We start from the raw sequence: 144,179 nt of genomic DNA, 5'->3' as shown, positions 1-144,179 counted from the left end.
CATGTCCTGATAATTTGAAAGATTGCTCAGTGTTTTGTTTTTTTTACCGGCATATGCCGATTAATATGCCGATTAAGATAAGCAGAGTAAGGTTTTTAACTGACTACTGCTTAATATTATTAATAAATCCCAGAGTCTATTGATGCAATCTAACAACAAGTTATTCGTAATAAAAACACTCATCAACTGTCATCTTACATATGAGGAACCACATAACTCATGTGTACAGGTTTGGATAGATTTTAGCCATATTTTCTATTTAAATTTAAACCTACAATAATCAGTGCAGCTTCTCAATTCCATTTGAATTGCATTCCAGTATATTGTAGCTCTAACAGAGAAGGCCGATTTACTGAATTTACTGTGTTGAAAAGGGACAATGCAATCCCCTCTAGTTACTACCCTTTTTATCCTGGAGGTGCTTTCCTTGAACATGGTGTGGAAGGGCAAGACCATGCAGGATCTTAGAGACAAGGCTTGCATCTACATAATGCTTAAAGCTGTTAATTCTGAATAAATGATGTTTGTGAATGAAGTGACAATGATGGTAACTGTTTGGTTTGTTATCAAAAATCTGAAGTGTTTGTGGAGTGATATAATTGGTTTCAGAATAGTTGCTCCTGCTTGTGACAAGCTTGTGAGGCAATATCTCAGATGTGAGAAGATCATAGCATACATACGTATATAGTTTGGCGGCCTCCAGAGGAAGGTAAATTCTTATAATCCAAACTTCTTCACGTGTCTTAAATGTCAGGTTGGAGTCCAAAAGGATACTTAAAGTTAGACACAACTTTCAGATTCTCCCCATTTACAAGAACAGCTCGTTGGGAAGAAACATGGGATTTCTTAAGGAAGTAAATGCAAGCAACAATCAGTCATCTATTTAGAAACATGTACAGTGCCTTGCGAAAGTATTCGGCCCCCTTGAACTTTGCGACCTTTTGCCACATTTCAGGCTTCAAACATAAAGAAATAAAACTGTATTTGTTTGTGAAGAATCAACAACAAGTGGGACACAATCATGAAGTGGAACGACATTTATTGGATATTTCAAACTTTTTTAACAAATCCAAAACTGAAAAATTGGGCGTGCAAAATTATTCAGCCCCCCTTCAGTGAGGATCTCTGAATGATCCAATGTTGACCTAAATGACTAATGATGATAAATACAATCCACCTGTGTGTAATCAAGTCTCCGTATAAATGCACCTGCACTGTGATAGTCTCAGAGGTCCGTTAAAAGCGCAGAGAGCATCATGAAGAACAAGGAACACACCAGGCAGGTCCGAGATACTGTTGTGAAGAAGTTTAAAGCTGGATTTGGATACAAAAAGATTTCCCAAGCTTTAAACATCCCAAGGAGCACTATGCAAGCGATAATATTGAAATGGAAGGAGTGTCAGACCACTGCAAATCTACCAAGACCTGGCCGTCCCTCTAAACTTTCAGCTCATACAAGGAGAAGACTGATCAGAGATGCAGCCAAGAGGCCCATGATCACTCTGGATGAACTGCAGAGATCTACAGCTGAGGTGGGAGACTCTGTCCATAGGACAACAATCAGTCGTATATTGCACAAATCTGGCCTTTATGGAAGAGTGGCAAGAAGAAAGCCATTTCTTAAAGCTATCCATAAAAAGTGTTGTTTAAAGTTTGCCACAAGCCACCTGGGAGACACACCAAACATGTGGAAGAAGGTGCTCTGGTCAGATGAAACCAAAATTGAACTTTTTGGCAACAATGCAAAACGTTATGTTTGGCGTAAAAGCAACACAGCTCATCACCCTGAACACACCATCCCCACTGTCAAACATGGTGGTGGCAGCATCATGGTTTGGGCCTGCTTTTCTTCAGCAGGGACAGGGAAGATGGTTAAAATTGATGGGAAGATGGATGGAGCCAAATACAGGACCATTCTGGAAGAAAACCTGATGGAGTCTGCAAAAGACCTGAGACTGGGACAGAGATTTGTCTTCCAACAAGACAATGATCCAAAACATAAAGCAAAATCTACAATGGAATGGTTCAAAAATAAACATATCCAGGTGTTAGAATGGCCAAGTCAAAGTCCAGACCTGAATCCAATCGAGAATCTGTGGAAAGAACTGAAAACTGCTGTTCACAAATGCTCTCCATCCAACCTCAATGAGCTCGAGCTGTTTTGCAAGGAGGAATGGGAAAACATTTCAGTCTCTCGATGTGCAAAACTGATAGAGACATACCCCAAGCGACTTACAGCTGTAATCGCAGCAAAAGGTGTCGCTACAAAGTATTAACTTAAGGGGGCTGAATAATTTTGCACGCTCAATTTTTCAGTTTTTGATTTGTTAAAAAAGTTTGAAATATCCAATGAATGTCGTTCCACTTCATGATTGTGTCCCACTTGTTGTTGATTCTTCACAAACAAATACAGTTTTATATCTTTATGCTTGAAGCCTGAAATGTGGCAAAAGGTCGCAAAGTTCAAGGGGGCCGAATACTTTCGCAAGGCACTGTACCATATCAAATCAAATCAAATCAAATGTATTTATATAGCCCTTCGTACATCAGCTGATATCTCAAAGTGCTGTACAGAAACCCAGCCTAAAACCCCAAACAGCAAGCAATGCAGGTGTTGAAGCACGGTGGCTAGGAAAAACTCCCTAGAAAGGCCAATACCTAGGAAGAAACCTAGAGAGGAACCAGGCTATGTGGGGTGGCCAGTCCTCTTCTGGCTGTGCCGGGTGGAGATTATAACAGAACATGGCCAAGATGTTCAAATGTTCATAAATGACAAGCATGGTCGAATAATAATAAGGCAGAACAGTTGAAACTAGAGCAGCAGCACAGTCAGGTGGACTGGGGACAGCAAGGAGTCATCATGTCAGGTAGTCCTGGGGCATGGTCCTAGGGCTCAGGTCCTCCGAGAGAGAGAAAGAAAGAGAGAAGGAGAGAATTAGAGAACGCACACTTAGATTCACACAGGACACCGAATAGGACAGGAGAAGTACTCCAGATATAACAAACTGATCCCAGCCCCCCGACACATAAACTACTGCAGCATAAATACTGGAGGCTGAGACAGGAGGGGTCAGGAGACACTGTGGCCCCATCCGAGGACACCCCCGGACAGGGCCAAACAGGAAGGATATAACCCCACCCACTTTGCCAAAGCACAGCCCCCACACCACTAGAGGGATATCTTCAACCACCAACTTACCATCCTGAGACAAGGCTGAGTATAGCCCACAAAGATCTCCGCCACGGCACAACCCAAGGGGGGGGGGGCGCCAACCCAGACAGGATGACCACAACAGTGAATCAACCCACTCAGGTGACGCACCCCCTCCAGGGACGGCATGAGAGAGCCCCAGCAAGCCAGTGACTCAGCCCCTGTAATAGGGTTAGAGGCAGAGAATCCCAGTGGAAAGAGGGGAACCGGCCAGGCAGAGACAGCAAGGGCGGTTCGTTGCTCCAGAGCCTTCAGCTCCATAGCTGCAGTTAAATTGTTGTCGATATTTTGAGTGTACATACAGGACTGTATCATCTGCATATTTCTGCATGTTAACTTGTGGGAAAGCAAGTGCAAGATCATTTATATACAGTGCTTTCGGAAAGTATTCAGATCCCTTGACTTCTTCTGCATTTTGTTACGTTACAGCCTTATTCTAAAATGTTTTAAATTTGTTTTTGTCCCTCATCAATCTACACACAATGAAAGAGCAAATATTGTTTATATTTTTGCAAATGTATTAAAAATAAACTGAAATATCACATTTCCATAAGTATTTTTACACTTTACTCAGTGTTAAAATACCATTGGCAGCGATTACAGGAGCGTCGCTGCACAGCTATTTTAAGGTCTCTCCAAATATGTTCGAATGGGTTCAAGTCCGGGCTGTGGATGGGCCACTCAAGGACATTCAGAGATTTGTCCTGAAGCCACTCCTGCATTGTCTTGGCTGGGTGCTTAGTGTCATTGTCCTGTTGGAAAGTGAACCTTAGCCCCAGTCTGACGTCCTGAGTGCTCTGGAGCAGGTTTTCATCAAGGATCTCTCTGTACTTTGTTCTGTTAATCTTTCCCACAATCCTGACTAATCTCCCAGTCCCTGCCACTGAAAATATTCCCATAGCATGATGCTGCCACCCCTATGCTTCTCCAGACGTGACACTTGGCATTCAGGCCAAAGCGTTCAATTTTGGTTTCATCAGACCAGAGAATCTTGTTTCTCATGGTCTGAGAGTCCTTTACGTGCCTTTTTGGCAAACTCCAAACGGGCTGCGATGTGCCTTTTACTGAGGATTGGTTTCCGTCTCTCCACTGTACCATGAATGCCTGATTGGTGGAGTGCTACAGAGATAGTTGTCCTTCTAAGGTTTTCCTATCTCCACAGAGGAACTCTGGAGCTCTGTCAGAGTGACCATCAGGTTCTTGGTCACCTCCCTGACCAAGCCTTTCTCCCACGATTGATCAATTTGTCCAGGTGGTCAGAAACGTCTTCCATTTAAGAATGATGGGGGCCACTGTGTTCTTGGGAACCTTCAATGCTGCAGAAATGTTTTTGGTACCATTCCCTAGCTCTGTGTCTCGACACAATCCTGTCTCAGAGCTCTACGGACAATCCCGGACAATCCATTTTAATAGCTTAGCTTCAACCAAAGCCTGCTACTGTCAGGCCAATAATATTCAGAGAACATGGTAACCACGTTCTAGGTAAGTTCTGTTTGACATTAAGGGAATGGTCTCTTGGAAACAGTCCTTGCACATCACTGGAACATACATTCCTATGAAAATGTTAGGTATTACTACTGAAACCCTTAATAAGGGAATGTGCTTTAAAGTTGTGGGAACGTTTGTTGTTAGCTGGGTTCTACCCATTAGGCTACAACTCTGTCACTTTTAACATTTGGGTTGTTATTATGAAGTATTTAATGATATCCTACATGGTTTTTGTGTGATTTTATGATTTCATGTCTATTGACTCTGACGTTTTCAAGAAGGATCCCTGAAATGACTAATACAATAAATTAGAGTTCTCAGCCTGAACCCAATGGAGCCCAATTCTGTGAATTGATTCGGGCTGGGTGGGTGTGCGTGTCTGCGCAACCTTTACGACGGATCTCTCTCAGCAATAGCTGAGGATTCCAATATTGACTGGGCCAGAGAAATTTGAAGCCAAGATGCGATACGAATACGCTGGAGTGCACTAGGGAGAATGTTAATCTACAAGACCACGACAGGCAACGCAGCTTAATTTAAAGGCATGAATGATTTATACGCTGTGTAATGACATGAATCAATTATATTGAAATATGTTACGTTAGATAAAACAGGATACGCTCTCACAGCTCGATGGTGGATAGATTATTCACTGCCTTGCAAAAGCCCAGAAATGTAAACATCTTGGAATGACTTAGTCAAAGCCCAGACCTCAATCCAAATTGAGAATCTGTGGTATGACTTAAAGATTACTGTATCCGTAACAGTGTTATTGGCTTGTTTATTGTTTACTACACCAGCGGAACCCACCCAACTTGAAGGAGCTGGAGCAGTTTGCCTTGAGGAATGGGCAAAAAACCCAGTGGCTAGATATGCCAAGCTTATAGAGACATACTCCAAGAGACTTGCAGCTGTAATTGCTGCAAAAGATGCATCTACAAAGTATTGACTTGGGGGGGGGGGGGGGGGGGTTGTTGAATAGTTATGCATGCTCAAGTTTGAATTTTGTCTTATTTCTTGTTTGTTCCATAATGAAAAATATTTTGCACTTTCAAAGTGGTAGGCATGTTGTGTAAATCAAATTATACAAACCCCCCCAAAATACATTTTAATCCCAGGTTGTAAGGCAACAAAATAGGAAAAATGTCAAGAGGGTGAGTACTTGCGCAAGCCACTGTAAGAGGCTACTATAGCCTGAACATGAGTCAAGAGCAAACAAATACACTTGATTGAGGCTACATTTTATTAATATGATGTAACGGTTTTCTTTAGGTGAAGTAGAGGCGGACCAAAACGCAGCGTGATTATATTGATTCATGTTTAATAAACAAAGATAAGCATGAACACTACAAAACAATAAACGTGGAAAACCAAAAACAGCCCTATCTGGTGCAAAACACAGAGACAGGAACAATCACCCACAAACACACAGTGAAACCCAGGCTACCTAAATATGGTTCCCAATCAGAGACAATGACTAACACCTGCCTCTGATTGAAAACCATATCAGGCCAGACATAGAAATAGACAAACAAGACATCCAACATAGAATGCCCACTCAGATCACACCCTGACCAACCAAAACATAGAAACATACAAAGCAAACTATGGTCAGGGTGTGACATATGAACAAATTCTTATTTACATTGACGGCTTACCAAAAGGCAAAACACCTCCTGCGGGGACAGGAGCTGGGATAAAAAAATATAAATAAACATTATTGGGCACAGACAATAGCACAAAGGGCAAAAAGGTAGAAACAACAACACAGCTACAACTGTCCGTAAGTTTCCATAAATGAGTTTTTGAATGAAGCCACAAAACTGTCCAGTTTCAGTGTCTGTTGGAGCTCATTCCAGTCGCGAGCTATAGCAAACTGAAAAGATGAGCGAACCAGGGATGTGTGTGCTTTGGGGACCTTTAACAGAATGTGGCTGGCAGAATGGGTGTTGTATGTGGATGATAAGGGCTGTAGTAGATATCTCAGATAGTGGGGAGTGAGGCCTAAGAGGGATTGGGTCTTGGATCGAGCCTTGGGGTACACCCTTGGTGACAGGCAGTGGTTGAGACAGCAGACGTTCTGATTTTATACACTGCACTCTTTGAGAGAGGTAGTTAGCAAACCAGGACAAAGACCCCTCAGAGACACCAATACTCCTTAACCGACTCACAAGAATGGAATAGTCTACCATATCAAAAGCTTTGGCCAAGTCAATAAAAACAGCAGCACAGCATTGCTTAGAATCAAGGGCAATGGTGTCATCATTGAGGATGTTTAAGGTTGCAGTGACACATCCATAACCTGAGAGGAAACCAGATTGCACACCAGAGAGAATACTATAGACATCAAGAAAGCTTGTCAGTTGATTATTGACAAGTTTTTACAACACTTTTGATAGAAATAGGCCTATAACAGTTAGGATCAGCTTGATCTCCACCTTTAAATAAAATACAAACCGTGGCTGCCTTCCAAGCAATGGGAACCTCCCCAGAGATGAGAGACAGGTTAAAAAGGTAAAAGAGGGGCTTTGTGGTTATAAGGGCAGCAACCTTAAAGAAGAAAGGGTCCAAACCCGGACATTTTTTGGGGGTCAAGTTTAGGGAGCTCCTTTAGCACCTCGCCTGCATGGAGAACTTTTGTAACGGGGCAGGGGATAAAGAGGAAGGAGCATCAGGGCTAGTCGCAATAGAAGGGGTGGGAGATGAGGAAGTGTTGGAAGGGCAAGGAGGCATGGCTGAGTTAAATAGGAATCCTGACTTAAAGTGGTAATTAAAAAGCTTAGCCTTCTTGTCAGTAACAACCACATCATCAACTTTAAGGGACATGGGCAGCTGTGACGAGGAGGGTTTATTCTCCAGGTCTTTAACCCTTTTCCAGAACTTCTTGGGGTTAGACCCACAGAGAGAGAACTGCTCCTTAAAGTAACAAACTTTGGCCTTCCGGAAAGCCTGAGTGCACTTATTTCTCATTTTCCTGAACGAGAGCCAGTCAGCCTGAGTAAGCGTGTGCCGAGCCTTTCGCCAAATGCAATTCTTGAGGTGGTGTAACTCTGCAAAATCACGGATGAACCAGGGGCTGAACCTGTTTTTAATTATCATTTTATTTATGGGGGCGTGTTTGTTAACAATACCACTGAAAACATAAAAAAGAAGGTCCAAGTGTATTCGACAGAGGGGATCAAGCTGATTCTATACCACTTGACAGAGGCCAGTTCATGAAGGAAGGCTTGCTCATTCAAGCTTTTTAGCAAGCATCTATGACAAATTAGAACAGGTCGTTTCACTGAGCAGCCATTATGAACACAGGCTGTAAAACAGTGATCACGAAGGTCATTGCAGAAAACGCCAGACTGATACCTATCAGGATTATTTGTGAGAATAACATAGAGGAGAGTAGCCTTTTCTGGGTGTTTGGAGTCATACCTTGTGGGATTGGTAATAATCTGAGAAAGATTTAGGGAGTCCCGTTGCTTTAGAATTTGTTCAGGTAGTTTAAGCACGTCCCAGTTTAGATCACCTAGCAGGACAAATTCAGACTTAGTGTAAGGGGCCAGGAGAGAGCTTAAGGCAGGTAGGGTACAGGCTGGTGCTGATGGAGGATGATAACACCCAACAACAGTCAACAAAGAGCTATTTGAAAGTTTAATGCTTAAAACCAGAAAATCTAATTATTCACATTATTGCATGCTAAATGTTTCTGTTCAGTAATAGATGAACAAACAAATAAATGAGCTACCTCCTTTGGCCAAATGATATATTTATTGCCACCAGTGGCAAACAGCTCACTGTTTTTTTTTTCTGGCAAACAATTCTCTCAAGATTCCATTTGAATTTGTGGCAAACCTGTGGCAAACAGTTTACCAGAAGCCATTTCTGGTGAACACATGATTTCCAAGACCAGTAACGACTGACGACAAATCAGAGGGATTAGAAAAATCTGTTGTAAAATGGAAACCAAGCTAGCTACGTACCAAAGTTGTCCGGGGAGTGTCTAACTTATTCATTAAACTTCTTAATAAATTTAGCTAATATATGTCTGGTTAGCAATGTCATGTTTTAAGGGATAGAGTGATACACATTTTGTTGATACCAGTTTCACTCTCTCAGCGCTAGTAACTGGCTAGTGCTTAGCTAGCATATTTCTGCACAATTAATGTGATAGCTAACTAACTAATGATTTTCCTAAACACATATGTTTAATTGAACACTCTGCTGTCTTTTAATACCAATATGCATGTCAATATGCTAGTATCACTGTTCAGTAGCATATTAGCTAGCACAACATCTAGATAGCAACAATATGATCTGGCAAAACTTTATTTTTGCAGATGGATACCCTTCCCCTACCCGTGGTGTTGGAAGAGGCTGAATTGGTAGGAGGATGCATCAACATCCTGTTTGTAGTGCACTCCCTCATAACACTTTTTTGAGTGATAAATGAATTGATAAGGTAGGCAAATGCATGCATTATTCTCATAAATGTAACCCATATATTAATTTGTTATTCTATTGCTTTAAACTGGTAGCTAGCACATTGTGATCATGTGTTGTTCCTTCTCTCTTTTTAGAAGCAATCAGTTACAAGGCAAAAAGACAGATTGAGGCCAGATAAATGTGTGCACCAGGTCAAGGCTTCTTGCATGCATGGCTTTGAGCTGTAAATGACCAATAATCAATTTAGTAAAAAAGATATGAATTGCCATATTAGACATAACTTTGTTACTTTTCTTACACCTTATACACCTGACTCAGGAAGAAGATACAATTAGTAGACAACTGTCTCTTAATTATGAAGTCTCCAGTCTCGATTTAATATCATAATACGTTGATTAGTTTGATTCATTTGTGTTGAGGTTTAGCTGGAGAAAAATATTGTATACTGTGGCTCTCTAGGAACAGTTGGCAACACATTTAAAGGTAGATTTAGCAGGCCTAAATCCCAGTTTGTGCTAGCTACATCATTTGTTTATATAGCATTTATACAAGGCAGAAACATTGTTTCCTTGCTGAAAAATATATAGAATACCAGTTTCAGTGAGAAGCATAGCAACATCAAGGCGTCTTTGTGTAACGGCGTTCTTCGTTTGTTGAGAGAGAGTCGGACCGAAATGCAGCGTGGTGGTTAATCATGATCTTTAATAAAGAAAACGGCGATACATGAAATAACTAATAAATACCAAAAAAAAAAAAAACGGAACGTGAAACCTAATTACAGCCTATCTGGTGAAACTACACAGAGACAGGAACAATCACCCACGAAAGACAAAGCGAAACTCAGGCTACCTAAATACGGTTCCCAATCAGAGGCAATGAGAAGCACCTGACCCTGATCGAGAACCGCCTCAGGCAGCCAAGCCAACACTCGACACACCCCTAATCAACCACAATCCCAATGCCTACAAAACCCAATACGAATACAACACGTAAACCCCTGTCACACCCTGGCCTGACCAAATATATAACGAAAACACAAAACACTAAGACCAAGGCGTGACAGAACCACACCCCCAAGGTGCGGACTCCCGGACGCACCTCAAAACCAAAGGGAGGGTCCGGGTGGGCGTCTGTCATTGGTGGCGGCTCCGGCTCGGGACGTGGACCCCACTTCATTAATGTCCTCGTTCCTCCCCTTCGCGTCCTGGGATAATCCACCCTCGCCGCCGACCATGGCCTAATAGTCCTCACCCACAACCCCACAGAACTAAGGAGCAGCTCGTGACTGAGGGGCATCTCGGGACTGAGGGGCAGCTCGGGACTGAGGGGCAGCTCGGGACTGAGGGGCAGCTCGGGGCTGAGGCAGCTCGGGACTTTTATTTTTATTTATTTCACCTTTATTTAACCAGGTAGGCTAGTTGAGAACAAGTTCTCATTTGCAACTGCGACCTGGCCAAGATAAAGCATAGCAGTGTGAGCAGACAACAAAGAGTTACACATGGAGTAAACAATTAACAAGTCAATAACACAGTAGAAACCAAAGGGGGAGTCTATATACAATGTGTGCAAAAGGCATGAGGAGGTAGGCAAATAATTACAATTTTGCAGATTAACACTGGAGTGATGAATGATCAGATGGTCATGTACAGGTAGAGATATTGGTGTGCAAAAGAGCAGAAAAGTAAATAAATAAAAACTGTATGGGGATGAGGTAGGTGAAAAAGGGTGGGCTATTTACCAATAGACTATGTACAGCTGCAGCGATCGGTTAGCTGCTCAGATAGCTGATGTTTGAAGTTGGTGAGGGAGATAAAAGTCTCCAACTTCAGCGATTTTTGCAATTCGTTCCAGTCACAGGCAGCAGAGTACTGGAACGAAAGGCGGCCAAATGAGGTGTTGGCTTTAGGGATGATCAGTGAGATACACCTGCTGGAGCGCGTGCTACGGATGGGTGTTGCCATCGTGACCAGTGAGCTGAGATAAGGCGGAGCTTTACCTAGCATGGACTTGTAGATGACCTGGAGCCAGTGGGTCTGGCGACGAATATGTAGCGAGGGCCAGCCGACTAGAGCATACAAGTCGCAGTGGTGGGTGGTATAAGGTGCTTTAGTGACGAAACGGATGGCACTGTGATAGACTGCATCCAGTTTGCTGAGTAGAGTGTTGGAAGCCATTTTGTAGATGACATCGCCGAAGTCGAGGATCGGTAGGATAGTCAGTTTTACTAGGGTAAGCTTGGCGGCGTGAGTGAAGGAGGCTTTGTTGCGGAATAGAAAGCCGACTCTTGATTTGATTTTCGATTGGAGATGTTTGATATGAGTCTGGAAGGAGAGTTTGCAGTCTAGCCAGACACCTAGGTACTTATAGACGTCCACATATTCTAGGTCGGAACCATCCAGGGTGGTGATGCTAGTCGGGCATGCGGGTGCAGGCAGCGACCGGTTGAAAAGCATGCATTTGGTTTTACTAGCGTTTAAGAGCAGTTGGAGGCCACGGAAGGAGTGTTGTATGGCATTGAAGCTTGTTTGGAGGTTAGATAGCACAGTGTCCAAAGACGGGCCGAAGGTATATAGAATGGTGTCGTCTGCGTAGAGGTGGATCAGGGAATCGCCCGCAGCAAGAGCAACATCATTGATATACACAGAGAAAAGAGTCGGCCCGAGAATTGAACCCTGTGGCACCCCCATAGAGACTGCCAGAGGACCAGACAGCATGCCCTCCGATTTGACGCACTGAACTCTGTCTGCAAAGTAATTGGTGAACCAGGCAAGGCAGTCATCCGAAAAACCGAGGCTCCTGAGTCTGCCGATAAGAATATGGTGATTGACAGAGTCTAAAGCCTTGGCAAGGTCGATGAAGACGGCTGCACAGTACTGTCTTTTATCGATGGCGGTTATGATATCGTTGAGTACCTTGAGTGTGGCTGAGGTGCACCCATGACCGGCTCGGAAACCAGATTGCACAGCGGAGAAGGTGCGGTGGGATTCGAGATGGTCAGTGACCTGTTTGTTGACTTGGCTTTCGAAGACCTTAGATAGGCAGGGCAGGATGGATATAGGTCTGTAACAGTTTGGGTCCAGGGTGTCTCCCCCTTTGAAGAGGGGGATGACTGCGGCAGCTTTCCAATCCTTGGGGATCTCAGACGATATGAAAGAGAGGTTGAACAGGCTGGTAATAGGGGTTGCGACAATGGTGGCAGATAGTTTCAGAAATAGAGGGTCCAGATTGTCAAGCCCAGCTGATTTGTACGGGTCCAGGTTTTGCAGCTCTTTCAGAACATCTGCTATCTGGATTTGGTTAAAGGAGAACCTGGAGAGGCTTGGGCGAGGAGCTGCGGGGGGGGCGGAGCTGTTGGCCGAGGTTGAAGTAGCCAGGCGGAAGGCATGGCCAGCCGTTGAGAAATGCTTATTGAAGTTTTCGATAATCATGGATTTATCAGTGGTGACCGTGTTACCTAGCCTCAGTGCAGTGGGCAGCTGGGAGGAGGTGCTCTTGTTCTCCATGGACTTCACGGTGTCCCAGAACTTTTTGGAGTTGGAGCTACAGGATGCAAACTTCTGCCTGAAGAAGCTGGCCTTAGCTTTCCTGACTGACTGCGTGTATTGGTTCCGGACTTCCCTGAACAGTTGCATATCACGGGGACTATTCGATGCTATTGCAGTCCGCCACAGGATGTTTTTGTGCTGGTCGAGGGCAGTCAGGTCTGGGGTGAACCAAGGGCTGTATCTGTTCTTAGTTCTGCATTTTTTGAACGGAGCATGCTTATCTAAAATGGTGAGGAAGTTACTTTTGAAGAATGACCAGGCATCCTCAACTGACGGGATGAGGTCAATGTCCTTCCAGGATACCCGGGCCAGGTCGATTAGAAAGGCTGCTCACAGAAGTGTTTTAGGGAGCGTTTGACAGTGATGAGGGGTGGTCGTTTGACTGCGGCTCCGTAGCGGATACAGGCAATGAGGCAGTGATCGCTGAGATCCTGGTTGAAGACAGCGGAGGTGTATTTGGAGGGCCAGTTGGTCAGGATGACGTCTATGAGGGTGCCCTTGTTTACAGAGTTAGGGTTGTACCTGGTGGGTTCCTTGATGATTTGTGTGAGATTGAGGGCATCTAGCTTAGATTGTAGGACTGGCGAGGTGTTAAGCATATCCCAGTTTAGGTCACCTAACAGAACAAACTCTGAAGCTAGATGGGGGGCGATCAATTCACAAATGGTGTCCAGGGCACAGCTGGGAGCTGAGGGGGGTCGGTAGCAGGCGGCAACCGTGAGAGACTTATTTCTGGAGAGAGTAATTTTCAAAATTAGTAGTTCGAACTGTTTGGGTATGGACCTGGAAAGTATGACATTACTTTGCAGGCTATCTCTGCAGTAAACTGCAACTCCGCCCCCTTTGGCAGTTCTATCTTGACGGAAGATGTTATAGTTGGGTATGGAAATCTCTGAATTTTTGGTGGCCTTCCTGAGCCAGGATTCAGACACAGCAAGGACATCAGGGTTAGCAGAGTGTGCTAAAGCAGTGAGTAAAACAAACTTAGGGAGGAGGCTTCTGATGTTGACATGCATGAAACCAAGGCTTTTTCGATCACAGAAGTCAACAAATGAGGATGCCTGGGGACATGCAGGGCCTGGGTTTACCTCCACATCACCCGCGGAACAGAGAAGGAGTAGTATGAGGGTGCGGCTAAAGGCAATCAAAACTGGTCGCCTAGAGCGTTGGGGACAGAGAATAAGAGGAGCAGGTTTCTGGGCATGGTAGAATATATTCAGGGCATAATGCGCAGACAGGGGTATGGTGGGGTGCGGGTACAGCGGAGGTAAGCCCAGGCACTGGGTGATGATGAGGGAGGTTGTATCTCTGGACATGCTGGTAGTAATGGGTGAGGTCACCGCATGTGTGGGAGGTGGGACAAAGGAGTTATCAGGGGCGTGAAGAGTGGAACTAGGGGCTCCATTGTGAACTAAAACAATGATAACTAACCTGAACAACAGTATACAAGGCATATTGACATTTGAGAGAGACATACAGCGAGGCATACAGTAATCACAGGTGTTGAATTGGGAAAGCTAGCTAAAACAGTAGGTGAGACAACAGCTAATCAGCTAGCACAACAACAGCAGGTAAAATGGCGTAGACTAGGCAACGGGGCCAACAGATAAAACAAACAAGCAGAATGGAGTACCGTGATTAATGGACAGTCCAGCGTGCATCAGCTATGTAGCCAAGAGATCAGTGTCCAGGGGGCAGCGGTGGATGGGGCAGGGAAGCTGGCCTGGCGAGTGTTATCCAGGTAAAAAAAAACTAACAATGACTAAATAGCTTGTAGCTATTTAGCTGGTTAGCTTCTGGAGGTTCTTGAGTGTGTTCTAAAAATAAATAAATAAATTATAGCGATTCCGTATCACATTGGGTGAGGCAGGTTTCCGGAAGGTATAAACAAATTAAAAGTCAAAAGAGATAGAAAGTAAATATGGGTCCGGTGAGCGTTTGAGACGCGCGATTCAGGCGGTTAGCAGGCCTGTGCTAACAAGCTAACAGTTTGTAGGCCCGGGCTAGACAAGGTAGCAGTTAGCGGGCCGGAGCTGGACAAGCTAGCAGTTAGCAGGCCGAATTAGCAAGCAGGGAGATAGCGAGGGCTAGAGAGTTAGCCTTTGGGGGACGTCGCGATGGGGTGAGTCTGTTTATTCCTCTTCATGCGATGACATCGGTAGACCGGTCGTGGGCCCGGGTATTGTAGCTCAGGAGTATGCTACGGTGGTAGCGCAGGTGCTACGGCCGGGCTAGCTTCAAGCTAAGTGGGTGGAAATGCTAGCCAGGAGTAATCCGAGGTTGCGGTTTAGCTAGATAGCTAGTTGCTGAAAAATCCAGCTGAAAGATGTTCCGTTTGCGGTGGGAATCCGGGGATGAAAAATAAATAGGTCCGTTGTGCTCTGGTTAAAGTCGCGTTGTACGAACAGGCGAGAGCTTTCCGAACTACAGGTTAGCTGATGACCGGTTAGCTGGAGACCGCTAGCATACCCGCTGGTTAGCTGGCTAGCTTCAGTTGAGGGGTCCCGAATATAAATACTTTAGGAAAAATAGCTACATTGGGTGAGTCGGGTTGCAGGAGAGTATTTGGAAGCTTAGGGTTTAGCAAAATGTTTTCAAAGAGATATGTGGAGAAAATATGTAAAAAAGAAAAATAAACGATATATAAACGATATATATATACAGGGACACGACAGGACAGGACGACCTACTGCTACGCCATCTTGGTCTATTGAGGGGCAGCCCGGAACAGAGGGGAAGCCCAGTACTGAGAGGAAGCCCAGTACTGAGAGGAAGCCTAGTACTGAGATGAAGCTCAGGTAAGTAGTAGGCTCCGGTAGATCCTGGCTGGCTGGCGGATCTGGAAGATTCAAGTTGACTAGTAGATCTGGTAGATTCTGGTTGACTAGCAGATCTGGAAGATTCTGGTTGACTGGCGGATCTAGCTTGCTCTATGCAGACTGACAGCTCTGACTGCTCCATGCAGGCTGACAGCACCTTGCAGACTGGCAGCTCTTTGCAGACTGACAGCTTTGACTGCTCCATGCAGGCTGGCAGCTCCTTGCAGACTGACAGCTCCTTGCAGACTGGCAGCTCCTTGCAGACTGGCAGCTCCTTGCAGACTGACAGCTCCTTGCAGACTGGCAGCTCCTTGCAGACTGACATCTCTAGCTGCTTCATGCAGACTGACAGCTCCTTGCAGACTGACAGCTCCCTGCAGACTGGCAGCTCCTTGCAGGCTGGCAGCTCCTTGCAGACTGGCAGCTCCTTGCAGACTGGCAGCTCCTTGCAGACTGACAGCTCCTTGCAGACTGACAGCTCCTTGCAGACTGACAGCTCCTTACAGACTGGCAGCTCCTTGCAGACTGGCAGCTCAGGCTGTTTCAAACAGGCAGGAGGCTCCGGCAGCGCTGTAGAGAAGAAAGGCTCTGATAGCGCTGAACAGGCGGGAGACTCCGACAGCGCAGGAGAGGAGGAAAACGCTGGCTGCGCTGAACAGACAGGAGACTCCGACAGCGCAGGAGGGAAGGAAGGCTCTGGCTGTGCTGAACTGGCGGGAGACTCCGACAGAGCAGGAGAGGCGAGGCGCACTGTAGGCCTGATGCGGGCACTGGTGATACTGGAGCGAGGACACGCACAGGGAGACTGGTGTGTGGAGGTGGCTCTGGATAGACCGGACCGTGAAGGCGCACTGGAGCTCTTGAGCACCGAGCCTGCCCAAGCTTACCTGGCTCGATGCCCACTCTAGCCCGGCAAATACGAAGGGCTGGTATGAACCGTACCGGGCTATGCACCCGCACTGGAGACACCGTGCGCTCCATAGCATAACACGGTGTCTGCCCGGTCTCTCTAGCCCACCGGAAAGCACAGGGAGTTTGCGCAGGTCTCCTACCTGGCATAGCCATACTCCCTGTAAGCCCCTCCCCAATAATTTTTTGGGGTTGTTTTTCGGGCTTCCTTGCCAACCGTGTTCCCTCGTATCGCCGGCTCCTATCTCCTGCTGCCTCTGCTTCCTCCTTGGGGCGGCGATATTCACCAGGCTGAGCCCAGGGTCCTCTTCCGTCTAATATAATCTCCCAAGACCAGAAGTCCTTATATCGCTGCTCCTCATGATTAACAGGGAGAGTTGGCTCAGGTCTGACTCCTGACTCTGCCACTCTCTCCCTGAGCCCCCCCCCCCAATACATTTTTTGGGGTGACTTTCGGGTTTCGCTCTGCGCCGCCGTGTCTTTCTTTTCTCCAACTCCATTCGCCTATAGCCCTCTTCGCACTGCTCCAGCGAATCCCATGCGGGCTCCTGCACTCTCTCTGGGTCGGCCGCCCACCTGTCGATTTCCTCCCACGTCGTATACTCCATGCCATCCAATACGTCTTCCCCTTTCCATTCCTCCTTTCGCTTTTCCTGCGGTCGCTGCCTGTAACCACGCTGCTCGGTCCGTATGTGGTGGGTGATTCTGTAACGGCGTTCTTCGTTTGTTGAGAGAGAGTCGGACCAAAATGCAGCGTGGTGGTTAATCATGATCTTTAATAAAGAAAACGGCGATACATGAAATAACTAATAAATACAACAATAACAAAAAAAACGGAACGTGAAACCTAATTACAGCCTATCTGGTGAAACTACACAGAGACAGGAACAATCACCCACGAAAGACAAAGCGAAACTCAGGCTACCTAAATACGGTTCCCAATCAGAGGCAATGAGAAGCACCTGACCCTGATCGAGAACCGCCTCCGGCAGCCAAGCCTACACTCGACACACCCCTAATCAACCACAATCCCAATGACTACAAAACCCAATACGAATACAACACGTAAACCCCTGTCACACCCTGGCCTGACCAAATATAACGAAAACACAAAACACTAAGACCAAGGCGTGACACTTTGTAACATCTGTGAGAGACAAATTACGTATTTATTTGATATTAATGGTTAACATTAATATTTAACTAATAATGACACATTTCAGTTCCACTAGTGTCTGTGTTTTTATGGTCTACACTCTAGTTTCCTGCAGATAATCTGGGCGTATGGTCACCAGACATGGCTTGAGCTGACAAATTAGTTAAAGACTGCATTACATAGACAATAACGTGTTTTACCAGGGATAGTTTAGGAGTAGAACAATCCCTCATTGTCTCAAAATCATCCTTGCATCTGGGAAACTAAATCAGGGTGTGGTTAAGACAACAACCTCACGCAGATAACGACCAGATTAACCCAGAGTGGCTTATGATGCCCCAATCTGCATGGGATGTGTGGAACCAACCATGACTAAGCATTTTTAGTGTCAGCTAGTGTCAGCTTTATATACAGTTGAAGTTGGAGGTTTACATACATTATTGTGGGAAGCTTGTGGAAGGCTACCCAAAACGTTTGACCCAAGTTAAAACATTTAAAGGCAATGCTACCAAATACTAATTGAGTTTATGTAAACTTCTGACCCACTGGGAATGTGATGAAATAAATAAAAGCTGAAATAAATCATTCTCTCTACTATTAATACATTCAAACTGTTTTTCACAATTTCTGACATTTAATCCTTGTAAATATTCCCTGTCTTAGGTCAGTTAAGATCACAACTATATTTTAAGAATGTGAAATGTCAGAATAATAGTAGAGAGAATGATTTATTTCAGCTTTTATTTATTTCATCACATTCCCAGTGGGTCAGAAGTTTACATAGTATTAGTATTTAGTATTTGGTAGCATTGCCTTGGGTCAAATGTTTTGGGTAGCCTTCCACAAGCTTCCCACAATAAGTTAGGTGAATTTTGGTGTAACTGAGTCAGGTTTGTAGGCCTCCTTGCTCGCACTCACTTTTCCAGTTCTGTCCACAAATGTTCTATGGGATTGAGGTTAGGGCTTTGTGATGGCAACTCCAATACCTTGACTTTGTTGTCCTTAAGCTTCCATGGCAACCCCACGGGAACCTTTCCCCAATAGAATCACACCTGTTGGCATTATCACAAACAATTGCAACATTGTTTCAATAATATATAGAACTTTTCTCACAGCTCTGGTATATAAAGGTTTTTTTGAGGCCTTGTTCACAATTCATTCTGTGGCAGCACAATGACCAAATGATATACTCTATATGAGGCTCTTGATCATATATTTGATCATGACACTAATGAGGAGGAGAGATTCATTGTTAAACTTTGACACAAAGTAGTCTGTGATAAAAAGCACTATGTTTCATCTGAGTATTTGTTATACTGAAAATAATCCATACATTATGCTTTTTTTTTTTTTACAAAAAAAGAAGAAGTTGTATGAGCTCAGGTCAATGAGGCGTACAGGCCCTACATAGCAAATAGAAGATCAAAACGTGCAATGTTCACAAGAACTTATGTTGATAAAAATATCTAATACAACATTAGGTGATAATATGTATTATTTTGGATTTATAATCAGCTATAATGGGGCAGTCATTTTGGGCCAGGAACACAGAATGAATTAACATGAAATGAACACAACAGGAGGGTTAAGAATATTGGTAAAAGTAATAATTTCAGGATTTCCTGAATCAGAAATGAACTGAACTAAACTGTTGTTTTGATCTGTCCTTTGTCAATATTATGGGTTGTGACTTCAGATGCAGAATTATCTAGATGCATGGAAGGGATCATTTGACCAAACTTTGGACCTCAAAACCCCCTCTAACCGGCTGAAGAAATGGTGTTCGTACAGCCCTGTCCTGTACCACTTCTATCGAGAGACTTGAGTCCCAGCCAGCAACTTGTACCACGTGGAGTGAGCATGAAGAGAGATCCATTCCAACACTTCTCTCGTATTGCTGGTATACTGGTTGGCAAATGGAAATGACATAATAGGCATTGTGGTTGGGCTCAAGTGAGACCCTCTGTTTGACAAAATTAGAACATTATCATGGGTTTGAACTTTGAAGCTATCTGAGTGCACAAAGTGCTCAGAGAGGGGTCTCTGTCACTGGTGTAGGAAGGGTTCTAAATGGGGTGGATATTTTTATCATGCTGACCACTACCTTTGTGCGTGGTGCCAGCGTGATAACTGTCCTATCAGTTAATTGTATGGTTTTTATTATGTTGAATTGACTGCGTTTTAATAAAGAAGGTATTAAGCTCAGCAACCCAGAGGAAGATTGTTTACTGTGGATGAAATGTCAGCCATCAGAATGATGTATTTTGTTAGTTTTAATGTATACTTAACAATCTTGAATTTTTATAGAAGAATCTGAGTTTCTTGAGAGGGGAATGTGAGAAGAATTACATATTTACCTGACTTATTTGATATTAATGGTTATGTTACACTATTGTGTCTAGATGTAGGTGAAGGAGTCAAGCGCAGGAGAGCAGAGATGTCCGAGTAGCGTTTTTTTAATAGGCAAGTCCACAAAAACATAGGTCAGGTACAATACCAAAATAAACGCTCTTGACAAAACACAAACCAGTTACTCACGGAAGGAGGAAAAACAACGCTCCTAGAACTTATACACACTCTATATAAAACGTGAAAATAAACAGGCACAACCTCAACAAGCAACATAACACGAATGATCCCGCACAAACCTAAGCAGGCAACATGGGTAATTATACACATAGAAATTACAGCAAATGAAACCAGCTGTGAAAGAACCAAAGACAAAACTAATGGAAAAAGAAAAGGGATCGTTGATGGCTAGTATGCCGGCGACGCCGATCGAACAGGGAGAGGAACCACCTTCGGTGGAAGTTGTGACAGGTTAACAATTAATATTTAACTAATGGTAAGATATTTCTGTCCAACTAGTGTCTGTGTTTTTATGGTTTCCACTCTAGTTCCCTGCAGCTAATCTGGGCATATGGTCACCAGAGATGGCTTGAGCTGACAAATTAGTTAAAGACTTCATTACAAAAACAAGAATGTGTTTTACTAGGGATAGCTTAGGAGTAGAACAGTCCCTCATTGTCTCAAAATCAACCTTGCATCTGGGAAACTAAGTCAGGGTGGGGTTAAGACAAGAACCTGTGCAGATAAAGGAAGGATATACCCAGAGTGGCTTATGATGCCCCAATCTGCATGGGATGGGTGGAACCAACCATGACTAAGCATTTTTAGTGTCAGCTACAGTGGGGAGAAAAAGTATTTGTTACACTGACGATTTTACAGGTTTTCCTACTTACAAAGCATGTAGAGGTCTGTAATTGTTATCATAGGTACACTTCAACTGTGAGAGACGGAATCTAAAACAAAAATCCAGAAAATCACATTGAATGACTTTTAAGTAATTAATTTGCATGTTATTGCATGACATAAGTATTTGATCACCTACCAACCAGTAAGAATTCCGGAACTCACAGACCTGTTAGATTTTCTTTAAGAAGCCCTCCTGTTCTTCACTAATTACCTGTATTAACTGCACCTGTTTGAACTCGTTACCTGTATAAAAGACACCTGTCCAGACTCCAACCTCTCCACAATGGTCAAGACTAAGGAGCTGTGTAAGGACATCAGGGATAAAATTGTAGACCTGCACAAGGCTGGGATGGGCTACAGGACAATAGGCAAGCAGCTTGATGAGAAGGCAACAACTGTTGTCGCAATTATTAGAAAACGGAAGAAGTTCAAGATGACAGTCAATCACCTTCGGTCTGGGGCTCCATGCAAGATCTCACCTCGTGGGGCATCAATGATCATAAGGAAGGTGAGGGATCAGCCCAGCCAAGCCATCGCATGTCCAGGCCCATCTGAAGTTTGCCAATGACCATCTGGATGATCCAGAGGAGGAATGGGAGAAGGTCATGTGGTCTGATGAGACAAGAATTGAGCTTTTTGGTCTCAACTCCACTCGCTGTGTTTGGAGGAAGAAGAAGGATGAGTTTGTACCCCAAGAACACCATCCCAACCGTGAAGCATGAAGGTGGAAACATCATTCTTTGGGGATTCTTTTCTGCAAAGGGGACAGGACGACTGCACAGGACGATTGAGGGGAGGATGGATGGGGCCATGTATCGCGAGATCTTGGCCAACAACCTCCTTCCCTCAGTAAGAGCATTGAAGATGGGTCATGGCGGGGTCTTCCAGCATAAAAACGACCCAAAACACACAGCCAGGGCAACTACGTAGTGGCTCCGTAACAAGCATCTCAAGGTCCTGGAGTGGCCTAGCCAGTCTCCAGACCTGAACCCAATAGAACATCTTTGAAGGGAGCTGAAAGTCTGTATTGCCCAGCAACAGCCCCAAAACCTGAAGGATCTGGAGAAGGTCTGTATGGAGGAGTGGGCCAAAATCCCTGCTGCAGTGTGTGCAAACCTGGTCAGGAACTACAGGAAACGTATGATCTCTGTAATTGCAAACAAAGGTTTCTGTACCAAATATTAAGTTCTGCTTTTCTGAGGTATCAAATACTTATGTCACGCAATAAAATGTAAATTAATTACTTAAAAATCATACAATGTGATTTTCTGGATTTTTGTTTTAGATTCCGTCACTCACTGTTGAAGTGTACCTATGATAAAAATGACAGACCTCTACATGCTTTGTAAGTAGGAAACACTGCCAATTTTGCAGGTTATCAAATACTTGTTCTCCCCACTGTATATACAGTTGAAGCCAGAAGTTTACAAAGACTTAGGTTGGAGACATTAAAACTCATTTTCAACCACTCCACAAAATTATTGTTAACAAACTATAGTTTTGGCATGTCGGTTAGGACATCTACTTTGTGCATGACACAAGTAGTTTTTCCAACAATTGTTTACAGACATATTATTTCACTTAGAATTCACTGTATCACAATTCCAGTGGTTTAGAGGTTTACATACACTAAGATGACTGTGCCTTTAAGCAGCTTGGAACATTCCAGAAAATTATGAATGGCTTTAGAAGCTTCTGATTGGCTAATTGACATAATTTGAGTCAATTCGAGGTGTACCTGTGGATGTATTTCAAGGCCTACCTTCAAACTCAGTGCCTCTTTGCTTGACATCATGGGAAAATCAAAAGAAATCAGCCAAGACCTCCGGAAAAAAATTGGAGACGTACACAAGTCTGGTTAATCCTTGGGAGCAATTTCCAAACACCTGAAGGTACCACTTTTATCTGTACAAACAATGGTATGCAAGTATAAACACCATGGGACTATGCAGCCGTCATAGCGCTCAGGAAGGAGACACGTTCCACACAAGGGTGTGGGGTCGACCAGCCTCATTATTGCAATAATTAATTGATATTGAATAAAGATGATTGTTTGAAGAAATGACAGTCTCTCTCACTTGATCCACGGCACCTGACCTTGTTTTCCCAAATCCAAACCCACTCATTAGCTGCTGAGTCTACCTTTTAAGATACCAAAATAGAAAATGTTTTCATTAATTGTTTTCAGTATCCAGTGCATACATTCAACAAGCTTTGGCTGAAGGACTTGCACAGCGCCACCATCTTCAAAGTTCACTCAAAAAGGCTATAGTTCTGTACTGTGTTAAATTTAGTCTGCGTTGTTTTAATTATTAAAATTTTGTTAATTATCTTTAGAACTTTTATTGGTTGAAGGCTATTGCTCAGTTACCACTTGGCTCATGTAAATTCTGTAGTTGCCCCTTTAAACATTCCCATAGCATTCACGTTTCTCTCATGTAAATGTTGTAGCTACATAAAAATTAAATAATCAATTGATTTGGAAAGTTTCCAGTCCAGGATTTATTTTGATCTATTAAGACATTGAATGCATGTTGTTTAGTATACCTAGTATGTTTAGTTCTCTGTGAGAGGCAAGATCATTTAAAGTTATACATTTGGTTTATGTAGATACAGCATTTCAATGTTGTTACTACCTGATCTAATTCGCATATTATAGCGGTTTCAGGGGTTGTGTTGTGGATGGACGTTATATGCCTGCGATGTTCCTTTGTTTTTGGCTGCCAGGACCACAGACAGCAATGTGAAATATTCCCCAGAGGCAGGACCACGGACAACTCAGGGGAAACTTCTAGACTGCAGCAGAACAGCCACACCTGTCTCCAGTTGTAAATCAGAGCCAAACTGCAGACAGGTGAAACCAATCAGTTCCTCTACTTATCCATGCCCTGGGTTTTCATTATTTTTGAAGTAGTAGGAGGTTATTGGAGAGACAGAGTGTACGGTGGAGGAGGTTTTAAATAATTAAAATATGATTTCAACAAGGCTTGAACACCCAAAGACCACATTTTTAGGACCGTCCACTGGTGACGAAGTGTTTACTTTCTTTGTTTTGGGTTTTATATATCAAGAACGTTGCCAAAGCCTGATAGTATATAAAGTGTTAACCCTTCACGTGGACTGGTATTGTGTGTTTGTATGTGTCTACCCTGCCATATAAAGAACCGGCGCTGAAAACGCTACAATATTCATCCTGAGTTTTCTGCAAACTGTAGATTGTTCGCCACAAATTTCAAATTATATTTTGCCAAATATTCAGAAGTCGCTGAAAATCTGCCGAAAGTTTGTCAAAAAACTATTTGCATGTGAAAATATGAGCTTGCCGCAACTGTTTGTCAGAAGCCTATTTTTTTTACAAGGACAGTGAAACTATTTAACGTCAAATGCTTTTGGTCAAGAGTAGGATAATTGTAACTTTAAGCCTTTTCCCAACCATAACCTAATTCTCCTAACCTGCTGCGTAAATTCTAAACCAATTTTGTTAAAAGCCCCTTCTGGGCAAAACGAATGATAGCCAGCTAACTAAGTGAAGCATTTCATCATGGGAGACTAAATGCAATCATAGTTTGCGGTAGATGAGGGCAATACAGAAGCTTCAAAATGACAAACTAATTGTGCAGTATGACTAACAAAAACCATAAAATCTGACGGTACATACAGTATATACGAACAGCGTAATAACTTCAAGTGGCGGAATTGTCCTTTAAGGGGTGGCTCTCCCATAGTCATCAATGCCATAGCCACAGTTCATTGACTGTATATGAGCCAGAAAAAAGAATTGACAGATGTTTTGCTCAGCACCCCCAGCAGCAACTTGCCCAAGGCTTCCCCCGCTTCTCCTTCACCCAAATCCAGACAGCTGATTTCTGAAAGAGCTGCAAAATCTGGATCCCTACAAATCAGCTGGGCTAGACAATCTGGACCCTCTCTTTCTAAAATTATCTGCAGAAATTGTTGCAACCCCTATTACTAGCCTATTCAACCTCTCGTATCGTCTGAGATCCACAAAGATTGGCAAGCTGCCGTGGGCATCCCCCTCCTCAAAGGTGGAGACACTCTAGACCCAAACTGTTATAGACCTATATCCATCCTGCCCTGCCTTTCTAAAATCTTCGAGTTAAGTTAACAAACAGATCACCGACCATTTCGAATCCCACCTTCTCCATTATGCAATCTGGTTTCCGAGCTGGTCATGGGTGCACCTCTGCCACGCTCAAGGTCCTAAACGAAATCATAACCGCCATCGATAAAAGACAGTACTGTGCAGCCGTCTTCATTGACCTGGTTTTTGACTCTGTCAATCACCGCATTCTTATCGGCGGACTCAATAGCCTTGGCTTCTCAAATAACTGCCTCACCTGGTTCACCAACTACTTCTCAGAGATCAGTGTGTCAAATCAGAGTGCCTGTTGTCCGGACCTCCGACAGTCTCTATGGGGGTGCCACAGGGTTAAATTCTCGGGCCGACTATTTTCTCTGTATATATCAATGTTGTCGCTCTTGCTGCTGGTGATTCTCTGATCCACCTCTACGCAGAGGACACCATTCTGTATATATCTGGCCCTTTGGACACTGTGCAAACAAACCTCCAAACATGCTTCAATGCCATACAACACTCCTTCTGTGGCCTCCAACTGCTTTTAAATGCTAGTAAAACTAAGTGCATGCTCTTCAACCGATTGCTGCCCGCACCCTCCCGCCCGACTAGCATCACTACTCTGGACGGTTCTGACTTAATATGTGGAAAACTACAAATACCTAGGTGTCTGGTTAGATTGTAAACTCTCCTTCCAGACTCACATTAAGCATCCCCAATCCAAAATTATATTGGTTTCCTATTTCGCAACAAAGCCTCCTTCACTCATGCTGCCAAACATACCCTCGTAAAACGGACTATCCTACTGATCCTTGACTTCGGCAATGTCATTTACAAAATAGCCTCCAACACACTACTCAGCAAACTGGATATAGTCAATCACAGTGCCATCCGTTTTGTCACCAAAGCCCCATTTACTACCCACCACTGCGACCTGTATGCTCTCATTGGCTGGCCCCCACTACATATTCATCACCAAACCCACTGGCTCCAGGTCATCTATAAGTCTTTGTTAAGTAAAGCTACGCCTTATCTCAGCTCACTGGTCACGATAGCAACACTCACCCGTAGCACGCGCTCCAGCAGGTATATTTCACTCGTCATCCCCAAAGCCAACACTTCCTTTGGCCGCCTTTCCTTCCAGTTCTCTGCTGCCAATGACAGGAACAGATTGAAAAAAATCCCTGAAGCTGCAGTCTTAAATCTCCCTCTCTAACTGTAAGCATCAGCTGAAAGAGCAGCTTACCGATCACTGTACCTGTACACAGCCAATCTGTAAATAGCACACCTCATCCCCATATTATTATTTATTTTTGCTCTTTTTGCACCCCAGTATCTCTACTTGCACATTCATCATCTGCGCATTTATCACTCCAGTGTTAATGCTAAATTGTAATAATTTTGTCTCTTTGGCCCATTTATTGCCTTACCACCTTACTCTTCTACATTTGCACACACTGTACATATATTTTTCTACTGTACGTTTGTTTATGTGTAACTCTGTGTTGTTTTTGTCGCACTGCTTTGCTTTATCTTGGCCAGGTCGCAGTTGTACATGAGAACATGTTCTCAACTGGCCTACCTGGTTAAATAAAGGTGTAATAAATAAATAAAAAAGTGAGTCCGCCAGATCAGAGGCAGTAGGGATGACCAGGAATATTTGGTTTATAAGTGCGTGAATTGGACTGTTTTCCTGTACTGCTAAGCATTCAAAATGTAACGAGTACTTTTGGGTGTTAGGGAAAATGTATGGAGTAAAAAGTAAAACAAATTCTTAAGGAATGTAGTGAAGTAAAAGTAGTCAAAAATATATATAGTAAAGTACAGATACCAAAAAAACATACTTAAGTAGTACTTTAAAGTATTTTTACTTAAGTATTTTACACCACTGGACTGCTGCTATTTCTTGTAGATTTCATAAACTTTTTCAAATCCCTTTTCCTGCACTGCTGAGTGAAAGATACGTCAATCAACCACAAGGGGCGGTTACCTTTATTTTATAACCACTAATTGTGTAACTACAGCAAAGATACTGTCTTTGACTGTAAGATATGAACATACTGAGTATGTATGTTCCTAGACTAGGTACCGCCGACAAAATATTTCTTAGTTGTGATTTGCTAAAAGAGACATAGCAATGAATTGCGTGAACAATGAAGATTGTTTTTTTTTATGTTGAATTACAATACAATAACAAATAAAAACAGGATGTTTTTTAAAGAAACTAAATAAAATAAAATTAAGGCAAATAAACAAAAACAACAAAATAACTACAAGCTAATTGCAGGTTCAAAAGTTAAAGTACCTCCAAAATAAATTGAATAAGGTCAGGGGTTACAATTGTATAAACCTATTATATAGTTGTAAGAATACATTTTTTTTGTTATTGTCTAATTCTAGAGATTTTATTAAGCACAAATATATTGCATTTGGGGACAGATTTCAAATGTTTGTTTTTGTGTATGTAAAATTTACCAGAGGGAATGAATTTGTTTTATGACTAATTCAGTAGCTTTGTTCTCATTTCAATAATAATATTAAATATTTAATTGTAAATACATGGGCCTTATTAACAACTTCAAAGAGTCAGACTAATAAAAATGTGTCTAATAGTTTCCTCCTTTTTTTTCTTTTTTTTTTTATCACAGGCAGATGTAATCTAAGTCCATGAATTTAGACAACACGTTATTACAGGGATATATTTTGTGCAATATAATAAAGTGAACTTTTTACTTTATTTGATATAAAACATTTGTGAGGGAGCAACCAAGCTTTCTTTCATTCAATTTCAGTAGTACCCTTAATGTATTATTACATTTCTTATCCAGCAGAGTGCAACATTCTAATAAAAGTGGGCATCTATATTGAAATGTTCTCCAAAACATAAATGAGATGTAATTAATTAAGTCCTGAAGGTAATTGCTTTGTAAAGTTGAAGTTGGAAGTTTACAAAAACTTAAATAAATCCCTAGTCTGCTGTTCCCACATGCTTCAAGAGGGCCACCATTGTTCCTGTTCCCAAGAAAGCTAAAGTAACCGAGCTAAATGACTATCGCCCCGTAGCACTCACTTCCGTCATCATGGAGTGTTTTGAGAGACTAGTCAAAGATCATATCACCAGACACCCTAGACCCACTCCAATTTGCTTACCGCTCCAATAGGTCCACAGGTTCATCGACAACAGCTCAGCATTTAACACCATAGCTCGTCATTAAGCTCGGTTCTGGACTTTCTGACGGGCCGGCCCCAGATGGTGAGGGTAGGAAACAACATCTTCACCCCGTTGATCCTCAACACTGGGGCCCCACAAGGGTGCGTTCTCAGCCCTCTCCTGTACTCCCTGTTCACCCATGACTGCGTGGCCATGCACGCTTCCAATTCAATCATCAAGTTTGCAAACGACACTACAGTGGTAGGCTTGATTACCAAAAACGACGAGACGGCCTACATGGAGGAGGTGAGGGCCCTCGGAGTGTGGTGTCAGGAAAATAACCTCACACTCAATGTCAACAAAAGAAAGGAGATGATTGTGGACTTCAGGAAACAGCAGAGGGAGCACCCCCCTATCACATCGATGGGACAGTAGTGGAGAAGGTGGAAAGTTTTAAGGTCCACACACACAGACAGCGTGATGATGAAGGCCCAACAGTGCCTTTCAACCTTAGGAGGCTGAAGAAATTTGGCTTGTCACCAAAAACACGCACAAACTTCTACAGATGCACAATCGAGAGCATCCTGTCAGACTGTATCACCGCCTGGCACGTCAACTGCTCTGCCCACAACCGTAAGGCTCTCCAGAGGGTAGTGAGGTCTGCACAACGCATCACCGGGGGCAAACTACCTGCCCTCCAGTACACCTACACCACCCGATGTCACAGGAAGGACATAAAGATCATCAAGGACAACAACCACCCAAGCCACTGCCTGTTCACTCTGCTATCATCCAGAAGGCGATGTCAGTACAAGTGCATGAAAGCTTGGACCGAGAGACTGAAAAACAGCTTCTATCTCAAGGCCATCAGACTGTGAAACAGCCATCACTAACATTGAGTGGCTGCGGCCAACATACTGACTCAAATCTCTAGCCACTTAATAATTCAAAATTGGATGTAATAAATGTATCACTAGTCACTTTAAACAATGCCACTTTATATAATGCTTACATACCCTACATTACTCCTATGTATATACTGTACTCTATACCATCTACTACATCTTGCCTATGCCGTTCGGCCATCGCTCATCCATATATTTCTATGTACATATTCTTATTCATTCCTTTACACTTGTGTGTGTGTGTGTGTATAAGGTAGTTGTTGTGAAATTATTAGATTACTTGTTATATATTACTGCATGGTCGGAACTAGAAGCACAAGTATTTCGCTACACTCGCATTACCATCTGCTAAACGTATATGTGACCAATAAAATTTGATTTGACTTGACTTTGGTTGGAGTCATTAACTTGTTTTTCAACCACTCCACATTTTCCTTGTTAACAAACTATAGTTTTGGAAGGTCGGTTAGGACATCTACTTTGGGCATGACACAAGTAGTTTTTCCAACAATTGTTTACTGACAGATTATTTCACATATAATTCACTGTATCACAATTCCAGTGGGTCAGAACTTTACATGCACTAAGTTGACTGTGCCTATAAACAGCTTGGAAAAGTCCAGAAAATTATGTCATGGCTTTAGAAGCTTCTGATAGGCTAATTGACATAATTTGAGTCAATTGGAGGTGTACCTGTGGATGTATTTCAAAGCCTACCTTCAAACTCAGTGCCTCTTTGCTTGATATAATGGGGAAATCAAAAGAAATCATCCAAGAACTCAGGAAAGAAATGTAGACCTCCACAAGTCTGGTTCATCCTTGCGAGCAATTTCCAAATGCCTGAAGGTACCACGTCCATCTGTACAAACAATACCGCGCAATTATTAACCACCATTGGACCACACAGCCGTCATACCGCTCGGGAAGAAGACGTGTTCTGTCTCCTAGAGATGAACATACTTTGGTGCGAAAAGTGCAAATCAATCCCAGAACAACAGCAAAGAACCTGAATATCCTGGAGGAAACAGGTATAAAAGTATCTATATCCACAGTAAAACAAGTCCTATATCGACATAACCTCAAAAGCCGCCATAAAAAAGACAGACTATGGTTTGCAACTGCACATGGGGACAAAGATCATACTTTTTGAAGAAATGTCATCTGGTCTGATGAAACAAAAATAGAACTGTTTGGCCATAATGACCATCGTTAAGTTTGGAGGAAAAAGGGGAACGCTTGCAAGCCGAAGAACACCATCCCAACCGTGAAGCACTGGGTTGGCAGCATTATGTTTTGGGGGTGCTTTGCTTCAGGAGGGACTGGTGCACTTCAAAAAATAGATGGCTCCATGAGGATTGACAATTATGTGGATATATTTAAGCAACATCTCAAGACATCAGTCAGGAAGTTAAAGCTTGGTTGCAATTTGGTCTTCCAAATGGACAATGACCCCAAGCATACTTCCAATGTTGTGGCAAAATGGCTTCAGGACAACAAAGTCAAGGTATTGGGGTGGCCATCACGAAGCCCTGACCTCAATCCAATAGAACATTTGTGGGCCAAACTGAAAAAGCATGTGCGAGCAAGGTGGCCTACACATTTGTACTATTCTTTTGAATTTTTACTAGGATTGTATTTGGCTAAGGTGGATGTAAACTTCAGACTTCAACTGTATATAGAATCATGTATTGGAAAGTCGTTTCTAAAAATGTTCTATAAGAGCATATATTCCCTTTTATCAAATAAATACATTTCAAATATTTTTCTAACCACTTAGGGAAGAATAAAGACTTGGTTTTAACAAAAATATTTGTTGTTCTACATAGGTGTTTTGTGTGGGGAGAAGCTGTGGACATAAAAGTTTCCGGGCTTGTTCGTGAAATTTAGACTGATGGGTCATTTTCCTGGAGAAAAGTTGCACACTCCACAACAATTGAATAACACCCCATTTCTTAAAAATGACACCGCATATTGTGAAATTTCAAGAATGACGTCGTAGATGGGCTACTTTTTAGTCTAATGTCACATTCAGAACAACTGGGATCTCGGAAAACTCCGACTTCTGACTTCAATCGTTTCACGACAACTGGGAACTCGAAAAAATAAAGGTCGAACCATAACGTCAGTGATCTTCGTGGTCGGCAAAACAGACCTCCAGAAAGAAGTCACAGTTCCCGAGTTTGAGCTATTTTTTTCCCCTCCGAGTTCTGTTGTTTTGGACGCACTGACGTCGGAAATATCCGAGTTCCCAGTTGTCTTGAACGCATCATTATTCTCCAGCACGAAGCAGCAGACAGTGTACGTCTAGCTAGCTAGCTAGCTACTTTTCGTACCTGATATCGCTGGCTTTCTCACGCTTCCAAATGTGCTTTTATTTTCAAGATTTTACATTTCTTCTTTGGTGGCCACCCAAACAATAAAACTGAAGTTCTTTTAGTGAAGGTAAGTTTGCAATTCCTTACAAATTCGCATCATTTGATCCAAAATGGCTGCCCGATGCACGCCAGCTAGCCTCGCCAGCTGATTAACGTTACTGCATAAAATGGCGTCGTGATGGAATAACATGGTCATGTTTTAATGCTGCCATGCGGTTACCGGCGTTTTATCGACACATATTGAAACATTACGAACATCTTTGTTTTCCACAAATTAATGACATGACCAGCAGTTGAACACAATACTTCCTACTAGCTAACTATCTCGCGGCTACGTTCAATGTATGCTGGGTAGTTAACGTTTGAGGTAGCATGAATTATTGTTAGCTAGCTTATATCACAAATAGCTGATATCACGTTACCAAAGCGAGTACATACCTGTTTTATTTAGCATTTTATAATTTTTCAACATAATATAGCCACATGGCAGATGTGGCATATCAAGATGCTGATTAAACACCATAATCATTACACAAGTACACCTTGTGCTGGGGAGAAAAGGCCACTCTAAAATGTGCAGTTTAGTCACACAACACAATGCCACAGATGTCTCAAGTTTTGAAGAAGTGTGCAATTGGCATGCTGACTGCAGGATTGTCCACCATATCTGCTGCCATAGAATTATGAACATAGATGTCTCTACCATAAGCCGCCTCCAATGTCGTTTTAGAAAATGAGGCACTATGTCCAACTGACCTCACAACCGCAGACCGCTTTTATGGCATGTGGGCGAGGGAGCAGTTTGCAGATGTCAACGTTGTTTACAGAGTGCCCCATGGTGGCGGTGGGGTTATGGTATGGGCAGGTATAAGCTACAGACAACGGACACAATTGCATTTTATCGATGGCAGTTTGAATGTATAGAAATAACGTGACGAATCCTGAGGCCCATTTTAATTTTCTATTTGTGACCAACAGATGCATCTCTTTTCCCAATCATTTTTTCCCCTAGATTAGGGCCAAATAAATTTATTTCAGTTGACAGATTTCCTCATATGAACTGTAACTCAGTAAAATCAAGGAAATTGTTGCGTTGTTTCATTATATATATTTTTTTGTTCCGTATAATTGAAGTTGGCTACCTAGTCGTTGCACCAGACAAAGTCAGCATTAGAATCTATCTTAGTTGAATAGATTGTCATTTTTGGTAACTCATGATACTAATGCATGATCCATATCTTTCTCTCCTACAGCACTGTTTTCCCCACCCCTCCCTGTTATTATTATTCTTTTAAAGATTCATCTTTGTCAAGCCGCCAAAGTGGAGAGTGTGATTGCAGTAGGGGGTGCTTCTCGTTTCAGGTATGTTCTTCCCTCAATAGGAATCCTTTTAAATATTGAGGGGACATTTCCAAACACACACACTGGGGTTTCATCAAGCAGCATCCTCTTTGCTGTGTTATTTGTACCTCATACCCCACCTGTCATGGATCAGTATGCTGCTTTTCTGAAAATCAGGTCCCTGATTTCTTATAATGTCTGATATTGTTGTATTACAACATAGTACAGCAATTCAACAGCATAGTCTCTGTCACCCATGTGGGTATAACCAATGAGGAGATGGCATGTGGGTACCTGCTTCTGTAAACCAATGAGGAGATGGGAGGGGCAGGACTTGCAGCGCAATCTGCATCAGCAATAGGAATTACTTCTATTTTAGCCCTTGGCAACGCAGACGTGCGCGAGCAGTGTGTGTGCAATAATTGAATAGCGTAGATTCCTACATTTATTTTGCAACGCACGCGATGACATCGGTGTAGTCAGGGTATTAGAGTTGACTGGGGCAGCTCTAGCAGGGCAGAAATTGGACGAACAGACTTGTTGGGAAGGTGGCTTCCTGTGACGGTGCCGCATTAAGCCGTTGAGCTCTTCAGTAAGGTCAGTATACTGCCAATGTTTATCTATGGAGATTGCAAATCCAACTTTATTCGTCACATGCGCCGAATAAAAGTGTAGGCCTTACCGTGAAATGCTTACTTAGAAGCCCTTAACCAACAGTGCAGTTCAAGAAGAGTTTAGTCTATTTGGCAAAACTTTTCTTAAGTTAAAAAATAACAATAAAAAGTAACACAAAAACGAGGCTATATACAGGGGGTACCAGTACCGAGTCAGTGTGCGGGGGTACAGGTTAGTTGGGGTAATTTATACATGTAGGTAGGGGTGAAATGACTATGCATAGATAATATAAACAGCAGGTAGCAGCAGTGTACAAACAGGGGGGGGTCAATGTAAATAGTCCGGTGGCGATTTTATTAATTGTTCAGCAGTCTCATGGCTTGGGGGTAGATGCTGTTGAGCCTTTTGGTCCTAGCTTTGGCATTCTGGTACCGCTTGCTGTGCGATAGCAGAGAAAACAGTCTATAACTTGGGTGACTGGGGTTGCTGAAAATGTTTAGGGCCTTCCTCTGACACCGCCTATTAAGTCCTGGGTGGCAGGAAGCTTGGCCCCAGTGATGTACTGGGCTGTACGCACTACCCTCTGTAGTGCCTTGCGGGCAGATGCTGTTAGTTGCCATACCAGGCGACGATGCAACCGGTCAGGGTGCTCTCTGGTGCAGCTGTAGAACCTTTTGAGGATCTGGGGACCCATGCCAAATCTTTTCAGTCTCCTGAGGGGGAAAAGGTTTTGTCGTCCCCTCTTCATGGCTGTCTTGGTATGTTTGGACCATGATAGTTCATTGGTGATGTGGACACCAAGGAACTTGAAACTGACCTCCTCCCTATAGGCCGTCTCGTCGTTGTCAGCAAACTTAATGATGGTGTTGGAGTTGTTTGGCCACACAGTCATTGGTGAACAAGGAGTACAGGAGGGAACTAAGTACACACCCCTGAGGGGCTCTAGTGTTAAGTATCAGCGTGGCAGACTTGTTGTTGCCTACTCTTACCACCTGGGGCGGCCCGACAAGAAGTCCAGGATCCAATTGCAGAGGGAGGTGTTTTGTCCCAGAGTCCTTAGCTTAGTGATGAGCTTTGTGGGTGCTATGGTGTTGAACGCTGAGCTGTAGTCAATGAACAGCATTCTCACGTAGGTGTTCCTCTTGTCCAGATGGGAAAGGGCTGTGTGGATTGAGATTGTGTCATCTGTTGGGGCGAATTGGAGTGGGTCTAGGGTGTCCGGGAGGATGGTGTTGATGTGAGCCATTACTAGCCTTTCAAAGCACTTCATGGCTACCAACGTGAGTGCTACGGGGCGGTAATCATTTAGGCAGGTTACCTTTGCTTTCTTGGGCACAGGGACTATGGTGGTCTGCTTGAAACAACATGTAGGTATTACTGACTCGGTCAGGGAGAGGTTTAAATTGTCAGTGAAAACACTTGACTGTTGGTCGGCGCATGCTTTGAGGACATGTCCTGGTAATCCATCTGGCCCAGCGTTTTTGTGAATGTTGACCTGTTTTAAAGGTTTTGTTCAAATTGGCTACCGATATCGTTATCACACAGTCATCCGGAACAGCTGGTGTTCTTGTGCATGCTTCAGTGTTGCTTGTCTTGAAGCGAGCATAAAATGCATTTAGCTCGTCTGGTAGGCTTGCGTCACTGGGCAGCTCGGCGTCTGGGTTTCCCTTTGTAATCCGTAATAGTTTTCAAGACCTGCAACATCCGATGAGCGTCAGAGCCGGTGTAGTAGGATTCAATCCTAATCCTGTATTGACACTTTGCTTGTTTCAAATCAAATCAGATTTGGGGCAGGACTTTGTCTGCAACAAATAGCCAAATCCACTAATTTGAAGGGGTGTCCATGTACTTCTGTGTGTGTGTATAGTGTATCTACGAAACTAGGACATGTCACTTGACATTAATGTTATCCAGAGGCTTTAGGGTCAGGATGCAGTCAAACCACATTCACATTGAAAGCCGTGGCTCCAAAAATGACTAAAGCTGACACTGTATAACATAAAATAGTATAGCATCAACTGTGATTTGGCCATATATGGAGAATATTTGTGTTCAATGGGCCCTTTGTTAAGAATGGTGCAATGGTATGTGGGTGGGTGCCACTTTAATGTCCTGAGCACCAACAATGTACCAGGCACCATTGATTTAGTAAGTAAGGGGTTTTAGCTACAGTATTAGGTTTGGTAAATGTACTGCTAGAATGAGTAGTCCTACTCTGAATGTGCACATTGTCATACCAGACAGTGACACATTTTTCTTCCTCTATATTTTGGAGATGGTAATCAGCAATGTTAATCAATAAAGATTTCAGGGGTCACTCTTTCCCCTGCCACTACCATTTCACATGTACTGATTTTTAATTCTGCACCAGAGCCTGAGCTTTTTGGATAACCAGAGATGGCAATACTTAATTTCTCCCAATTTCCACCGTTGTTTCACAGTCAATATTGCAATGAATCGTTATGACATGGGAACATTTATTTGGACTCACTTCCTTACCCACCCAGGAGTTATCCAAAGAATATGATCTGCCTAATTTAATAATTAGTAATAAGGTATGTACTTCCTTAACATGAAGATTAAGACCGTGGATATTATGCAACACAAATGGCTTCAGCAAAGCAAAAACAAGGAAAAGTGGGTTACTCTTTATGCTCCAGATGTTGAATGTGAATAACTGCCATTGTTCTGATCCACAGTGGCGATATCACTATGGTGATGGTAACACGGTCCGATGTCAGTCCATTGTGATTTGTCATGTCTTTATGGCCGATGGGCCTTTTTTTATACTGAACAAAAAATATAAGCGAAACATATAAGGTGTTGGTTTCATGAGCTGAAATAAAAGATCTCCGAAATTGTCCATATGCTCAAAGCGTATTTCTCTCAAATGTTGTGCCAAAATTAGTTTACTTCTCTGTTGGTGAGCATTTATCCTTTGCCAAGATAATCCATCCACCTGATAGGTGTGTCATATCAAGAAGCGGATTAAACAGCATGATCATTACACAAGTGCGCCTTGTACTGGGGACAAAAGGCCAGTCAATGTGCCGTTTTGTCAAACAACACAATGCCACAGATGTCTCATGTTTTGAGGGAGCGTGCAATTGGCATGTTGATTGCAGGAATGTCCACCAAAGCTGTTGCCAGAGACTTGAATGTTAATTTCTCTAGCATAAGCTGCCTCCAACATTTAAAACTGTCCGCACAACTGCAGACCACGTGTAACCACGCCAGCCCAGGACCTCCACACCTGGCTTCTTCACCTGCGGGATCATCTGAGACCAGCCACCAGGACAGCTGATGATACTGTGGGTTTGCACAACCAAAGAATTTCAGAAACCGTATCAGGGAAGCTCATCTGCGTGCTCGTTGTCCTCACCAGGATTTTACCTGACTGCAGTTCAGCATCGTAACCAATTTCAGTAGGCAAAAGCTAACCATCGATGGCCACTGGCACGCTGTAGGCTCCATGGATGAATCCCGGTTTCAACTGTTCCGGGCAGACATGGCATCGTGTGGGCCAACGTTTTGCTGATGTCAACGTTGTGAACAGAGTGCCCCATGGTGAGGTTATGGTATGGGCAGTCATAAGCTACGTACAAGGAACCCATTGCATTTTATCGATGGCAATTTGAATGCACAGAGATACCGTGACGGGACACTGAGGCACATTTGCCACCATCGCCACTCACAAGGATCTGTACACAATTCTTGGAAGCTGAAAATGTCCCAGTTCTACCATGGCCTGCATACTCACTAGACATGTCACTCATCGAGCATGTTTGGGATGCTCTGGATCAACGTGGACGACAGTTCCCACCAATATCCAGCATCTTTGCACAGCCATTGAAGAGGAGTGGGACAACATTCCACAGGCCACAATCAACAGCCTGATCAACTCTGCGAAGTAGATGTCGTGCTGCATGAGGCAAATGGTAGTCACCAGATACTGACAGGTTTTCTGATCCACGCCCCTACCTTTTAAAGTTTTTATATATATCTGACCACAGATGCATATCTATATTCACAATCATGTGAAATCCACAGATTAGTGCCTAATTTCTTTCAATTAACTGATGTCCTTATATGAACTGTAAATCTTTCAAAATGTTTGGATGTTTATTTTTGTTCAGTGTATGTCCAGATTCATCTTGACAGTAACTTTAGCTTGAAGTAGGCTATAGTCCTAGATGAATAGATGCCAACAGAGCCTTGTATGCAAATTATAGGGCTCTGGGTGACAATGTATTGACTAATCTTGTGGATCCAACCATATGTTGCTTAAATCAATCAACACTTTTTAGCTCTCACTTACAGGACATGAATGACCTATGGAGGGGAGTGTGAAACTGTGATCAACTCTTTCAATCAGTTAAACATGTACAATTCCTATGCATTGCTCTTGCATATTCAAAGTTGTTCTCCGTTTACCCTAACAGTGCTTCTTCGGGGGGAGGTGTTGGTAGGGGTGCACCTCAGCACTATCCCAAGACTGTCGGCAACAGGTAGGCCTACCACACAGGCATGATTCCCAGAAATCATTCTAAGGGATCCACAAATAATAAATACTGGGAACCCTGTTTTAGCTAAAAGGCATTTTTTATATGTGATCTGTATCTGAGTGGAATTGATGCTCTCTAGAATGATAAACGTCATCCTCAGTGTATTTGCTCTCCAGCATTGCAGATGTGATTTGCTGTCACCTGTATGTAGTACTGGTGGTGTATGATCACTTAGTGCCGTAGCTCAACAAAGTCTCCTTTCTGTTACTCCAGCGAGTTCCTGGGGAAAACCCCCGGGCACAGCGCTCCGAAATGGGTTCCTTCACGAAGCACTAGACGAGATGCCAACTCCAGCAACGAAAAAGAGCGACACGATGCAATCTTTAGGAAAGTGAGAGGGTAAGTGTCAAGAAACACAATTTGTCCACAAATTGGTATAAGCTTTATTTCCTCAAATGTTCTCAATGTGTTTGGTTTTATGCTCTGTGCCCTTGCTGCCTGCATGAGCACATGCTTCTCTGTCAGATGTTTACAAGAGCAAACCATCAACTTTATATGGCTAACAAGCAAATCTTGTTGATTTCCCAACCCCTCTTGATTATGCATGTGCCCATGAGTTGACATGTCCCTGTTCTCTCTCCCCGCTCCTCCTTTTCCTCTTTAGCATACTCAACAAGCTCACGCCTGAGAAGTTTGACAAGCTATGCCTTGAGCTCCTGAATGTGGGCGTAGATACAAAACTCGTCCTTAAAGCAATCATCTTGCTGGTAAGTAAGCCTCTTATTTATTTTCCTGTTAACCGTGTCTGCTCTTTGCAAATGTAATCTATAATTTCCTGGCATCCTCCATGTATAACTGATGCTTTAATGGATTAAAAGAAAATATTTTTTTCCCTCTCTCCTCCCTCCCATCTAGATTGTAGACAAAGCCCTAGAAGAGCCGAAGTATAGCTCACTCTATGCGCAGCTATGTCTGCGTTTGGCAGAGGACGCACCAAACTTTGATGGCCCTTCGCCCGAGATCCAAACATCCCAAAAGCAGAGCACTGTAAGCATCAAGTTTAGATAGTTTTTCTTTTCTGCACGGTTATGTCTTTTAGTCTAGTTGTATGGTAATCTGTATGTGCTGTACAATAGTGTAGAACCAACTCTGGTCTTCTCTTTATGTTCCAAGTGCCTGTATAGAATGTCACTGGTTCTGATGTTCAATCTCAAATGTTGTCCTGATTTTGCAGACCTTCAGAAGACTTCTAATTTCCAAGCTTCAAGATGAATTTGAAAACCGCAGCAGAAATGTTGAAAGTGAGTACCACAACTCCCCAACACGGCTCTTTTGGGACAAGGCCCACCACAAGTCCGCTCCTTGACTCCCTATTGTACTTGTACTAACTTGATGTTCTCCTTCTACCAGTCTATGACAAACATGACAACCCTCTTACTTCTGAGGAGGAGGAGCAGCGTGCCATTGCCAAGATCAAGATGCTTGGCAACATTAAATTCATCTCGGAACTTGGCAAACTTGACCTCATCCATGAATCTATCCTTCATAAGTGCATCAAAACAGTATGTTCAACCATTTCAGTGTAGTTCTTTTGGATTTAGTTTTGTATACCTTTTTATCATTATTTGCAACTTAAGATACAACTTTGTCTAGTTGTTCTGCTTTGCAATCTTCGTAGTTTTTACTTTTCTACTGGCACTGGTCCCTAATATGCCACTTGTATAATACCATCATCCCCCTCTCCCTAGCTTTTGGAAAAGAAGAAGAGAGTCCAACTCAAGGATATGGGGGAGGATCTGGAGTGCCTCTGTCAGATAATGAGAACAGTGGGGCCTAGACTCGACCATGAAAAAGCTAAGGTACATTCTCTTGTTCCTAGCGGTCTGTCTGCTGTCATCCCTACGGCCTGTATGTCTTGTCTCTTTCTCTGTCATGACACCACTGTTCATCTCTCCCCCAGTTTGAAATGTATCAGTACTTTGGCCAAATACGCCCGCTGTCTGAGAATGTGTCCATCTCCTAACACCACTGTCCATCTCTGCCCTACAGTCTTTAATGGACCAGTACTTTGGCCGTATGTTATCCTTAATGAACAACAAGGAATTGCCCGCCAGGATCCGCTTCCTGCTGCAGGACATGGTAGAGCTGCGAGACAACAACTGGGTCCCCCGCAAAGCTTTCATCGACAACGGACCAAAGACCATCAACCAGATCCGTCAAGAGGCAGTGAAAGTGAGTCAGTGGAGAGAACTGGAATTAATGGCCTGTTCGTCTCATCCTCTCTTTGCCGCATCCTCAAAAGGAGGAGAGACCCTGGACCTTGTCATCCAGTACAGTTGAGAAGGAGGCGAGGAAAGAGGACATGAGGAATTGAGGAAAGCCCAATTGAGAACGAGCCTGTGTATATCACCATCTAAGTCAAAGTAGCATCTTTGAACCTGTGATGCCCTACCTGTGGCTTCTTAGGCCAAGCTTATTGGTACAGCAACCCTATGCTTTTTCTTTTATAACTGGAGCTTCCTGACAACCCCTCCGGGTCTCTTTTTTTCTTCTGCAAAGCAACTCTCACTTATTACAGCACAGAGAGAATGCCTTCACACATCTACTAATGGAAGCATATGATTATTCTGTAGTTGCCCAGTGTATCTAAGAGTGATGAGTGACAGAGAATGCACATGGCTATATAACTACAACATCAAGAAGCAACAAATAGGATGTATTTTTAGTGTCTTTTTGAGCACTATTCACTGGAGTGTGTTTTTGTCTCCCCAGGATTTGGGTGTTTTCATCCCAGCGACCATGGCTCAGGGAATGAGGATGGACTTCTTCCTGGAAGGCCCTTTTATGCCAAACAGGATGAAAATGGAGACTCTCGGGGGATTGGCTGACATGTTTGGACAAATGCCAGGTAGGCACGGGCGTAGGTTTGTCCATCTGCCTGTCTAGGTCTCGTCCATTAACCACTTATTGTCTGCCAGCGTGTTTGAGGGGATCATTTATCACAAAATGAGTAGTTATTTGGGATGTAACATGATTTTGTAGGCCAGTGATTCTACCCAGTCTGACTTATAAAGTCTACTTCAAACATGCTCTGTGACTGAGAAAATGTGACAGCCAGATGTAAATTCTCACTCCTCTCTAACCTCTCTCCTCAGGTGGTGGGATAGGGACGGGCCCGGGGGTCATTCAGGACAGGTTCTCTCCCACTCTGGGACGTCATCGCTCCAACCCACTCTTCAACGTCAACGGACATAACGGCCACAACACCGCCCCCCAACCACAGTCTCCGTTTGAAATTGGAGCCAACAAGTCTTTTATCAAGTCCAACCAGGTAAATAACTGGATTTGATTTGATTCAATGCGGGAGCATTTTGGCCATATTAATGGTTTAGTAAACTTGCAGCATGTGTGCGCAACAGAGATGAGCTGTCCTTTCTTCCTGCTTGTGGAAAGGAAATGTGTCTCTTCCCGCTAGCGCCACCAATTTATGTTTCTTGTCTGGTCTGTTTTAAAGGTTCAGAATCAGCATTTCCAGAACCAGAACCACCAGAGCCAGCAACAGCAGGTCCAGTCCAACAAGGACATGCCTCCACGTTTCAGCAAGAAGGGACAACTCAACCTAGAAGAGGTACATTAACCCACTCCCCACCAGTCTGGCCACTAGTGCTGAGCGATTAGTGCTTTTTGATATTTGTTTGACTATACAAAAAATAATAATCACAATTTTGGGTTTCGATAATAAAAAAAACATTAACCGCGCTAATTAATACAAATCCCATGATGGTAGTGACTGCCTATGGCTGTTTATTAGTTATTCACATAAATTTAATAAAATATTTCGGTCATTGTGTATAATCTCTATAGAGCTGCTACCTATGTTGTCTGACAAAATCACAATTTTAGTATGTCTTCAAATTTAAAAAGGAATACTTTAATGAATGCTGAATACCAATACCTACATCACGAAGCAACTGCTTTCTATTTATCCCCTTTTGATTGCGCATTCTTCTCTCTTATTCTTCTCTCTTAAAGAAACACAGACCGGACAAGTACTACATCGCACAGTTCGGGCATGATCTGATTTATCTATAAAGAAACTGCAGTGCACCTTGCATTGAGCTCACAAAACAAACAAAAAACAGAATTAAGTGGAATTCAAATAATTGAACCGACCTCTGTCAATTAGTTGGTTTAAACACTGAAAAATAACCTGATAAAGTCTGCAGTGTATCACCCATTGGGCTATAAAAGAGAAGCGAAAGGATCTTCTTGTATGTTCGTTAAATAGTGTTGTATGTTTCTCATATTGAAATTGAGGCCTTAGCACAGTTCAGAGCGTGATGTCAGATATGTCACATCAGAATGAGTGCTTCATCCAATGTCTGACAACTGTGAGCGGCCAGCCACATCCTCTAACCAGCCATTAGCATACTCTGCTGCTTCTTTCCGTGATGTGGTTTCTTACATTTGTTTAATTATTGGAGCGGCACTCAGCGCGAGCGAAGTGGATACGTATTTTTTCATTTCGCCGGTAAGAACAGTCAAGCCAGTCTGACTAGGCTTGGGTGCCACTGCCATACAGGAAAAACAGAGCACAGTGACAGTCATGCTTGCACCTTTACATTAGTGAAAAGCTCAAGTTTCTAGCCCAAACCACCAACTAACTACCTTTCCCACCAAACATTCTGATTGGTTTCATCCTTCCAACTAAAAGTCCCGATTTGACATATCGCTTTACATTAGTATTTTGGGCCCCCAAAAAATGTAATCCAAATTTGAGCAAAGTCATGTCGGAAAAGCGACATCGAGAAGAACACGAGTGAATGCACAGCAGGAGTGAAGCCACTGTCCACAAAAGACGGTGAAGACCCAAGTAATACAAAGTCCTCATTGTTGAAAAATATATTTTGTCACTGAATAAAGACAACTTATCATCAGACCATATCCTGTGATTTCTGTATCAGCTAAAAATCTAGTATAGCCCATTTTTTACACCCCTGCTGGCTTACCCCTACCATCTAGATCTGAGTGGGCCAGTTCATTTTGCATATCCTGGTGCACTTATTGGCTTGCTATCTGCTAGCAACATGACATTACAACTCTTTGGTCACTTTAGTACCTACTTACCTGATGCGCCTTCATCACTGAGGTATAATAAGAACGCACCGAAACCACCAGCATGCTGTTCCTTTCTTGACGTCAAAGCCGTGTTTGAGTGTTTGATAAATATAATTTATTTCGAAAATAGTAGTTTACACTTTCCCAAAAGACAGTTTTATATGGAAAATAATCAGTCTACGTTGTCAGATTTGTGGAAATTATATTGTGCAACCTTCACTTTAACCATAAAACGTCCAGGTTTTAAACAATTAAGTTTGTCATTTTATGAAGCATGTCTTACCTTCAAAGTAGCCTAGCCAAAATATAACCATAGAAATGTTGAGGGAATTATTTTATTAACACTTAGTATGTTAAGTTCATGTTTTAAGTATCCCTATATTTCTGTTATTACGGGGCTATCACTCAGTCAAGAGTGCGCCTGCGCAGGGAGTCTTGTTGTTGATGGACCTAGCCTTGAGTGGAATGGCTACCTTGTAGTGTGTTCATATAGTATATGAAACTTTGTTAAACTGTAACCTTATCGTTGTGTCATTTCGAGTTAACATTGTAGTTATTAACCATCCTCTGCTACCAATGTGCCACCTCGCTTCGACGAGAAGGGGTCCGTACGAAAGTTGAAAAAATTAACTTAGAATCTGGATGAGAAAAAACGAGCACTTGCGGTGGTATTATCGCTCGAAGGAAGAGCGAGAGATACAGCACTGGAAATATCCGTTGAGGATTTGAACAAGGATGACGGTATGGGAACTTTGATCAGAGCACTGGATTCTATATTTCTTAAAGAAGAGAAAGACTGTGCCTACGAGGCATATTCAAACTTTGACAGTGTTACGAGAGATATTTTGGTTGCAATGACGGACTACATCATTGATTTCGAACAGAGGTACAATAGGATGCGCAAGTACGACATGGTTCTCCCGGATGCAGTGTTATCTTTCAAGTTGCTAGATACTGCCTGTCTGGATGGTAGGGATAAACAGTTGGCTTTGACTGCTTGTACTGTGCTGACTTTTGCATCAATGAAGTTGGCACTAAAATGTATTTTTGGTGAAAAAATGTCTGTCGCGCCAATTGCAGATGGAATGCAAGTGAGTGACGCAGCATATTACACTGAGCAGCAGAGAAAAGGCACCAACAAGTCACGTTCTCAAAACAACCAGAAGAGGGTGCCATTTCCCGGCACAAATCCACTGGACAAATATGGAAGATCAAAATGTGCTATTTGTCAAAGCACTTACCATTGGGTTAAGGACTGTCCTCATAAAAATGAACAAGTTAAACTAACAGAGGAAAATGTAAACACAGAGCAGTGTAACATTACACTGTTTTCAAATGAATCTGCTTCTGACACTGAGATTTTTATAGTTGAATCCTTAGGATCTGCTGTGATTGATACTGCATGTACACGGACAGTGTGTGGTGCAAAATGGCTTGATAGCTATGTCAGTGAACAAAATATGAAAGAAGTACAAAATATGATTGACACACCAAGCAACAGAGCTTTCAAATTTGGAGATGGGAGAATTGTCCATTCTACCAAGAGAGTTAAGACACCAGCAAAAATTGGTCAGACAAAGTGTCACATTGAAACAGAGGTGGTGCCTACAGATCCCCTTACTATTAAGCAAAGCTACCCTCAAGAAGGCAGAGGCTGTACTAGACATAAAAATGACATGGTAGTGATGTTTAAACAACCAGTGACTCTTGGACTTACTACCTCAGGCCACTATTGTGTAAACATTTTAGTCCCAGACATCACACAGAGTCCATGCAAAAATGAGATTCTGACTGACAGGGCACATGGAGATTCTGAAAGTCACAGAGAACATGAACACAAAAGAAAAACACAAAGTATTGTTCAAGCTTCACAAACAGTTTGGACATGCTACAGTTGACAGACTTCAGAAGTTACTCAGCAGTTCAGGGAATAATGATGATGAGAAGTACGAAACTGGAAACAAAGTGTACTACAAACGAGTTGACTGTCAAGAGTGGAAAGGACCGGGAGTAGTCATTGGTCAAGATGGTGTGATATTTTGAGGTACGGAGGCATCATTGTCAGGGTGCATCACTCAAGATTGCGGAAAGTAAATTATCAACAAGATAGAGGGGCTGTTGCTGAGAATCAGTCTCCTAATGAAAATGACAAAGACACAGTAACAGACACAAACCTACCAGATGTCGCATCCAATGATATGGACACTGAAACTGACACAGGAAATGGAGCAGAGACCTACAACCATGCCCCTGTAATACTGTTGAGTGTTCAAATGAGGAAAACATTCAACAACAATCACGTGTATTAAGAGAACATGGTTGTTCCAATCTGAAAACTGGACAAACTGTTAAATACATGGACAGAGAAAGTGGTGTTCCACATACAGAAACCGTCATTGGACGAGCAGGAAAAGCCAAAGGAAAACACCAGAACTGGTACAACTTGTAGTACTCTGAACTAGCTGTCTAGACCTGTCACTTGTAGATCATATCAGAATTGAACCAATGGAAAATTGAGAAAAACAATGACATTCAAAATGATGATGTACTTGAAACAAAGGACATGTCATTTGACTCAGCTAAGCTAGATGAGCGCAGTAATTGGAGGAAAAATGAAGTGTTTGAGGAAGTCAAAGACTTGGCCAAAAATGTATCTCAACAAGGTGGGTGTGTACCCTTAAAGAATCCTTAACTGGAATAGTGCCTGAAGTACGTCTAGTGGCTAGAGGTTTTGAGGAGCTGGCTGCTAAAGAACTCCCAAAAGACTCACCGACATGCGCCTCAGTCACTCAGATTGCTGATGTCAGTGATCTGCCAGAAAAAATTGAAACTTTAATTCCATAGACATCAAATCTGCATTTTTGTAGGGAACAGAGCTGTCAAGGGACATTCACATCCGACCTCCGCCTGAAGCTAAAAGCGAATGAACACTGTGGAAACTAAAAAAGTGTGTGTATGGACTGGCAGATGCATCACTCTACTGGTACAACAAAGTCAAGGCAGCAATGCTGAATACAGGTGGAAAAATGTCACAAGTGGATCCTGCAGTCTTCTATTGGCTTGATCAAGACTGCAATGTGACTGGAGTACTTGCCTGTCATGTTGATGACTTTATCTGGGGTGGCTCACAGACCTTTGCTTCAACTGTGATTCCACACCTCAAAGCTGTTTTCTAGATCGGCTGTGAGGAGCATGATCATTTTTGTTATGTTGGAATAGAATTTATTACAGTTGATGGAAAAATACAGATGCAACAGGAGAGCTATATCAAGAATCTTCAACCCATTCACCTGGATTCTTCAAAAGCCGTACAAAGGAATTCCCCTCTGAAATTGAAGCTGATCAATTGAGGTCAAAGATTTTATGGGTTGCTAGACCGAGTAGATGATGGTGTAATGTTTGATGGTTGCAACTTGGCATCTAACACAAAACACGCCACTGTACAAACCATTCATGAGGTGAACAAAGTTGTTCGTAAACTGAAATCACAACAAGTGACTAAAGTTTCAGCACATTGGAAAGATGACTCTTTGAAACTAGTTGTCTTCAGTGATGCTTCGCTAGGGAACCTTACAGATGGAGGCACACGGTGGACATCTAATCGTGTTAATAGGTGAAGGAGGAAGATTCTCACCTATCTGTTGGCAGTCAAAAAGGATCAGAAGGGTTGTCCGAAGCACACTTGCTGGAGAAACCCTTGCTCTTGCGGATGGAATTGACAATGCTATCTTTCATGCAATTCTGTTCTCAGCACTAACCACTGGTGAGACAAAACGGCACTTTCTACCTGTAGTTTGTGTCACTGACAACTACTCATTAGTTGATGCTGTGAAGTCAACCAAGTCTGTCACAGAGAAAATACTTTGTCTTGAGCTTAACAGCATCAAGGAAACTTATTCAAGCCCAGAGAATCCAGCGGATTCTGTGGTCGACCACACAGGAACAGCTTGCTGACTGTCTGACTAAAAAAGGAGCACCTTTGTCTTGTGCTCCTACAGGCTCTCAGTAATGGAAAGTGGCAGCTTGAGTAATACAAATTAAAAACTGTCACACAACCCATTTGTAATGGGGATCTTGAATAATACTTGGACATTTAATTATGTTGTTTTATTTGTCTTTAAAGAAAAGGGGGAGATTGTTAAGTTCATGTTTTAAGTATCCCTATATTTATGTTATTACGGGGCTATCACTCAGTCAAGAGTACGCCTGAGTCTTGTTGTTGATGGACCTAGCCATGAGTGGAATGGCTACCTTGTAGTGTGTTCATATAGTATAGTAAACTTTGTTAAACTGGAACCTTGTCGTTGTGTCATTTCGAGTTAACAAATATGCCATTGAAACCAGAATTTCTCACGTTCTACTGGTTTTCGAATCAATGTTCCTTTTATTGTCCAGCAGGCCAAGGCATAATCGTAGTCATATTGCAGTAGTAACCCATGCTAGTTGACCCATCTTTAGATCTCCACTTTATTTCTATGAAACATTTTCATCTGTCACATAACCGCTCGGTGTGCTGTGCACTTTTGGGAAGTGTTTTCCTGCTAATTGCATTTTGGGACATTCTCACACACAGCCTACAGCCATGTGCGCATGGTTGAGTTTATAATATTTAGAAATATAACTTTATGAACTGTTTGATTTGTTGCATCAGCCTCACTTGCTTTTTAAAATGTTTTTATGTGCAGTGGTCCCAGAACTGTTCCAGATTCTGTTTTGAACCGTGGGCATATTTGTTTTGTTTTTTTGGTCACGGACGACCGGACTCCCTTAATTTCGAGCCCTGGAGGGAATTCATTTTATTAAGCCATAAGTATTTGGTTGTAATTGTAATGTTGCACTATTTTATATACTACATTTTTGTCTGATTCTCTATGGTAAAAAATATAGTGATGCATTTAATTTTGTAAAGTGGTTCCTTGCATCATACAATTACGTTAAAATGGTGTTAGAAGTCTCTTGATCTTTTGGACAACTAAAAAAACTGTCCTACTTGTCCAAGGGAGAAGTGGCAAAAAAAAGAGTTAATGTCAAGTCCTGCCTTTTCTATTATAAAGTAAAAAGTATGAAGTTAAATTCAATGTATTGAGTAGAGGTGTGAATATCAGGGACACTGTTTTTGTGCAGCACATGTGCAGAACGTATATAGAAGGAGAACAGGCATCCTGGGGAGGAGTGGCCGGGGCAAATCCTGTGGTGTGACGATACTTCACGGTATCGTGATACTTGACATAGTATCACATTGTTATTAAAATGTTCACGTGTTTCCATTCTAACATGCTAACCATTCTGCTACTCCCCCCCCCCCCCCCCCCCCCGTGTTGTAGATCAGCCTGAGACCAGCTCAGTCGTTCCTCCTGAATAAGAACCAGGTTCCCAAGCTGCAGCCCCAAATCCCCACCATGATCCCCCCCAGTGCCCAGCCCCCCCGCACCAACACCCCTCCATTGGGACAGGTAAGGGATCAGCAGAGCACACCCCACTTCACCTTTTAAAACCCCCAACCAGGGTGTTGGGGTCGATTCATTTTCAATTCTGGAAGAAAACTGACATTCAAATTCTTCCCGTTGCTGTTCAATGACGAAATTGGAATGTCAGTTAACCTCTTAAAACGGAATTGACCCCAACTCCGAATCCAACTGGGCTTTTGAGGGCTTGCCATGTTTGTTGTTCCAATGTAGTTCACCTAGTCTTCCCCCTTCTCCCCCAGTCTCCACAGCTCGGCCTCAAAAGCAACCCTCCTCACATTCATGAGAAACCTCATAAGACCAGCAAGAAACCACCGCCGGCTAGGGAGGAGCTGCTGAAAATGACAGTAGGCAACAATTTAGTACCGATGTGACTGAATTCTGGTATCACGACTCTTTATCACAATGTATATTATTGGCACCGATACACCGTGCAACACTAAACAAGGTTCACTTTTCACTCTCCCCCTTTAGGAGACTGTTGTAACGGAATACCTGAACAGCAAAAACATTGATGATGCTGTGAACGGTGTCAGAGAGATGAAGGCTCCCAAGCACTTCCTGCCGGAGATGCTGAGTAAGATCATTGTGGTGTCGCTGGACCGGTCAGATGAGGATAAGGAGCATGCCAGCACCCTCATACACACGCTACGCACAGAAGGCCTCGTTACCGGGGATAACTTCATGCAGGTATGTGTCTCTTCCGCGCAATATTTTTGACATTCATGTCAAATACTTTTGATGCGCTTGGTAAAGCTTTGTTTTCATCTCACTAATGTCTTTGTCCTAACTTTATTTGTTTCTCTCCCTACATCCTTGCTTCCAAGGCTTTCCTCAACGTGCTTGACCAGTGCCCTAAGATCGAGGTGGACGTGCCGCTTGTGAAATCCTACCTAGCCCAGTTTGCAGCCCTGGCCCTCATATCTGAGCTGGTGAGCGTGTCTGAGCTGGCCCACCCTCTGGAGAATGGAACCCACTTCCCCCTCTTCCTGCTGTGTCTGCAGCAGACTGCCAAGCTCACGGACAAGGAGTGGCTCACTGACCTCTTCCAACAGAGCAAGGTCAACATGCAAAAGATGCTACCCGGTAGGTTGACATCCCTCTCTCCACATACTCCCTCTAAAGGTGCTTTAGTGACTGAAATGGAAGGATTTCACTGTGATTTTAAATTTGTCATGTGATGACATCTCATAATCATTAGACTAAAGGCACTTGATATCACAGATGACCAACGAAAGAGACTAATGATTACAATATCTGAACAGTATCATCAGAGACTGCAGCACATTCATCTTCCATGACAGTGATGCTATGGCTAATCTGACCTGTCTGTCTGTTCTGGTCCTCCAGAGATTGACCAGAACAAGGACCGCATGTTGGAGATCCTGGAGGGTAAGGGCCTGAGCTTCCTGTTCCCCCTGTTGAAGCTTGAGAAGGACCTTCTGCTGCAGATCAAGGCAGACCCCTCACCGCAGGCCATCTACAAGTGGATCAAAGACAACATCTCCCCCAAGCTCCACACCGACAAGGGTTTTGTCAACATCCTCATGACCAGGTAGGTACTGAACCTCCATGATGGAGACTACTTTTTGTTTAAAAAAAATTGTCGCTCCTTTTCCTCCAATTTCGTGATATCCAGTTGGTATTTAGTCTTGTCCCATTGCTGCAACTCCCATACGGATTCGGGAGAGGTGAAGGTCGAGAGCAATGCTTCTTGACACTCTGCTTGCTTAAACTGTAAGCCAGCCGCACCAATGTGTCGGAGGAAACACCGTACAGCTGGTGAGCCGAAATCAGTGTGCAATCGCCCTTCCGCCACGAGTCGCTAGAGCGCTATGGGACAAGAACATTACTGCTGGCCAAACCCTTCCCCAACCCCGATGATGCTGGACCAATTGTGCGCCGCCTCATGGGTCTCCCGGTCTCGGTCGGCTGCTTCACAGCCCGGGGTCGGACATGGATCTGTAGCGATGCAGTGCCTGAGACCGTTGCGCCACTCCAGAGGCCCGGAGACTACCTTTGAAATCTTATTTAGACTGCTTATGGTTGAATAAATGTATTCATTCAAGGCTTGAGACCAATATGACAGTGGAGTCTAAACTGTACTTTTCACAATACAGAATCGCCCTTTCGGTCTATTTTTGCACAATATTTCATGCACACTGTGGTGGGTGAAGACGCAAACTAATGGAATGTGTAAAATACAATTTTGGGAGCATTCATTAGTGTATCCATTTTACCACGCTCTTACTGTTGCTTCCCCTCTCCTCCCAGTTTCTTGCAGTACATCTCAGGGGAGCTGTGTTGTGTGGAGGAGGAGGAGGGCAGTGGTGGAGAGGAGCAGGCGGTGGGGCCCTCCAAAGAGCAGCTTGACCAAGAGAAGCAGCTGCTGCTGGCCTTCAAACCCGTCATGCAGAAGTTCCTACACGACCAGCCCCAGCTACAGGTCTCAGCCCTGTACGCCCTGCAGGTGCACTGCCATGCCAGCCACTTTCCCAGAGGTAGGTTTACTGCCCCACGCCACTTGACAGGCTGTCATTGAAACTAATATTTTGGTGGAAACCTATTAACTTTTGCTTTAGTTGTCAGTGATCAAGATTTTAATTTATTTGATCGTTTTTGGACATGCGAGTAGGATATTCTTCTGTCGACTTCATTGCAACTGTGTCTCTTCTGCTGCGTGTTGTGTGTGTTTATTTCAGGTATGCTGCTGCGCTACTATGTCCACTTCTACGATATGGAGATCATTGAAGAAGAAGCCTTCCTTGCATGGAAAGAAGATATTACCCAAGAATTCCCTGGAAAGGGAAAAGCTTTATTCCAGGTATTTTTTGTTGCGAAATCTGTCACAGTTGACCAACTGGTAGCTTATAAATCACATTTTATTTGTCACATACACATGGGTAGCAGATGTTAATGCGAGTGTAGCGAAATGCTTGTGCTTCTAGTTCGGACAATACAGTAATAACCAATGAGTAATCTAGCTAACAATTACACAACTACTGCCTTATACACAAGTGTAAAGGGATAAAGAATATGTACATAAAGATATATGAATGAGTGATGGTACAGAACTGCATAGGCAAGATGCAATCGAGTACAGTATATCCATATGAGATGAGTAATGTAGGGTATGTAAACATAAAAGTGACATAGTTTTAAAGTGGCTAGTGATACATGTATCACATAAAGATGGAAAGATGCAGTAGATGATATAGAGTACAGTATATACATATACATATGAGATGAGTAATGTAGGGTGGTATGTAAACATTATTTTAAGTGGCATTGTTTAAAGTGGCCAGTGATACATTTTTTTACATCAATTTCCATTATTAAAGTGGCTGGAGTTGAGTCAGTATGTTGGCAGCAGCCACTCAATGTTAGTGGTGGCTGGTCTGATGGCCTTGAGATAGAAGCTGTTTTTCAGTCTCTCGGGCCCTGATTTGATGCACCTGTACTGACCTCGCCTTCTGAATGATAGCAGGGTGAACAGGTAGTGGCTCGGGTGGTTGTTGTCCTTGATGATCTTTATGGCCTTCCTGTAACATTGGGTGGTGTAGGTGTCCTGGAGGGCACGTAGTTTGCCCCCGGTGATGCGTTGTGCAGATCTCACTACCCTCTGGAGAGCCTTGCGGTTGTGGGCGGAGCAGTTGCCGTACCAGGCGATGATACAGCCCGACAGGATGCTCTCGATTGTGCATCTGTAGAAGTTTGAGTGCTTTTGGTGACAAGCCAAATTTCTTCAGCCTCCTGAGGTTGAAGAGGCGCTGCTGCACCTTCTTCACAATGCTGTCTGTGTGGGTAGACCAATTCAGTTTGTCCGTGATGTGTACGCCGAGGAACTTAACACTTACTACCCTCTCCACTACTGTCCCGTCGATGTGGATAGGGGGGGGTGCTCCCTCTGCTGTCCGCAAACTTGATGATTGAGTTGGAGGCGTGCATGGCCATGCAGTCGTGGGTGAACAGGGAGTACAGGAGAGGGCTCAGAACGCACCCTTGTGGGGCCCCAGTTTTGAGGATCAGCGGGGTGGAGATGTTGTTACCTACCCTCACCACCTGGGGGCAGCCCGTCAGGAAGTCCAGTAGCCAGTTGCACAGGGCGGGGTCGAGACCCCGGGTCTCGAGCTTGACGACGAGTTGAGGGTACTATGGTGTTAAATGCTGAGCTGTAGTCGATTATACACTTAAACATGTGTACCCAGTCCTTTATTCTTTTGTGAGTAAATCATAACAATTGTGCTTGCAACCACAACAGGGTTGCGCTCAGTATGTGGAAAGCATTTGGAAACTGAGTGAAACAGGGAGGTAGCCTCCTACCCGAACTTGTTCAATAACAACACATATTTCTGCTTAACATTCTGCCCTATTTAACATGACCCTGTATAACACTCTCCCCTGTTAGGTCAACCAGTTGCTAACCCTCTACCTCTCTCCTGTTAGGTCAACCAGTGGCTAACCTGGCTGGAAACAGCTGAGGAAGAGGAGTCAGAAGAAGAGGCTGACTGAGAAACAAACCAGAACTGTCAGGCACCATAGAGTAGAGAAACATACCTTGACATACAGTACAGCTATCTATCTATTACCACCCTAATCTCCCCTTTAACTAACCACTGCTAGAGACTGCTTATGTCCTGCAATAATTAGCCAAGCATGTTATCATGGCATAGTAGATAACCATCGAGCTCTGTATAGGCACTGAAGCCTTTCACCTTTATTTTAATGGTTGATTTGTTTTGGGTCCCTGTCCCGTTTCTGCAATATGAATTTAATGTAGCCTATGGACTGTCTCAAACCACATCTGTACTTTTTTTGTTTTGCTCCTACTGTAACCACGGAGTTAGTTTTGCCACAATAACTGACTGACAAGTATTGCATTAACACTATTTGATATGATTTGTTATCCCCTTTAAAGAAAATGTTTATTTGACACCTGTTTAGGGTCTTTTCCCTAAAGGGCATGCAAAATATGTCCAATCTAGAGAGTAAGTCAACAAAACCATGGTCTTAGTCAACTGAATCTTGCCTAAAATCTTTGTTTTAAACCAAAGATCTCTTCGAATGCCCTGTTGCTGATAAAGGAGCATGTTGCATTCTGTTTATGGGAATTATATTCTTCCCACGCAAGGCTGTAGTGGTTGCAATACTCATTCTTTAATTGTTACATAAACTGTAAGTTAATCATTGGTGTGCTGCTGTAACGTTTCAAAAGTTGCCTTTGTTTTTACCTCTTAGATGGGCTTTGTGTTTCATGTTGGGATACAGAATATCCTCTTTTTTTTGGAGAAATGCCTATACAAGAAAGCCCAGCCCAATGCAGAAATGTTGATATAAATATCCTGGTCTACTAACACAATACAACCCCTGTATTGGACTTCCAATGAAGCTCGATCTGGTTTACTAATGTGAACGTCAAAGAACGTAACAAATGTCACCTTTTTTAAATTAATTGGATGACTTCTTACCTCCGCATCCCTTTTGCCTGTAAAGTTTGTCAAAGGTGGGGGTACAGGAATATATTTTCCCTAGCATATTGAGTTTACACCGATATGTTTAAGTAAATTTTTTAATTGGCGAATAAAAGCTTGTGAGAAAGTTGTATAGCGCATAAAGGCTTACCATACTGAACATAAATCTTAATGAAGTCATGGAATAAAATCTTCACTTTGCCCAACAAGATTAGCCAATGTGCTCACAAACCATGTGTATGTAGAAAGCAATGGATTTTGATCATGTTGTATTCAGGTGATGAGTATTGTGCACTGATATTGCTTAACCGTCAATAAAGTCCAATACTTGAGCACTGACACATTTTTGTTGTCCTTTGCACTATTTTAATTCAAATGTTACATTTTCTCATACTGATTATGATTAATTGTGGCTTTATTTTGCATGATGAAAGTTGACTTCACATTTTTACCTTTACAAAAGGATAACAAACAAAACATTCTTGCAATATATCATTAGATCAAGAGGCTATTCTGAAGTGGGTTGTAACTAGTCAGTGTTGAACGATGTGTGTAATGCAGTCTTTCCTGCTTCTCTGTGGATCCCCCCCCCATGCCAGGAGACAGGTCCTTTCCCACTCGCGGGGGCAGATACTCTTGGGAAAAAGAAGCAGTCACAAAAGTGTGAACATTAAGTACTGTACATCTGCATATTCCATGTAAATTGAACCTGACTTGGAACAAAAATATTTCAAGGAATGGAAAAACAACCTCACTGGGGAAAAATGGTCAAGGCATCTTATGAGTGCCAAATTTGATAATGTGCTTGGTTACCTGGATGAGCTCCTGTCAGCATCCTCGGACCCAGGCTCTCGTGTGGAGATTAAGACTGGGTCCCCTTCCTGAGAGAGGGGAGTGGGGTAGAATAACCTTTGTACAAACCTCATCGCTTGACCTAGTGATGTTCAAAATGGCACCGACAGAGCTGCCTCGCTTTTAGTCCTTAGGAAACTTTGCAGTATTTTGTTTTTTTATGTATTATTTCTTACATTGTTAGCCCAGAAAATCTTAAGTGTTATTATATACAGCCAGAAAGAACTATTAGATATCAGAGCGGCGTCAACTTACCAGCACTACGACCAGGAATACGGCTTTCCCGAAGCGGGTCCTTTGTCCGAACTTCCCAGGGCATTTGAGCTGATTCCAGAGGCTGACACAAAACAATACTGCCAGAGAAGACGTAGACGGAGTGGCCTTCTGGTCAGACTTCGAAGGCGCGCACACCACCCACCACTTCCGAGTATATTACTCGCTAATGTCCACAAGCATTTTGCTCCACTCGCAATAACATCTGCATGTGACCAATAAAATTTGATTTGATCCTGTCAAATGGTAGGTTAAACCTCACCATTATGTTCCTGGAAGTGCCATCTTGGTTTTTCAGAATCTTCACCCTCTGGTCACTCTTTCATGCACAGGGAAAAAGCTCCTCATATTCGCTCGACACTGGGGAGAAGTCAGTCAACTCAAATCAAATGAATAACTAAGTGAGGAATTTACCCATGGCCTGACAACCATTAGCTGGTCAACAGCTAGATGGCGCTATTGTCTGTCATTCTGATCACATCTCAGCTACCTGAGAAAAGTAGGATGATTGCTGATACATTGGGTGCTGCAGAAGGGGTCAGAGTCTGGCTCACTGCTTTGTTCTGCTTCTGAGACTTGAGGTCCTCCTTAGTGCTGAAGATGTCTGCCAGCGCCTGTTTCTCCCTCCAGTTGTGACACTTAGTTGTGCCCTCCTGCCTCTGCCAAGCGCTTCTCCAGGTCAGCTTCCTGCTTCATCTGGCTGGCCTCTGTTCCTCTGCCACCAATGCCCTGGGCCTGGAACTCATCTTCCTAAGGAAAGACATCACAGTGGATAGTCTCATTCACAAACTGTGTGGTCTAACGAGTATAGCTGAGCCTTAAACCCTGGAATGGCATGTAGGTTGTGTCCATATTACAGTTTCTCAATTGCTTAGACACAATTCCTGGAACAACTCATCATTTTCTCAAATCTTCACACACAATTGTAAAAACTCACACCCAACGATTTAAACATCTAACTTCTGGGTCCCAATTCAAACTTTTCCCTCCGACAACACACACAAGCTGTCAAAAACACAGACTACATGACTGTTTGTTACGCACCAGAGGGATTCATTCAAAACACTGCTACCAAAATGTTTAGAATAGGTTTTCAGAGAAATAATTTGAAACATAGTAAAATCACAGCACTGACTATCCAGATAACACTTTCAGGAACATCCTGGCGAGAGAAATTCAAAATAGTACTGTAATAAGTACCTCTTACATTACTGGATAAGGGAATACTACTGTATGTGCTGTTTTGGTCAAAAACCTGACCTTTGAAATGTCACACTGACAGAACATGTAAGTAAGAGTCCATGCACAGTACAATACCCAATTTCTAAAAGCTTTATTTCCAAATGCAGCAAATGTACAGGTTACTCAACAGCGTTCTCATCATCTCGTCTCAGGTCTGGGTCAGGCCATAATATCTCATCAACGTCACACATTGTTTGCTCTTGCCAGGCAGCATGGGGAAAATGCCCTTGTGTGACTTAGAAAACCCTGGAGAGACTTCACAGACACCATTGCCTCCAGGAGGTTTTGCTGTGCGTAGGGGTTGCGGTCATACACTCTTCACCACTATGCTGAGAAAAATTCCTCAATCGGATTCAGAAATGGGGAATATGCTGGCAAAAAATAATAATAGTGAACCCGGGGTGGTCATTGAACCAGGAGCGAACCAGAGCAGCCCGATGAAAACTCATGTTATCCCAAATGACAACATATTGGTCTTGCTCTGGTTGCCCTGGCTCCCCTTCCTGTTGAAGAATGTTATTGTGCAGATGATCTAGAAATTGAAGGAGTTGTGCCGTGTTGTATGGACCCACTTTGACATGGCGTTGGAGGACGCCACGATTGCAGCACGTAGGGTGATGTTGCCTCCCTTTTGGCCAGGAACTTGTATGATGGCACGGTATATCATGACCAATGATTTTGCGACCCCTTTTGTGCCTTTTTGTTAGGTTGAACCCTGCTTCGTCGATGAAGATGTACTCCTGTGGGTCAGCCATGGCATCCAGCTCAAAGATTCTCTACAAAAGTAATTTAAAAAAAACACACATTTTAGTTTACTACTGTACTGGAATGAAAGATTGTGTACTGCAGTTACTGTAACACATTACTATACAGTACTGCATTGATATGCTGGAGAGATGGGCCATACTCTACATACTGTAAGAATTCTGTACAGTACAGCACATATTACCCGAACATATTGGAATCATTGCTCCTTTGGAATCGTTTGCATTCCTTTCAAAAGGCACAAGGTACAGCTGCTTTGTCCTTATGTGGTTCTTCTGATCGATCCGGTCAATGGTGGAAATGCTGATGCTGTCAATTCCTTGGAAGACTACCTGGTCTTCAACTATTTGGGTTTGAAATTCCCTCAAACGGATGGCATTATTGGCAATCCCCATATTCACCAGGGCAGTCTCCTGCTCAGCTGTGAGAAGTCTCCGCCTAACTCCAATAGATGGCTGCCTCTCAGTTCTGCAAAAATTATGGTCATCCATTACCGTGGTAAAAACTACACTGAGAACAAAGTGGAGATTCAGTCTATATGCACTACAATATTACATGTACCACAGTAACAACAAGGCAGTTAACCCACTGTTCCTAGGCCGTCATTGTAAATAAGAATTTGTTCTTAACTGACTTGCCTAGTTTTAAAAAGTTTTTTTTCCTTTCTGGAAAACTGCATGTAGAAATGTAGTGAATTGAGCCAACACAATAGCCTATTCTACATGACAGATATTCCCATATCTGTTCTACACATATCTGTGCTATACAATACATTTCTATGTGAACATTTTGTGACATCACACTCCCCTGAAAGGCCCCAGCACTAATATCACCATCAAATATTGACGATTATCAACACAGTGTCAATGGTTCAACCACATTTTCATCATCATTCCAGTTGTCATAACTCGTGAAGCGGCCATAGTCCACACACACCCATATCACTGCTTCAGTCATATTTGTTATGTACTAGATAGGTAAGTGAATTCACACAGATGTTTTATGTATTGGTGTCTATTAATAGGTGACAGAACTGAATTTAGACTGATTCTATCTTAGCCTACAGCCCAGTCCCAAATCAACCACTAGCATCTAAACCCTGTGCTCTAATCTGGGAGGATTACATAGGTGTTGTCGTGACGTTAGTACCATTAATGTGATGATGATTATTTTATCAAATCAATTAACTATGTTTAATTATTACGATGATTAAATTAATCATGGAACAATTAACTCATTAGCAATCTTGGGGCACCACGGAAAAAGTTTGTTTAGTGAGTTACCGTTTACCGAATTAACTCTACCGATATAAATATGTCGTTTTCAAGTCAACCATTATTTATCATTATTACCTCAGTCTCATTCTGAATGTCGTTGACTTCAAATCTGCACCAACCCTAGTCTCCATGATGAATCAGCGATACAAAAATTGCCTTAATTATTTATTTACTGATTAACTAAATAATCACACAGAATTACATAAACACACACAGGATAGATTATACATTGGTTACTAACATGATGCAATGAAAAGTCCCTAGTGGACTAACCCGATATGATGGCTTGGTTACACAATGAAAGGGGGTGGGGAACGAAAGAGCGGTAGGAGGAGAGACAAAGGAATTCAACCATTGTAAATGTGGATATTTAGCACCCTAACAACCGCTCATTCGGATTTGGAAATGAAAAGTACATATTTACGCTTGTATGTCTTTGTCGTCGTTCTCTGGTGAAATCCCCAGATCAGTCTGTGGAGAGTAAAAGTCTCTGGTTGTCCACCAGAGGTATCCTTTGTAGTTGTAGTAGGTTGGTCTCGGAGTATCTTTTAGAACGGATCTTCCAGAGGTGTACCACGTGGTGTTCAGCGGTCCTTGTCCTTCGCTCTGTTTGTTTATAATAGATACCCTAGAGATACCTATAGAGATGAGAGGATATTGTTATTTGTCTCTTTCTTGTCTTCGGTTGAGTTTCCTAGGCTAACAGTGCATAAACAGCTGCAGGCTGAATGTGCCTGTGCAGTCTTCTTCGAGAGAGTTTCAGGGTCTCCACATTTTCTGGTCTGGTGGAGATTTTCTTCTTCTCTGTTGAAAGTTTGAGAGTTTCTAACCATTTCATCTCACGCTGTCAGTCACGCTGGTCTGATGTAAATTTAGTTAGGAGTCCTTTTTATAAACAATTGGGGAACAAGGGCATTCTCTCCTTTTGTCATAATGTCTGTGCTAACATGGGCGTGGTTAATGACTGGGTAAACCTTTACATGAAATACAATTCTCATTTAGATGGATAAAATAACCTTTCATTTTCTCACAAATAGTGTAATGATAATTTCACATGTAAATCATTCAAGTACAACATTTACATATATAATAAAGGCATTTTTTGTATCTGAAACAATACTAAAATAAATGTTTGAAAAATAGATACAAAAGGTTCAAAATATATTTATATTTTTAACAACCTTGTCGGGAGAGTCCTTATACACTCCAACATTGTAAAGCCATTCTCTTCATACAACTATTAATTGCTAAGAAATTCTCTTAAAACATTTTTTTTAAAACCTATGCTTGCAGTATTCAGACAGAGAGAGATGACTTGCAGCAACCCAAGTACATCCAAAGGCTGACTTCAAACATCTTGTTTTTGTCCCATCATAATTATGAATAAAATATGAACAGACAAATAAAACATTTAATCAGTGCAAAATACTGATTTAAATTTAGAAAGTTTTTTTATAGTAGTTAAAACTTATTATGGCTTTCCCGTTAACGGGAGCGATATGACAACAGCCAGTCAAAGTGTAGGGCGCCATTTTGAAAACATCAAAAATCTCATAATTAAAATTCCTCAAACAGACATGTATCTCATACCATATTAAAGCTATTCTCATTGTAAATTCCACCACAGTGTCCGATTTCAAATATGCTTTACAGCAAAAGCACCACAAACGATTATGTTCGGTCACCACATAGCCACTGAAAAACACAGCCATTTTTTTGAGACAAAGAGAGGAGTTTCAAAAAGCACAAATAGAGATAAAATTAATCACTAACCTTTGATGATCTTCATCAGATGACACTAATAGGACTTCATGTTACACAATACATGTATGTTTTGTTTGATAAAGTTCATATTTATCAAAATATGAGTTTATATTGGCGCGTTACATTCACTAGTTCCAAAAACATCCAGTGATTTTGCATAGCCACATCATTCAACAGAAATACCCATCATAAATGTAGATGATAATACAAGTTATACACATGGCATTATAGCTATACCTCTCCTTAATGTAACCGCTGTGTCTGATTTCAAAACATTTTACGGAATAAGCCAGCCATGCAATAATCTGAGATGGCGCTCAGAAGTCAAAAATCACAATAGCAACGATGGCGTCAACATAAACAACAAATTACATGATAAATATTCCCTTACTTTTGATGATCTACATCAGAAAGCACTCCAGGAATCCCAGGTCCACAATAAATGTTTGTTTTGTTCGATAATATCTGTTATTTATGTCCAAATAGCTTCTTTTGTTAGCGCGTTTGTTATACATATCCAAACGCTCATTCTGGCCAGCGTTACATCGGACAGAAACTTCCAAAAGTTATATTACAGGTCGAAGAAACATTTCAAACTAAGTACAGAATCAATCATTAGGATGTTTTTAACATATAGCTTCAATAAAGTTCCAACCGGAGTATTCCTTATTGTCTTCATGAGCACTGGAACGCAAGTGGGCACGATGAGGAATAAGCGTGATCAGAAAATGGCTGCTTGATGGACACCTGATACATTCTGCTCTCATTCACTCCCACAACACCATAGAAGTCTCATTAAAATGTATATTATTGGTTGACATCTAGTGGAACCCCTAGGCAGTGCAACATCATTAATATCTCAAGGGGATTTCATCGGGGACTCAGATTTCTCACTTCCTGTTTTGATTTCAACTCAGGATTTTGCCTGCCATATGAGTTCTGTTATACTCACAGACATCATTCAAACAGTTTTAGAAACATCAGAGTGTTTTCTATCTAATACCAATAATATTCATATATTAGCAACTGAGAGTGAGGAGCAGGCGGTTTACTTTGGGCAACTTATTCATCCAAGCTACTCAATACTGCCCCCCAGCTATAAAAGGTTAAAGGAAGCAGACTGCTCCGGTCTCCCTTTGCTGTGAACACGAGATCAAACTGCACCAGGGTTAGGAGTCAGGGAACGAGAGACTAGCTAGAAGACAAATATGACCTGTCCCAAAACATTACCTAGCCTCTAATCCCTAGATCTGAGAGGACTGGATAGTTGACGAATTGTGGCTACTACTATATTGATTAAACCTATCCAAGTCTTTCAGATCTACATAATAATACATGGGACTTTACTTTACAATTGTAGAAATTAAACCCCCAAAAAACAGGAATCAAAACAACATCAGACAAAACAAGAGAAGGATGGGCTCAAGGAAGGGATGTATTAGTGAATGGGCAGGGTATGGTTGGGGTTTGGATATGAACCCGGTTTAAGGCAAGGGGTGCGACTGGAGTTAGGATTCAAACCTGATTCAGGGTAAGGGGTAGGGTAAGGGTTTGGGTTAGGTGGTGCTCAGTATGACGGAGAGAGGAGTGTCTTTGAAGTGTATTGCTTTGTGTGTGTGTGTTTGGGGGGGGCTTAAAACGTCTTCGGGTTGGTGTCCCTTCAACGGGACGGTTGGATATAAAGAGAGACTTTATCGAACAAAATGAACATTTATTGAGTAAATGAATGTCTTCTGAGTGCAACCATATGACTATCATCAAAGTTAAGTGATTAATTTTATTCTATTTCTGACTTGTGTAACTCTTCTACTTGGCTGGATACTGTTGTTAATGATTTGTCTGCTGGGCGATGTTCTCAAATAATCGCATGGTATGCTTTCGCTGTAAAAGCCTTTTTGAAATCTGACACCGTGGTTGAATTCACAAGAAGTTAATCTTTAAACCTATGTATAACACTTGTATGCTTTCTAAATTTTTATAATCAGTATTTCTGTTTTTGAATTTGGCGCTAGCGTCCCACTTACCCTAGAGAGGTTTTAACTGTACTGTCCAATTTACAGTAGCTATTACAGTGAAAGAATACCATGCTATTGTTTGAGGAGAGTACACAATTATAAACATGAAAAGTTATTAATCCTAGTAAAAATTCCCTGTCTCAGGTCAGTTAGGATCACCACTTTATTTTAAGAATGTGAAATGTCAGAAAAATAGTAGAGAGAATGATTTATTTCAGCTTTTATTTCTTTCATCACATTCCAAGTGGGTCAGAAGTTTACATACACTCAATTAGTACTTGGTAGCATTGCCTTTAAATTGTTTAACTTGGGTCAAACGTTTTGGGTAGTCTTCCATGAGCTACCCAAAAGTTGGGTGAATTTTGGCCCATTCCTCCTGACAGAGCTGTTGTAACGGAGTCAGGTTTGTAGGCCTCCTTGGTCGCACATACTTTTTCAGTTCCGCCCACATATTTTCTATAGGATTGAGGTCAGGGCTTTGTGATGGCCACTCCATGCCTTGACTTTGTTGTCCTTAAGCCATTTTGCCACAACTTTGGAAGTATGCTTGGGGTCATTGACCCTTTGGAAGACTCATTTGCGACCAAGCTTTAACTTCCTGACTGATGTCTTGAGATGTTGCTTCAATATATCCACATAATTTTCATACCTCATGATGCCATCTATTTTGTGAAGTGCACCTGTCCCTCCTGCAGCAAAGCACCCCCACAACATGATGCTGCCACCCCCATGTTTCACGGTTGGGATGGTGTTCTTCGACTTGCAAGCCTCCCCCTTTTTCCTCCAAACATAACGATGGTCATTATGGCCAAACAGTTTGATTTTTGTTTCATCAGACCAGAGGACATTTCTCCAAAAAGTACGATCTTTATTCCCATGTGCAGTTGCAAACCGTAGTCTGGCTTTTTTATGGCGGTTTTGGAGCAGTGGCTTCTTCCTTGCTGAGTAGCCTTTCAGGTTATGTCGATATAGGACTCGTTTTACTGTGGATATAGATACTTTTGTACTTGTTTCCTCCAGCATCTTCACAAGGTGCTTTGCTGTTGTTCTGGGATTGATTTGCACTTTTCGCACCAATGTACATTCATCTCTCAGAGACAGAAAGCGTCTCCTTCCTGAGTGGTATGACGGCTGCGTGGTCCCATGGTGTTTATACTTGCACACTATTGTTTGTACAGATGAACGTGGTACCTTCAGGCGTTTGGAAATTGCTCCCAAGGATGAACCAGAGGAGTGGAGGTCTACAATTTTTTTCTGAGGTCTTGGCTGATTTATTTTGATTTTCCCATGATGTCAAGCAGAGTTTGAAGGTAGGCCTTGAAATACATCCACAGGAACACCTCTAGTGGACTCAAATGATGTCAATTAGCCTATCAGAAGCTTCTAAAGCCATTATATCATTTTCTGGAATTTTCCAAGCTGTTTAGAGGCACAGTCAACTTAGTGTATGTAAACTTCTGACCCACTGGAATTGTGATACAGTGAATTATAAGTGAAATAATCTGTCTGACAGAGTGATCTCCAGCCTTGTCCTTGTCAACACTCACACCTGTGTTAACGAGAGAATCACTGACATGATGTCAGGCTGGTCCTTTTGTGGCAGGGCTGAAATGCAGTGGAAATGTTTTTTGGTGATTCAGTTCATTTGCATGGCAAAGCGGGACTTTGCAAATAATTGCAGTTCATCGGACCACTCTTCATAACATTCTGGAGTATATGCAAATTGCCATCATACAAACTGAGGCAGCAGACTTTGTGAAAATTAATATTTGTGTCATTCTCAAAACTTTTGGCCAATACTGTACATTTATTCACTCTGTGATAGGGTTGGATCCTATATGCTACTTTTATTGTCCTGTAAATGGTTCAGTGCCTATAATTTAGGCTGTGTGTAGAATTGGGCATAAAGTAAATTACCTCTACTAATAAATTACTACTAGATTATAGTGATAAGGAAAACAGCATACACATTTGGCTTGTGTATTCATTTTCATATAACTAATCATAATTCCATTATTTTTTACAAAAAAAGAGAAGATCCTGCCATGGAAAAGACAACTGGGTGGACATAAACTGTGAAGGAGGGGAAGTAACTCACACCATGTAGCATGACACCTTCAGCTGTGGGGTCTTAGCAATGCAGGTTTGATAGTTATATTTTCAATAATGAATGGTTAGCTGTTATGTGACAATTAGGTCAAAAACTCTATTTAATTTTTTGGTGTAGATGGCCAAGGAGGTTACACAGAACTTCCCCAACATCCCCTCCCAAATCGATATGGAACCTTCAAAAATAAATGGAGCAACTGCGAAAAGAAATGGCTGAGGATATACTAAAAATGTCTGGTATGTAATGACATTTAATTCAAAGTAAATGTTAATTGTTTATTTTTATGTAGTTGTGTGGGACAGCCATATGTTCAGTTCATGCCTAGGATTTCAGAGTTCAACAAAGCCAACAACTGCTTCATGTGTGCCACTGATAAAGAACCTGGATGTGGCCCAAAGACTGACTGGGTTAGTAACTTTATTTAACATGTTTATAATCTTTTGACAACAGTGACGGCATAGAAGACACTTTATTATACACTTTAACACAATGGATGGCTAATTCGTCATTCTGCATTGATATTTGATATTATTTATAACGTGTTACGCATTGTTTTGTTTTGATTGAATGTCTGCCTGCCAACGGTGGTTCCATGTGCTGTGCCTAGGAATGAAGACAAAAGAGTTCAACAGAGTAAACAACACAAACTGGAAGTACAGTCTGTTGTTGAAAATGTATGCTATACCCCATCCACACTGAAGAGGCTCTGAAATGTACATCAATTTGTCAATATTTGTCAATATTACATTTTTATTAATTGATTTACTGGCCACCATTACTGTGGTTACATGTTCAGTATATGTCTTGGCCAGCAAACCCACTGCAGCCTACCTCACTAGCTTACTCTCCATTCCTGCTTTGGACAATTAATAGCATGACTCTCGTACTTTGCCCTTTTCCTTTATGGTTGACATTTACGAAGAAAGGAGATATTATCTGTCTCTCTCCTATTGTGTACCGCTGATATATACTGTGGAAAAAATATTTAAAAAAAAACAGGGAAAATAAGTACTTAGAACTACCAATTATTGTAGATAAATATTGAAGAAAAGGGTAAACAACACTGGACTGAGCCCCCTAATTGTCAAATTAATAATAATAATATACAACAATATAGAAGATACATGACTAGAGGTTATGCAATATGGGTGTATATCCACTGCATGCTTCTTTGGTGTGTAATTGACATGACCAAGGAGCTATTGCAAATTTGAAACTTGAAAAAAAAAAAAAATGTACGTTACACCGCGTGATTTTACAGTACACAAACAAGAGTGTGAAATATAGAAGGGTAGTCAGCGGACATTAGGTCACATGACCAAGGAGCTATTGAAATTTTACATTTTGAAAAATTAATTTAAAACCATGTGAGATGAAAATGGTCAAACTAAAGGGTGTGCAATGTGTAGGGCCACTGAGTGGACATCCTGAACCTTGTTTGAAGTCAGTAGGTCACATGACCAAGGAGCTATAAATTCATGTAAAACCATGTGAGACAAAAATTGACAAACTAAAGGGTGTGCAATGTCTATGCCATCGGGTTAGCTACAAACAGTTTTGAAAGTGTTAGGAGTAATGGTTAAAGAGCTATTGAAATGTGAACATTTTGATTTGTCACTATGTTGACAATCCCCAACTGTTGTTGGTGGACGTAAGGAAAACTACAGGCGAATATCCAACCTGAAACTGTCTTTACCTCAGTCCAGTGGAGAGTGCTTTTTTTTTTATCTTGCTGAAATGTTTGCTCTTGCGTTCACACGTTTAACGGCATAGGTCTTATGTGGTAAATCTATATTCCATCTAATACCACAATAATTGCTAGCGTTTCATCATTCCATCCCCGTACCGTTTATTGCAACATGTAAACAATTGTTTCATAGCCCTACGATACATGTTCATTTAGCCAACCATTTCTTACCCTCTGAGTGGGTAAGATGTTTATTGTGATAAATGTTTATTGTGCACATGAATATTCACAAGACTCATGGTAGAATTTCTGTTTATTTAATTAAATGTATGGTTTCCTTTGTTCATATTTCCCGGGTTATGTCGGAGTTCTGTGTCCTGTCATTTTCATTCTGTTCCCAATCAATGCAGTTTATTGATTGTATTTGCCAATTGGGTAATTATATGGTTCTGGGGGCCAAGTGCTTATATTATGTAGGTCTACCTGTTTGAGCTGTTAAACAGATTCAATTTGGTGTCTCAAGGGGACGCTTTAGAGTTTTGCCCTCTCGCCTGTGTCCGTTTAGATAGTACAGGTTAAGCCTGATACAGAGGCTATTCCTTTTGGGCTATTGCCCATATATCTTTGGTAAATCTACTTGTATATTTTGTATGATGTGGCACTTTCACCATTGGATCAACTAAACCTGTAAATAAATCTACACACTTGAGCACGTCAACCTGCCTTGCCTTCTGCTGATTTCATGCCCTTACGACTGCTACAAGGTCCCTATTTTACAATTACATAGGCTAATCAAAATGTGTTGTAGACAAACTCATGAAAAGGGCTGTCTGGTAGACTCGATAAATAGACAAAGATTTAGCACTTTGTGACATTGGCTGATGTAAAAAGAGCTCTATAAATACATTTGATTGATTGATTTGTAGTTGAACAAGTCATTGCATGTATACATGTTTTTTTTTACTTGACTTGCGACTCGACTATTTGCTCTTAGAATGCACAACTTGGACTTGACAAGTTCTACATGGGACTTGACTTGAAACTCGGACCTTGTGACTCGAATGATAGGTGACTTGTTCCCACCTCTGGTATTTACCTTTGTCCTTTACCATTCCTCTGATTTGTTTCTTCAGTTCAAGTATCTCCCCTTCCAGTCATTCGATCTGTGAGGTCAAAAGGGGTCATGAAGGAAACAGGGCCACTGACAGAGCTAAAGGTTTTGTTCCAAATGTCACCGTATTCCCTATATAGTGCACTACTTTTGACCAGTGTCCATAGGGCTCAGGTCAAAGGTAGTGCACTATGTAGGGAATAGGGTGCCAATTGGGACACAGTCAAATTGACCTCAAGACATTTACCTCTTTGGTGAGATCCTGGTTCTCTGCTTTGAACTGCCGCTGTTTCAGGGATTCGGTTCTTCTGAATTCCGTCAGATCCACTTCCTCTTGGGGCTTCAGACCTTATGAAAGAGGATGATGGATGAAAAACAGAAACTGAATGAAAGGATATCCACTCCAACAACAAAACTGTCTAGCCTCTAAGGTCGTTCACTAACTTTATGAAATATCTGCTCTCTCTCTGTTTTTGATTTCTTTGTTGTTGTTTCTTGTTTCTTGTTCTTATTTTACATAACAAAATTCTCTCTGTAAAGTGTGTTGAGATAATGTGAAATTAACTTTAAATGTGACTTAACATTTTTTAATTTAATTAGTTTGGTGACTTACCGAGACTTTCCTTAACATCTGCATTAATTCTCATTTCCAGCTGGTTGATATCTGTGGTCATGGCCTCCGTCTCGCGGTCTCATCTCTCATCTGATTCTTACATTCTTTGATCTCAGCGATGGCCACCTGCAGACCATCAGTGCCCTGCAGGACAGTAAAGAGAGCCTAGAAAGATCAGCCATGGCTTTCGAACTTTGTTTAATCTAGGAAACAAGCTTTGACAGACCAGACATCTCGAAAACAAAATCTGTTGCATGAGTCATGAGAATAACCACAGGGGTTGGGAGAATTGGTTTTTGATTAGTTTATAGGATCTTGGGTTTGTTGGAGAACCCTTAAGCGACTGGGCGTGTGTGAAACTGGACAGGCTGGGCAGACTTACAGACTCGTAGATTATCATGTGGTTTAGGGTGTCCCTGGCGTCTGTCTTGGCTAGCTCGGCCACACGTTCTGCCTCCCGTGCTCTTGTCTCTGTGGCTTGCAGCTTAGCATTTAGTTTGTCCAGCTTCCTCTGCTGCATGGCTGATGGCAAGCTTGGGGGAGAAAAAAAAATTGACCTATGAGCCATTGCTAACAATGCTACATCAGAGTCTATGGCTACACTTATACTAAAGAGCTCATGCTAATGTGCTAGATGGCTGTGCTTTTACAACAAGAGAATTTGACAAGCACCTCTGTCTTTCTTCAGGGGATTCTTGAGTTCCTCTATGAGCAGGGCATTTCTCTCCATCTCCCCCGTATACTTGCTCTGTCAGCATCTTGATTTGATTGTCCCGCTCTTGCAAAGCCTTGAAGACATTCAAAAACATTTTATTAGTTTGGATCGAGTAGGACGAACAGGCAGAGCAGAGCCAACGTTAATACAAGGACAACCACAGAAGATCACAGCAGGTTCTGATTTGTGAACAATATTATGTTATAAAATACATGAGAAATTGTGCAAGGAGAATAAAAGAAAGCAGAGAGAGGTATGCAAAATAGGCAAGAAATCTGGAGGACTGAGTAACTTACAACACATAGCTCATATATGATCTGGTCACGAGTCAGTGATGGAAGAGAAGTTCAAGTAAGGACAGGAGAAAAGAACAGATTGAACAGTAACTAAAGAAGGAGAGAATCTGCAGTGGAAATCACAGATGGAGGTGGTGTAAATACAGTAATTCAACACACATTTCAAAGATTATCTTCCTTTAAACAAAAACCACATTGTTTGAAAAAAAGTGTGAAATAGTTGAAGTCTGAAGTTTACATACACCTTAGCCAAATACATTTAAATTAATTTTTTCACAATTCCTGACATTTAATCCTAGTAAAAATTCTTAGGTCAGTTAGGATCACCATCTTATTTTAATAATGTGAAATATCAGAATAATAGTAGAGAGCTTTTATTTCTTTCATCACATTCCTAGTGGGTCAGACGTTTACATACACTCAATTAGTATTTGGTAGCATTGCCTTTAAATTGCTTAACTTGGGTCAAACGTTTCGGGTAGCCTTCCACAAGCTTCCCACAATAAGTTGGGTGAATTTTGGCCCATTCCTCCTGACAGAGCTGGTGTAACGGAGTCAGGTTTGTAGGCCTCCATGCTTGCACAAGCTTTTTCAGCTCTGCACACAAATTTTCTATAGGATTGAGGTCAGGGCTTTGTGATGGCCACTCCAATGCCTTGACTTTGATGTCCTTAAGCCATTTTGCCACAACTTTGGAAGTATGCTTGGGATCATTGTCCATTTGGAAGACTCATTTGCGACCAAGCTTTAATTTCCTGACTGATGTCTTGAGATGTTGCTTCAATATATCCACATAATTTTCCTTTGTCATGAGGCCATCTATTTTGTGAAGTGCACCAGGCCCTTCTGCAGTAAAGCAAGCCCACAACATGATGCTGCCACCCCCGTGCTTCACGGTTGGGATGTTCTTCGGCTTGCAAGCCTCCCCTTTTTCCTCCAAACATAACGATGGCCATTATTGCCAAACAGTTCTATTTCAGTTTCACCAGACCAGAAGACATTTCTCCAAAAAGTACGATCTTTGTCCCCATGTGCAGTTGCAAACCGCAGTCTGGCTTTTTTTATGGCGGTTTTGGAGTGGTCGCTTCTTCCTTGCTGAGTAGCCTTTCAGGTTATGTCGATATAGGACTCGTTTTACTGTGGATATAAATACTTTTGTTGATTTTCTTCTCATTCCTCCTCTTTAACTGTTGGATGTCCTTCTCTCTATGGTCCAGTTGAGCCTCCAGTGTCCGCATCTCGTCCCGCATGAAGCGCACGTCCTGCCCCCTGCCACTGCCTGACTTCTTAGCCATCTGGACAGGAAACCAGGCGGACAACAAACTCTAAGACTCCATCTGTTTACAACACTTATAAATCTACACACTTGAACTACCAGGATCCTAACACAATATTATGTCTCCATTTGCTTATGGGAAAGTGCTTAAAAAATCACAGACAGGGGCAAATTTGTTGTTCAGAAAACACAGAGAGAGAAAACCACAACATACAGCAGCGTAGCAGAGAAGAATTAGCCAGCACGCTCTCATCTCGTTAAGTACTATGAGTGACTTTACTATTGGCTGAGAGATATACTAAACCAGTTGAAGGAAACTGAGCAGCATGAGGTAAAATAACCTGTGATCCAATTCAAACAAAACTGCTACCCAGAACAGGCAGTTTTGATTGAAAATGGACTCTAATGATTCACCATTTCATTTAATGACCACATTCACACCAAGCCTTACCTCAAACTCTTGTTCCCACTTTAATTCCTTTGCCTTCCACTTATTTTCTGTAAGATACAAAAGAGATACTGTTAAAGTATCTACTGTGGGCAATTAATTTCTAACAATACACTTAACGCTTAATTAACAACAATGCTTCTGTGCCAACATTATCAATGAGTTCAAATGCCATGGTAACCTCCACTTTCTTCCACTACAGAAAAATATAAAGATTTTGGGTCTGTATCAGTACCACCAGTAATAAATAACATGACACTGACTATAACAGACTGAACAATTAATAAAATCGCCACCGGACTATTTACATTGACCCCCCCCCCCCCCCCCCCTTTGTACACTTTTGCTACTCGCAGGTCATGTACACTATGTGATGCAAATATAATCAAACTCTACTATATTACTTAAACCACACTGTGTAGAGCTTATCCTTCAAAGCAACTATGTAATGTATTCTACTGATATTAACACTGGATCTAATAATATTAGGAATGCATTTCAGCACAGCGATGTGAATGGATCAAAGAGTTGTTGTGAGTTTGAATAATGCGGCTCTGGGTCTGAATGGGTAATAATAGCATGGGACACCTTTAGAAGGCCCCGAGCGACTCGCAAGAGCTGAACTATTTTCTCTGGGCTTCCATCTTTCAGCTCCTGCTCCCATTGTTTGACCTGCAGAGAAACAGGGCACCCCAGCTGTTCTGTGAAACACACAGTGAATTTGACATCAGGCAGAAACACGTCAACAGTAATGCTTGGTGCAGAATTAAGTAAAACCCTGTGACCAGCAGTGTCTAGAGATCCAGTAACAAGTACTGCTTGGTCTTTTATATGTGTTCCGGTCTCACTGGTAGTAGCAGAGAACAAAATTGCTTACACATTTGTTTAGTCTACAAGCCAGGTGCTTGATCCTGGCCAGGGGAAATGGTAGGGGGATGAAAATGAGGTGCGCAGGAGAAGATTAGTCTGTTTAGGCATTATGCAGACACATGCAGCATATGCTTTGGCAGAAGGCAGGTTTGTCCTTTGTTTGTTTACGGACACATCAGTAGCAGAACCACTCATTTCAATGGTCATACATCCATATCAACACGAAAAACTAGATTGGACTATTTGATTGATACAGTATCAGATTAGAAGAGGATTTGGGGTGCAGGTATGTGCATTTTGGAACAGTACTGTAACGTTACATGTCGACACATTTGGTTAATTATATCTGCATCTCCACTCTCCTGCATTTGTTCTAGGTCAGAATCAATTACCCTACTCCAGTCAAGATGAGGAGGCATCTTGACAATTGTGTAGTTACAGCTAGGTAACAGGAACTGGGGAACAAATAGATGGACAGACACACATTGTAAGCTTGGGTAATGCTGTAAAGGGACAACATAGAGCTGTGGCTATTATCCTTGCAATGTGCATTTTAGTTGTAACTAGCTAGTTAACTAGGTTAGCTGACTATTGCACATAACGGCATGTTTAGCTTGTTAGCTGCTGCTAGCTACTTGCTTCCAGACTTGCTAAACATTGCATTCTACATGTATAGAAATTACGTATACATGCAACTGAGTTATTTTCATTTAAATCAATATCCGTGTGAATCTTACCTTTTTTCATATACCTGACACAACGTATTTGGCGAGCTTACTTGGTATTTTAGGTAAGCATACAGATAGAACAATGAGAACATATTTGACCAAACAGCTGCTCCAGTTGCTAAGTTACCACTGACAACAATCGTAAATAGATTTACTATGGCTGATAAAGTCGTTTCACCGTCGCAAAAGGCTAGCCAGTCATTTAGCCAGCTAGATAGCTTAGAGAGATTTTCAACACAAACATGTTCATGGTTTATATCAAGCAAAGTGTGTTGTCATCTTCTTGATAGTGTCAGTACATATGGGACAACACGTTTCTGAAATCAGTGCCCCTTTTTAGCTTAAACTTTGCCCCGGAAGTTTGGGGATTTATTGGCTTGCTAGCGTTCAAATTGGAATGTCAATCGCCGAATACTTTAACGTAAGTTTCTAAATGTTCAAATGTCTTCTAACAATGTTATATGTTACTGTAAACTATTTTCATCAGCAGTAGATAAACTCGACTATGAATCGTGAACAATCAAGTGGAAATGCAAGAGGCTAGCCCAGCTGGAGGCGATTCGGTTATCTTCAACAGTTATCTAGCTAAGTTAACGTTGGTGTGTTTGTAAAAGGCATACTTCGGGATTTTATCTACTTCCCCAGAGTTGGGTGAATTCTTGGATACCATTTGTATGCATCTGTGTTAAGGACGTTATAGGCAGTGTCGCTAGCCAATGCTAACTAGCGTTAACACAATGTATTGAAGTAAGAGTATGGGTATTTGTTAGCTAGCAGATACCCATAGACTTCCAGTCATTGCGCTAACGCTAGTTAACTTCCTTCTTAGTGCACGCAGATATTTACAAAAGGTATCCACAAGTCCATCTAACTCTGTGGAAGTAGATAAAGTAAAAAACCTAATTGCAAAAATCCTGACGTATCCCAGAAGGTGCCTAGTTGGATGACAATATTTTTAAAGTTACAGTGACCAGCCAGCGTGGCTGCAACTACAGGATCTTGTTCTCGGTTGATATAGTTACCTAGCTAGCTAACTACATTGTTGTCTTTCAAGTTTTAATACGACATCCTCAATGCAATTGTCATATATTTTTTTGCTAATATAATATTTCTGCATTGTTTGGGAATTGATAATAGACCTACTCGGTGTACCTGAAGGCAAACATTGTTATGATGCCAGTCTTGTCACCTGACCTGGCAGCACCAAGCTGTGTCAGTGGCATCCTAGCACATCTGGGCTGGGCACATTGTATTTTGTGAACCATGATAATGAATAAAGATAACCTCTCTAGTCTAATTTCTACTGTCCTGCTGTTACTTCATCCATCACAGTGATCAATGAAGCCTTTGGTCAGCGATGGCTGTCGTGTCGTGGAATGAGATTTTGAATTTGACTGGATTGGTGTTGGGATGCTACTGGAACAGCTTATCCTGTGGCTGTGTGTTCGACGATGTCTCAGCCATTCTGGACAACAAGGACTTGTGGCACGCCACCCCACTCAGCAACCTGTTCTTCAATGACTTCTGGGGCACGCCCATGTCTGAGGTGATGAATCTATCATGAAATATCCTCGAGCTTGGGGAGGGAAGTGTTTGGTGCATGAGATTACACATGACATGTCATGCACCACGTCTTACTTTGTTTATGCTCCCCTTGCAAAACATGCAGATGATCAAGTGAAAAGGTATTATTTGAATGTCAGCTGAGAATAGTTCAAATGTATTTTACACTGAACAAAAATATAAACACAACATGTAAAGTGTTGGTCCCATGTTTCATGAGCTGAAATAAAAGATCCCAGAAATGTTTCATATGCACAAAAAAAAGCTTATTTCTTTAAAATATTGTGCACAAATGTGTTTACATCCCTGTTAATAAGAATTTCTCCATTGCCAAGATAATCCATCCACCTGACAGGTGTGACATATCAAGAAGCTGATTAAACAGCAGGATCATTACACAGGTGCACCTTGTACTAGGGACAAAAGGCCACTAATGTGCCGTTTTGTCACATAACACAATGCCACAGACGTCTCAAATTTTGAGGGAGAGTACAATTGGCATGGTGATTGTAACTCAGTAAAATCAATAAAATTCTTAATTGTTGAGTTTTATATTTTTGTTCAGTATATGTTCAATTAATCAATGGCTGTGGTGTATATCTGTGAACTTTGATTCTTGGCATAATGATAGTCAGAGGAGGTTGATTGCAAGTTCCAACAAAATCACATATATTCACAACAGCACTATTCTCCATTACATATTTCTGTTTCTTACCACAGGAGAGGAGCCACAAGTACTACCGGCACCTGACCGTGCTCACGTTCCGGCTGAACTACCTCTTCAGTGAGCTGAGTTCTGCATCCTACCACCTGCTCAACACAGGGCTTACATGCCGTGGTGTGTGTGCTCTTCCTGCGCATCTGTCGTCTCTTCCTGGATAAGACCTCCAGCCTGGTGGCGGCCCTGCTTTTTGCAGTGCACCCCATCCACACAGAGACTGTAAGTTTGCTCGTATTGTAGGCAAACACAGATCTAGGATCAGATGAAACACTGCTGTTTGCTGTGGTAGCGGCTGTGCATTCCATCCACATGGAGGCCCTAAGTCTGCTCATAGTGTAGGCACAGATCTAGGAACTAACAAGCTGAATTAACTATCCCTAAATCCTTACCCCATCCATGCTCCCGAGTGGCACAGTGGTCTAAGGGAGCTTTCTGACACGAACTTAGCTGCTTCTGTTTAAATCTGTGGATTCTGATTGGCTACAAGCACAGGAATAGCTTAAATTTGCTTCGTTCTTACAAGGCACCCCCCCTCGCCTAATGTTTAAAATAAAATGGTTATTTAACTTTTATTTAACTAGGCAAGTCAGTTAAGAACAAATTCTTATTTACAATGACTGCCTACACCGGCCAAATCCGGACTATGCTGGGCCAATTGTGATACAGCCTGGATTCGAACCATGGTGTCTGTAGTGACGCCTCTAGCACTGAGATTCAGTGCCTTTAGACCGCTGCACCATAGCGACAGGGGTTGGCTTTCATTTGAGGGATAGCTTGACTGTCAAATCCATGTATTTGTGGCCAACGACTTTTATACAGAGAGCGCTCCAAATGATCGGTGCCATTTGAGTATGAAAATGAGTCCTTCGACAGATAGGCGCGTATGATAAAAGCAATTGTACCAAACCAAATATATTAATCTGTTTAAAGCAATCTACTCAGTATCATCTTGATGACTATGTATCACCAGTCTGAGGTAAAAAAGGATGTGTAAGCTATATCCATTAAATTTATGTGGTTAAAATGCAAGCTTATAATGTAGTAACACAAACTGTCCACATTAGCGCAATATACAATATTTTAATAAATTCAGCAAAAAAAGAAACGTCCCTTTTGCAGGACACTATCTTTCAAAGATCATTCGTAAAAATCCAAATAACTTCACAGTTATTCATTGTAAAGGGTTTAAACACGGTTTCCCATGCTTGTTCAATGAACCATAAACAATGAATGTACATGCACCTGTGGAATGGTTGTTAAGACGCAGCTCACAGACGGTAGGCAATTAAGGTCACAGTTATGAAAACTTAGGACACCAAAGAGGCCTTTCTACTGACTCTGAAAAACACCATAAGAAAGATGCTCAGGTTCCCTGCTCATCTGCGTGAACATGCCTTAGGCATGCTGCAAGGAGGCATGAGGACTGCAGATGTGGCCAGGGCAATAAATTGCAATGTCTGTACTGTGAGACGCCTAAGACAGCGGTACAGGGAGACAGGATGGACAGCTGATTGTCCTCGCAGTGGCAGACCACGTGTAACAACACTTGCACAGGATCTGTACATCTGAACATCACACCTGCGGGACAGGTACAGGATGGTAACAACAACTGCCCGAGTTACACCAGGAACGCATAATCCCTCCATCAGTGCTCAGACTGTCTGCAATAGGCTGAGAGAGGCTGGACTGAGAGCTTGTAGGCCTGTTGTAAGTCACGGTTTTGTCTCACCAGGGGTGATGGTCGGATTTGCGTTTATCGTCGAAGGAAAGAGCGTTACACCGAGGCCTGTACTCTGGAGCGGGATCGATCTGAGCTTGTTGTTATTACAGGCAATCTCAACGCTGTGCGTTACAGGGAAGACATCCTCCTCCCTCATGTGGTACCCTTCCTGCAGGCTCATCCTGACATGACCCTCCAGCATGACAATGCCACCACCCATACTGCTCGTTCTGTGAGTGATTTCCTGCAAGACAGAAATGTCAGTGTTCTGCCATGGCCAGCGGAAAGTCCAGATCTCAATCCCATTGAGCACGTCTGGGACCTGTTGGATCGGAGGGTGAGGGCTAGGGCCATTCCCTCCAGAAATGTCTGGAAACTTGCAGGTGCCTTGGTGGAAGAGTGGGATAACATCTCACAGCCAGAACTGGCAAATATGGTGCAGTCCAGCAGCTGGTGGCCACACCAGAGACTGACTGTTACTTTTGATTTTGACCCCCCCCCCCCTTTGTTCATGGACACATTATTCCATTTCTGTTAGTCATATGTCTGCGCAACTTGTTCAGTTTATGTCTGTTGGTCAATCTTTTTATGTTCATACAAATATTTACACATGTTAAGTTTTCTGAAAATAAACACAGTTGACAGTGAGAGGACATTTCTTTTTTGCTGAGTTTATATCTAAATGTTTCAACATGTCATTTTAGGATGATTGTATATGTTGTCCACTAGGGTTGCACATTTTCGGGAATATTCAGAGTTGGAACATTTCTGTGGGAATTACCAGGAATTAATGGAAATATGCAAATTAATATTAATACCATTTAAATGTAGATGTTTTTTTGCATTGTATATATTTGCCATATTATATGGAGACAAACATTTACCTTATCATAAGCAGACGTAATAGCAAATGATTAAATCCTTCCAATATAAAAAAATATTTAATTATGAATTGACTAGAACGTATTTACAGTCTATTGAATGATCCATCACATCTCTCAAAAATGTGTTCAACATACGTCTGTAAAATGATTGTCTAGAAACTAAATCTTTGGTTGTCTTCCTCTCAAGCTTCCATGTCTTCTCCCTGGACATCCTCAATGTCCACCTCTTGAACATCAGACTCTCAGGCCTCATATTCACTGTCACTTTCCAACATTGTTGAGGATGGCTTGTTATCCTCAACAATGTACCTTGAGTGCACCTCAGCCACACTCAAGGTACTAAACGACATCATAACCGCCATCGATAAAAGACAGTACTGTGCAGCCGTCTTCATCGACCTTGCCAAGGCTTTCGACTCTGTCAATCACCATATTCTTATCGGCAGACTCAGTAGCCTCGGTTTTTCGGATGACTGCCTTGCCTGGTTCACCAATTACTTTGCAGACAGAGTTCAGTGTGTCAAATCGGAGGGCATGCTGTCCGGTCCTCTGGCAGTCTCTATGGGGGTGCCACAGGGTTCAATTCTCGGGCCGACTCTTTTCTCTGTGTATATCAATGATGTTGCTCTTGCTGCGGGCGATTCCCTGATCCACCTCTACGCAGACGACACCATTCTATATACTTTCGGCCCGTCTTTGGACACTGTGCTATCTAACCTCCAAACAAGCTTCAATGCCATACAACACTCCTTCCGTGGCCTCCAACTGCTCTTAAACGCTAGTAAAACCAAATGCATGCTTTTCAACCGGTCGCTGCCTGCACCCGCATGCCCGACTAGCATCACCACCCTGGATGGTTCCGACCTAGAATATGTGGACGTCTATAAGTACCTAGGTGTCTGGCTAGACTGCAAACTCTCCTTCCAGACTCATATCAAACATCTCCAATCGAAAATCAAATCAAGAGTCGGCTTTCTATTCCGCAACAAAGCCTCCTTCACTCAAGCCGCCAAGCTTACCCTAGTAAAACTGACTATCCTACCGATCCTCGACTTCGGCGATGTCATCTACAAAATGGCTTCCAACACTCTACTCAGCAAACTGGATGCAGTCTATCACAGTGCCATCCGTTTTGTCACTAAAGCACCTTATACCACCCACCACTGCGACTTGTATGCTCTAGTCGGCTGGCCCTCGCTACATATTCGTCGCCAGACCCACTGGCTCCAGGTCATCTACAAGTCTATGCTAGGTAAAGCTCCGCCTTATCTCAGCTCACTGGTCACGATGGCAACACCCATCCGTAGCACGCGCTCCAGCAGGTGTATCTCACTGATCATCCCTAAAGCCAACACCTCATTTGGCCGCCTTTCGTTCCAGTACTCTGCTGCCTGTGACTGGAACGAATTGCAAAAATCGCTGAAGTTGGAGACTTTTATCTCCCTCACCAACTTCAAACATCAGCTATCTGAGCAGCTAACCGATCGCTGCAGCTGTACATAGTCTATTGGTAAATAGCCCACCCTTTTCACCTACCTCATCCCCATACTGTTTTTATTTATTTACTTTTCTGCTCTTCTGCACACCAATATCTCTACCTGTACATGACCATCTGATCTTTTATCACTCCAGTGTTAATCTGCAAAATTGTAATTATTTGCCTACCTCCTCATGCCTTTTGCACACATTGTATATAGACCCCCCCCTTTGTTTTCTACTGTGTTATTGACTTGTTAATTGTTTACTCCATGTGTAACTCTTTGTTGTATGCTCACACTGCTATGCTTTATCTTGGCCAGGTCGCAGTTGCAAATGAGAACTTGTTCTCAACTAGCCTACCTGGTTAAATAAAGGTGAAATAAAAAAAATAAAAATAAAAATCAGGCTCTAAAAGCCAAACATTTGCCCAGATGGCCACCAATTTTTCAACCCTTGTATTGGTCAGCCTGTTGTGTGCTTTGGTGTGTGTGTTCCCAAACAAGGACCAGTTGCGCTCTGAGGCGGGTTATGTTGGTGGGATTTGAGGGTGATGGAGGCAACAGGGGAAAGAGCCTCAGATTAACAAGTCCCTTCCACCAGGTGGCTGATGAGATATGAGGCACGACTGCCATATTGCATCTCTATCCCAAAGCCCTTGCTTGGAAGTGTACTTCGCCAGACTGCCAAAAACATTGCCCTCATCCAGGCCAAGGTGGCGAGACATGGTAGTAATGACACCATAGGCCTTGTTGATCTCTGCACCAGACAGGATGCTCTTGCCAGCATACTTGGGGTCCAACATGTATATGGGTGTATGGGCTTCAGGCAGAAGTCTTCACGCTCTTTGATGTATTTCAGAACTGCAGTTTCCTCTGCTTGGAGCAACAGTGAAATGGGCAGGGCAGTACAGATTTCTTCTCTTACATCTGTAAGCAGAATCTGAACATCAGACAGGATGGTATTGTCTCCCTCAATCCGTGCAATGGCTACTGCTATATGTTTCAGGAGTTTCAGGCTGCTTACCATTCTTTCCAAAAAATAAATCATCCAGGAGGATCCTCTTGAAGGGATTGTCTATATCGGCAGACTGATATGGCCATTTCTTGGAGACTCCTTCCCCTCCAGGAGTCTGTCAAACATGATGACAACACCACCCCAACGGGTGTTGCTGGGCAGCTTCAATGTGGTGCTCTTATTCTTCTCACTTTGCATGGTGAGATAGATTGCTGCTATAACTTGATGACCCTTCACATACCTTACCATTTCATTGGCTCTCTTGTAGAGTGTATCCATTGTTTTCAGTGCCATGATGTCCTTGAGGAGCAGATTCAATGCATGAGCAGCACAGCCAATGGGTGTGATCCAAGGTAATTTCTGTGGTCCAAGGTCATTGATGACTGCCTTCAGCTCATCTGCAATGTAGAGACCGGTGTGTCCGTTGTCCCTTGTGTCTGTGCTCTTGTAGAATACTGGTTGAGGGGTGGAGATGATGTAGTTAATTATTCCTTGCCCACGAACATACAACCACCCATCAGAGATGACTGCAATACAGTCTGCTTTCGCTGATTTGCTTGACCTTCACTTGAACTCTGTTGAACTCTGATTCCAATAAATAAGTAGATAAAGCATGTCTGGTTGGAGGGGTGTATGCTGGGCGAAGAACATTCAGAAATCTCTTCCAATACACATTGCCTGTGAGCATCAGAGGTGACAACGTTCCTCCACTGAGTCAAAAAAAACTTCTGATTCCAGGAAGACCATGAGCTGTTGCTATCGATAAGGTGTCTGATTCATAATTTTCACCTCGACTAGAAGTAGAGGGCCATTTATCAGAGGTTGCTTGTTGTGAGCACTGAGGGAACTTGATGCACTTGGCCAGATGATTCTGCATCTTTGTTGCATTATTCACATATGATTTGGCACAGTATTTGCAAATGTACACAGCTTTTCCTTCTACATTAGCTGCAGTGAAATGTCTCCACACATCAGATGGTGCCCGTGGCATTTTCCTGTAAAGATTAGAAAAACATGAGTAAAAATAAATAATACAATTCCATGTACAGATAAATAGTTAACCAGTTAAATTAAACCTGGCGCTCTAGACTAGCAATCCCATAGTGTCTGTGCAGCAGCTTGAACGTTCAACATTGCTGCTATAATAGTTAAACAGACCTGCATGCATTGGTGACATGGAAAGAATGGAATTCAATACAAGTTGGACATTGAGTTGGTTAATGTCCCTTTCAATGCCTGAATTGTTTGGAAATGAACTAAATTGAACTAATCTCAGCCATTACTGTCTACCTCAACAACAACTTCTCTCATCTTGCCTATTTGCTGACCCCCTTACCCCCAATTTGTACTTGTATTTCACCACATTCAACCGAGTTGCACCGGCAACCAGACAGTCCTTAGAAAAACTGAATAGAAGATTTGAAAACAAAAACAGAATAGTAAAACAAAGACAACATTCTGCCACTCTGGGAAAGGGAGTTGTAATGTCACACAGCTCTAGTGCTTCCTCACTCTCTCCTTCAGCTGAGTGCAGCCTCTCAATCGCTTGGAAGGACCCATTTCACAATTCACAAAGTAGCCCTTGGCCCGGCCAATGGCCTTCACGTTATCTTGGTCTGGAATCTCTCTCTCAACAGATCATTTGTTTTTCATTTGATACACTGAGCAATGAAGCTCCCCTTCATGATAAACATGGACAAAGAGACTGTTGTGCCATGCCTCTGTCTTTTTTAGCATCTTTTAGAATGGCTTTCTTTCTGAATGTGTCGTTCAGAGTTTTTGTGTGCATCTGTGTCTGGTACCTGAACATATTCATAGTGAACATATTCAACTAGAACTTTGTTTGTATGACATTGGTAATCCTAAAGATGGAACTGAAAGATGCATGCTTTGAATAGTTTCATTGGATTCAATAGTTGCAAGTGGTTGAGAGATGAAAATGCTGCATAACAGTGATGTCTGTCAACGTATGTTGTTAAGAGGCTGACTGTCACTTGCCTGGCTACACAAACTCCTTGCTTTGGCCAAATGCTACACCACACCCACAGACATTAGTTTATTCTTCGCATTGAATCTGGATCTGAGCCCTACGATTTCTAGACTGTAAATACGTTCTAGTCCGTCTGATTGGTCCCAGAAATCGATGGTTTGGGCTAGAGCCAAAATACACGGGTAAAGCGACATTTTGAATATTCGTCATTGGCTTTGATACTCAGATTGGTTCGAGATGATCCAATTACTGATGACTTGGTTTTGTACAACACCGTCGTTTTGACGTCACCGCGAAACATTTCAGTAATTGCAGTCTCAGACTGAAGTACTGTATGTAGTGAACGATAGCGCAGCGGAATAATTAAGTTTGAGTCATCAGGCAAGACTGTCACAGTCAAGTGTTTAGCAATTGTGTATTAGTCTATGTGTTGATCTTAGGACATCTATGTGGTAGAGGTCAGGTTAGGTGAGTCAACCTCACCTGGGTCATGTTCAGTAAGGTGTTATTCTTACTGGTCAAGTTCAGTTAATACCTCACTTTGTTTCAAAACCTTTTCTCCCTACAGACCATGACACAGATTTGCTCTCCTCTTGGTTCAGGATTTACCAGCCCCGGCTGCGTTTGTGAAAACAGGACATGTGCAGTTCCATGTACTACCATAAGGTGGCAATCATCCTTCATATATTTCTATAAGTGGCCCCTGGCCGGCAGGCGCCAGTGTTACCTCTGTTGACTGCCTCCATGATTTAGTTCTAGGCTAGGTGACGGGCATACTTTTCATTTACGGTCTTGTTGTTTTCATTTGGGTGCATATTGTAGGTTTAGGTTTGCCTTTGTCATGGAGAATCAGGTTTCAGCCAATTTCAAGCATGCCTGGGAGACATGTTGAGAAGCGTGAACTCCAGAGAGACTGAGCAGGAAGTGTTTTAAAGGATGATTGATTGACGAGGGAACATCTTTGTGCCAGAAACGTTAACATTGACCGTTTACTTTCAACTTTGTGCCTATGACAGGTAATGGTTGTCATGGGGAAAGTGGAACTCTTTGATTCATTTATGAAAGAAGAACATATTTGTGCCAGAAATGTTGACTTAAAAAAAAAAAATTGGTTCCTCTGGCAGGTGACTGGTGTTGTAGGAAGAGCGGAGCTCCTGTCCTCCATCTTCCTCCTGGCTGCGTTCCTGGCCTATACACCAGATCTAAAGGAGCCGATCACTCCATCGGTGAGTCTACTGTAGCCCTCCACTAATATTGTCCCCCTGTTTGTTGTGTACACACACGGGTTTGAGCATTCTGAGTGTCCGGTCAGCTCCATCAATTCACTGGAAAGAGAAGCTTGTTAAATGCGGGCGGTCATGTTGAGAAATAGATAAAGGCATTGCGCTGAGGAAAATGACAGTTGATGCCTGATTTGAAGGAAAGTCAGAAAGGTAGATAATGACTCAGGGGTTTGATTTCTGAGCGATGATGGTTATCACAAGAGAGGGATGAATGGGGATGTGACTGACTGGTTTTCCCCCTCCTGATTTCAAGGAAATGAACATGAACTCATTGTCACTATCTTACTAGTTACTATTTTACCAAATTTTTACCAGCATGTCACATGTGCAACCAGAGAAAAAAAAAATCCTAGACCACCTTTACTCCACACACAGAGATGCATAGAAAGCTCTCCCCCACCCTACCTTTTAGCAAATCTGACCATAATTATATTTTCCTGATTCCTGCTTACAAGCAAAAACTAAAGCAGGAAGTACCAGTGACTCGCTCAATAAGGAAGTGATCAGATGACGGATGCTAAACTACAGGACTGTTTTTGCTAGCACAGACTGGAATATGTTCCGGGATTCATCCAATGGCTTTGAGGAGTATACCACCTCAGTCATCGGCTTCATCAGTAAGTGCATGAACGACGTCATCCTCACAGTGACTGTGCGTATATGTCCCAAAAAGAAGCCATGGATTACAGGCAACATCCACATTGAGCTAAAGGCCGCTTTCAAGGAGCGGGAGACTAATCCAGATGCTTACAAGACATCCCGCTATGCCCTCAGACGAACCATCAAACAAGCAAAGCGTCAATACAGGATTAGGATTGAATCCTACTACACCGGCCCTGACGCTCGTCGGATGTGGCAGGTCCTGAAAACTATTACAAATGGAAACCCAGACGCAAGCTGCCTAGTGACGCAAGCCTACCAGACTACCTAAATGCCTTTTCATGCTCGCTTCGAGGCAAGCAACACTGAAGCATGCACGAGAACACCAGCTGTTCTGGATGACTATTATAACACTCTCAGTAGCCAATATGAACAAAACCTTTAAAACAGGTCAACATTCACAAAGCCGCTGGGCCAGACCGGTTACCAGGACGTGGATTCAAAAGAATGCGCGGACCAACTGTCAAGTGTCTTCACTGACATTTTCTTCTTTCTTTTTTTTCTTTTTTTGAATTTTACCCCTTTTTCTCCCCAATTTCGTGGTATCCAATTGTTTTAGTAGCTACTATCTTGTCTCATCGCTACAACTCCCGTACGGGCTCAGGAGAGACGAAGGTTTAAAGTCATGCGTCCTCCAATACACAACCCAACCAAGCCGCACTGCTTCTTTACACAGTGCGCATCCAACCCGGAAGCCAGCCGCACCAATGTGTCGGAGGAAACAACACCGTGCACCTGGCAACCTTGGTTAGCGCGCACTGCGCCCGGCCCGCCACAGGAGTCGCGATGAGACAAGGACATCACTACTGGCCAAGCCCTCCCTAACCCGGACGATGCTAGGCCAATTGTGCGTCGCCCCACGGACCTCCCGCGAACCCAAAGTCTCTGATGGCTTCACTGACATTTTCAACCTCTCCCTGACAGTCTGTAATACCTACGTTTCATGCAGACCACCATAGTCCCTGTGCCCAAGGAAGTAAAGGTAACCTGCCTAAATGATTACCGCCCAGTGGCACTAATGTCGGTAGCCATGAAGTGCTTTGAAAGGATGGTCATGGCTCACATCAACAGCATCCTTCCGGACACCCTAGACACACTCCAATTCGCATACCGCCCCAACAGATCAAGAAATGCCGCAATCGCACTCCACACTGCCCAATCTCACCTGGACGAAAGGAACACCTATGTGATAATGCTGTTCATTGACTACAGCTCAGTGTTCGACACCATAGTGCCCACGAAGCTCATCACTAAGCTAAGGACTCTTGGACTAAACACCTCCCTCTGCAACTGGATCCTGGACTTCCTGACTGGCCGCCCCCAGTTGGTAAGAGTAGGCAACAACACGTCTGTAATGCTAATTCTTAACACTGGGGCCCCTCAGGGGTGTGTAATTAGTCACCTCCTGTATTCCCTGTTCACCCACGACTGCGTGGCCAACACGACTCTAACACCATCATTAAGTTTGATGACGACACAACAGTGGTAGGCCTGATCACCGACAACGATGAGATGGTCTATAGGGAGGAGGTCAGATATCTGGAAGTGTGGTGCCAGGACCACAACCTCTCTCTCAATGTGAGCAACACAAAGGAGTTGATCATGGACTAAAGGAAAAGGCGGGCCAAACAGGCCCCCATTGACATCAACGGGGCTGTAGTGGAGCTGGTCAAGAGTTTCAAGTTCCTTGGTGTCCACATGACCAAGGAACTATCATGGTCCAAACATACCAAGACCGTCGTGAAGAAGGCACGACAAAACCTTTTCCCCCTCAGGAGACTGAAAGATTTGGCATGGGTCCCCAGATCCTCAAAAGGTTCTACAGCTGCACCATCGAGAGCATCCTGACCGGTTGCATCACTGCCTTGTATGGAAACTGCTCGGCATCTGACCGTAAGGCACTACAGAGGGTAGTGCGAATGGCCCAGTACATCACTGGGGCCAAGCTTTCTGCCATCCAGGACCTATACATTAGGCGTGCCAGAGGAAAGCCCATAAAATTTCAGAGACTCCAGTCACCCAAGTCAGACTGTTTTCTCTGCTACCGCACGTCAAGTGGTACACTGCTGCTACTCGTGTTTATTTTCTATGCATAGTCACTTCACCCCCACCTACATTTACAAATTACCTCAACTAACCTGTACGCCCACACACCGACTCAGTACCGGTGCACCCTGTGTATAGACTCATTAGCCTCATTATTGTTATTCTTATTGTGTTACTTTTTATTGTTACTTTTTATTTTAGTCTACTTGGTAAATACTTTCTTAACTTTTCTTGAACTGCACTGTTGGTTAAGGGCTTGTAAGTAAGCATTTCATGGTAAAATCTACACTTTAAAAAATTTATACTGATATTTAAGATTTTAGCTGCCTTTTAAGCATTCTAGTACAGTTAAATAGTTAACACACACACACACGGACACAGATGTCTAAGGCATTGCATCTTAGTTCTGGAGGCGTCACTACAGTCCCTGGTGCGAATCCAGGCTGTATCTGGTCGTGTTTGGGAGTCCCATAGGGCAGCGCACAATTGGCCCAGCGTCGTCTGGGTTTGGCCGGGGCTGGCCGTCATTGTAAATAAGAACTTGTTCTTAACTGACTTGCCTAGTCAAATAAAGGTTACTCACACACACACTGACCAAAACGTTATTTTGTTGGCATTTACCTGTAAAACATAATCAAAACCATTTGATTATTTCACAGTTGTTGTGAGGACGTTGGTAAAATGAAGAAAAAAAAAAATGCAGTCAGGCGCAGGACACAGTTCTGAGTAATCATCCAAAAATAAGTAAGATTCCAACAAGGAACAAATACAATAATCCCAAGCATGAACAACGAGAACCCACATGACAAACACTAACGCACAAAACAGAGAGGGAAATCAGAGGGTTAAATAAGGAACATAATTAAAATGATGTTTGAGCATAGATCGGTGGTGTCTGAAAAGCCGGTGACGTCGAACACCGCCCGAAGAAGGAGAGGGACCAACTTCGGCCGAAGTCGTGACAGTTGTTTCATTCTCACCCAGGATTGCATCATCTCAGAAATGTTCCCATGCGCACAAAATGTTCCATAAAACTTGAAGCTTATCTCAAATTTTGTGCACATTTGTTTACATCCCTGCCAGTTTTGTTGAGCAGGCGTTTCAGTGCCATGACAGAGGGGTATCACGTCTGCTGCAGGCGCAGTTGATGAGCTTATTTCTCAAGTCATTTGTTCGAATGGAGCTAGCTAGTGTGTTCATGTTTCAAACATGTTCTCAAGTGCCATTGAATTGGCAGCAGCGGTATGACAACCAGCATATTCATGAGCATGCAATACGACTTTCCTCAGTTCGAAATCCTCGATGACCCACTGTGCTGTCAGACTTAGCATGCTCATGGGGAGATATCACTGGTCCAAATGTCGTTAAGATAATAACAGTGACGCTATTACTGTGTAAGTCCGGTAGGGCAACATCTGAAAAATAGTTTTAAAAATAAATGTAAAAGTGTGCTGTTGCTCGACCAGTCGGCGAAAGCCAACATCTCCCACAACAGAGAACGGTTGATTGTCAAGGGCAATGGATTCCATTGTCTTGGCGTTAATGGATTTCGCCTTTGAGTTGTTTCGCCGAAATGTCCTTACTCTTTCAAATGACTGCTCGACTTGTTGACTGCTCGATCCACACAGCAGACATTGTGGGCTAGGTTAGGAATGCTGTGGAATGCTATGTTCACCTATATCTTACCATGGTGATTTAGCCTCAGTAGGGCCAGTTTTAGAGAGGTTAATGTAGTCGTTCGTTTTATATATAGCCTTTAGCCAAATATACAATTCAATATTGTACCAGTAACTGCCAAAATAATGGAAACTCTTAAGGAGGGATACAAAGTAAAGTGCTTCCAACGTTAATTAAGCAATTAACATCCCATCGTGCTTAGGGTCATATATAAAAATGCTGGGCAGCCCATTATTTTGGCTACCATGGCTATATACAATGCCCCCATCCACAGGGCATGAGTGGTCACTGAATGGTTTGATGAGCATGAAAACAATGTAAACCATATGTCATGGCTGTCTCAGACACCAGATCTCAACCCATTTGAACACTTATGGGAGATTCCAGAGTGGTGCCTGAGACTGCAATTTCCACCACCATCAACAAAACACCCAATTATTGAATTTATTGTGGAAGAATGGTGTTGCATCCCTCCAATAGATTTCCAGACGCTTGCAGAATCAAGGTGCATTGAAGCTGTTCTGGCTCGTGGTGGCCCAATGCCCTATTAAGACACTTTATGTTGGTGTTTCCTTTATTTTGGCAGTTACGTGTGTTGTTATTCTTAGGCTTTACCTTCCATCAAGCTCTCATTGCATCTGTTGTGTCCCTTGGCTCTTCAAACAGTTCTGGAACATACACTTCTGCAATTATTTGCATTTATTATGTCAAACAGTCAAACTATCAAGTGAATTTTCATGCAAGGAACGAAAACGTAAGTAATTACCAGTGTTTTCCACAAGTACATTCCACAAGTACATAGTACATAGCCAGCCAAATAGAAGAAGTAGTTGTTTGGGGGGCTTTTGCCAAATGAGCTCTGTTTTGGTGGTGTCTGGTACATTCTACTGCCTTGACATCTGAAATACACAGCAAAATGATTGAATACTTTATCGAGTTTACAAACATTTGTAGTGGTATTGTGACATGACTTTACAATTGTAATTACTGAAAATGTATGAATTCAGTGTATTGTTAGTAGTTTTGGATATTGTCTAGGTCTTTATGATCAGGACTATTAGGGGAAGTAATAGAACATTCAACACCTTTTTAAAAGATTTAACCGGTCTTCTCTTGATTAAAGTCTTACAAGTTTAACTGCAAGATAGGAATTGCCACAATAATATTTTTCCTTCAAATAATGTGTTTTATTAAAACCGATAAGCATAGGCTACTTAGTAGTTAACATTTACCTGAGAAGGTATTTGGGAAAGCCTTGCCTTCTACCAGAAGACTGTTTTCATTAGCAACATTGCTAACGGCTACACAAGGTGTTCGACCCATGCACACACACAGGCGGGCAGTCTTGTTGTTTCCTCAGAATGTAGCAGGAAATTCGAATCACTGATGCATTCTGTTCGTGTCTTATGACAAACTTGGGCAAATTTAGTAATATTGGGTAACACTTTACTTGCCACGCATTGTCATAAAACTGTTGTCACGTAGGCTATGGTGTAATGGACTGTTTTGCCATGTGGTAGGGTTTGTGGCTTTTGACAGTCTCATATAGGTGCCTAACCGGCCTTAAAATAATGCAATACATTTGAAGTCGGAAGTTTACATACACTTAGGTTGGAGTCATTAAAACTAGTTTTTCAAACACTCCACAAATTTCTTGTTAACAAACTATAGTTTTGGCAAGTCGGTCGGTTATCTACTTTGTGCATGACATAAGTAATTTTCCCAAGAATTGTTTACAGACGTCACACCGCTCAGGAAGGATACGCTTTCTGTCTCCTAGAGATGAACGTACTTTGGTGCGAAAGGTGCAAATCAATCCCAGAACAACAGCAAAGGACCTTGTGAAGATGCTGCCGGAAATGGGTACAAAAGTATCTATATCCACAGTTAAACTAATCCTATATCGACATAACCTGAAAGGCCGCTCAGCAAGGAAGAAGCCACTGCTTCAAAACCGCCATAAAAAAGTCAGACTGTGATTTGCAACTGCACATGGGGACAAAGATCATACTTTTTGGAGAAATTACCTCTGAAGCACGGGGGTGGCAGCATCATGTTGTGGGGGTGCTTTGCTGCAGGAGGGACGGGTGCACTTCACAAAATAGATGGCATCATGAGGATGGACAATTATGTGGATAGATTGAAGCAACATCTCAAGACATTAGTTAAGAAGTTAAAACTTGGTCGCAAATGGGTCTTCCAAAGGGACAATGACCCCAAGCATACTTCCAAAGTTGTGGCAAAATGGCTTAAGGACAACAAAGTCAAGGCATGGAGTGGCCATCACAAAGCCCTGACATCAATCCCATAGAAAATGTGTGGTCAGAACTGAAAAAGCATGTGCGAGCAAGGAGACCTACAAACCTGACTCCGTTACACCAGCTCTGTCAGGAGGAATGGGACAAAATTCACCCAACTTATTGTGGGAAACTTGTGGAAGACTGCCTGAAACGTTTGACCAAAGTTAAACAATTTAAAGGCAAAGCTACCAAATACTAATTGAGTGTATGTAAACTTATGAACCACTGGGAATGTGACAAATGAAATAAAAGCTGAAATAAATAATTCTCTACTATTATTCTGACATTTCACATTCTTAAAATAAGGTGGAAATCCTAACTGCCCTAAAACAGGGAATTATTAGTAGGATTAAATGTCAGGAATCGTGGAAAAACTGAGTTTATATGCGTTTGGCTGAGGTGTATGTAAACTTCCGACTTCAACTGTATACGTTTCGTTTAGTACCTTGACTTCTAAGTGCCTTTTCCACTGAATCTTGTAACTGTTACGTATGGTTTCCAGGTGTGTGTGTGAAACAACCTTCCCTTTGGGCGGCTCCTGAGGGCATCGACCTAGAGCAAAGGTCGGCAAACCTGCTCCTGCGGCACTCCATGTTTTTGATTTAACAGGGCAGGAAGACCAGGTGTGTTGAATTTAGGCACACTGAACTTATCAATTAGCTCAGTTGGTCAGGTGTGGTGCCTAGTTGGAACAAAATCCTGCAGTACCTGCGGCCCTCCAGGAACAGGGTTGTCTACCCCTGACCTAGAGTATCATCTCAACCAATCTTCCTCATTACAAGCACCATCTAATACTTACTATTTTGATGGGATTTGATGGGGATTAATTCCAGGGGCCTTTAGATGAACACACTGTGGCTAATTTCACTATAAATTCCACTAAATCCAACTGACCGATTTATAATGGTTTCCAAGGCTCTTTTAGTTTTGTTCTTGGATGTTCTGGCAACATGAAAAGGACAGAAAGCCCTGCACACTGTATACTGGGTCTTTCTGTCCTGTTCGTGGGTACTAATTAACCCAGCACCTAAGTTTTATTAGGATATGATTGTGCGTATGACAATGGGATGTTGCCAGATGTCATAGTCTATGTTTCTCCTTCTTTGACTTTCTCTCTAGTGCTGTGAACGTGGTTTTGGTGGCTGCAGCCACATTATGCAAGGAGCAGGGAATCACAGTCATTGGCATCTGCTGTGTCCATGAGGTGTTTGTTGCACAAGGGGTAAGACACCGCAGGCCAGCGCCGGTAACCTAACTCCACACTGCAACACACTGTTGCTCCAACCATCACACTGCACGGTCACGCCCTCACTCAAAACCCCAGTAATAGATTTGAGTTATGAGACAAATATATATATTTTTTGGAACTGGCTAGCTCCCATTTTTACCACAAAAGGGGTACTTGAGATGGAATGATGGTGAGCAGCTGTTTTGTCGGCTATCCTTCCCCAGAAATAGACAAATTAGTTACATGACACAAAACCATCAAAGAGCCAAAGCCAGAGGCCTTCATTTTGAAAAAGTTTCCTAACTATTAAAGATTCTTGATTCATCTGGGTATACAGTGCATTCGGAAAGTATTCAGACCCATGACTTTTTCCACATTTTGCTACGTTACAGCATTCTGAAATTGATTCAATTAATGTTTTTCCTCATCAATCTACACACAATTGATTGACACAGCTAGACAGGTTTTTAGATTTTTTTTTTTACAAATGTATAAAAAAAATTTAAACTTCTTCTTCTTTGCTATGAGACTCAAAATTGATCTTGGGTGCATCCTGTTTCTATTGATCATCCTTTAGATGTTTCGACAACTTGATTGGAGTCCACCTATTGTAAATTCAATTGATTTGACATGATTTGGAGGCACACATCTGTCTATACAAGGTCCCACAGTTGACAGTGCATGTCAGAGCAAAAACCAAGCCATGAGGTCGAAAGAATTGTCCGTAGACCTCCGAGACAGGGTTGTGTCGAGGCACAGATCTGGGGAAGGGTCCCAAAAAATGTCTGCAGCATTGAAGGTCCCTTAGAACACAGTGGCCTCCATCATTCTTAAATAGGAGCTTGGAACCACCAAGACTCTTCTTAGAGTTGGCCGCCCGGCCAAACTGAGCAATCTGTGGAGAAGGGCCGTGATCAGGGAGGTGACCAGAACCAGATGGTCACTGACAGAGCTCCAAAGTTCCTCTGTAGATTTGGGTGAACCTTCCAGAAGGACAACCATCTCTGCAGCACTCCACCAATCAGGCCTTTGTGGTAGAGTGGCCAGACAGAAGCCACTCCTCAGTAGATGGCATATGACAGCCTGCTTCGAGTTTGCCAAAAGGCACCTGAAGGACTCTGATCATGAGAAACAAGATTCACTGGTCTGATGAATCCAGGATTGAAATATTTGGCCTGAATGCCAAGCGTCACGTGTGGAGGAAACCTGGCACCATCCCTACAGTGAAGCATGGTGGTGGCAGCGTCATGCTGAAAGCTGAACGGAGCAAAGTACAGATCCTTGATGAAAACCTGCTCCAGAGAGCTTAGGACCCCAGACTTTGGCAAAGGTTCACCTTCCAACAGGACAATGAGCCTAAGCACACAGCCAAGAAAACACAGGAGTGGCTTTGGGACAAGTCTCTGAATGTCCTTGAGTGGTCCAGCCAGAGCCCGGACTAGAACCCGATCTAACAACTCTGGAGAGACCTTAAAATAGCTGTGCAGCGACGCTCCCCACCCAACCTGACAGAGCTTGAGAGGATCTGCAGAGAATAATGTTAGAAACTCCCCAAATACAGGTGTGCCAAGCTTGTAGCGCCATACCCAAGAAGATTTGAGGCTGTAATTTCTGTCAAAGGTGCTTCAACAAAGTACAGAGTAAAGGGTCTGATTACTTATGTAAATGTGATATTTCAGTTTTTTTTGCTAAACTGTCTAAAATCTTGTTTTTGCTTTTTCGTAATGGGGTGTTGTGTGTAGATTGATAGGAACAAAAACTATTATCCATTTTAGAATAAGGCTGTAACGTATCAAAATGTGCAAAAAGTCCAGGGGTCTGAACACTTTCCGAATGCACTGTAAATGATCAGTGTTTCTCAACCGGAGGTCGACTAGACTGGAATGAAAAAGCTAAAGTACACAAAATTGGCCTCACCCCGTCATGATTCCCATTTTACTGATCAGTCAGTTAATTATATCTCTTTCTCTCCTCTCCTCTCTCCTCTTCTTTCTCAGTTCACACTACCCATGCTGCTCCAGGTGCTGAGGGGTAAAGATGGTTTCCCCTACGCCGTCCTGCAGACACTCCTCAAGCTCGTAATCCTCATCATCAGCACCTTGCTGCTGGTCATCATCAGGGTACAGGTCATCCAATCACAGCTTCCTGTCTTTACCAGGTGGGTGGAGCCGTGGATGTGTTTCCGTGGCAACATAACATCAATAGAAAAAATAAAGCCATGACCCGGGAAATTTAGATTTTCTGTTCTGCTCATTGTAGCCCTGCCACTTGGAACAGTACATTGTCTGTTACCCAATCAATGAACATTGTTCGCCCTTAAAAGTGTAGGCCTAGATACAGTGAGAAATAGATCTTGTTTACAAGATCGATTTGAGCAACCAAATACATATTGGACCTGCATTTTCAATGCGGCAAAATATTTTCTTTGTGGTTTGAAGGGCTGTTGTTGCAGTTCCCGTGATAGCATGGAGCAGACAAACAGGCTCTTCTGATGACTGCTTTCTTAGTGGTGAAACCAACAGCCACAAGTCAAGTGGAAATGGAACATGAACAAGGGCATAATTCACACATGGCTAGAGGACAAACTCATTTATTTCAGATCTATTATCCATCATTTGATTACGCAATTTGTCTTAAAAACTAAATAAATTGCATTGCAGTGTGAACATAATTTCACCGGCATCTTTTTGGTGAGTATAGTAATTACATCAGACATAACAGGTTTGAGCTGTGCTTTGTGGTGGTGGAAAACATTCCTATGTCATGGCGCCAATGTGCCGACATTAGCTAAAACATTGTTCTCCACATCTGGGAAAGTTACCAGGACCCCATTCCAGAGGACCATTACCACAGAACAGGCGTGGCCTGGTTTTCACTTTTCCCTAATGGTTACAAGCGGTTACAACTGTCCAGTGTATTTTAAAAGGATACTGAGTATGAAGTGCTAACCACCCAGCTTTGTAGTAGTTAGGTCTATTTCCTTGTATTTGAGAGGAGCTAGCTACTGTACCTGGAAACTCCAAGCAATTGCAATAAGCTAACAACAACCTGATGTCAATTATCTTCAAACTTCAAAGGCAGAGACATAAATTGTATCCTTGCAGTATTTAATGTTAATATGCATGGGGATTGGACCTTATCCTATGTCAGTGGTCGGCTGTACATGAAACATGTCTTGCATAATGTAAAGGTTACAACATGTTACAAAGAGGTTACCGTCCAGTGTACATTAAACCATGTATGGGGTTGGGGTCCTAGCCTATGTAATTGGTCATCTATGCAGTGAAATGTGTCTTGTATTTCACAGCTTGAGAGGTTCGACGAGTGGGCAGTCACTGTGGCCCTGTGACTGGGGTATTTGTAGGGAGGCGCAGCGGTTGTTAAAAGTATTGGCAAATAGAACCCGCATTGATGGATATGTTGCAGACATATCTAGAAACTAAGTACTGGTTGATCAGATTCTATAATTCCCCAATAGAATGTGAAATATTGTTTTGGGTTCCAGGTGTTAGCCTAAACAAGGTCAGGGAGTCAGAAGAACTCGGGAACATTTTAACGTGACATTTGTTATTAATCTCCAATCACAGACATAAACAACCTGATGGCATCATGCAGATAACATTCCTAAAGATTAGTTTCTATTAAAATTCTTCATCAATTAATCCACTGGCAGTCTCCAGATTGTATCGCATAATTAGTGTTAGCAGAAAAATAACCAGTTCCCAGACATAACAATGGTGCATATTTGGATAATCACAATATTTATGTGTGGGAGCTAGCAGTAATTGGTTTAACCCTTACAGATTACGTCTGAATGGTGCTCCTCAGAGCCATGGAGACTAAGGCCCCATCACAAATGGCACCCAATTCCCTATATAATGCACTACTTTTGACCAAAGCCCTATGGGCCCTGGTGAAAAGTAGTGCACTACATTGGGAATTGGGAGCCATTTGTGACACACTATAATGCTCATGGTCCCGAAGAATGTGAGTCATGAATGCCTGTCCATTCAAAGTTATAAGGGAAAAGGATAAATAGGAGGTAGTGGAGGCTCTACAAAGATGATGGTAGCATACAGTATTTGTGCAAGGATGTTTCTTGAGTGCTAATAAGTGCTGAATTGGCACAAATTGGTTCTCTTCTCTGTTACTCCTCTTGTCCACACCCTCCTGGTCTAGTCAAGCGTATGACTCCACTCACCCTCTTTGTGCCTGTTCCACTCTACTCCCTTTCCTTATTCACCTGACATTTTGTCTATCACCTCCTCCTTCACCATGTTTGACAACCCAACTCTTATTAATTGTCCACTCACCCTCTCTCTTCCCCTCTTTCGCTCTCTTCCATTTACCATCCAAGATTTAACCCAACTTGTCAATTATCCATTCACCCTCTTTCTGACTCTCTCCCTCTCTCTCCATGGTTCTCTCTTGCTCTTTCTCTCTCTTTCTCTCTCTTCTCCGTTCTCTCTCTCTCCCTACCTCCCCAGGTTTGATAACCCAGCGGGCGGTGAGCCTGACTCACCCCCTCTCCCCTTCACCTAACCCCATTTTTTTTGTCATTGGGATTTTCGTTCACCCATTTTTCCCTCGCCCTTTCGTTCTTTCTCCTCCCTCTCCAGGTTTGACAACCCTGCGGCAGTCAGCCACACTCTGGCCAGGCAGCTGACTTTCAACAACCTGCTGCCAGTGAACGCCTGGCTCCTTCTCAACCCATCAGAGCTGTGCTGTGACTGGACAATGGGGACCATTCCTCTGGTGGAGAGCCCTCTGGACCTGAGGAACCTTGCCACCCTGGCCTTCTACAGCCTCCTGGGCCTGCTGGCCTATCGCAGCCTGCGCCACTCAAACTCCTCCGCCAGACCGTCCTCATGGCGAGTGTAGTGAGAGTTTGTGGTTTGTTAAAACGTGTCAGTGCTTTAGTTGTTGTGGTTTTGCCAGATCAGATGACATTTATTTTATGTGCGTTTGGCAGCTGACATGGATAGTCTTATGTGGTGCGGAAAGTTGTGGAATATTTCTGCGTGGGCTGTTTGTTTTGTCTGCACTAGTATGGTTTGTTTTGTCTGACCTGAAGTTTGCCAGTTGTGACCTTAAATTGTTTGTAAACCTCATAACTATAGGCACACCACAGACATCAAACCAGCAGTGTGGAATTCCCATATTGAAGACAAACATTTTACTCACTCTGCTTGTAAAGTGAATGATGACCTCTTGATGTTGGGTTTCACTCGCCTCTGCTTAAGACATAACCCTGCTGTGTTTATAAAGTTAAGATTTGGCCTTGTTTCAAGACGATTCAAATTCTGTCCAACATACAACTAGAGACCTGGGATGTTTTAATCTTTTGTCCCAACAGATAGCATTTCTCCGTATCCTCCGCCTGGCTCAGCACAACTAATGTTCTCTTCTGAATGACCCTGCTTGGCAGATTTTGTGCATTGGAAAGTTCAGCAGTGTGGATGCCTGCCCTGAATCTACTACTGTATCCTCTGCCTGCCCATAGATGGAGGAAGAGAAATGGATGGGAGGAGTGTAATATTGTGTAACAGACCCATGACTTCTTTCTCCTCACTGTTTCTCTGTGACTCAATACGTGTCAGTGAACTTCCTCACAATGTTGCTTTTACCCTCCCTATGAGACAAAGACCACCACAAATGATCATTTATAATGTTATAGGGCGACTGCACTTCCTGATTTGGCCTCATTTTTCATCAATGATCATTAAGAAATGCTAGCGGCTATGACTGAAGGCAAACTACAATTGTCTTGGGGGTGTGGTTTGATGTTGGTGTTTCTTGGGTTTGTCTTTGCCATTCAATCACGACAAACAAGGCTAGTAATGAGTACAGTGAGGTAAGCTAAGCTAGTTTTGCTATGGAGAGAACAAAGTTTTGATGTTGAGGACTTTCTCCCCTCCTGATTGACTTGCCATCTCAGGATGGTCAGCTAATTCAGTTCTAAAGATGGGTTGACTGTTTAGCAACAAAACTGACGTGTGCGCAACTATGTGGCAAACAGACAGGGTTAACTTCGATTTTTGACAACATATAAACTACATTTCATCTGCAATGTTTATTTAAAAACAAATACATTTGCACAATGAGCTCTTGTCTCTCAAATACATTGTTACAGTTGTTGGTTAGCTGGATAGCAAATGTTTTGCCATATTAGCATAGACGTGACATCAGTCAAAACGCTCCTTTTGAAGCGTGTTCATCATTTTCATGACGATTCCTGCACTGACCTTGTACATAGCCAAGCTGACAACAGCTAGCTAGCGTAGCTTGATGAAAGCTGCAGCTGCCTATCCTATCTAGCTGATATTTCTCTGTCAAATCAGTTATGTCAAGATAGCAAGATTCCAGTGTCTGGAATGTGTTTCATAAAAAACTTGTTCAACAACACCTTGCTACGAAAGTAGCTTGTAACTTAGTTTCAACGTTTCATCACGTCATGTTACTGTGGAAACGGTATCAACTGAGAGTTGAATGCCCGCTCTCGTGTCAGCTCAGCTGTCCTACAACACAATATTCTGTTTCGCTTTCTCTCGCCTCCTCTCTCCATATGTCCGCAGTTCGATCTTTCCCAGGGGACAAATCCCAGAACTTCATCCTATTTTGTTGCATTACAACCTGTAATTTAAATTTATTTTTATTTGGATTTCATGCAATGGACACACACAAAATATTCCAAATTGGTGAAATAAAAAATACTTGTTTCAAAAACGTATAAAATAAATAACAGAAAAGTGTTTCGTGCCTACAGTGGGGAGAACAAGTATTTGATACACTGCCGATTTTGCAGCTTTTCCTACTTACAAAGCATGTAGAGGTCTGTAATTTTTATCATAGGTACACTTAAACTGTGAGAGACGGAATCTAAAACAAAAATAATTTTCATTTTATTGCATGACATAAGTATTTGATCACCTACCAACCAGTAAGAATTCCAGCTCTCACAGACCTGTTAGTTTTTCTTTAAGAAGCCCTCCTGTTCTCCACTAATTACATGTATTAACTGCACCTGTTTGAACTCATTACCTGTATAAAAGACACCAGTCCACACACTCAATCAAACAGACTCCAACCTCTCCACAATGGCCAAGACCAGAGAGCTGTGTAAGGACATCAGGGATAAAATTGTAGAGCTGCACAAGGCTGGGATGGGCTACAGGACAATAGGCAAGCAGTTTGATGAGAAGGCAACAACTGTTGCCGCAATTATTTAAAAAAATGGAAGAAGTTCAAGATGACGGTCAATCACCCTCGGTCTGGGGCTCCATGCAAGATCTCACCTCGTCAATGATCATGAGGAAGGTGAGGGATCAGCCCAGAACTACACGGCAGGACCTGGTCAATGGCCTGAAGAGAGCTGGGACCACAGTCTCAAAGAAAACCATTAGTAACACACTACGCGTCATGGATTAAAATCCTGCAGCACACGCAAGGTCCCCCTGCTCAAGCCAGCGCATGTCCAGGCCCGTCTGAAGTTTGCCAATGACCATCAGGATGATCCAGAGGAGGAATGGGAGAAGGTCATGTGGTCTGATGAGACAAAAATAGAGCTTTTTGATCTCAACTCCACTCGCCGTGTTTGGAGGAAGAAGGAGGAGTACAACCCCAAGAACACCATCCCAACCGTGAAGCATGAAGGTGGAAACATCATTCTTTGGGGATGCTTTTCTGCAAAGAGGACAGGACGACTGCACCGTATTGAGGGGAGGATGGATGGGGCCATGTATCGCGAGATCTTGGCCAACCTCCTTCCCTCAGTAAGAGCATTGAAGATGGGTCGTGGCTGGGTCTTCCAGCATGACAACAACCCGAAACACACAGCCAGGGCAACTACGTAGTGGCTCCGTAAGAAGCATCTCAAGGTCCTGGAGTGGCCTAGCTAGTCTCCTGACCTGAACCCAATAGAACATCTTTGGAGGGAGCTGAAAGTCCGTATATGCTTCTTACGAAGCCACTCCTTCGTTGCCCGGGCGGTGTGTATGGAATCATTGTCATGCTGGAAGACCCAGCCACGTTTCATCTTCAATGCCCTTGCTGATGGAAGTAGGTTTTCACTCAAAATCTCACGATACATGGCCCCATAGTGGAGTTTGGAGTGTGACTGTTTGAGGTTGTGGACAGGTGTCTTTTATACTGATAACAAGTTCAAACAGGTGCCATTAATACAGGTAACGAGTGGAGGACAGAGGAGCCTCTTAAAGAATAAGTTACAGGTCTGTGAGAGCCAGAAATCTTGCTTGTTTGTAGTTGACCAAATACTTATTTTCTACCATAATTTGCAAATAAATCCTACAATGTGATTTTCTGGATTTTTTTTCTTCTCATTTTGTCTGTCATAGTTGTTGTGTCTCAGGCCTCTCATCTTTTTAAGTGGGAGAACTTGCACAATTGGTGGCTGACTAAATACTTTTTTGCCCCACTGTACATTGAATATCCCTTTGAGCATGGTAAAGTTATTAATTACACTTTGGATGGTGTATCAATACACCAAGTCACGACAAAGATACAGGCGTCCTTCCTAACTCCGTTGCCGGAGAGGAAGGAAACCGCTCTGGGATTTCACCATGAGGCCAATGGTGACTTTTAAAACAGAGTTGAATGGCTTTGATAGGAGAAACAGAGGATGGGATCAACAACATTGTAGTTTCTCCACAATACTAATCTAATTGACAGAGTGAAAAGAAGGAAGCCTGTACAAAATAAAAAATATTCCAAAGCATGCATCCAAGGCACTAAAGTAAAACTGAAAAATGAAATGTCCTGAACACAAAGCGTTATGTTTGGGGTAAATCCAACACAACACGAAGTACCACTCTTCATATTTTCAAGCATGATAGTGGCTGCATCATGTTATGGGTATGCTTGTCATCAGCAAGGACTCCCTTTTTTAAAATTAAAATAAACGGAATAGGCAAAATCCTAGAGGAAAATCTGGTTCAGTCTGCTTTTAAACAGACACTGGGATACAAATTCACCTTTCAGCAGGAAAATAACCTAAAACACAAGGCCAAATATATGCTGAATGTTTTTAATTGTGTGTAAATTGGTGAATTTTGTTATTTATTTAACATGCATCAGGTCTAGCATTTTGGCTAGACAAATCAAATACACTGTACAAATATATAAATATATAAACTCAACATGCAACAATTAACGATTTTACTAGGTTACAGTTCATGATTGGGACTCCCATAGGGCGGCGCACTATTGGCCCAGCATCGTCCAGTTTTGACCGGTGTAGGCCGTCATTGTAAATAAGAATTTGTTCTTAACTGACAAGCCTAGTAAAATTAAGGTTAAATTAAAAATAAATAAAAAGTGTGTGTGTATATATATATATATCCACGTCTCCTGATGTACTGGCCTGTCTCCTGGTAGTGCCTCCATGCTCTGGACACTACGCTAACAGACACAGCAAACCTTCTTGCCACAGCTCGCATTGATGTGCCATCCTGGATGAGGTGCACTACCTGAGCCACTTGTGTGGGTTGTAGACTCTGTCTCATGCTACCACTAGAGTGAAAGCACTGCCAGCATTCAAAAGTGACCTAAACATCAGCCAGGAAGCATAGGAACTGAGAAGTGGTCTGTGTTCACCACCTGCAGAACCACTCCTTTATTGGGGGTGTCTTGCTAATTGCCTATAATTTCCACCTGTTGTCTATTCCATTTGCACAACAGCATGTGAAATGTATTGTCAATCAGTGTTGCTTCCTAAGTGGACAGTTTGATTTCACAGAAGTGTGATTGACTTGGAGTTACATTGTGTTGTTTAAGTGTTCCCTTTATTTATTTGAGGCAGTATTCTAGTAACATCATGATGCCGTAGGTTAGAGTTCACCAGCCCACTTACACCTATAGCCTATCAATGGTTATCATGGTGATTACAGCGCTTTTCTTCAACCCACCCTGGTCGCAATGAATCTGTTTCCATCTTGGACTTGGGTTTTTGGACTGAAAGTAGCAGGGTTATGGGTTTGGGTTTTTGCGATTATAATTTTAAAAATCAAAGTCCCGCAACACTTCGTATGACCTATCTGTTTTTTACTCACCTGTTTTGTATTCTAGGGAATCTAGTGAGTAGACTGGACCCTGGTTTTATGGACACGCAGTCAGTCATTTTTCCTGACAGTGCAAAAGAGACAGTAATATTTCCATTTCCATATTTCCTTTTCAATATTTCCATTGCAAAGCTCTAAAATCATTGGAATATCATTATTTCATTGTGCATTTAATGTTTAAAAGTCGAATTCCGTGATTATTCTTTCAATAATCGAACCAAAAGCAGCCTCCAAAAAGCACTATTCGCTTGTCACCGGGCCCTCTGAAGCATCTGCCAAACGCAATTATGGTGTTCATTGTAAATATCATAGTATGATGTTAATACATAGGAAGAGGGTATAACTCTGGATAGTTCACGATGAGGACCACCTATAGTGTAGAGTGAGTGATTTAGTTTGATAGCTGATGAAAGAAAGGGTTTACACTTCTCCTTTAACACTCAGAGCGCTGGAATTCAATAACTAGTAGAATGGCCATGCCAGTCATTCTGACCGTTGATATTTCAAATTGTATAAATATTCCATAATAAATACTAAATTAATGCATTTATTATGGTAAAATAGGTAATAAGAAACCTCAGGACTCAAAATGCAAATCGTAATCAGTCACAAAATGTGTTGATTGATCCAGAAGCACATAGACTGTAATACTAAAATAAGGTGATAGTGTATTTTCTGACTAAGACAACAATTGCCTACCAAGCTGGCCCATCCAAACAACACCTAAAGTATATTAAAACTAATTTCACATAATAATAATAATATTGTAGATATGGCTTAAAGACTAGATTAAATTGACAATAGTCTGATGGGTGACAATCCTTATCCCAGTCTGCTGTTCCCACATGCTTCAAGAGGGCCAACATTCTTCCTGTTCCCAAGAAAGCTAAGGTAACTGAGCTAAACGACTACCGCCCCGTAGCACTCACTTCCGTCATCATGAAGTGCTTTGAGAGACTAGTCAAGGACCATATCACCTCCACCCTACCGGACACCCTAGACCCACTCCAATTTGCTTACCGCCCCAATAGGTCCACAGACGACGCAATCACAACCACACTGCCCTAACCCATCTGGACAAGAGGAATACCTATGTGAGAATGCTGTTCATCGACTACAGCTCAGCATTTAACACCATAGTACCCTCCAAACTCGTCATCAAGCTCGAGACCCTGGGTCTCGACCCCGCCCTGGGTCTCGATCCCTTTACACTTGTGTGTATAAGGTAGTAGTTGTGGAATTGTTAGATTACTCATTGGTTATTACTGCATTGTCTGAACTAGAAGCACAGGCATTTCGCTACACTCGCATTAACATCTGCTAACCATGTGTATGTGACAAATAAAATTTGATTTGATATTATCAATTGTCAAATAGAAAATGACGAGACTGATGGCCTGTGCAGCGTGCATTCCAGATGTTTTGATTGCGAAACCCTATCAGAAAGAGCAGATTCCAAAGTTTTGAACTAACCTATTTTTGGCACACAAAAAAAACTGTAGAAATTGTGCGGATGGTCTCGGTTTCAAAATATAGCTTTTATTTGGATAACCGTGGCTCCATGTATTCCTCATGGGAATAGGCGTCAGGTGACTATAATCAATGGCCATTTGGGATATTCCATTATATTCTTACTGTAAAATATGTGTGTTGACTGATGTCTGCTAAACGAACAAGTTGATTTCATTGGCATGGCGCAGCTACAAAGCTCAGATAAATACAACTCCAAATCTGTTCGCTTTAAATAATTAGCTTTTTTTTTGACCTTCCTAAACGAAATATGAACGAACGGGTTTATTTGTGATTGTGTATATTAACACTAGAATGGCGGAGTGTAACATGTCTCAAAACTAATTTAAATGTTTAATTACTCTAACAATGGCAAAGTAATGTCCCCCTTGTCCTTCGCTTTTCCAATACAAGTCTATACAACACATTGTCATTGTTAGAATCTTAATATCGCAAACAGAACTGGAGTTATAACCAGTTTTAGGAGGGCATGTCACTTTTCTGAATGATCCTCCCCAGCCTGCTCCGCTCCTTCTCCGATAGTTGAAATGAACGATGAGGGGAAATGGACGATGCATAATTATGTATTCACCAATTGTGAATGAAGAACAGGGCGGCCATTGTATTCAGGCCTATTGTATTAATCTATTCTAATTATTATCTCAAAACGTTGTACCCAAAACCAGTCCACCAAATCCAAGCAGTTTCATTAGTCTACTCTAGGCCGACTTGGAGTAAGCTACACAGTGAGCGTGCATAATTTACAATGGGACCAAGACGAATGGATGCACATGCTGTGTTAGTGTTGCTACAAGATCTGAATAACAACGACTCGGATGGCGGAGAAGAAATAGATCATGACATCTATGATGATTATTATTCTGATTCATACTGAACGGCTTTCCATATCTGGGAAAGGAGCCACATCGGGCAGCGGGTGAGCAGGTTTCGGGTAATGTTTCTGATCAGATAACACGGCTGTACTAGCTGAAAGGAGGAATTTGCCGCTGGCCTGTTGCTGTGTTTTACAACATGCTCGACTTAGCTGCTATCAACCCACACGTGTTGTTCAAGCAGTGCATGAACAACACCCATGAGACCAGAAGAGACTTCATCATGAGTCTGGCACACGGGCTGCGTGAGAGACACATGAGGTCCAAGTAAACATTCCTTGCGTGCCAAATTGTGCACTGGTGTCATGGAGGAGAAGCTGCAAGGTTGGCAGATGCACTTAGAACAGAACCGGACACCCAATCCAGCTGCAAGTGACTTGTTTGTGGGAAGCGTTGCATTCAAGTGAGTTAAAAGATAACAACTAAATGAGATCCAACTATTGCGTGAAGACGCACACAATACTGTAAGCAGGAGCGAGGCCACAAATACAACGTCTAATAACTGAAAATTAGACTATTTTTGACCGCTGCCATATCGACACTTATGTTCATTATAAATACCATTATTGCTTTTGTGCTGATTTTCACCGTTCACAAGCACGCTATACTGATATTTAGGCTACTGATATTTTCGTCATTGACCGCGTGTCTTGCGGTTTGGGTATTTCCATTTGTTTTGTCATTATAAACATACGCGTTTACTGTGTTTCAATACACATGCTTTTTGTTTTATATATATTTTTTTTTCGTTTTTACATATAGCCTACAGTAACAAACTAATGAAAATGTTGTGTTCTTTCAAATACTTACATTTGGTAATGTTACCTAACAACTTCATTAACACACCCAAATGATATTGGCAATGAGGCCAGGCTTTTCTAGTTAAAAATCGATTTATTAGACTGGTGGCTATTGGTACTCATCAAGGCCCGACTCTTCTACTGTTAAATATGCATATGGTAATATTGACCATCATGATGCTTTTGAGGATGAAATGCTCAAAGTTTTGGTCTGAAAGTACTGCTAAACCGATGGGTTTAAGGTTTTTAATTGAAATTACAAAAGTGTTTAGGTATTTTCTCTCCATTAGGTCAAAGGGGTTTTGATGATAGAGTGATGTATGGCAGTTGAATGATTTGGTAGACAGACACAATAAAGACATATGATTTAACTAGTGTCACAACACAGACCTGAATCTAAACAACGTGGTTGGTGACATAAGGTGTACACCAGAGCGATCCTGACTTTATAAGACAATGTGTACCCTCAAAGTGTAGCCTTGCAGTAGTTCACTGTCAGCTTTGACCTAGTTTGGTTAAGTTCAAAACCAATCAGAATGGAGAAAGGCCACTTAGAATGAATTTGCTGCCATCCTAGGGTCATGCACTACTCATAAAACATATTAAGAACTTTCCTTATTCCCAAATAGAAAATTCAGTCATACGGTCAAAAAAAAATACGGAAAAAAACATATTGTGATATTATATTTTGGCCCTATGTCGCCCAGCCCTAACTATAGGGAAGGCGTAGCCTAAAGCTTACATGTTAACAGTAAATGAAGGACACAGCCTCATTGGCCTGTGCCTGAAATGGTACCACAACGTAACGTTTGATCTGTTACAGTTTACAATACAAGGTTATCCTGATATATGCCTAATCCTCTCCAAATTCATAACTCATAGCTACAAGACAAGTTCAGAGTCCACTGAAGCTATTGCTTCATTGTAAACCACATTTTGCTGCCTTTTTTTACTTCTAAAATATGATTTTAAAGTACTCTGTCAAGCTAGTTATTGAGAGTTCAAATGGGGGCCACGTTAAATCAGAAAGCAGGCAGGCAAACTGCCTGTGGATGTTATGTTTGACACCCCTGGTTATTTTGTGGTTAGCTAACCATTTAACATAACGCACTGCTGAATTTCACAGTCACACAATCTCACTTTTAAACTGCTGAACTCAATATGACATTCAGTCATTGGATTACTGCATTGTTGGGTTAAGAGCTTGCAAGAAAGGCATTTCACTGTACTTATGCAAGTGACATTAAAACTTTGATCTTGGCAGTCAGTCATTGAATTGCATACTGCACACCTATTCCCCTGGTACCTCTAGGCTTAGGCATTTGTAGTAAATGCTACGGCTAACAACTCATTATGTTATGTCTAATTTGCATTTCTTATATATGCCATTTAGCAGATGCTTTTATCCAAAGCGACTTATGTTCATGTGTGTATACATTTTACATATGGGTGGTCCCGGGAACTGAACCCACTATCCTGGTATTGCAAGCACCATGCTCTACCAACTGCACTACAGAGGACCACATTTCTTCTTCCTTTCTTGAGGGCATGAGGCAATTAAAGTAACATAACATGCATTGCATTCCCTGCCAAGTGTTTCTCTGTGCCCATTGTTTTCCCCCTAGTTCACAAGCAGTACAAAGCTTTAAAACATCTCCTAGGTTTCCAATGAAAATGATTCTGTATTCATAACAAATAAAAGATAAGGAAGTGAGAGTGACATGCATGCCAGGCAAATTTGACCTTGCTTAAAGACGTACTGCGGGAACTTTGGTGACTACTAATGATCTGTTCATCTTTCCACTTTGGGCTGGATGTGTCAATGAAGTTCATACATGCATCGATAAGCAGAATAAGTCTTACCTCAATTAGCCACAAAATCCCTAGTTTGAAGGCGACTGTTTTTCTGGAAGCTGTGCTTCTCCTTCATTTTCACCCGTGCGTGCCGGCCCAATATCAATTCGAGTTGTACCAGTTAGCTTCAGCCCCTCGCCATTTGAGTGACGTCTAGCAAGAGGCACACACAGCAGAGCGGGAGAGAGCAATGCCGTGGGGCACATACTGTATCCGCACATATGTAACATGGTGGTCCCATCTTCAGGGACCACTTTTGGCTCGGGAGCGCTACTTTCAGAACTGCTGTCTAAAAAGCATACAAAAGGGATCTCTTTAATCTATCATGTAGATATGCTGACTGGTAATGCAAGGGAGAGTGCTCTGCTGATATGGTGTGCGAACTGATAAGTAACTCTTCTAACATGCTTGTCTTGGTGTCCTCCGATCAACCTGAAATGGTCACTTATAACGAACTATAACATATAGTTGGGAAAACTCTAGCTTGCCTTGTATGTATGTATGCTAACATGTAATGTAAAGTGTTCAACTGATATTGTGTGTGTACTGAGTATATGAGTCCCAACAGCTAAATCTATGAGTGTTCAAAACTCTTTCCATAACAGACTGACCAGGAGAAAGCTATGATCCCTTATGCTATGCCACCTGTTAAATCCACTTAAATCCGTGTAGATGAAGGAGGCAGGTTATATGGTTATTTTTAAGCCCCGAGACAATTGTAACATGGATTGCGTATGTGTGTCATTCAGAGGGTGAATGGGCAAGACAAAATATTTAAGTGCCTTTGAACGGGCTATGGTAGTAGGTGTCAGGCACACCGGTCTGAGTGTGTCAACAACTGCAACGCTGCTGGGGTTTTCACACTCAACAGTTTCCCGTGTGTATCAAGAATAGTCCACCAAACAAAGGACATCCAGCAATCTTGGCACAAGTGTGGGAAACATTGGAGTCAACATGGTCCAGCATCCCTGTGGAACACTTTTGACACCTTGTAGAGTCCATGCCCCTATGAATTGTTCTCAGGTCAAAGGGGGGATGGAACTCAATATTAGGAAGGTGTTCCTAATGATTTGTTCACTGCGTATGTGAACCCATGCCTCTGGCCCAATGCACTCTTCCATTCAAAATGAGCATTTCAGTCATTTGCAGGATAAGTGTATTCAAGGAGGCTTATGTTCATCATGCCTTTCATTGTGTTCTTATTTGTATTTTGTTCCCTACTCCCCCCCCCCCTCCTTCCCCTTTTTCTCCAGGCCCTCTCTTTGATCATGCTCCCCTTCACCCCAGCCTCCAACCTCTTTTTCCCCGTGGGCTTCGTGGTAGCAGAAAGGATGCTCTATGTCCCCAGTATGGGATTCTGTGTTCTCGTGGCACTCGGCTTCAGGATTGCCCCCCCCCCCCCCCCAAAGGGTGGGTAGTACAGTAGTTAGCTTGGTCCCAGATCTGTTTGTGTTGTCTTTGGTCATTGTTGTAAAGACAACACAAATGCATCTGGGACCATTTGGAGTGAGTAGTACCCTTCCAACACAAACGCCCATAGGGTGTAATGGGGTATTAAACATCTCCAAAGCATAAAATAAGCATTTTAACAATGGACCACTCTCAGGGGTGGTATACCGGAAACTGATAATAAACTTAGTCTTGGACTAAGAAGCACTTTCAATTATCCAAGACTAGGCTTAAAGACCCAATGCAGTCGTTTGTGCTGTATATCAATATCAAATCATTTCTGGGTAACAATGAAGTTACTGTAGTTGCCCATTAAAATGGAAAAAATGTCTCTGCCAAGAATTTAGCTGCAACTGTCTGGGAGTGGTCTGAATGGGATGCTATTGGCAGAAAGGTTTGGAACCTTTGTTATTCGTCTACACTGAGTACACAAAACATTAAGAACACGTGCTCTTTCCATGACATAGACTGACCAGGTGAATCCAGGTGAAAGCTATGATACCTAATTGATGTTACTTGTAAAATCCACTTTAATCAGTGTAGATGAAGGGAAGGAGACACGTTAAAGAAGGTATATTCAGCGTATTAACTAATTTTCTGCCTGGTGATGTCACCAGGCAAGCCGAAACTCCCACCCATGCAAACAGGCAAATTATAAGGTCCTTTGTAGATTCCAGAAACTATCAGGAAATAACACTGATCAAACGGTGGCCGCGATAATGCAGATTTTGCGTTTTTCACACCGAATTAAATCCAATTCATACGAAGTGTCTTGCTGCGTTTTGTAAGCACAGCTCTAAAATGCTTCTTATTGAAATTTCTGCTCGGCAGATTTCGAAACTCACACGGCCCCGGTCAAATTTTGTCACACTTTTACAGTGTTAGTTTCGTCAGCTGTTGTATAATATGATACAAAACAAGAAAAACGGACCTTTTAATCTGTGTCCAGGAAACGAGCCCTCAGTGTCTCTCTTCAGCCACAATTTCTAACAAAATTGTACGAACTAGACAGCATTATCAATTTGGGGGGTATTATTTGGGTGATTTACAGTCTTTTTCCCTTTATTGACCAGACACATGAAGAAAATTTCCTGGCTGATGATCGGAGTGCTCCTCACCTGTCGCTCAACAAGAGGCTGCATGCTACTCAAACAGTGGTTGATGCTTGGAGTAAAATAACCGGAGTAGCCTACCCCAACGAACAACATGCGTGAAAGCGGCTTCCATTCGCTATTGAAGTGCATAGGCAGACAATCTCTTTTTAACATATTAGTAAAGATAGTAGTACATTGAGAATAGTCTGATGGGTGATAATACGATCACTTGATGAGAGAACAGTGTGTGTCGCCTGAAGGAAGGAACGGAGCCAAGCTTCTTTCTTTTTTTACGACTTTCTCAAATCATCAATAGCCTTCAGTCGCATCATGCAGCCCATATATGTTTTAATTTAAGACATTCTAAGGTTTGTATCATTAACAACTAAAGTTGCCAAATAACTATACATCTAGCGTAGTGTATAGGACCTGTTTCAAATTACCACTTTTACACTCAACATAGACTTCACATGCTCATTCGGTCCGGAGTGGGAAAAATATCCTTTCTATTTTATTAAGATAAATTAAATTATATTCTTCATAATATAAAATCATATAATATAAAATAATGACACGGGACTTATAAGCATATTTTGTCTGCTAAATGAACAAGCCTACAGCCTATGGCATGCCAGATAACATAGAGTAATAGGCCAACCCATGTGTTAATCTATAATCGTAACTTTTTAACCTGTCTCTCCTTTCTGGGGAGGTTCCCATTGCTTGGAAGGCAGCCACTGTTCATCCTTTATTTAAAGGGGAAGATCAAGCTGATCCTAAATGATATTTTTATTTTGCCCTGTTTATGAAAAGTGTTAGAAAAACTTGTCAATAATCAACTGACTGGTTTTCTTTATCTATAGTATTCTCCCTGGTATGCTATCTGGTTTCCTCTCAGGTTATGGATGTGTCACTGCAACCTTAAAGGTCCACAATGATGTCACCATTGTCCTTGTTTCTAAGCAATATTGTGCTACTATTTTGATTGACTTGTTCAAAGCTTTTGATACGATAGACAATTCCATTCTTGTGGGATGACTAAGGAGTATTGGTGTCTGAGGGGTCCTTGGCCTGGTTTGTTAACTACCTCTCGCAAAGATTGCAGTGTATAAAGTCAGAAAATCTGCTCTCAGCCACTGCCTGTCACCAAGGGAGTACCCCAAGGCTCAATCCTAGGCCCCATGCTCTTCTCAATTTACATCAACAACATAGCTCTGGCAGTAGGAAGCTCTCTCATCCATTTATATGAAGATGATACAGTCTTATACTCAGCTGACCCCTCCCCGGATTTTGTGTTAAATGCTCTACAACAAAGCTTTCTTAATGTCCAACAAGCTTTCTCTACCCTTAACCTTGTTCTGAACACCTCCAAAACAAAGGTCATGTAGTTTGGTAAGAAGAATGCCCCTCTTCCCACAGGTATTATTGCTACCTCTGAGGGTTTAGTACTTGGGAGCACTGTCCTTCTCTCAGCACATATCAAAACCGCAAGCTAAAGTTAAATCTAAACTCTATCGTAATCGCTCCTCTTTCACCCCAGCTGCCATACTAACCCTGATTCAGATGACCATCCTACCCATGCTAGATTACAGAGACATAATTTGAGACAGTCAGTGTTTTACAAAATGTGATGACCGCCCTAGACTAGAGTTCATCAATCTTCTTTGTAATACAATATAATTACAACATAAATACACAGTATATTGAGAAAGACAAAGAAATGGAGCTTGTAATTATTTTTTACTTTCTATTGATTGCATTGTCTCCCCTCAGGTCAAAAAGAACAATGTCAAGCTATGGAACAATGTTGGCCATGCTCTGGAAAATCAAAACAATTATGAAAAAGCTCTGAGATATTTCCTTCAGGCCAACCGCGTCCAACCAGGTAAGACAGACTTTTCACCCTCCCGTTATATTATTGTCTCTTGGACTTCAAAGCTATGGTAGAAGATGAAACGATGACAAGATACCATTGATTTTGATCAATATAATATAATTGAGTCTGCTCAACGGTGTTATTGTGGCAAACATTGATGTATTGTGTGAAACGGGCCGTATTGGCTGTGCTCCTTCTCCAACTGTGTTTTCAATTGAATCACGCAAAAACTTTACTAATCGATTATACTGCTAGACAGAAGTGGCATTGACCATGGAAATGAGGGCTGTGTCCCATATGGCACCCTATTCTCTATATAGTGTACTACTTTTGATATAGTCCAGGGCTCTTGGGACGGACCCAAGAATTATTTTTCAGTAAAGCCATTCAAATAAATCCATGTCTCCAAGATATTATTGCTGGTTGAGTAGAGATGTTCCAGACTCCTCCGGTCAGTTGGAGTGTGGAGAGAGCATTTGGTGTGTCTACACAACAAAAACACAATGCTTAAATGTTCACAGGGAAATGTTCACACTTAACATGTGTGATTGACCTTATCTCAACCAATTTATAGATCTCAAATTAGGGCTGAATGCCATACAGTCTAATTTAAAGTGGGGATTAACTGTCATGCAAGTTAACATGTGTGACTGGGCTGACTCTCATAGAACTCAGCATTTAATGACAACACCTTTCATGGAACTCAACACGTGTGACTATGTGTAGGACATACAGTGTAACGGAGCTGACTCATACAAGTTAGCGTGTGACATGGTTGACTTGTAGAGCTTAACATTTCTGTCTGTCATAGAAATTTTGTGACTGCAGGCAGGGGAAGCAAATTCATATACTGGTAGGCTAATCTAAAGTACAGTACTATGTAACTCTCCATATATGCCTGTCGCCTACCAACATGGCTTGTGCATACAGGTCATGTCATGGAGCAGGAAACATGTACAGTCGCTAGTGAAACTCTACACACCCCTTGCACAGTCTTCACATTTTCTTGCCTTAAAATTAGATTAAATTTGATTTTTTTTTTACCTACTGATCTACACAACGTACTCCACATGTTCAAAGTGAAAGAAAAATTAAATACATTTTCAACCAATAAAAAAATAAATAGTAATAAAGATGCCCTAATTGCGTACAGTACTGTGAAAAAGTTTTTGTACCCTTTTGTGTCTCTATTTGGTTTGGTCAGGGTGTGATTTGGGTGGGCATTCTATGTGTTGTATTTCTTTGTCTTTGGCCGAGTGTGGTTCCCAATCAGAGGCAGCTGTCTATCGTTGTCTCTGATTGGGAATCAAACTTTGGTAGCCTTTTTTCCCACCTATGTTGTGGGATCTTGTTCTTGTATTGTTGCTGTTGAGCCCTACAAGGCTGTACGTTTCGTTGGTTCTCTTTCTTGTTTTTCCTGGTTATCATTAAAGAATATGAGTAACCCACCTCACACTGCATCTTGGTCTCATTCCGACGATGGTCGTCACAGAAGATCCCACCACAAAAAGACCAAGCAGCGTTTTCTGGAGGAGTGTACATGGGAGGAGATACTGGAAGGCAAGGGACCCAGGACGCAGGCTGGAGAATATCGCCGTCCTAAGGAAGAAATGGAAGCAGCAAAAGCAGAACGGCGAAGATACGAGGAGTTGGCACGACGAAGCAGGCACGAGAGGCAGCCCCTCCCAAAAATGTTTTGGGGGGAGCACATGGGGAGATTGGCAGAGTCAGGTTATAGACCTGAGCCAACTCCCCGTGCTTACCGTGAGGAGAGTGTGACTAGTCAGGCCCCATGTTATGCGGCTTTGCGCAGTGTGTCTCCGGTGCGCATGCACAGCCCGGTGCGCTACATTCCAGCTCCTCACATTTGTCGAGCTAGAGTGGGCATTCAGCCAGGACGGATTGTGCCGGCTCAGCGCTCCTGGCCTCCGGTGCGTCTCTTCGGTCCAGGATATCCTGCGCCGGCTCTGCTCACTGTGTCTCCGGTGCGTCTCCACAGCCCAGTGTGTCCTGTGCCAACGCCGCGCAGTTGCCGGGCTAGGGTGAGCATCCAGCCAGGACGGGTTGTGCCAGCTCTGCGCTCCAAACCTTCAGTGCGTCTCCACGGCCCAGTATATCCTGTGCCAGCTCCAAGAACGAAGCCTCCAGTGACGATCCATGGCACGGGGCCTCCAGCGGCGGGGTCCCCGGCGCGGGGCCTCCAGCGACGGGGTCCCCGGCCCGAGGCCTGCAGAGAGGGTCGACGACGAGGGTCCCTGCACCAGAGGCGCCACCAAAGTGGGGGGAGCCAGAGGTGGAGCGGGGTCGGCGTCCCGCACCAGAGCCGCCACCGAGGATAGATGCCCACCCGGACCCTCCCCTATAGGTTCAGGTTTTGCGGCCGGAGTCCGCACCTTTGGGGGGGGTACTGTCACGCCCTGACATTAGAGAGCCTTTTTATGTCTCTATTTGGTTTGGGTGGGCATTCTGTGTTCTATTTCTTTGTGTTTGGCCGAGTGTGGTTCCCAATCAGAGGCAGCTGTCTATTGTTGTCTCTGATTGGGAATCATACTTAGGTAGCCTTTTTTCCCACCTATGTTGTGGGATCTTGTTCTTGTATTGTTGCTGTTGAGCCCTACAAGGCTGTACGTTTCGTTTTTCCTGGTTATCATTAAAGAATATGAGTAACCCACCTCACGCGGCATCTTGGTCTCATTCGAACGACGGTCGTCACACCTTTCTAATTATTTCTACTTTTGCATATTTTTTTCTACTGAATGTTATTAGATTTTCAACCAAAACCTAATATTAGATAAAGGGAACCTGATTGAACAAATAACACATCAATTGCATACTTATTTAATAAACAAAGTTATGCAACACCCAATGCCCCTTTGTGAAAAAAGTCATTGCCACCCTACACTCAGATGGTTGTGTCACCCTTAGCAGCAATGACTCCAACCAAACACTTACTGTAGCTGTTGATCAGTCTCTCATGTCACTGTGGAGAAATTGTGGCCCACTCTTCCATGCAGAACTGCTTTAACTCCAACGTTTGTGGGTTTTCAAGCATGAATCAAATCAAATTGTATTAGTCACATGTGCCGAATACAACAGGTAGACCTTACAGTGAAATACTTACTTACAAGCCCCTAGTCAACAATGCAGTTAAAAATATGAGTAAGAATAAGAAATAAAAGTAACAAGTAATTAAAGAGCAGCAGTAAATTAACAATAGTGAGACTATACACAGTGGGGTACCGGTACAGAGTCAATGTGCGGGGGCACCGGTTAATTGAGGTAATATGTACATGTAGGTTGAGTTATTAATGTGACGATGCAAACTGTAGATGATAACAACAGAGAGTTGTGTATACATGCTTCGCCCATGTTCGATTGTTGGTGATGTGGACACCAAGGAACATGAAGCTCTCAACCTGCTCCACTGAACATGCACCCCTGAGGGGCCCCTGTGTTGAGGATCAGTGTGGCGGATGTTACCTACCCATGTTACCTACCCATACCACCATGAAGGCACTATGGTGATGAACGCTGAGCTGTAGCCAATGAATAGCATTCTCACATAGGTGTTCCTTTTGTCAAGGTGGGAAAGGGTAGTGTGGAGTGCAATAGAGATTGCATCATCTGTGGATCTGTTAAGGAGGTACGCAAATTGCAGTGGGTCTAGGGTTTCTGGGATAATGGTGTTGATGTGAGCCATGACCAGCCTTTCAAAGTACAGTCGTGAGTGCTATGGGTCGGTAGTCAATTAGGCAGGTTACCTTAGCGTTCTTGGGCACAGGGACTTTGGTGGTTTAAACATGTTGGTATTACAGAGTCGGACAGGGAGAGGTTGAAAATGTCAGTGAAGACACTTGTCAGTTGGTCAGCGCATACTCGCAGTACACGTCCTGGTAATCTGCCTGGCCCTGCGGCCTTGTGAATGTTGACCTGTTTAAAGGTCTTATGCATGTTTCAGTGTTATTTTCCTCAAAGCGAGCATAGAAGTTGTTTAGCTCGTCTGGTAGGCTCGTGTCACTGGGCAGCTCTCGGCTGTGTTTCCCTCTAATGGTTTGCAAGCCTTTCGAAATCCGACGAGCGTCAGAGCCAGTGTAGTATGATTCGATCTTAGTCCTGTATTGATGCTTTGCCTGTTTGATGGTTTGTCAGAGGGCATAGCGGGATTTTTTTCTAAGCATCCGGGTTAGAGTCCCGCTCCTTGAAAGCGGCTGTTCTAGCCTTTAGCTCAATGCGGATGTTGTCTGTAATCCATTGCTTCTGGTTTGGGTATGTAATTACGGTCCCTGTGGGGACGACGTCATTGATTCACTTATTGATGAAGCCAGTGACTGTCGTGGTGTACTCCTCAATGCCATCGGAGGAATCCCGGAACGTATTCCAGTCTGTGCTAGCAAAACAGTCCTGTAGCTTACCATCTGCTTCATCTCACGACTTTTTTATTGATCAAATCACTGGTGCTTCCTGCTTTGATTTGTGCTTGTAAGCAGGAATCAGGAGGATAGAATTATGGTCAGATTTGCCAAATGGAGGGTGAGGGAGAGCTTTGTATGCATCTCTGTGTGTGGAGTAAAAGTGGTCCAGAGTTCTTTTTCATCTGGTTGCACATTTAACATGCTGATAGAAATGTGATAAGACCGATTTATGTTTCCCTGCATTAAAGTCCCCGGTCACTAGGAGCGACCCCTCTGGGTCAGCGTTTTCCTGTTTGCTTATGCCGAAATACAGCTCATTCATTGCGGTCTTAGTGCCAGCATCAGTCTGTGGTGGTATGTCGGCAGCTACGACAAATACAGATAAACTCTCTCGGTAGATAGTGTGGTCCACAGCTTATCATGATTACCTCAGGCGAGCAAAACCGAGACTTCTTTAGATATCGAGCACCAGCTGTTATTTACAAAAATACATAGTCCGCCGCCCCTCGTCTTATCAGACGCCACTGTTCTGTCGATTCAGCGTATAACCAGCCATATGTTGATAATGTCATTGTTCATTCACAACTCCGTGAAGCATAAAATATTACAGTTTTGAATGTTCCGTTGGTAGTTTAATCTTCCTCGTAGGTCATCGATTTTATTTTCCAAAGATTGCATGTTTGCTAGTAGAATGGAAGGTTGTGGGGGTTTATTCGATCACCTACGAATTATCAGAAGGCAGTCCCCCTCTGGCCTCTTTTTCTCTGCATTCTCTTCACGCAATGACGGGGATCTGGGCCTCTCCCTGGGAAAGCAATCTATTATTCACGTTGGGCTCGTCCGCCTCGTTAAAGGAAAAAAGGGATTCTGCCAGTCCGTGGTGAGTAATGGCAGTTCTGATGTCCAGCAGTTATTTTCAGTCACAAGAAACAGTAGCAGCAACATTATGTACAAAATAAGTTTTTAAAAATAAGTTGCAAACAAAACACGCATAAATCCACAATTGGTTAGCCTTGTTCTCCGGTGCCATCTTGACAGAAAATAGAGAAAGTCCGTAAGGGGGCAAATACTTTTTCACGGCACTGAATGTCTTCACACCCCAGAGTAATACTTGACCTTTGGCAGCCATTACAGCTGTGAATCATTTTAAATATGATTCTACCAACTTTGCACAACTCTTAGGTCAACTTACAGTGAATTCAGAAATCATTCATACCCCTTGACTTATTGCACATTTTGTTGTTACAGCCTGAATAACTTGATTTAAATATGTTTTTCTCACCCATCTACACACAATACCGCATAATGACATAGTGAAAACGTGTTTTTAGAAATGTTTGCACATTTATTGAAAATGAAATGCAGAAATATCTAATTTGCTTAAGTATTCACACCCTTGCTATGTTAGAATCACCCTTGGCAGCGATTACAGCTGTGAATCTAAAGGCTTTGCACACCTGGATTGTACAATATTTGCACATTCTTTTAAAAAGTATTCATGCTCTGTCAAGTTGGTTGTTGATCATTGGTAGATAGCCATTTTCAAGTTTCGCCATAGAGTTTTAACTTAAGTTGGCTTGAAAATCTAACTAGGCCACTCAGGAACATTCAATGTCGACTTGGTAAGCAACTATATTGTATATTTGGCCTTGTGTTTTAGGTTATTTTCCTGCTGAAAGGTGAATTTGTCTCCCAGTGTCTGTTGGAAAGCAGACTGAACCAGATTTTCCTCTAGGATTTTGTCTGTGCTTAGCTCTATTCCGTTTATTTTTATCCCCCAAAAAACTCCTTAGTCCTTGCCGATGACAAGCATACCCATAACATGATGCAGCCACCATCGTGCTTGAAAATATGAGTAGTACTCAACGTGTTGTGTTGGATTTGCCACAAACATAACACTTTGTATTCAGGACATATAGTTAATTTGTTTGCCACATTTTTGCAGTTTTACTCTAGTGCCTTGTTGCAAACAGGATGCATGTTTTGGAATATATTTTTTATTCTGTACAAGCTTGCTTCTTTTAACTCTGTCAATTACGTTAGTATCGTGGAGTAACTACAATGTTGTTGATCCATCCTCTGTTTTCTCATATTACAGTCATTAAACTCTAACTGTTTTACAGTCACCGTTGGCTTCATGGTGAAATCGCTGAGTGGTTTCCTTCCTCTCCGGCAACTGAGTTAGGAAAGATGCCTGTGTCTTTGTAGTGATTGGGTGTATTGATACAGTACACCATCCAACGTGTAATTAATAACTTCACCATGCTCAAAGGGATATCTAATGTCTGCTTTTGAATTTATGGATACATCCACCTATAGGTGCCCTTTGACTCATTGGAAAACCTCCCTGGTCTTTGTGGTTGAATCTGTTTTTGAAATTCACTGCTTGACTGAGGGACCTGTGTGGGGTACAGAGTTTAAATGTATTTGGCTAAGGTGTATGTAAACTTCCGACTTCAACTGTGTGTGTGTGTGTGTGTGTGTGAGTCAAATATCGAAATAATATTGTCTAAGAGTAATGTTGTGATACTTAACTGTAAAGATTTGTTTCTCCATCACTACACCATTGTAGAGCTGTGCTGTGTATTGTGTGGTCCTATTGAAATGATGCGTCCCAAAAGTAGTGCCCTATATTGGAAATAGGGTGGCAATTGGCACACATACAGTGTTCCTCTAAACTCCCTCAGATTAGCTCAGTTCAGATATACTGTTCAGCCAAACTACCACCTGACCTGACTGCATGGGCATGTACAGTACTACTAATCCCTAAACCCGATTCAGTCTTGATATCCCTGCCAAGTTGTCATACCTAAACCCATGTGCATTCTCATGTGGCATGACATCGGAGCCCATATGAATGTGGGGAGGACCTACAAAAACCTGAACGAGTCCAAGGAAGCTGAGGAAGCCTACCTGGTTGCCAAATCCCTCATGCCACTGGTACTGTATATCATAAGGCCAACAACGCCTCAGCCCCCAGGTGTATTTAAGAGGGGAAACATCAGTTGTTTGTTTTTCATAATGTTTCTCCTTCATCATCCTTTGAGGGACATGACAACGAGAAGAATCGGTAGCTGGGAGGTACCAGCAGCGAGTGGGAAGAATAGTGTCTCATTGTTCATTGTGCCAGGCTTTTAGACAAAATCCCTCTGTGTTAAGTTGTGTTTTCTATTTGTTGTCAGTTGCTTTTTTTTAACCTTTTGTTTATCCAGGCAGTCAGGTTTGAACAAGGTATTTTTTACAATGATGTCCTGGCACCTGGTTTAATCTCTACACATGACAGATCATTGATCAACAGGACAACCTTAAAGGAGCACCTTTTTGAAATCAACTCAAATAAAAAAAAATGGTCACATGCTTCGTAAACAACAGGTGTGAACTAACAGTGAATTGGTTACTCACAGGACTTTCCCAACAATGCAGAGAAAGTAAATAGAGAAATAATAGAAAAGTAAAACACGTAATAAGATACACAATATACAAGGGATACCAATACCGAGTCGATGTGCAGGGGTACGAGGTAATTAGGTAGATATGAACATATAACTATGAATAAAGTGACAGATAATAAACAGTAGCAGCAGCATATGTGATGAGTCAAAAAAGTTTGTGCAAAAAGGGTCAATGCCGATAGTCCGGGTAGCTATTTGGTTAACTACAGTATTTAACTTTTTGGCGGTCTTATGGCTTGGGGGTAGAAGCTGTTCAGGATCCTGCTGGTTCCAGACTTGGTGCATCGGCACCACTTGCTGTGTGGTAGCAGAGAGAACAGTCTATGACTTGGGGCACTGAAGTATTTGACAATCTTTAGGTCCTTCCTCTGACACCGCCTGGTATAGAGGTCCTGGATGGTAGGGAGCTTGGCCCCAGTGATGTAGTATGCTGTCCGCACGACCATCTCAATGGTGCAGCTGTTGAACTTTTTGAGGATCTGAGGGCCCATATCAAATCATTTCTGCCTCCTGAGGGGGAAGAGGCATTGTCCTGCCCTCTTCATGACTGTGTTGGTGTGTTTGGACCATGATAGATCCTTAGTGATGCGGACACCAAGGAACTTGAAACTCTCGACCTTCCCCGCTACAGCCCCTTCGATGTAAATGGGGGCCTGCTTCCTTGTAGTCCATGATCAGCTCCTTTGTCTTACTGACATTGAGGGACAAGTTGTTGTCCTGGCACCACACTGCTAGGTCTCTGACCTCCTCCCTATAGGCTGTCTCATCGTTGTTGGTGATCAGGCCTACCACCATTGTGTCGTCGGAAAACGTATTGATGGTGTTGGAGTCGTGAACAGGGAGTACAGGAGGGGACTAATCACGCACCCCTGAGGGGCCCCCCGTGTTGAGGGTCAGCGCGGCGGATGTGTTGTTGCCTACCTTCACCACCTGGGGGCGTCGCATCAGGAAGTCCATGATCCAGTTGCAGAGGGAGGTGTTCAGTCCCAGGGTCTTTAGCTTAGTGATGAGTTTGTAGGGCACTATGGTGTTGAATGCTGAGCTGTGGTCAATGAACAATATTCTCACATCGATGTTAGTTTTGTCCAAGTGGGAAAGGGCAGTGTGGATTGCAATAGAGACTGCGTCATCTGTGGATCTGTTGGAGCGGGGTCTGGGATGATGGTGTTGATGTGAGTGAGCCATGACCAGCCGTTCAAAGTATTTCATGGTTACAGATGTGAGTGCTACATGGCATAGTAGAATTCCTACTTAGTCCTGTATTGACGTTTTGCCTGTTTGATGGTTTGTCTGAGAGCATAGAGCGATTTCTCATCAGCGTCCGGGTTAGTGTCCAGCTCCATTAAAGCAGCAGCTCTAGCCTTGAGCTCAGTGCGCATGTTGCTTGTAATCCATGGCTTCTAGTTAGGATATGTACGTACAGTCACTGTGGGGGCATTGTCATTGTCTGCACTTATTAATGAAGCCAGTGACTGATGTGGCGTACTCCTCAATGCCATCTGATGAATCTCAGAACATATCCCAGTCTGTGCTAGTGAAACATTCATGTAGCTTAGCATCTGCTTTATCAGAACATTTCAGTATTGAACGCGTCACAGGTACTTCCTGTTAGATTTATTTTCTTCTTGTAAGTAGGAATCAGGAGGATAGTGTTATGGTCAGATTTTCCAAATGGAGGGGGAGGGAGAGCTTTGTATACGTCTCTGTGTGTGGAGTGGTGGTGTATAGTTTCTTTTTTCGCCTCTCGTTGCACAGGTGACATGCTGGTAGAAATGAGGTAAGACAGATTTCTTCTGCCTCTGGGTGAGCCTTTTGTTTGCATATGGCTTTACACAGCTTGGTTTGTAGTGGTAAATATAGATAAACTATTTTGGTAAATAGTGTGGTCTACAGCCCTCAAACTCAACTCTGGACCTCGAAGCCAGATTTTTTTTCATTGTTCACCTCTAATCGGGGACTGATTTAGACCTGTGTCAAGAGGTGTGTGGAATTAATTATCAGGTAGAACAGAAAACATACAGGCTCCGGACCTCGTAGGGTAAGAGTTGAGTACCCCTGATCTACAGTTTATCATCAGGCGAGCAGAACCTTGACACTTCCTTAATATTAGAGGTCGCGCACCAGCTGTTGTTAACAAGGAGACACACCACCCTCTTGGGCATAACTAACCAACATTTTGGTTAATCGCTCAGCACTATTCTCCAGTGAATGTGCATTCCCAATAGAACAGAGGGTAGAGGCGGATTATTTACTCTCCGCTGTAGTTTTATCAGGGTACTCGCACATTGGCCTCTATCGCCATCTTTCTCTTCTGAGTGCCGGGGATTAGTGCCTAGTCCGGGGTGAGCAGTATGTCATGTGCGGCTGAATCATTGAAGTAGAAATCTTCATCCAAATTAAGGTTAGTCACCGCTGTTCTGATGTCCAGAAGCTCTTTTCAGTCATAGGAAACGATGGTGGAAACATTATGTACACAAAAAGTTAAGATTAGTGCCAAAAACTCTCCCCCACAAAATAGCAGAATGGGCCAGGAGTCCGTAAAATGGATGTTATACATTCCAGCATCATTCTTTGACATGAATTTAAATGTTTAGTCATCAAATCATGTTTAGCTGTCTAATGCTAATCAGTGCAACTCATTCACCTCTAGTCTGTTATGATGATGGAGGTCAATAAAGGCCATGCCTCTTATCTGACTTCCTACCCAAACCAAAATGTTGGTTATTTTTCACTTTTTGTGGGCTCGATGCGCAGTTTCTCTAGAGATAAATCAGATCATGTCCGAACTGTGCAATGTAAGTAGGGAGTTGTAGATTCCAACAGGCCAATATTCTACAAAATTAAGTGCAGCTTCAATTACCATAGTCAACTATAGGGGCACTTCTTCACGCTTGACAGAACATTGATCATCATTTAAATGTTAAAGGTCTCCTGAAGTCTTGTCTTTGTAAAAACCTTTGGCATTAATTGATCATTTAATAGTCAGTTTAATAGTCTGAGCTAATGCTCAGCTGTCTAATGCTTAGAAATGCAGCTCCGTCGCCTCAGCTCTGATGAGGTTACATTTTAGAGGTCAACGGGAGGCTGGCCTAATTTCCTACCCCAATCCCTCAGTTGGTTTATCTAAGGAATCAAGGAAATGGCAGTGCCTCAGCCTGGCCTAGTGGTTGCGCTGCAGACTCTAGATTACATCTCTACTGTCGGTCTCTCTCTGTAACTGCCCAGTTCTCACTATTCTATTGTTCATAAAATACAAACCGAGTTCTGTGATCCGATCTCCTTGTTAAAAACCTCATGAAATAGCATAAGAAATCCCTCAAACATGACTGGCATGTGAAAGCCCTTTGGTCATTATTGTAGGTAAGCGTTGATGTGGTGTTTCTTTGTCATTTATGAGTGACAGTTCCCTCAATTTATCCACCCCAAACTTCCAGAAGAAAAACAAATTCTGGACTATGGCCTATTTGATAATAATAATTTGAAGGGCCTGACTGTACTTCCCATGCGAGGGGTCAGCTTCGAAACAAATTACGATTTTGTGAATAAGCAGCGGGGCTGATTTCTTCAATTTTATCCTCACGAAACGGAACAGGCGAGGCCTTGTCTGAGCTTTAAAGAGATTTTTCAGCTGAAGCATGCAAGCGGCTATGGCCATCATGTTTCGATGACCGATGCTGAAGGGACTGAACAGGATTTCCGCGTGGGGCCCAATGATAATTGCTTTTGATACACTACACTTATTTTGATCATGCCTCTTATTCATTTGGTTTTCCCCAAACGAGTTAACTCTCTATATCCAGATTTCCGCTTCTGTCCAGGAATCCAACGACTGACAACCCCATGGCATGAAACGGACAACATGGTGCTTTAGTACGTGTTTTATACGGTTCTGTGAGCCTGTCGATGGAGGAAGTCCCTGCCTCAGTCTCATGTTCTCATAATGTATTTGAAAGAATGTGTCACGACCGTCTGAAGAAGAAGTGGACCAAAGCACAGCGTGGTGGGCGTACGTTACTTTATTTATATAAATGACGCCAACAAAACAAGAAACAAAGACACGACCGTGAAGCTTACAAGGGCTATAGTGCCACAAACAAAGATAACCTCCCTCAATAACAAAAGGGAAAAAGGCTGCCTAAGTATGAATCCCAATCAGAGACAACAATAGACAGCTGTCCCTGATTGAGAACCATACCCGGCCAAAACATAGAAACACAAAACATAGAAATCAGAACATAGAATGCCCACCCAAATCACACCCTGACCAAACCAAATAGAGACATAAAAAGGCTCTCTAAGGTCAGGGTGTGACAAACTGCGTAAACTCTGATTCGATTAATCGGCTTAGAAAACATAAAAGAAACAGATCTTCTCTCCCTCTGGCTGTATGTGTGGCTAGTATAGAAATGTATGACCCTGGGATATATATACAAATTTGATCTTTTTCTTCCAAGAAAATCCAACTGTGAAACAATTCCACTCATGTTGGCCATGACAGAAGCATATTGCCCACATCAGAGGCTGTCGGTGGCTTTGAAATTATATTGATATGCTAGTTTTCCAGCTCAGTCATTATTAGGCCTCTAAGAAAGTGACTTGTTGTCTCTTCTGTTGATTGCTTTGTAATTTTAAGGCCATGTCTGAAACGTCGGTACAGATGTAGGATCTTAATTTGAGCCAGTTTGCTACAGCAGGAAAATAATTCTGCAGCAACAGGAAATGTGAATTATAATTAATGGAAATTTTTCGTTAGGGCAAATCAAGTTTGACATTTTAAAGTGGAAATTACAAACTTAATAAACCTTTTTAAGCCTTGAATACACTACAAGTTTGCATTTCCTGCAATGCTATCTCTCAAATTAAGATCCAAAATCTCATGAAAAGTGATGTTAGTGTAACAGTTAAGAACGTACCATAAGCTCACTCCACAGCTAGCTTGGAAAGTCAAGGATGGAGCCATCCAATTGTTACCATTTGGGTGGCTCAACAAGTTCGAACGTTATCAAGGGAGGGAGGTCACGTGCGTTGCGAAGCAGAGGATCACTGGTTCGAGCCCAGGATCGGGCAGTCGGGACAGTGGAGGAAGCTAAGCTGTTAGCAGCACACTGACCCGGGTAACAGTAGTGCCATGACCCGGATGCACAAGTTGTGCTCAGCTTGATGGCTTGGATCTCTGTGGGGTGAGTGTAACAGAGTTAAGAACGTACCATAAGCTCACTACATTCTCTACGTCATGGGCTTTCGGGGCCCGGGGACGCCCTTTTGTGATGGCAAGTTAATCAAGGACCCCACAACTCGAGTGAGATAGAAATAGCATGCAATGAGTTTTACAATGACTGGCCGGACATGGGCCCTGGGAAGGAACATCTTTTGTTGTCAAATTGACTGGGGGCTATTTCTATATGTTTGATGCTTGCCCCAGTCAATTTGACAACAAGAGATGCCTTTTGACAATATAAGAAGGCTGCACCATTCAAGTGGGATAACATATTGTGAAACGTCATTACACTATTACTGCAGATATATTAAGGACATTGTCTGAAGTTACAATGCAAAAATATGACATATTCCTCCTTTAGAAACCTCTGTGATAGGCGGCAGCATTTTCACTTTTGGATAAATAGCGTGCCCAATTTCAGCTTCCTGCTACTCATGCCAAGAATATAAGATATGCATATTATTAGTAGATTTGGATAGAACACACTCTGAAGTTTCTAATACTGTTTGAATCATGTCTGTGAGTATAACAGAACTTATGTAGCAGGCAAAACCCAGAGGACTAACCATTTAGGTCACTGTCTATTCAATGAGATTTCATTGGGGAACTGGATTTTAAAACCAATTGTTTGCAGTTCCTACCGCTTCCACTGGATGTCACCAGTCTTTGGAAAATGGTTGAGGTTATTCCTTTGTGAAATGAAGAAGTACAGCCATCTTGAAACAGTGTAACACTGTTGAGAGTTGGGCAAGACTAGAAAAATAGCGCCAGTTTGTTGTTGTCCTGTATTGAAAACAGATAGACCCGTCTTCAATTTGATCGATTATTAACACTTAAAAATACCTAACGTTGTATTTCAAAAGTAGTTTGAAATGTTTTGGCAAAGTTTACAGGTAACTTTTGAGATATTTTGTAGTGACCTTGCGCAAATTGGCAGCTGTTTTTTTCTGGATGAAACGCGCCAAATAAATTGACATTTTGGATATATATAGACGGAATTAATCGAACAAACTGGACCATTTGTGATGTTTATGGGACATATTGGGGTGCCAACAAAAGAAGCTTGTCAAAGGTAAGGCATGATTTATATTTTATTTCTGCGTTTTGAGTAGCGCATGCAGGGTTGAAATATTATTTATCTCTTTGTTTACTGTTGTGCTATCATCAGATAATAGCTTCTTATGCTTTCGCCGAAAAGCCTTTTTGAAATCTGACATGTTGGTTGGATTCACAACGAGTGTAGCTTTAATTGAGTATCTTACATGTGTGATTTCATGAAAGTTTGAATTTTATAGTATTTTATTTTAATCTGGCGCTCTGCATTTTCCCTGGCAATTGGCCAAGTGGAGAGCAATTGGCCTATCCCAGAGAGGTAAATGGATACTTTGGGATTTTGGCAATGAGGCCCTTTATCTATTTCCCCAGAGTCAGATGAACATGTCAATACCATTTGTATGTCCGTGTCCAGTATGAAGGAAGATAAATGGGCTCATTGCCAAAATTCTGAATGATCACTTTAATGAATGAATTACATATATTTGTTCATTTAATACATTGTATTATTTAACACCCTTTAAATGTATCCCATGGATCCCTCAGCCAAAATGTGTTCAAAATGTGTTTAATCTGTTAGTAATGTTCAAAATGTAATGTAAAAAAATATATTTGTAGACTGGACTTTGAGAACTCCTGGTCTACGTTCTCTTTTATTTATTTAATTTAACCTTTATTTAACCAGGAAGGGCTCATTGAGATTAAAATCTCTTTTTCAAGAGCGCCCTGGCCAAGATAGGCAGCACCAAGTCATTACAAAGAAATTAGACAGACAACATGAAAAACTACAAGTAATCTAGTAAAAACCATCGAATTCACAAGAGTATAAAACAGCAAATTAAAAACATTGACAGGTCAGGGAATCAGCCTCAAAATCCTTCATCAGTGATTTAAAAACACCAAATCGGGACAAGTTCTTCCAGTTGAAAAGTATTTTGTAAGGTGTTCCAAGGCGATGGCGCAGAGTACATAAAAGCCCTTTTACCAAATTCAGTTCGGACATTTGGAACAGTTAGCAGGATAAAGTCCAGCGAACGAAGAGAGTACCCACCACAAAAATGCAAAATAAAAAGGTAGTAAACCCAAAATGGCTTTGTAAATAAAAGTATACCAGTGACTGAGCCTACGAGTGACTAGAGAAGGACAGCCAACCCTGGTATACAAAGTTCAGTGGTGCGTAAGGGTTTTGCAGTTTAAAATAAATCTCAAAGTACCATGGTAAAGAGTGTCAATTGATCTCAAACACTGAGTGAAAGCATTCATATATAAAATATCCCCATAGTCTAGGGATATATAGCCTCCTTCTGGCTTCAAAAGAATAACAGGCCTTATTCCAAAAATAAAATCCCAATTTCAGCTTCAATATTTTTTGTAAATTGTTGAATATGCAATTTAAAAGATAGGCTGTCATCAATTAAAATTCCAAGATATTTATATGAGGTTACAACCTCAATCTCCTTGCCCTGACAGGTAGTAATAAGTGAAAGGTTCAGAGGTATATTTCTTGCATTAGAAAACACCATTAGTTTTGTTTTGTCAGTATTGAGGATAAGGTTCAATTGACACAAGGTATGTTGAACAGTAAAAAGCAGTTTGCATGTTCTGGAAAGCTTTTGTAAGAGACAAGGCACAACAGTAAATAACAGTATCATCAGCATAAAAATGAAGTTGTGCATTTTGGACATGCTTGTCTAAATCATTTATATAAATAGTGAATAAGAGAGGACCAAGTACAGAGCCTTGGGGCACACCATTCAATACAGACAATTTAAACAGACAAAAGCCCATCAAATTGAGTGCACTGAGTTCTATCAGACAGATAGTTAGCAAACCATGCAACTGCATGCTCCTACCAGATGATACAAAGTGCTCATTGAAACAATTCAGCATTTCAGTTTTGTCATATATAGCAACAGTGTCCTTCAAAACACATGACGTTAATTCATTAACATTACTGTTACCAGACATAGAGCTTAATAGCCTTCCAAAACTTTCTAAGGTCATTCAGGTTATCAGTGGTAACAGACATAAAATATTCAGACTTGGCCTTCCTGAGAAGAAAATAACACTTGTTTCGTAATAGTTCACCTGGCAAACTAGTGTCCAGTACCCCTAACCTGTCAGAACGACGTTAATAACAAACCAAAACAACTGCAAGCATATAATATAGTGTGATCTAATCTCTTTCATGTGGAACAAGCATCATGGATCAGTTACTGATCAATCGTCAACAAATTAGAGATAAGGACTAGTTTATTATGTTACCCTTCAAGATCATTCCAGGGAAGAAGTACGCCACCCGTGTGGCGCCCAACCACCTGAGCGTTGTACATTAACCTGGCAAACCTTAGCCGTACCAACTCTACAGACAGGCCATCAGCATGAGGCCTGACTTCAAGCAAGCCTACATCAGCAGGCAAGGCCCCTTTACTAACATCCTACATCAGTTGGCAAGATGGTTAGTTTACACCATATCAGAATAATGATGTTGAACAAGGCTGTTGACTATCTCTTAACATCCTTCATCAGAAGTCTATTTAGTGTATTTACTACCTCCATCAGGGTGATGTACAATCTACATCATAACTGTTTAATTACAACCTTGAGCATACTGATATTTGAATGGTTACCATATGTCAGTAGGCACTCCATCAGAAGTTGAATTAATTAATTTACAACATACGTAAGCAGTCAATTACATTAATTCAACTCAGCGAAGGGTCCATTGACTGCTGACGTAGGTTGTAAATGTCTAATTAGACTTAAACGAATCAATTACATAAGCAGTCATTCTAGATTCTATGTTGGACTTCGGCGGTCATGACATTTTATCAGACAGTTATTGTTATGCAATTGACTGCCGGTCTCATGGTAATTGACCGTTAATGAACATAAAACATGGTTAGCATCTCCAGGCCTCCACACTTACAAGCCGCTGATGCGTGCCTTTGGAACATCTGGAACATTTATAAAAGTATAATAAGCCATTTAATATACACCATCACAATAAATCAATTTTAGGCAGGGCTGAAAAAACATGATATGACAAATGTATTTCAGAAAAACCGAATAGGAGTCATGCCATAGACTTAAGACTACTTCATTTATCAGACAAGATATGCTTATGAGTCCCATGCCATTATTTTATATTATGTGATTTTATTGTAAAAAAAATAAATAAAAGTATATTATTCAACTTAGCTGAATAAAATGGAAAGGATATTTTTTCCCATTCCGGAGCTAGTGCGAATATGAAGTGGCTATGTTGAGTGTAAAAGTGATCATTTGAAAAAGGCCCTATACGCTAGATTTAGAGTTATTTGGAATGATACAAACCTTTAGAATGTCTTCGAAATCAAAACATATGAGCTGCATGATGCGACTGAAGGCTATTGACTATTTGTAAAGTAGCAACAACAAAAAAGCTTGCGCTCTGTGACTTGCCTCAGGCGACACACACTGTTCTCTAATCAAGTGATCATATTTTCAACCATCAGACTATTCCCAATTTAATCTTTACTAATATGTCCCAAAAAATAAATAAATGTTCCATTATCAAACGGATAGGAAAAGGAGCAGGGGAATCATCCCTATGCACTCAAATTGTGAATGGAGACCGCTTTTCCACAGTTTAAATCATGCCGTCTAGGCTACTCCGATTTTAGAGTGGAACAGTTGAGAAATAACTATAGTAGCAGCTGGGATCCTCCACTTTTTAGTGGAAACCATCAAAACTCTGCTTTCACCTGGGATTGCATATAGAAATGTCTGGGCTTATAAGAATACTTCCACTTCACGCATCAACCACTGTTAGAGGAGTATGCAACCACTCGCTGCGCGACAGGTGATTTTCCGCCCAAACTCTGTATGCTATGGGCTCTTCAACCCTGTTCCTGCAGCTACCCCGTGCTTAATTTGGGAAACCAAGTGAAATCTTTTCGGGAACATCGATAGTATCAGGTTTTCACGAAAAAACGTATTTAATTAAACTGTTGACAGCCCCTATCTCTGCGCGTTTGAGAAAGGGATGAAGGAGAGAGAGGAGATGGAAACGCACAGTGGTGAGATATGTAGCTAAATGTAATGTCAGCTTATTAATTATGAAAATATATTTTTTAAATGCCCTAATACTAGGCTATTCAAAATCAAATTCACTATAATTGTAGGCGAACTCTGTAAGCTGCCCTGTATTGCCTAAGCCTATATGTTCTCTCCCAGACTCGTGGATAGAAAGTAACAATACATAACAGTCCACACTCAAAGGCGATTACTTAAATCTTTTTTTTTAATGCCATGCGTAATAGCCTGCCGTGCGGTAGGCTATTAGGCTATGTATTGTATAATGGCACAATCATTATTTGAATTCAGGTTTTGGGGGCGGGGGGCTTGGGCTCATATATAGGCCTATGTGTATACATAAGCTCTAATATGCATAGGGTTGTTCTACATGCAACGGCTTAAATGCTTTGAATAAATCATCACCTTAGGAAACTCTGTCCATTTTGTTGTTTAGCTTTCAAACAACATCCACAATGACCAAGTTTTCCACTCAGTTTCAACCTGTTGTTGAACTTCTTTCTTCATATTGATCATCACATTGAGGTCAGACATTTTTGACTAACGCTGAGTTTTAAAGGCATAATACTGTTTTGATAAGTGTTTGATGTAAGCTTCGATCGCATTTGCATTGATGTCAGAGTGGTTAGAGGTACAATAGAGCATTGAGTGTCAGGCCATTAGTGACCTGACGTCGTTAGCCAGTTAGGTACTACCAACACATGTCCAGAGAGCATACAAGGAGATTACTGTGACTCATGACTGCCGGTGTGGCGGTAATATATATGGTCACCGCAACAGCCCTAATTCTACACCAACATAAGGTATTTTGTTTACATCCTTCATCAAAGCCATTAATCGGCTCTGTAACACAGTTGGCTGGTCAGACTACTTGTCAACTGTACAGTCTACTATATCACAGTGACCGTGTGTTCATCAAAAGCCAGTTATTTACTCTGCTCTAACACAGCTGACCAAGCAGACTGCTTGGGCTCCCGAGTGGCGCAGCGGTCTAAGACACTGCTTCTCAGTGCTAGAGGCTTCGCTACAGACACCCTGGTTTGAATCCAGGCTGTATGACAACTGGCCGTGATTGGGAGTCCCTTAGGGCGGCGCACAATTGGCCCAGCATCGTCCGGGTTTGGCCGGTGTAGGCCGTCATTGTAAATAAGAATTTATTCTTGACTGACTTGCCTAGTTAAATAAAGGTAAAATAAAATAAAATAAAAATGATTCACTATACAGTCTGCTCTACATCATAGTGACCGTGTGTTCAAGAAATTCGGCTTGTCACCAAAAGCACTCACAAACTTCTACAGATGCACAATCGAGAGCATCCTGGCGGGCTGTATCACCGCCTGGTACGGCAACTGCTCCGCCCTCAACCGTAAGGCTCTCCAGAGGGTAGTGAGGTCTGCACAACGCATCACCGGGGGCAAACTACCTGCCCTCCAGGACACCTACACCACCCGATGTTACAGGAAGGCCATAAAGATCATCAAGGACATCAACCACCCGAGCCACTGCCTGTTCACCCCGCTATCATCCAGAAGGCGAGGTCAGTACAGGTGCATCAAAGCTGGGACCGAGAGACTGAAAAACAGCTTCTATCTCAAGGCCATCAGACTGTTAAACAGCCACCACTAACATTGAGTGGCTGCTGCCAACACACTGACATTGACACTGACTCAACTCCAGCCACTTTAATAATGGGAATTGATGGGAAATGATGTAAATATATCACTAGCCACTTTAAACAATGCTACCTTATATAATGTTACTTCCCTACATTATTCATCTCATATGCATACGTATATACTGTACTCTATATCATCGACTGTATCCTTATGTAATACATGTATCACTAGCCACTTTTACTATTCCACTTTGTTTACATACTCATCTCATATGTATATACTGTACTCGATACCATCTACTGTATCTTGCCTATGTTGCTCTGTACCATCACTCTTTCATATATCCTTATGTACATATTCTTTATCCCCTTACACTGTGTATAAGACAGTAGTTTTGGAATTGTTAGTTAGATTACTTGTTGGTTATTACTGCATTGTCGGAACTAGAAGCACAAGCATTTCGCTACACTCGCATTAACATCTGCTAACCATGTGTATGTGACAAATAAAATTTGATTTGATGATTTGATTTGATTCATCAAAGCATGTAGATAAAGAAGGCCCAGTGGGGTCAAAAACATGATTCCCCTGTGTTTTATATATATTTCCACACTGAGGATGTAATACTACTGTGAAATTATGAAAATTATGATGATTCAATTTTAGTGGTAGAAATTAGTTAGACCAATAAGAAAGAGAGTTCTAAACCTAGCCAATAACAGCTAGTTTTCAACTCCCCCCCCCCCCCCCCCCCCTCCCCACTCAGACCACTCCCAGACAGTCCTAGCTAAATTCTTGCATGAGAAATTGCTCTTTTCTAAGAGTTTCTTTTTGGAAACAATCACAATTGTTACCCAGAAATGATTTGATATTGAGATCAAAACGGCTGCATTGGACCTTTTAACAAACAACCATAGAGAATTGATGTCCATAAGATGAGAGTTACAATTTTTTCGTAGCCAGTTGTGAAGGTGAGCTTTAGATTTGGCTTGATTTCACTTTTCTTTCTGTACAAACCCAGAGGGGAGCTGCTGCTGAAGATGAACAAGCCATCCGAGGCCCGGGACGCCTACCTGCGGGCCCTGGAGCTGGATAGATCCAACGCTGACCTCTGGTACAACCTGGCCATCGTCAACATCGAGATGAAGGAGCCTTCAGATGCCCTGAAGAACTTCAACTACGCCCTGGAGCTCAACCCACACCACAAACTGTCCCTCTTCAACTCTGCCCTGCTCATGCAGGAATCCGGTATGTGACTGAGGTTGAGAAACTCAAGGTTTTATTCATTAGTGCACATCGTAGCAAAACGTTTTGCAATGGAAAACGAAAATAAGCATACTGGAATGACACTTCCTGTATCGGCCCGTTTGCTTCCGTTTTGCTCCTACTGAATACAACCCAGGCTCAACCAAAGCACGTAGCAGTTGTTTTGTTTGGTTAACCTTTATTTAAAATCAGGAAGTTCCATTTGAAATGTAGATTATCAATCAACAATGAATCACTCATCTTGTCATTAATAAACATTACCAGATAAGAGATAAGGGGCTCTATTTTGGGCTGTTGTCAAGCCAATTGTCAAATGCACGCTCGGTTGCCATTTCGCCCTGTTAAAGCCGTCTCTCTTCTATTTTCAAACCCTAGTGTCAGGATTGGTAGTTTACCTTTCTTATATGAGCTCGCTTGCCCTGAGATGGGAGGGGTATTATTTTGGTTGTGCATTTAAAAAAAACTCCATGTAGGCTATATGCCCGTCATAGAATGAGAGATAAGATAATCCCGTGACACTCCTATTTAGAAACATTTAAATTCTGTTCCTTTTTTGTTTGATAAAAAAAAAACAAAGCCCTTAATAGGCTACCCTTGTTTCCACAACAATGTATCTGGTGTCTTTCTTATCCTGGCCATGCATTAGCCAAGTAGCCTATGCATAAAAGGTTTCCAAATGGTCTACTCGTGAGGCTTTTGCATTATTCACAATTCACATAGGCCTACCTGCAGTGCATACTCCATTAGGCTTGTATCCATCCCCATTTCCAAAGACACGGTCCTCCAAACGTAGGCTATTCCGTCTATAACTCCATATCAACAGTAGGCCTACAGTATATCTTGCTTATTGAGAACATGACTCACACATACAATACAGTTTACAGGAGGTGCAGTGCAATGTGTAAAGGCCTATACTCGTTGAAGCCAATTACAACAATGTTGACTCCAAACACATTGAGCAATAACTGTTTAATTTTTTTTTTACTGTTGCTATCACGCACTAGCCTATGCTATTATATAAACTTGTAGTATTATTCCACAATGGACTAGGAGGAGATTATTTCGTGCCCCCAGCCGAATTGGAGTTGATGACAACGCAAAGACATTCAATAACCTACAGAACTTGAGACAAACACATGCAGTATTAAGCTATGGAACACCTTGTTGGACCAGTGAGCGTCCAAGCCCTCGTCACACCTACAACTTATTTATTCATTTAAACCCAAGCCTTTCATGCCACCGGCAGCTATTTTGCACATAATAATGGCTGTGAAAATATCAAAAATATTTCTGACACCCCCGGACCTATAGCGTTAGATTTAACATTGCATTAGAGTACTAGAGCTCTATTTTAAACAAACCTAATGTCTTTAATTATTCTACTGAAGAGGCTTGGTTTCATTGGAACTGGAGCCCTTCAGGTGTGCCGTCTGTAGCTCTGTTGACTAGATTGTTTACCCAGAGAGCCATGTGAGTTCAAGGCCAAGTTCACAGTCCTGGTGCTGCCTTGGTGCCTCCTCCTCCTCTTCCTGGTGCTGACTTTTCCTCCACCCCCTTCCCCTCCTCCTGGGCCGCTCTCTTTACCCACGCTCATTTTCAGCGTAACTTATCCTCTTGGTAAGAGGCCGGGGCAGTCCTCCCTTAACCATGAAGGTGAATTTAAACAAAAGTCCCAGCACGCGACACATCGACATTTTCTTCACATTTGCAGACTAACAAGATATACCAGTGTGATTAATGGTCCCCCGTGGTGCGAGCAAATGTACCATGATAGCAGGTTGGGTCGACAAGGATTTCAGATTTGGGAATTGGACAAAATAAGTATTATTACAATTATTATAAATGCACCTTAACCCTACCCACTAGGTGTGTGTGTGTGGCGTGGTGTGTGTGTGTCTCGGCACTCCCCTGGCTCTGCCCAGATCACTCACGGTTCGCTGCAAGCTGTAAAATGACAGATTAATTTTGTCTCTAGGTGTTATTGTTAATAACGGTGTTCTAATAATGCTGTCACTCACCACCAATGTTTTTGTTCTGACTCCCTGTATTCTTTGTGCTCTTTCTCTTTTGGTATTACTCTCATTCTGTTCACAGTGGCCCAACTGTTGATTCAATTGTAGGTGTGAGTTTTTGACTTGGTGCCAGCAAGAGTCACTTGGCACTCTACGGGGTTGTTGCGGCTGCGCGTACAGTGTGCGGCTGCACGTACACCCAGCATAGTTTACAGGCACAGGGCACATACAATAAGTCAATATTAAAAAATGAAAACTCTTGGGACACTCTTTAGTTGCAAGCACTGATAGATGTAATAAAACTTTATGGTGAAACGTTGGGCAGTATAAATTGTGTGTACATTTTATTGAATGCCATTCCTATCTTATCATACAGTTTTTGCTGTACAATCTGCACCTGTGACTTGCTGAGTGTGCGTGCCCCACCTTTACCCACAAACCAGTATAGTGATGTTGCCATCCGAACACGTTTAACAAATCACACCTACCTCCAACTAAATAAACAATGACTGTTGTTGTTATTGTGCCCTAACCATTATGTGTGTGTGTGTGCGTGTGCATGTGGGTGTGCATTTTTCTTTGTCTATGTTTTCCAGGTGAGCCCAGGTTCCGTCCGGAGGCCAACCGTCGTTCCCTGACCTACATCCAGGAGGAGCCAGACGATGCCAACGGCTACTTCAACCTGGGGATGCTTGCCAACGACGCCGACGAGAATGTTACAGGCGAGCGCTGGATGAGGGAGGCCACCCGTCGCGCCCTCTTCAACCTGGCCCTGCTCCACTCGCAGTCTCGACAGGAGGTGGATGCCCTGCCTGTATTAGACGAGCTGCTGCACCACCACCCAGAGCATGTTAACGGTTTGATTCTCATGGGGGATAGACATCCTGATGAACCACAAGAAGGACATCCAGTGTGCCAAGAGCTGCTTCCAGAGGATCCTCCGTATGGACACCCACCAACGTGCAAGGGGGAACACACAACCCTGCGTGTGGTCTACTTCGAGGAGCGAGACCTGCCGAGAGCGGAGCCTGGCGCCCCAACGAGGAGTATGTGCGCCGCCACCTGGGCATCGCGCGCGGCAAGACGGCGGCCCCATGTCTGCAGCGGGGCAGACGCTGAGCCCAGCGTCAGCAGAGGGCGCGGCTACGCTAGCCAAGGCGGAGGAAAAGAAGCTGGGTAAGGAGGAGGAAGGGAGTGGAGCCACCGACAGCGATAGGGTTGGGGAGGGTGCCGGGAATAAGAAGAATGCACGGAAATCCTCCTCTGCAAAAAGCTTTCGAGGTGGTGGCGACAGCCAATCAGAGCATCTTGACGGCAGCCAGGCTGACAAATAGCTGAGGACTAAGAGCGAATCCACAAAAGAGATTAAAGATATAGAGAAGAAACGGGCAACCGCCTTGAAGAGACTGGAGGAGATTGACTTCATATTATGTGGTGATTAACCTTGTTGTTATTTACCGCAGCGCATGACACATTTTTGTAGAGCTACTAACAGCTCCTGAATCACAGGTGTGATGCGTCCTAGATTGCACCCTATAATAACATATACAAAACATTAAGAACATGTTCTTTCCATGACAGACTGGCCAGGTGAATCCAGTTGAAAGGTATGCTCCCTTATTGATGTCACTTATTAAATCCATTTCAGTCTAAATGAACGGAAGGAGAGAGGAGCCAATAAGTTAAGCTGTTGAGACAATTGAGGGTGAATGGGCAAGACAAAATATTTAAGTGCCTTTGAACGGGGTATGGTAGTATGTGCCAGGCGCACCAGTTTGTGTCAAGAACTGCAACGCTGCTGGGTTTTTCATGCTCAACAGTTTCCTGTGTGTATTAAGGCAAAAGGAAGGATGGATCTCAATATTAGTAAGTTGTCCTTAATCGGGCGGCAGGTAGCCTAGTGGTTACAGTGTTGGACTTGTAACCGAAAGGTTGCACGATCGAATCCCCGAGCTGACAAGGTACAAATTTGTCGTTCTGCCCCTGAACAAGGCAGTTAATCCACTGTTCCTAGGCCGTCATTGAAAATAAGAATTTGTTCTTAACTGACTTGCCTATTTAAGTAAAATTAAAATAATAATGTTTTGTACACTCAGTGTATATAGTGCACTACTTTTGACCAGGACCCATAGGTTAGTAGCCCATAGTAGTGAATAGGGTGGCATTTCGGACAATGCCACAAACTCGGTTGGTTTTAAGAAACAAAACCGCTCCCCACTTCATCATGCATGGTTTAACTCATTTTTGTATTATTTTTATCATGTTTAGGGGCTACCCTACCTGCTGTGTCCCATAATTTTAACACCATTGCGAGTAAAGGGAAATTGTGGTTTGCTTGTTCTCTGAACAGCACGATTTGTCATAGTCTATTTAATCTCCACTACAGATGCATAACCCTGTGTGTTGCTTCTTCTGAATGTCATTTTATCATATCCTAATTTATGCTGGTTTGTTTTGATATGTTTACTAGATAAGTTGTTGATCACTGGATTTCTTTATGTGTGACTCACTCTGTGCATAGCCAGGTATTGTGTTTAAAAAAGGAATGATTGTATCACGAACAATGAAAGGAAATGACGTAATGGACACTACTGCAGGCATACAGGATCTCTGTACGTTGTATGCATCTCCAAATAACCCATTACTACAGCTGCTGCGCCAGCATACTACACCACATTTCACCCCATTGACTATTTTCACTTATTGATCTCACCCTCTACTTCCTGTTTGCCACGTCGTCAGTGTTACTCTCCTCATAGCACAGCCCTTATCTCATAGTGCTTCCATGGAGCTGTTTGTCTCATATTCAGTTCATGTCTGTCCAACCCCCCCCCCCATGCAACCTGACCCACCACCAGACAGAAATATTGTTTTCTGCTGTTAGTCTTCACTCTTCACGTATCATAACATCTCTGATTGCAACAATACCAGGCAGTTTTGGCGTGAGGATTGTGACACATGCTCCTCCTCACCCCTCTCCCTCCCATGTTCTCCCTCAGGCTGTGCCATGTGTTTTTTATCATTTACACAAGATGCTTCCTCTCTCTTTGAGGGAGGATTTCACAGCACAGTTATTGTGCATAACAGTTCCTCTTTATTTTTTATTTCTCCCACTGCAGCTCAGCACGTTGACCTTGTTCTCTTTTTCTTTCCATCGCTCTGTCTTCCTTCACGTAATTAACATGCTGTTTGTTGCTATCTTGATTTTTTTTTTTTCAACTTGTCATTCTAATGTTGAGTTTGAGTTACCTGGAATGGAAGTGTTTTTGTTTGATGTTTGATGAAAGAGATAATGTGACTCGTCAGAAACCTATGATTAGCTAAGTGAAACAAAAACTCGCCTGCCATCGTTTCGCCTCTCTTTAACCCCTTATTTAACCCCTCAGTGTTCCATGATTGTTTTGTATCCTGGTGATTAGTTGCAGACCTCTACTGTGCAGTGTCAATCTGTTCCTTTTTCCTCTTCGCACTCACTGAAAGTTGGTGTGTCCATCTGTTCGCACTCACTGTCAGTCACGATTACCCTAATGGAAATCTGCTGACATCTTCAATTAAGAAACATTGTCAGTGTGATATGTCAGTCTCAACATGATCATGCATTTACATATCATTGAGCTCCTAAAACACTACATAGTGTATGTACAGATGCTTATATACGTCCAGTATGTATTTGTTTATTTATTGCATGCACTGTGAGCTCTCAGTACTGTTATTGTTTGCCACTTAAAATATATGCTACGTTGTTTAGCATGGCTATCTTTTATCATGCAAGACGAGTGCTCCGAAAGTGTTACAATTGTAATCGATCAAGAATATTTAAATGCCTAGAAAGAACTGTCTCGCCTGCAATGATATCAGATTTGTAGAGAGCACATCAAATCAGCCACTAAAATAACCACCTGATATGTCAATTCTATTCAAGCACCATATCTATCACTTTTGTCATGGGCAAATATGTTTCACCTGCAATTTAATTGATAAATTATTTAAATTTTAATTGCTTTAAAAATAAATAAATGTAAATGTATTTTTAAAACTATGTCCCTTGTTTTCTAATATGAGCCCTGATATCGACTTGGCTCCTGGGTGCTTGATAGTGGTGGGGATTCCAGGTGCTTTTCACTTCTACGTGTTATTTTTCTGTATGTCTTACAGCTAACATCTAGTCTCCCTTGGCAGACCGGTTGCCTTCCACATTAAAAAGTGTTCCGGTATATCTAGGTCTGGGATTTCTGAGACTAGCTCCCAACAGTAGGGGGCGATATACATTTGAAGTCGGAAGTTTACATACACCTTAGCCAAATACATTTAAACTCCGTTTTTTTCACAATTCCTGACATTTAATCAGAGTAAAAATTCCCTGTCTTATGTCCGTTACAATCAACACTTTATTTTAAGAATGTGAAATGTCAGAATAATAGTAGTGAGAATGATTTATTTCAGCTTTTATTGCTTTCATCACATACCCAGTGGGTCAGATGTTTACATACACTCAATTAGTATTTGGTAGCCTTTAAATTGTTTAACTTTGGTCAAACGTTTCGCATAGCCTTCCACAAGCTTCCCACAATAAGTTGGGTGAATTTTGGCCCATTCCTCCTGACAGAGCTGGTGTAACTTAGTGAGGTTTGTAGGCCACCTTGCTCCCACACTCTTATTCAGTTCTGCCTACAAATTTTCTATGGGATTGAAGTCGGGGCTTTGTGATGGCCACTCCAAAACCTTGAGTTCGTTGTCCTTAAGACATTTTGCCACAACTTTGGAAGTATGCTTGGGGTCATTGTTCATTTGCAAGACCCATTTGTGACCAAGCTTTAAATTCCTGACTGATGTTGAGATGTTGCTTCAATATATCCACCTAATTTTCCCTTCCTCATGATGTCATCTATTTTGTGAAGTGCACCAGTCCCTCCGGGAATAAAGCACCTCCACAACATGATGCTGCCACCTCCATGCTTCACGGCTGGGATGGTGTTCTTTGGCTTGCAAGCATCCCCCTTTTCCCTCCAAACATAACGATGGTCATTATGGCCAAACAGTTCCATTTTTGTTTAATCAGACCAGAAGACATTTCTCCAAAAAGTACGATCTTTGCCCCCATGTGCAGTTGCAAACCGTAATCTGGCTTTTTTATGGCGTATTGGAGCAGTGGCTTCTTAGGTTATGTCTATTGGACTCGTTTAACTGTGGATATAGATACTTTTGTACCACTTTCCTCCAGCATCTTCACAAGGTCCTTTGCCTTTGTTCTGGGGTTGATTTGCACTTTTCGCACCAAGGTATGTTCATCTCCAAGAGACAGAACGCGTCTCCTTCTTGAGCGGTATGACGGCTGCGTGGTCCCATGGTGTTTATACTTGCGTACTATTGTTTGTACAGATGAACGTGGTACCTTCAGGCATTTGGAAATTGCTCCCAAGGATGAACCAGACTTGTGGATGTCTGCAATGTTCTTGGCTGATTTCTTTTGATTTTCCCATGATGTCAAGCAAAGAAGCACTGAGTTTGAAGGTAGGCCTTGAAATACATCCAATTGACTCAAATGATGTCAATTAGCCTATCAGAAGCTTCTACAGCCATGACATAATATTCTGTAATTTTCCAAGCTGTTTAAAGGCACAGTCAACTCAGTGTATGTAATCGTCTGAGCCACTGGAATTGTGATACTGTGAATTATGAAGTAATCTGTCTGTAAACAATTGTTGGGAAAATTACTTGTGTCATGCACAAAGTAGATGTCCAAACCGACTTGCCAAAACTATTGTTTGTTAACAAGAAATGTGTGGAGTAGTTCAAACATGAGTTTTAATGACTCAAATCTGAGTGTGTCAACTTCTGACTTCAACTGTATGGTCAGAGGTCCTACAAATGGTAGGTGTTTGTTTTGATGGCCACATTACACCAGTGGGTGCACCAGGGAATTTTCACTTTGTCTAGCTAAGGGGTGGCTTGGTCGTTGAGTAGGGGTGGTGCAATCTATGGTGTATTAAGCATGCATCTAGTAATACATTATTTCTCGGGTGTGCTAAACATTCCCGAGGGAGCTTCAGCACCTAGCAAGTCTCTCTGAAGTCGGCCATACATTACGCAGGCCTGGTCCAGAAACTACTCCTAGCCCTCACTCCTAGCACCAGCCCCTAGGCATTTAATATTGATCTGAAAGAATTGAATAAGGATATGGTATCAGCTCAACTTTGCCCTCTGATCAAAGCATTGCTTTCATAAGGGGGAGGTAAGGGGAAAGTACACAAAAAGATTACTAGGATTAAAGATCAAATTAGATCAATATTTTATAAGATATTAAGGAAGGTTAGATAAAACTTGATTACATGCTCAGGCTCCGACTTGATTAGGATGGCAGCAGTGAGGTAATACAGCACATCGCTGTACTCTTGATCCTTACTGTTTGGCTCAGTTTCAAACCCACTTTCTCTTGAGTCTCTCCCCTACTCACTCCATAAGATGCATTCCTGGCTGGGTTGGGTAGGTTACTTTCTAAATGTAATCCATTAGTTACTAGTTACCTGTCAGATTGTAATCCATTATGTAACTAAGCGTATTCAAACTCGGTAATGTAATCTGATTACTTTCAGTTACTTTTGGATTACTTTCCCCTTAAGAGCATAAGAAGAAGACAAACATCCATCAAACACATTTGGTGTGTTATCATAGAGGTCTTGACTTGGTGTGCCTTTTTTCAATGCTGAATTGAATTGAGAAAACATAAAAGGTATCAATGTATTTTTTTCCGCAAACATCTTTTCTTAATTTAAAAGTAATCCAAGAAGTAATCATCTAGTTTTTCAAAAGTATCTAACCTGATTTCAATATTCTTGCTTTTTTTGTAGTCAGATTACATGTAATTGAATACATGGTTGTGTTTCAGATTATTGTCTGCCTGATAGAATTGAATAGTAAATAGGGTCATTTTGGAGTTGCCTTTGTTGTAAATAAGAATAGAATATGTTTCTAAACACTTCTACATTAATGTGAATGCTGCCATGATTACGGATAAATGAAAAAGTTAGACGCACAAATATCATACACCCCCACCCCCCCAGACATGGTAACCTCTCACCATTACAATAAAAGGGGAGGTTAGCATTTTCGGGGGTATGATATTTATGTGTCTGAAACTTTCTCACATATCATTATTCACAAATAATAAATATTATAAAATAAATAGGTAAGTCTGCACTTTAAACACAGTCATTGTACTCCAGTACTTTGGATTTGAAATAATACAAAGTAAAAACAACAAAAAATGTCACTGTCCTAATACTTTGAGCTCACTGTGTGTGTATATACACTACCAGTTGAAAGTTAACACACCTACTCATTCAAGGGTTTTTCTTTATTTTACTATTTTCTACATTGTAGAAGACATTAAAACTTTAGAATAACACATGGAATCATGTAGTAACAAACGTTGTAGTCACCTGGAATTAATTTCAATTAACAGGTGTGCCTTGTTCAAAGTTAAGTTGTGGAATTGGTTTCCATCTTAATGCATTTGAGCCAATCAGTTGTGTTGTGACAAGGTAGGGGTGGTATACAGAAGATGGTCTTTTACCAAATAGGGCTAAGTCCATATCATTGGCGAGAACAGCTCAAATATGCAAAGAGTAATGACAGTCCATCATTACTTAAAGACATGAAGGTCAGTCAATGCGGAAAGTTTCTTCAAGTGTAGTCGCAAAAACCACCAAGCGCTATGATGAAACTAGCTCTTATGAGGACCGCCACAGAAAAGGAAGACAGAGTTACCTCTGCTGCAGAGGATAAGTTTATTAGAGTTACCAGCCTCAGTTCAAGTAACAGACACATCTCAACATCAACTATTCAAAGGAGACTGTAAATCAGGCCTTCGTGGTCAAATTGCTGCAAAGAAACCACTTCTAAAGGACACCAATAATAAAAGACTTGCTTGGACCAAGAAACATGAGCAATGGACATTAGACCGGTGGAAATCTGTTCTTTGGTCTGATGAGTACAAATTTGAGATTTTTGCGAGACAGAGTAGGTGAAAGGATCATCTCTGGTTCCCACCGTGAGGCACTGAGGAGGAGGTGTGATGGTGTGGGGATGCTTTGCTGGTGACACTGTCAGTCGTTTATTTAGAACTCAAGGCACACTTGACCAGCGATACGCCATACCATCTGGTTTGCGCGTAGTGGGACTATCATTTGTTTTTCAACAGGACAATGACCCCAACCACACCTCCAGGCTGTGTAAGGGCTATTTGACCAAGAAGAAGAGTGATGGAGTGCTGCATCAGATGACCTTAAAATCAAAGTTTATTTGTCATGTGTGCCGAGTACAACACCTTACAGTGAAATGTTTACTTACAGGCTCTAACCAATAGTACAAAAAAGGTATTAGGTGAACAATAGGTAAGTAAAGGAATAGAACAGTAAAAAGACAGGCTATATATAGTAGCGAGGCTACATACCGGTTAGTCAGGCTGATTGAGGTAGTATGTACATGTAGATATGGTTAAAGTGACTATGCATATATGATGAACAGAGAGTATCAGTAGTGTAAAAGAGGGGTTGGCGAGTGGTGGGTGGCAGGACACAATGCAGATAGCCAGGTTAGCAAATGTGTGGGGGCACTGGTTGGTCGGCCCAATTGAGCTATGTCTTAAAATAATGATGGACTGTCGTTTCTCTTTGTTTATTAGAGCTGTTCTTGCCATAATATGGACTTCTTTTTTTACAAAATGGGGATATCTTCTGTATACCACCCCTACCTTGTCACAACAATTGATTGACTAAAACGCATTAAGGAAATAAATTCTCAAATTAACTTTTAACAAGGCCCAACGGTTAATTGAAATGCATTCCAGGTGACTACCTCATTAAGCTGGTTGAGAAGACTCAACCATGCCAAGACTGCAAAGCTGTCATCAAGGCAATGGGTGGCTACTTTGAAGAATCTCAAATATAAAATATATTTAGATTTGTTTAACACTTTTTTGGTTACTACATGATTCCATATGTTATTTTATCATTTTGATGTCTTCAGTATTATTATACAATGTAAAAAATAGTCAAATTAAGAAAAACCCTGGAATGAGTAGGTGTGTCAACTTTTGACTGGTACTGTATATAAACTCAGCAACCCTGTCTTTCAAAGATAATTCATAAAAATCCAAATTGTAAAGTGTTTAAACACTGTTTCCCATGCTTGTTCAATGAATTATAAACAATTAATGAACATGCACCTGTGGAATGGTCATTAAGATAATAACAGCTTAGGCAATTAAGGTCACAGTTATGAAAACTTAGGACACTAAAGAGGCCTTTCTACTAACTCTGAAAAGCACCAAAAGAAAGATGCCCAGGATCCCTGCTCATCTGCGTGAACATGCCTTAGGCATGCTGCAAAGAGGCATGAGGACTGCAGATGTGGCCATGGCAATAAATTGCAACGTCCGTACTGTGAGACGCCTAAGACAGAGCTCAGGGAGACAGGACAGACAGCTGATCGTCCTCGCAGTGGCAGACCACTGCACAGGATCGGGATGGCAACAACTGCCCGAGTTACATGTCTGTGGAACTTGTTCAGTTTATGTCTCAGTTGTTGAATCTTGTTATGTTCATACAAATATTTACACATGTTAAGTTTGTTGAAAATTAACGCAGTTGACAGTGAAAGGACGTATCTTTTTTTGCTGAGTTTATATATACACACACACATACACTGAGTGTGCAAACCATTATAAAGACCTGCTCTTTCCATGACAGACTGACCAGGTGAATCCAGGTGAAAGCTACGGTATGATCCCTTATTGATGTCACTTGTTAAATCCACTTCAATCAGTGTAGATGAAGGGGGGAGACAGGTTAAAGAAGGATTTGTAAGCCTTGGGACAATTGAGACATCGATTGTGTATGTGTGCCATTCAGAGGGTGAATGGGCAAGACAACATTTTTCAGTGCCTTTTTAACGGGGTATGGTAGTAGGTGCTGGGTTCACCAGTTTGCAGTGGTGGAATTGTCATACTTGAGTAAAAGTAAAGATCCCTTAATAGAAAATTACTAATTTAAAGTAAAAGTCACCCATTAAAATGCTACTTGAGTAAAAGTCTAAAAGTATTTGGTTTTAATTATACTGAATTTATCAATAGTAAATGTATAAATCATTTAAAATTCTCTATATTAAGCAAACCAGACAGCGCCATTTTCTTGTTTTCTTTTTACGGAGCGCAAGGAGCACACTCCAACACTCAGACATCATTTACAAATGAAGCATTTGTGTTTAGTGAGTCCACCAGATCAGATAAGGATGACCAGGGATGTTCTCTTGAGAAGTGTGTGAATTGGACCATTTTCCTGTCCTGATAGCCATTCAAAATCGAACGAGTACTTTTGGGTGCAGGGGAAATGTTCTTGTGTCAAGAACTGGTTTGTTTCCACCAACCAGCCAACTCTACACAAGCGTGGGAAGCATTGGAGTCAATAATGGTCCAGCATCCCTGTGGAACGCTTTCGACACCTTGCCCATGACCTGACGAATTGAGGTTGTTCTGATCTGCAGAACACAGATCACAGTGAATAACATTGTATTGACAGGGAGGACCTGATCTTAGATAAGCACTCATACCTTTCATAAATACAGGCCCTGGTTTCTGGGGTAAATCTTGAATCAACAGGACCCCGAACAGCTTCTACCCCCAAACCATAAGATTCTTAAATAGTTAATAGTTAACCAAATAGCTACCCGGAATATCTGCATTGACCCTTTTTGCACTAACTATTTTGACTTATCACATACTGTACGCTGCTGCTGCTGTTTATTATCTATCCTGTTGCCTTTATCCCTACCTGCAACATACAGTGGGGCAAAACAAGTATTTAGTCAGCCACCAATTGTGCAAGTTCTCCCACTTAAAAAGATGAGAGGCCTGTAATTTTCATCATAGGTACATTTCAACTATGACACACAAAATGAGATTTTTTTCTCCAGAAAATCACATTGTAGGATTTTTTATGAATTTATTTGCGAACTATGGTGGAAAATAAGTATTTGGTCACCTACAAACAAGATTTCT

The 144,179-nt window shown here is 42.2% G+C and overlaps 1 protein-coding gene, 1 non-coding gene and 1 pseudogene across 2 annotated transcripts; 2 read left to right on the top strand and 1 right to left on the bottom strand.

The window, feature by feature from the left end:
* The first annotated feature begins 31,212 nt into the window (after positions 1 to 31,212).
* On the top strand, positions 31,213 to 54,200 carry LOC109888912 (eukaryotic translation initiation factor 4 gamma 2-like). The gene is made up of 21 exons (XM_031823136.1): positions 31,213 to 31,411; positions 32,598 to 32,706; positions 37,743 to 37,808; positions 38,079 to 38,204; positions 38,470 to 38,572; positions 38,721 to 38,852; positions 39,040 to 39,106; positions 39,216 to 39,367; positions 39,554 to 39,664; positions 39,855 to 40,037; positions 40,578 to 40,713; positions 40,961 to 41,136; positions 41,320 to 41,433; positions 48,248 to 48,376; positions 48,631 to 48,735; positions 48,863 to 49,078; positions 49,216 to 49,474; positions 49,739 to 49,943; positions 50,663 to 50,889; positions 51,091 to 51,212; positions 52,835 to 54,200. The coding sequence occupies exons 8-21, from the start codon at positions 39,284 to 39,286 to the stop codon at positions 52,898 to 52,900; spliced, it is 2,133 nt and encodes a 710-aa protein (XP_031678996.1). The 5' UTR covers positions 31,213 to 31,411; positions 32,598 to 32,706; positions 37,743 to 37,808; positions 38,079 to 38,204; positions 38,470 to 38,572; positions 38,721 to 38,852; positions 39,040 to 39,106; positions 39,216 to 39,283; the 3' UTR covers positions 52,901 to 54,200.
* Positions 54,201 to 64,416: 10,216 nt separating this feature from the next.
* Positions 64,417 to 68,842, bottom strand: LOC109888716 (uncharacterized). The gene is made up of 6 exons (XR_004209751.1): positions 68,241 to 68,842; positions 67,951 to 68,101; positions 67,569 to 67,712; positions 67,203 to 67,303; positions 66,941 to 67,007; positions 64,417 to 64,760 (listed from the first exon to the last, which is right to left on the bottom strand). It is a non-coding gene; the product is annotated as an uncharacterized LOC109888716 (transcript).
* A 3,249-nt stretch (positions 68,843 to 72,091) lies between these two features.
* Positions 72,092 to 137,150, top strand: LOC109888911 (protein O-mannosyl-transferase TMTC3-like; annotated as a pseudogene).
* Positions 137,151 to 144,179: the final 7,029 nt, after the last annotated feature.

The sequence above is a fragment of the Oncorhynchus kisutch genome, linkage group LG4 (assembly GCF_002021735.2).
Source record: "Oncorhynchus kisutch isolate 150728-3 linkage group LG4, Okis_V2, whole genome shotgun sequence".
Taxonomy (NCBI): domain Eukaryota; kingdom Metazoa; phylum Chordata; class Actinopteri; order Salmoniformes; family Salmonidae; genus Oncorhynchus; species Oncorhynchus kisutch.
Note: the sequence above shows the minus strand (reverse complement) of the source record. Positions and strands in the feature narration are given on the sequence as shown.

Coding starts and splice junctions, on each gene's coding strand:
- LOC109888912 (XM_031823136.1), top strand. CDS start 39,284: ATGCTTGGCAACATTAAATTCATCTCGGAACTTGGCAAACTTGACCTC. Junction 39,665..39,854: donor TCGACCATGAAAAAGCTAAG/GTACATTCTCTT, acceptor TCTGCCCTACAG/TCTTTAATGGACCAGTACTT. Junction 48,736..48,862: donor AGGAGCTGCTGAAAATGACA/GTAGGCAACAAT, acceptor CTCCCCCTTTAG/GAGACTGTTGTAACGGAATA.